Source organism: Gossypium raimondii, chromosome 9 (genome assembly GCF_025698545.1).
Source record: "Gossypium raimondii isolate GPD5lz chromosome 9, ASM2569854v1, whole genome shotgun sequence".
In the NCBI taxonomy this organism is placed as follows: domain Eukaryota; kingdom Viridiplantae; phylum Streptophyta; class Magnoliopsida; order Malvales; family Malvaceae; genus Gossypium; species Gossypium raimondii.
Genome location: NC_068573.1, coordinates 29,687,158 through 29,831,336, shown reverse-complemented (window position 1 = coordinate 29,831,336; position 144,179 = coordinate 29,687,158). Strand labels below are relative to the sequence as shown.

The window sequence follows — 144,179 nt, the reverse complement described above, 5'->3', positions numbered from 1 at the left end:
GCAAGTTACATCATCATTTAATAAAATAAACAAATATTAAAGGACTTATAAATAAATAAAGATAAATTTATTTAAACATAATTAAAAATTAATTTTAGTTATTATTTTCTTTTTTTTTATATGGACAACAAACTAACAACCAGTAGCAAAAGAGATTTTTTTAAGGAGATAAGCCGTATAAATCAGATTCCATTGTTGTATGATATGGAAGAAGAAATTCACGAGAAAAAGTATAGAAGAAAACGGAGAAAGAAGAGAGTAGAGAGAAAGAGATAAAAAGAGAGACCATAACGACCTTTCTTTGGCCATGACTGGTGCTAAAAGGGGAAGGGAAACTGCTCGTGTGACAACCAAGCAGCTAATAAATAATTGTTTCAACAATACTCATCGTTTCATTAAATAGTTTCCAACCAAAACGAACCATTTTGGGCGCTACCTTGACCCACACTCAATGCACCGTTTTCATTAATGTTTACTGTAGTAAAACATTGTGTTTTCCAATTACATTTTAAACAGAAAATAAAAAAAATTTAAAAATTGGACCATTGTTGCTGCTTCCAGTAACAATTATTCCTCTCTCGAACACGATCCTTGTCCTTAAAGATCAAATTCTAAATACCTTTTTTGAAGGTCCTGCAAGCTCTCCCATATGGAATCTACAGGGAAGGTGTTTTCCTACTCCACCAACACCTCTATGGTAGCCTGGTGTTGTTTTCTTACCATACGCCTTTGAAGCACTCGAGTTGGCACCTTAAGAATAGCCCAATCTGTTACTAACAGTGGCAACTTAGAATTGTAGGGAATCTATCTGATGTGTTTTTTTAAGTTAATACACATGAAACATAGTGTAGATTCTCGATCCTTCTAGCAAGGATAGTTTGTAAGCTACCTTTCTAACCTTGGCTTCCATAAGATAGGGGCCAAAAGTACTTGGGAGACAACTTTTGGTTCACAATCCTTCTCACCGAATGTTGTCTGTAAAGTTGGATCCTCAAATACACCATATCTCCCACCTGAAACTCTCTTAGACCTCCTCCTGTTCGCTACTTATTTCATTATGTCCTGAGATATCTTCAAATGAAACTTAAGGAGCTATCTAGCTGTCTCTTAATGTTGGAGGTTGCGATCCACTGTGGCTACAACAAAAGAACTATCCAAATATGGTAAAGGGAGAGGAGGATCTTGACCATAAAGGCTTCATAAGGTGTGCACTTGATAGCTGAGTGGTAAGTGGTATTGTACCACCATTTTGCCAAGGGTAACTAGAGGAATGATATGAAAAATTAGGCTTTCTCAGTATACTTAAGGAGCTTATTCTTAAGCAAAGTAGCACATTTTTCATAGTTTTCCATAATTATTAAACTATAATTTAATGAGTGCAAATGTCTCGTTTTTACTCATTTATGACCCAATTTGGCCAATAGTGCCATTAGGCGACCTAACGTGCGGTTGAGTGGTGTAGGGATGTGTTGAAGGTTGAAAATGAGTGAAAACAACACTAAAGGAAAGGGTATTACGATATCCAAACCTTTGAATCATGAACCTCCAACAGATTTAAAGATTGGAGACCACCATTCAATGGTATCACGATATCCAGTTTGGGTATTGTGATATCCAACCTCCAAGAAGACACCCAAGTTCGAAATTGAATGGGGTATCGCAATATCCTCTTCTTGAGTATCATGATACCAATATCGTGAGGGGACAAAGTTGGACAAAAGGGTAGTCTTTGTCCACCCGACACACCAATAACAGAGGGCCCGTGTATGGGAAATTTTGGCAACAAAATTTCATCAACCATCAACCTAAAACAACCAATTTTGGCTCAGGATAGAGGAGACACATATTAGTTTAGTTTTTAGCTTTAGTTTCTTTAGGTTTTCTCTTAGTTTTTCTACAACTTCTCTAGGGTTTTTATTTTCTCATCTCTTTTCTTAGTTTTCGAGTTTGTTCTACTGTATTTTCTTCTTATTCTCAGTGTTCTTGTAGTTAGTTAAGTTAGTTATCACTGTAGCTTAGGTTTATTTGCATCTTTAGTACCTGTACCTTGGTTGTAAGACATTTTCAAATTTAGTTTAATGTATTTTAGTTTCTTTTACTTTGTAGTTGTTAAAGTTCATTCCTTGTAGGTTTCTTGCTTTAGATTTTCTTGTTAAATGCTTTTCATTTCATGTTCTTTAAGCTTTCTTGCATAAAAATCTCAACTTTCATATTTTTCTTAAGCTTTACTTTAATGGCTTCTTTGCTTTTCATTTCCATGGTTGTTAGTTTTATTTTCAACATGAGTAGCTAAACTTAAAAGGGGTTGGTTGATGGAGATGTGGTGAGTTGATTTTTGGATAAAGGACCAAATCATAATAAATTGGATTAATTTGAATAAATCTAAAAACCTAGGATTGAATCTCCTAAGAGAACATTTAGGCAAGTGAGACCGATAGTACAACAACCCGTTTTTCAATGGTATCAGAAATAATGATTTCGGGACCATAATTCCAGCTTGTGTGTCTGTAAATATTAATTATTTAATATTTATGAAATTATTTAAGTGTCGTATTAAATTTTGGTTCGATAATTTTGATATTTATGTACTGAGTTAACAAAAGTGAACTGTGATAGAATTTCTTAGTCTCTGAGGGTTCAATTAAGCAAATGGGCAATTGTTATCACATTAGTTAATGGATGATGACATTATTTATTTGTTAAGGATGATTAAACTTAGTTAATGGTATAATTATTTAAACTTAATCTTAAAGTTCTTAATAATTACAATTTTACCTAAATATATTAAAATAAAGAAACCAAAAGATGAAAGAAAAACAAATTGTCCTCATCTTTCTTTTCTTCCATGGCCGTATGTTAGGGGGGAGCTCAGGGTTTTATTTTCAACTTTGTTTCTTCAATTGGTAAGTGAATTCAAGCCCATTTCTTGTAATTTTTATGTTTATGGAATCTCAGGAGCTCGATTTAGCTAACTTAGGGACTATTTTCTGAAACTGTTAAATTTTTTTAAAGTTACCATTGATGTTTTCTTGAAGCTTTTGTGATTATTTGGTTAATTTTGAAGCTTAGATATGTTAATGGACTAGTTTGTAAAATAAAAAGTTGTTAATTTTGAACTTAGGGACTAAAAAGCAATAAGTCCAAAATGTGTAGGAAAATTCTAAATTTTTGGGTTTTAGTGGATTGTTGGAGGACTAAATTGAGATTGATTTTAAAATCGAAACTCAAATGTGAGAATTATAATAGTTTCAATTTTAGGGACTAAATTATGGTAAATGTAAAAGTTGAGGAATTTTAGTATAAATGAAATTGGGTTAAGAACTTGATGCTTATATGTTGTTTTATGTTTCTTGGATTGGTTAATTAAATCAAATTATACTTTAGATCAAGAATCTCAGCGACTGGAGAACATACAAGGAAAATGGAAAATTACTGACTAGTCCCTAATAGTTGAACCGTTACCATTTCGACAAGTAAGTTTATACAGTATGAATTTAATAATTTATGTTTATCTATTATATTATTATTATCAATATTGGTTTTTTTGGATTGGAATTATGATGTATATCAAGATATTTCCCGATAAAATTAGTAAATGGTCATATACAGGTTTATGACTTTGCCCAAGTTCCAAGCTCTTACGTACATTGCGGACTCGAGAATATCGAATAGGTTCCAAGCTCTTGCATATGTTGCAGACTTGAGAATACAATATTAGGTTCCGAGCTCTTGCATACGTTGCGGACTCGAGAATATAGGATTAGGTTTTGAGCTCCTACATACGTTGTGGACTCGAGAACACAGAAATAGGTTCCATGCTCCTAAATTTTTTGCAATTTAAGTCTTGGAATATTAAGTCTTGTCCAAGCAATTTATCGTGTAGGTTGACCCTATTGGGTAACCAGACACTACTGCTTTCATCTATATACCAAGGTTTTTTATGAAATTTCATTGGGAATGTTTGTTATTTAAGTCTTGGAGACATATCTTTGATATTGACTATATGATTATTAGAGTTCGGTTACGAGATTAAATTTCATTTTCTTGGAAACAAAATTACTAATGGATGTTCATGTGGTTGAGCTCAAAGCATGAGGTCTATATTAATATTGTGGTTTGAATTTTGATAGGTTAAATTGTATCTCAAACTGAATCTTGTTTAATTTGAGGTAAGTGAAGTTTAAATGGTATTAGCTTACTTATTATTTAATATACTTACTAGTATTATTATTTTTCTGTAGATTTTGGACATTCGAAATCTGTCGATTGGATCAACGAGAAGCACACACCTACCGTCACTCGACTCAGTAGATTTTGAAGTTCGATAGTTGGTTACTTGTGGAATGTATATAGGATGTTCTTATTTCAAGTTAATGTTCATGTTTTAATACGTTGTTTGTGAATGAGCTATAAGAAACTTTGATGAATTAAGTACTTAGTATCTATTTGTGTTTAGGTAATGGTATGTAATGGTAATAGATATGGTAATTGTGGATATTTTGATTAATTGTATTGAACGGTACAAAATGGGTACAAAATGTATACTTAGTTGGTAAAAAGAGGTGTTTATGTTTAGGTCACTTGTGGCCCTTTTCTTAATGCCATTATGTAAAAGAAATGGTGATGGTATGGACATGTGTAGGCATAAAAGTTTTGGCATGAATGGTTGATGTTTCATGTTTAGATTGTAGTGCTGATGAGGGCATATTGGTTAGGCACATAGGTTGTATGTGAATTGACATATTTTGACTTGATTTGGTACATTTTGAATAGGTTTATGATATGGTAAATGTTTGGCTTGGAGTCTAGGAGTTGTAGGTTAATTTGCATGAGTTTGAAGAAATTTTGGAAACAGACGGTCTATGACATGGGTTGCCACGGTGTGTCCTGCACGGTTGTAACAACCCTTTTTTAGTGGTACCAAAAATAGTGGTTTTGAGACCACAAATCCAATGAGTGAGTCCGTAAATGTTATTATTTAATATTAATTAGTCAAGTATAGTATTATAGTAAATTTTGAATTGATAATTTTAATTAATTGAATGATTAGTTCAATTCAAGGGGTTTGTCTCTAAAGTCAAGTGGTTTTAGAAAATGAGGTATCGAGATCTCATTTCTATAAACTGAGTTGTAAATATTCTTATTAAATATTTACAAATTGATTATATAGGTGTATTAAAAATTGGTTAGGTAATTTTGACGTTTAGATAGTTAATTAATTAAAAGGACTAAATTGTAGAAGCTGCAAAAGTTAGTTCCTATTAGTTATAAGTACTAAATGGCTAGAGAAATTAAAATTTATGGATCAAAATGGTAAATATACCATTTAATTATATGTAGTGAACGGTTATGGGTGTTTTGTTGTGAAATTTGAATGTTTTAATTAAGGGTAATAAGGTAATTAGCTAATTAAAACATAAACAATTAAAATAAACAATGTTATCATCTTTCTTTGTTGTTGATTGTCAAAATGGGGGGGGGGACCATGAAAGTAGCTTGAAGCATTTAATCATTTAAGTTATTGCATGTAAGCTCATTTTTAACCCGTTTCTCAAAAATTTTATGTTTTTGGAATCGTTGTAGCTTAAACTATCTAGCCTAGGGACTAATTTTTGAATTTTTTAAAGGGTATAAGATTTACCATTGTTTTTTATGACTTTTTTAATTGAAAATGTTTTGGTTGAAAGATTTATAGTGAATTTGAGCTAGTTTGTAAAGTAAATTGTATAGTTTTTAAGTTATAGGATTTAATTAAAAGCATGTGAAATTTGGAAGGGTTTTATTGAAAAATTTAAAATTTAAAGGTTTCTTTTACATGGTTAAAGTTTCGGTAAAATTGGGATTATTAATAAATTGTGAAAATGGACTCATTTCAATATTAAGGACTAAATTGAATAAAGAGTAAAAGTTTGGGGAAATTGTGAAAAAACATAAATAGAAAGGAATGTGTATTTCATTGAGTGATATATGAAATGGAGGCTAATAATTGAAATAAATTATATTATAGATCAAGAACAAGTAGATAATCGAGGAAAAGGGAAACTTCCTGAGTAGTCCCTTAACTTTTGTCAATACTGTAGTTTAGCCCTGGTAAGTTCATACGGTTTAATTTAGTATAATTTGCAATATTTTAATGACATGTGAATTATGATGTATGTAATAATTATATATTTAATGAAATGATTATAAAGGTGAGAAATGTAATTGAATTGTAAGTTATTATGTGGTTTTGTATATCGAGCCTAGATGATCATAGGATAAGATACAATTGTCATGTCAATAGGTTATGTTGCGCGCTGTACGAGTTTGATTTGAGATTAGATGATGATTCATGATTTATTCCTGTTCACTTAATATATTGGAGTCCATCATTTGTTGCGGACTATCGTGTTATATTTACAGTGTTTCTGGTGTGTTATCGAGGGTGAATGTAAAACTTCGAGCTTGGCACTTGGTGCCAAGGTGTGTTATTGGAGAGATGTTAGCCTACGGGCAAGACACTTGGTTCCAATGTGTGTTCATGGTTGGTTTTGCTCATTTGAGCATTTTTTTGTGTTCTAGATGGTTAACCGCGTATTCGTATCTGCTTATATCGTTCATCGAGCTGAATTTTTAATAGTTACATGACCTAATGATAATATGTAACTAATAAATTATTATGATTTCTTGTGAAAGACTTGCACATGTGCTCATGATTTCTGAAATTATATCATGACTTGGTAATGGTTGATATTGTATAAATGAAATGATTCAATGACTTGTATTTACGAAACTCACATGTTGAATGGTTGTAATTGACAGGGTTAATGATAGTCATTAATTTTGTTAACTATAAAATTGTGATTGTTCGGTAAGTTATAACCTTTTAACCTGTGAACTTATTGTCACGTGTGAATGTGTAATGCAAATCTGCAAGTATACACGTCGAATCAATTAATAAAGTGATGAGTGAGTATCGTCTCCACAAGGATCGAAATTGACTAAAATAATTAGTTATGCTATTACTATGAAACTGACTAATTAAATTGAGCAAAAGTGACAGGTGAATAATTGATAAAGAGATGTAATGAAGGATTAAGAAAATCTATTATGACTAAAATATGCTATGAAAAATAAAATGTTGTGATAATTCTCAAAGAGTAAGTGGGAAAGAGTTTGTACTATTCAATGATAAAGGTTGGAATTACTTGAGTTTATTTCTATAACATAATAATGGCATGGAAAAATCTTGACCATTCTACTGCTCAAGGAATCATTACTGTAGTCTACTTCTTTCGAAAGACAGACTTTAAGATATCATTCTGAGGTTTTGTATGTCTACAGACTTAAGAATGGTATCCAGATTTTTCTCCCTTTCCTTATATAGGTTGCAACTTCTATGTCTAGAGTGCTACAATTATTCTTTCAAATACTTGCCTGTATCAACCGATTATAATCAAATCTAATTTATCTTTTCAAAATTAAATCTGATCTAATAACATGCTACACAGTCATCTATGTCTAGAGCTTGCTTGCATGCATGCATTAAAAATAATCACAAATCGAATGAAACAATATTCAACTCAAAATCAAACCATGGGTATTAAAAGTTAATAAAAATTCACCCAGAATAATTGCAACCCAAAGAAAATTAATTCATGGGTTGAACATTAGAATTCATAATAGAATCGTTCAACGTCATTGTTTAAATGCACGAATCACAAATTCAAATTAGAAAATAAAGGCCGAACTGCTGGAAGCTTTCGCTACTCCAGCTTTCACTCTGATAATGAGATTTAATGCAAAACCCAATGTAGATTTCTCTTCCCCTTCCTTGCATCTGTAATTCTTTTGCTCTGTAAGTTCCTACCCTTTTCACTCTTCCTCTGAGAATGCACGAGAATTTGATGCAGAGAGATAGAAATCCTTATTCTCTCTTTCTCTCTCTCTCTGATCCTCTTTTTTCTCTTTTCTCTTTTCTTATTTATAGGGTAGGTCCCTCTCTCTCAGCGCACACCTTTTGCTTCCTCTTTTTCAGGATGATTTATCTTGTACAAGTACAGCTAGCTGAGAGTGACGTGGACTGAGTTCTGAGTCATTTTCCTGGATTGCTATGGTATTCGTGCTGGCAATCTATCCAACATTTTGTCATGACAATATTTCACTTCATTCATTTTCCTATCCTTTTTCTCTTCTCTTCTTCATCCTGCACCTGCTGCCAACCACAAACAACACCTTTCTTCCCCAATAATAGAAGTAACAAATAAATATACGTATAGCACAATCCAAACTTTGTTATATAATGTTCTAAAAATATCTAAAATTACAAATATATTTACTTAATTACAAATAATTAATCCAATCTAGAGGCTTGAAATATAACTCTTTTCAAGAGTTATCACTTACTAAGCTATATTTAAGCTTACTCGTGTTGTCTTCATGTTTCCTTGTAGATCTTGTTTTGCGAAATCAGGCAATCGAATCAAATAGAAGATCACACTATCCAACTATATTTTGGTAGTTTTGAAATGGTTGTACTTGGTTTTATGGCATGTAATAGAAGTTTTTGAAATATGTAATAGGAGTATCTAGTATATGTTTTAAGTACTTATTACGAGTGGTATGTTCTATACTTCTGTGATGAATATATGCTTTAGTTAATTATGTGCTAATTCATGGTTTGGTATGAAAATCCAAGTATAGTGTGGAACTTGTCATGTAATAGGTGAAATTTGTATATGTTTTGATTGTGTGTTATATGTGGTATTGGTTAGATTAATAAAATGATATTTATGTTTTGTAATAGCTTATATGTGATCATGTTTGATACCTTGGTGTGTTTATGGTCTTGTTGTGCTAATTGATCACTTCATATAAACTTTACAAGTTTGTTTGAATTATGGTACAAATGAATATGGTAGAATGAAAAGAGTAATGTTAGTTTTGACATGAATTAATGTATGGTTTTTTAGCTGAAATGCAAACCATTTGTTATATGCTTGTGACATCGAAGTATAGGCTTGGTTTTGATCTATTTTGGTATATAAGTTGTGGTGCCTTTGAATGGCATATTGGTTAGAATTTATAGGTTGGTTGAATTGGTATGTTTTGAATGTATTTGAAGTGTGTTTTGGTTATATGAATGTTAATATAATTGGTGTGTCTTGGTGTGCAAGTTTTTTGTTTGGAAATGACTTGTTTTAGGGGTAACATTTGTTGCACACAGCCTGGGACACGGGTTGTCACACAGCCGTGTGCCACACACGGTCACACCACGCGACTGTGTGTCTTTGTTATTTTAGGTGCAGATTTCATACAGTCAAAGACACAGCCTACGATAGGCCGTGTGATCCAACTTCGCATACACACACGGTTTGGCACACGGCCTACAACACAACCGTGTGGCCCTATTTTGAATACTCACACGGGTTAGGACACGGCTGTATGTCTATAATTTGAATGTTCACATTGTCTGGGCTGTGTCACACAGCCTGGCCACACGACCATGTGACCCATATTTTCAAAATTTTCATTTTTTCCAAAAAAAATTGTTTTGTTTCAAGTTGATCTCGGATTGCTCCCAAACTATTTTTAGGGCTTTGTAAGCTCGATTTAAGATCCCGTAAGTATATTTGTGTTATAAATGTAATATGAGTTTGCATTATAGTATTTAATCTAAATAATAGTTTTTATTTGATGTTAAATATTCTGAATTGTACTGTAATACTCCGTAATCCTAATCCGGCAATAGAGATGGGTTAAGGGTGTTACAATGGTTGCATGACATGATTGTGTGGCCACTTTGATTTTTGTGCAAGTTTATCCATAATTCACAATTTGTTACACGGCTTGGGGACACTTCTATGTGACCTAGTTTTACACTGCCTTAGAAAGTTACATAGCATGGTGACCCTGAGTTACGCGAGCACAGTTTGTTACACCATTTGGCCTCATGAACACATTTTTGAGCCACACGGTTTGGGCTCTGTCACACGGCCTGGCCACATAGCCGTAAACCACTGTACGAATAAGTTGCAGTAGAACTGCCAGAGCATATTAGAATCAGTCTCCCTTCTCTTTGCAGCGAACCCACAAATTTACTTTCTGCAAGTGTATGTATACATACAATCTCACAGAAACAATGAACACATCGATAAACATAATAGATATGCACACACACCCAGCTAACCGGGTTCAGAATCAAACATCTCACAGACAACAGTCACAAAAAACACATAAGCTGAAGCCCATATCAAAGTCTTATTTACCCTCACTAAAGCCTAGCCAAGCGTCGAAACACTTACAGACACGATTTCAAATCAAAACATATACAAAACCAAAATAAGTGACTTAAGGCCATACATCCGTGTGGAAATGCCCAGGCTGAGTGGGGGTCAAAACCCCCGTGTAAAGAGAGACACACGTTCGTGTGAGCCAAGGACATGGCCGTGTGAGCAGGTCGTCTAACTCTCCATCCATTTGTGCTAAAATAGAGTGCAGGACAGACACGACCGTTTGAGGGTCTCACACACCCGTGTGCTTACTAGACATTGTCGTGTGTCTAAAACACACACCCGTGTGAGATCCCTAAATCCCTAAATTAGCCACACGACCTTGTGGGTAGGCCGTGTGGCACCAAATCGCTAAATCCCTAAATGCCCAATCACACATGCCCGTGTGTCGGGGGACACAACAGTGTAAAAATCGACTAATTTCCCCAAATTAGCCACATGGCTGTGTGGCACCAAAACTTGCCTGAAAACCCTAATTCCTAACTATACACGGCCGTATGAACCGCCTGTGTGGCCACCTGTGTGTTTACGAAACCACCCCCAATTAGCTTGGAAATCGACTTTTTCGGTCACTAAATCGACCATCGATCGATGGGATTCAAAAACACACAAACATATACAAATTTCCATGCCATTCAATAGTATTATAGAACATCGACAACCAATTTCCAAAAGGCACATAGATTATCGCATTCCACCAAAATCAAACTTACAATTCACAAATATAATTAAAAAGTCTCAAAACCCACACCTTATTAGCAATTAACGACGTCCAGGCACTGACTCAACGACAATGAGTGAAACCCTCTAAAACTCTCCAGCAAAAACCCTTTTCAAATGAAAAAGAAAAGAAACCCAAGAAAAGGAAGAAAAGAACGTCCAGAAAGAAAAAAATAAAAAATAAAAAAGAATAAAAATAAAAATAAATGGTTATATCTTTTAACTTAAAACAAAACTACTATTTAACAAAATAAAACAAAATAGAAATATTTCTCCAAAATGTACACACAAGGACTCGAACCCAGAACCCAAGAACCAATTAATACACAACAAACCACCAGACTAGCAAGCCCATTCTCGCACTTAAAATTGCAACTAAACACAATAGCACACCCCTCTCTGACCCTAACCACAAAACTCAAAACTTCTAACCCTAAAATTCAGGATGTTATATCTTGATAGTACCTCAACGAGATCTCGCCTTGTTTCTGTAGTAATGCAAGTTCCAATTTTCACCTCTTTCTTTTCTTGTTCATCCCCTAAACTCCAAATTTCCATCGATTCTTTCTGAGGTAAGATCTGTTTCTCATCTTGCTCTACCATTCTTAGCAGATCAGAAGATAAGTTCCAATCTTGCTCATCTTCAAAGTCTCGAGGTTCTCCTAGGCATATTTTTCTGCTCAAAAGAAGGCTTGGAGTCAACTACAGCATCACTCATATCATTGATATCCAGAGACCTGGTATAGGAATAAAAGAATATCCAAGGAACAAATGAATTTAAGAATGATTAATTGTGTAGTATGAGTATGAATGAAAAAATAGTAGAATGTTTTCCAAGTGGGACACAAAGATGCATTGTTTTCATTGAAATAAAAATAGTGGACATGTGCCTTTTCACAAAAGGATCCCTATTGCTCCCAAGCTTAAAGCAACAGGTGTGTTCTAAACATTACTCTAAAATAGTCCTAAATACTACAAGGATCTCCTCCACGGTCCACTTGTTCAGAATACTTCTAGGGGTGTAGGGAAAAATTCTTAATAGGTCCCCTTCTTCACTTCCCTCTTTAGATATGGCCTTGATGCTTAAGTTTCCCAACATTCCTCCCGCAGTCTTGATTAACAGGTTCTCTTTTTCCATCATTTTTCATTCAAGGTAGATGATTTCTCCTGAATGTTTGAATGTTTCAGATATATGGGGAAAAATCATCGGCTCCCACTTGATCTTTTTCCTACTTAGTCGTGTTTTCCTTCTTTAGTGCTTCTTTTCCAATTCCTTCCTCTTCTTTCGTGCTTCTTTTCCAGTTCCTTCCTCTTCCAGGCAAGGCTCCTTTCTTGACCATCAATTCTAGGCCCATCCTTATAGCTTTGGATACTTTTGGCTCTGGGATCTTGCTTTCTTCAGTAATGAAAGTTGTATTGATGAATTCCAATGATCGAAATGAGCATTCTATAGCATCTTCATCTGCTCCTATGTATGGCACGTCACTAGTCACGGATGCAATGATTTCCTCCTCGGTGTTTATCGTGACCAGTTGACCCTCTGTCACCAATTTCAAATTTTGATGTAGTGACGACGATACTGCCCCTGCTGAATGAATCTAAGGCCTTCCTAATAAGAAGTTATAGGTGGGCTTGATGTTCATTACCAGAAAATCCACCTCATATGTGTTTGGATAGATTAGGTATGGTATTTCAATCTTCCCCATCACTTTCCTTTCCGTGTCATCAAATGTCCTTACTATGTTATGGCATGCCTTCATGTGAGAGCTATCAACTGGCAGCCTATTTAGTGTGGACAGAGGTAGGACATTCAGGGTAGACTCATTATCAATCAATACTCCAGGTAGTGTATACCAGCGAGTAATGATGTGCAAAGCTTTCATTAATCTCATACTTCCCGGAGTTATTTTTTCGTCATTGAAGAAGATGAAATTTTTGGCAGTCAGATTGTTGACCAAATGATTTAGCTTTTTCACAGAGATGTTATCGGTGACGTAAGTTTCGTTAAGCATTTTCCTTAATGCGTTGTGGCGTGTCTCTAAGCTTAGAAGCAATGCTAATACTGATATATGAGTCAGATGTTTGTGTAGTTTCTCTACTACACTGTACTCACTGTGCTTCAAAAATTTAAAGAACTCCTTAGCTTCGTTCTCAGTCACCGACTCATTGACTGACGACTTAGGTCTAGTGGCTTTTCCTTTCTTAGGCACAACTACCAGAGCTTTTTCCTTGAGAGATTCGGTTCCTACATTTGCAGGGTCATAAAGTTTCCCACTGCGTCAAAAAACTGACATCATGGACCCCTCCGAAGTAACTTTTGAGTTCTCTCGTCCTAGAACCATCATATTACAATCATAACTCCATGGGACCCTCTTGCTATCTTTGTAAGGAAAGGCCATGGGTTTTTGGATTATGATTCTTGGTGTGGTTTGTGCCCCAACTTCATTGCCATTTGGTCGAGATAATCACCACCGGTGGTTGACCTTATAAGTTTTCTCTAATGCTCTCTCTTGGAAGCATAAACATCTTCTCCTTCTATATCCTCAATATCTTCAAAGAATTTCAATTTTTTATTGTCCATTAGACTCTATACTAGAGCTCTAAATTCAGCGTACTCATGGATCTCATGACCTTCCATAGCCTGAAACTCGCAGTAGTTCTTTGCTTATGTTGGTACCTCCTTTGAATATTTAAGGATCATGCCCACGTTCACCATTTTTTGCCAAACCCACTTTAAAGGGTACTATCACAATTCCTTGATTAATTAAGGTACTTTTTATGTAATGAAATGCATGTAATGAAATGTAATGCTAATGCGTGGAAAAGATGCATGCAAAGAGGCATTGATTCTAGTTCAATTCCATTAGAACAACTTTACTAGAAAAAAAGTTTCTTTACATAAAGCGAATATATATACAGCCTCGCCTTAACACTCAAAAAATTAACTTTATTAATACACCAAGCTAATTCTCGGCCCCGATCCGACTCTGATTCATATTTTAAGCTTTGGACAGCTAGGGTTTGCAAGTGGTTAGCCACTTCTCGTACTTGGGCCAAAGCTTTACTTAGAATATGGTCCCTATCTCTGACCATATTCGTACAACCGTATTGTCTTCCACTTTATCAAGAAACTCATTTTCTTTTGATGAAAATGCAATGCAACCATAAAAAAATGAAATAAGTCGGTACACTTTGCATAAAGCTGGAATACAAATTAGAACAAAGAATAACAATTAAAAACATTTCTTTTTTGTAATCTATTAAGGTAACCGCTGAAGGTCCAACATGGTTCTACCTAAGGTAGGCTCTTAAGGTTCATTACATACGGTTTGGTTCTAGAGTAAGGGTACCTGAATCGATAGATTCCTTAATCCTCACCCATTATAGGCTCATACGGACCAAGTTCACTTCAGGGGAATATATTTCCCTATATTTGCACGGAGGTGAAGACCTTACGAAGACATAGGTACGGATGTATCCTGAAAGCGATCTATTATCCTACATGAAGGAATAGCTTCTCCCTCCCACATAAGGAGGGCGTAATAGATTGATTATTATGTCATGCAATATGTGTGAAAACATACAAAGAGGAATTCTTAAACCTCAACAAAAATAAGACCATATGTCTAGATCACTATGTATCTCGAGATTATTAATAAAGACATTCACACATTTTAACACCAAAATGAAACACAAATGATGAAATGCAAGAAAGGGATCACCAATTTTAAACTGTATTCTATATTTTTGACAAAAAGACCAAAAAGTAATCAACTCACGGCTTAACTCTCTTATTTATTACCAGTGGTGTAACGCCCCAAAATTTTAATTTTGGGTATTGTGAATGTGTGACACAAAATATTTTTCTACTTTAGTGGTTATGTGTTCTGGGTGTGTTTGGGAGGTCCCAAGTTCAAGCCAGGACTTGGGCAAATTTTGGTATTTTTATGAATAAGCCCTATCTTTGGTCAGTATGCTTTTAAGTAAAAATTGGAAATTAATTAACAGAATAGGCCTACTGGTCTGGTGGATAAGAGGAGTTTTCGTGTGAAGGAGGTCCTGTGTTTTAATCTTGGCGTAGGCATTATTTTTGCTCGTGCGTCCAGTAGAGTTTGAGATGGACTAAAAATCTAAGTAGTGGATTTAGTGGCGAGTTTGATGGAGAGAAGTAAGGGATTGGGGTGGTTATCAAATATTCTATTCATATTTTTTTTCCTTTTTTACTTTCCCCAAAATCCCTCCACCCTCTTGTCATTGTTCTCATCATTGCTGTCGAATTTCCACTCTCTTTCACCCTTCACCTTCTTGATTTTTCTTTTCCCACTCTGCTTTGTGTCACTCCACGTTTGTCTACGATCGTTCGGTAAGTTTTAGATAAGTGATTTGTCTCTGTTTGTTAAATTTTTCTAAATTGTTTTGTTTATGCCAATTAGGGGAGGATTCAAGGGCTCCTAATCACTAATTGAAGTCTTAGTTTGTGTGGGAATTACTGTTCATCGGTTGAAAGTAAGGTTTAGTCGCATATGGGTTAAAACCTCGATACAAGTTCGATTTGGGATTACATTATGTGAGATTAAATTAGTGTTCAATTATAGGATTTGGAGTGCTCGAGGACTATTTTAGCATAAAAAAAAACCAGGTGTGTACCCAAAACGCAGAAAATGGGATTCAGCAAAAAGCCAAAATTGCTTACTATTTGGACAGCAGTAGTAGGCTAACTTTGAAAAATCACCATAAATTGTGGAAATCGAATTAGAGGATAAAAAATATGGAATTAAATCTTATTGAGTCTAGTTTCTCATAGAAGAAACGGTGTAAGTAATGGAAATGTAAATCGTGAGATATAATAAGTTTTATGAGACAATGTTAGAATAAATTCGGGTTCCCGTGTTCTGACTTTGGAAAATCATCACAAATTGGAGAAAAATAATTAGGGGTTAAAATTTACATGTTTAAATTATTAATTCGTCTATTTTCAATAGAAACAAATGGTAAAATCAACCAAATTTTGTACTAAGAGATAATTAATTTTTAGCAAAGAAAGGTCGAAGCTGTCAGACAACAGAACAGGGGTAAGATTGAAGATTCTACTGTACTTATTGGCTAAACCAAAAATTCTGAAAATTTTATGGTAGAAAGGTATTTGAGTCTAGTTCCAAAGACATCAAGCGGACCTTAATTTGAAATTTTGTAGCTCAAGATATAAATAATTTAGTAACAGTGACTTAAGTAGACAACTTTGAAGGAACATATAAGTAAATAGTGAAAACATATATGAATATTTAGCTAGCACGGGTTACATTAAAAATAGACCACGCGGCCAAGGCCAATTTGGGCTGAGTGGGCCACACGGGCAGACCACATGGGCGTGTGAGCCCATTTTCACTAAATTGATTGCTAAGGTTGCACGGGTCACCCAAGTCAACTATGACCCTACTACAGGGTCGGTAAGCATCACTTAGACCCCTAATTGTACGAACTGACTGTTTGATTTATATGTGTTGAGCATGATGATAGTATGCTTGTATATTGAACTGGTTATATGTACTGATGTCCTGAGATAGCATGTCATGACTTGTATGTTGCATTGCATGGGGTTAGGTTAATTATATTTGGAGGAAGTGTACTGAGAGGCTCTTAAGCCTAACATACTAGCAGCTCAGCTGCAAATTACTATTTTGTGCCGCATTCGGTACTACCTGAAGTGCAGGGATGAGTGGTTGATTTGATCCCCACATGGAGTGTAGGGTTGGACGGAGATAGTGTGTAGAGGTTGGTTGGGTAAGACTTTGTTACTGAATACTGCATGATTGCTACTGATACTGTGATGGGCTAAGGCCTTACTGCATATTTGATACTGTACTGAGATGGGCTAAGGCCCAAACTGTTACTGATATTGAAAAAGGGCTTAGTCCCAGGACTACTTTAACTGTGCACTCTGATTTGCTATTGTTTGTTTTCTGTGTGATTACACACTGAGTTTTTGTAAACTCACCCCTTTTATTTAAATGTAAATCTAGACAGATCGGTGCGGCGGAGGACTCGACGATGACTATAGTTTTAGACTTTCATGATTTTTAACCCATGTTTACAATAATTGGTTTTATTTCTATTCTATTTTTACTGGCTAATTTTTTGGGTTGTAATTGGACTTTCGGACTTTGGTTTTGGGTTTTAATTATCTTTACCTTATGGATTACAACTACTAGTAGTAGGAAACCTCGGTTTCTAAAAGAAACAAATGTTTTTCCTAAACGCGCGATTTTTTAATCTGTTTTAAAAGCTTCTGCAAACGAATAACGTTTTGAAACTATTGATTAAAGAGCAACACAATTTTGGAACTAATAAGATATTAAGATAAGGAATTCAATAGAAGTGGTTTTAACGCGACGACACGATTTTTAAACACCCTATCATGTGACATCGCTAGATCCGGCAATAACGTCTGGGCCGGGTTCAAGGGTGTTACATTTAGTGGTATTAGAGCCAAGTTGCAAAACTCGACTGTGGATTATGGGTTTTATAAAAATTGGGCTTTCAAAAATTTATTGATTTCTAAAAAATTTTAAATATTTTTACTGAGTAAGTGGTACACCGAGTCTCCGGTGCCGATCCTGTAAGTATTCTGAACTGTGATTTGTTTTAAACTGAAACTGTTATGGATAGTATATTCTAAAAATACTATAGGTAGTAAACTGTACTGAAAACACTTTAGTTAGTGTATACTGAAAATTGTAGATAAATTGGAAACTGTAGTGAGGGTGCAATTTACGAAAATGAACTCTGAATAACCGATATTGTTTTACATAAAACATTTGTTAATAAACACTAGAACTGTAACTGATTCATAAAACTTATAATACCAGATAAATTTGATTTGATATGAGCAAACGAGGTATCTGCGAATGGGGTACTAGAGGCCAAGGTAAAGGCCGTAGAGGGGCTCGAGCTGAGTCCTCGTCATCGGGCAGCCTGCCAAATTTGGATACTAGTGAGACGCCAGTGTCGCCCGCTACTGTGACTGGGTCTCAAAATCACATGGCTGGGGATGATGCATTTTCCCAAGCTATATTAAGGATTTTGGAGAGGGTCGTTGAGCCCAATACTGGATTTAGGGGCGGAGGGTCAGTTACGGAACGACTCCGGTCCAATGGAGCTGAGCTCTTCCGGGGTGTCACTAGGGTCGCCTCTAATGTGGCCGAGTACTGATTGAGGCCACGGATAGGATCATGGTTTATCTAGATTGCACCCCTAAGCAGAAATTAAAGGGTGCAGTCTCGCTGCTACGGGACGAGGCTTATTAGTGGTGGTTGACCGTTAAGGAGGGAACTTAGCCCAAACGTCTTACCTGAGAGTTTTTTAAGACCACCAGGGGAAATATGTCAGAGCTAGTTATGTGGATACACGTAAGAGGGAGTTTCTGAATCTTACATAGGGGGATCGATCAGTGGCCGATTATGAGGCCGAGTTTCTGAGACTGAGCTGCTATGCGCGAGGTATGGTGGCATCTTAGGATGAGCAATGTGTTTGCTTTAAGGATAACTTCCGAGATAATTTAAGTGTTATGATAGCCCCGCAGAGGGAGTGAGATCTTTCTGCCCTGGTCGAGAAGGCTAAAATCACCGAGGAGGATGTGGAGGTAGTCATGATTGGAGAACATTAGAACTACTTAGCTAATGTAATCTCTGCACTAGTGGTGGAGAAGTTGGTTCGTATGGGATGTGAGGCATTCTTGGCCTATGTAAGTGTTTTGGATTTTGAGGACTCTACAATTAAGGATATCAGAACGGTAAAGGACGTTCTGGACACCTTTCTTGAGGAGCTACTGGGTTTACCTCCGAATCGTGAAGTGGAGTTTGGGATAGAGCTCCTTTCTGGTACAACTCCAGTGTCTATCACCCCCTACCGAATGACACTGAAGGAGCTTACGGAGCTTAAGGCTTAGATTTAGGAGTTATTAGATCGTGGGTTCATCCACCCTAGTATGTCTCCGTGGGGAGTACCGGTACTGTTTGTAAAGAAGAAGGATGGATCCATGCGGATGTGCCTTGACTACCGGTAACTGAATAAGATGACCATTAAGAACAAGTACCCCCTACCGAGGATAGATGATTTGTTTGACTAGTTTTGTGGAGCTTCAGTTTTCTCCAAGATTGACATCTGATTTGGATATCATCAATTAAGGGTTAAGGAGGCTGATGTTCATAATACGGCATTTAAAAATCATTATGGTCACTACGAGTTCCTAATGACGCCATTCGGATAGACTAATGTACCGGTAGCTTTCATGGATTTAATGAATCGAGTGCTCTAGCCTTATCTGGATCAGTTTGTGGTGGTATTCATCAGTGATATCATGGTTTACTCGAGGACTGAGGATGTGCATGATGAGCACCTTCGAGTCGTTCTTTAGACATTGAGGGAAATATAGATCTATGCTAAGCTTAGTAAGTGCGAGTTCTGGCTGCGTAAAGAGACATTTCTTGGTCATGTAGTTTTGGCCAGGGGGATTCAAGTTGATCCTCAAAAGATTGAGGCTGTTTTGGAATGGAAGTAGCCTAGGAACGTGTCTAAGATCCGCAGTTTTCTAGGACTGGCGGGTTATTATCGATGATTTATAGAAGATTTTTCATTTATTGTAGCACCCTTGACTAAGATGCTACGTAAGGGTGTGCCTTTTAGCTGGACTAATGCGCAGCAAGAGAGCTTTGAGAAGCTCAAGACTGTACTGACTGAGGCCCTTGTTCTGATACAGCTGGAGCCTAGAAAGGAGTTCACTATTTATAGTGATTCATCACATGTCGGTTTGAGATGCGTGTTGATGCAGGATTGTAAGGTGGTAGCCTATGCATCTCATCAACTTAAGATCCAATGAGGCGAATTATCCGACGCATGACTTAGAGTATGGTGAGAAGTGTATCATCTACACTGATCATAAGAGCCTCAAGTATCTCCTCACTCAGAAGGAACTTAACTTTAGGTAGTGTAGATGGATTGAGTTGCTTAAAGACTATGATTGCAACATTGAGTACCACCCTGGTAAGGCCAATGTGGTGGTTGATGCATTGAGCCGTAGGGCTATGACTAATTTGAGGGCGATATTTGCTCGCCTAAGTTTATTTGATGATGGTAGTTTATTAGTCGAGTTTCAGGTTAAGCCATCATGGATTGAGCAGATTAAGGGTAAGCAGTTGGAGGATGAGTCGTTGGGTCTTCAATTCTGGTAGATTGAGGGTGGTAGTACAACTGATTTTGGACTGAACAGTGACGGGGTACTCTATTCCCGTGGGAGAATCTGTGTTCTGAATGCTACTGATTTGAGACAGGCCGTACTTAGAGAGGCGCATAGTAGCCCTTATGCTATACATCCTGGTGAAAATAAGATGTACCAAGACCTCCGTGAGTTATATTGGTGGCCAGAGTTGAAACATGAGGTTACTGATTTTGTAGGAAGATGTCTGACTTGCCAGCAGGTTAAGGCTGAGCATCAGTTACCTTCGAGTTTGTTGCAGCCAGTTGAGATTCCTTTTTGGAAATGGGAGCGCGTAACTATAGATTTCGTTAATGGGTTGCCTCTAACACCCACTAAGAAGGATTTAATACGGGTCATCGTGGATCGATTGACCAAGTCCACCCACTTAATACCGGTTCGTACTGATTATTCTCTGCAGAAGCTGGCAAAGCTTTATATTTTTGAGATAGTGAGTCTGCATGGAGTACCGATTTCGATCACCTCTGATAGGGATCCTCGTTTTGCGTCTCAATTTTGGAGAAAGAAACATGTGGCTCTGGGTTCAAGGTTGGACTTCAGTACTGCATTCCATCCTTAGACCGATGGTCAGTTTGAGAGGGTGATTGAGATACAAGAGGACATGTTGAGGCGCTATCGCTCTGATCCTACTCATATTGTCCCTGTTGAAGAGATCGAGGTTAGGACAGATTTGAACTTTGAGGAAGAGTCGGTTTAGAGTCTAGATCACGATGTTAAGTTTTTGAGAAGGAAATTCATTCCACTGGTAAAGGTTCTATGGCATAATCAGAGCACTCAAGAGGCCACATGGGAGCCTAAGGATGCGATGTGCCAGTAGTGTCCTAATCTATTTTGATCAAGTAAATTTCGAGGACGAAATTTTCTTTAGGGGGTAGAATTGTAACGCCCCAAAATTTTAATTTTGGGTATTGTGAATGTTTGACACAAAATATCTGTCTGCTTTAGTGGTTATGTATTCTGGGTGTGTTTGGAAGGTCCCAAGTTCAAGCCAGGATTTGGGCAAATTTTGGTATATCTTTGGTTAGTAGGCTTTTAATTAAAAGTTGGCAAATAATTAACAGAATAGGCCTACTATCTGGTCGATAAGTGGAGTGTTGGTGTGAAGGAGGTCCTGTGTTCAAATCTTAGCGTGGGCATTATTTTTGCTCGTGTGTCTAGAATAGTTTGAGATAGACTAAAAATCTGAGTAATGGATTTAGTGGGGAGTTTGATGGAGTGAAATAAGGGATTAGTGTGGTTATCAAATATTCTGTTCATATTTTTTTTCCTTTTTTACTTTCCCCAAAATCACTCCACCCTCTTATCGTTTTTCTTTTCATTGCTGCCGAATTTCTGCTCTCTTTCACCCTCCATCTTCTTGATTTTTCTTTTCTCACTCTGCGTCGTGTCACTCCACGTTTGTCTGCGATCGTTCGGTAAGTTTTAGATAAGTGATTTGTCTCTGTTTGTTAACTTTCTTCTAAAGTGTTTTGTTTATGCCAATTAGGGGAGGATTCAAGGGCTCGTAATCACCAATCGGAGTATTAGTTTATGTGGGAATTACTGTTCACTGGTTGAAGGTAAGGTTTAGTCGCTTATGGGTTAAAACTTCGATACGAGTTCAATTTCAGATCATATTATGTGAGATTAAATTAGTTTTATTTGTTCAATTATAGGCTTTGGATTGCTCAGGGATTGTTTTAGCATCAAACAAAACCAGGTGTGTACCCGAAACGCAGAAAATGGGATTCGGCAAAAAGCCAAAATTGCTTACTGTTTGGACAGTGGTAGTAGGCTAATTTTGAAAATTCACCATAAATTGTGGAAATCAAATTAGAGGATAACAAAATATGGAATTAAATCTTATTGAGTCTAGTTTCTCATAGAAGAAACGGTGTAAATAATGGAATTGTAAATCATGAGATATAATAAGTTCTGTCAGACAAGGGCAGAATGAATTTGGATTCCCTTATTCTGACTTTGGAATTAGGGGTTAAAATTTTCATGTTTAATTTATTAATGAGTCTATTTTCAATAGAAACAAATGGTAACATCAAACAAATTTCGTACTAAGAGATAATTAATTTTTAACAAAGAAAGGTCGAAGCTGTCAGACAGCAGAACAGAAAAAAGATTGAATAATTTACTGTACTTATTGGCTGAACCAAAAATTCTGAAAATTTTATGGTAGAAATGTATTTGATTCTAGTTCCAAAAACATCAAGCGAACCTTAATTTGGAATTCTGTAGCTCAAGATATAAATAATTTAATAAAAGTGACTGAAGTAGATAGATTTGAAGGAACATATAAGTAAATAGTGAAAACATATATGAATATTTGGCTAGCACGGGTTACATTAAAAATGGACCACGCGGCCAAGGCCAATTTGGGCCGAGTGGGCCACACGGGCAGACCACATGGGCGTGTGAGCCCATTTTTACTAAATTGATTGCGAAGGTTGCACGGGTCACCCAAGTCAATTGTGAACCTACTATAGGGTCGGTAAGCATCACGTAGACCCCTAATTGTACGAACTGACTGTTTGATTTATATGTGTTGAGCATGATGATAGTATGCTTGTATACTGAACTGGTTATATGTACTGATGTCCTGAGATAGCATGTCATGACTTGTATGTTGCATTGCATGGGGTTGGGTTAATTATATTTGGAGGAAGTGTACTGAGAGGCTCTTAAGCCTAACATACTGGCAGCTTAGCTGCAAATTACTATTTTGTGTCGCATTCGGTACTACCTAGAGTGTAGGGATGGGTGGGTTGATTTGATCCCCACATGGAGTGTAGGGTTAGACGAAGATAGTGTGTAGAGGCTGGTTGGGTAGGACTTTGTTATTGAAAACTACATGACTGCTACTGATACTATGATGTGTTACGACCCTATAGCATATTTGATACTGTACTGAGATGGGTAAGGCCCAAACTGTTACTAATACTAAAAAAGGGCTTAGGCCCAGAAATGCTTTAACTGTGCACTGTAATTTGCTATTGTTTATTTTATGTGGGATTACACACTGAGTTTTCATGTGCACAGGTAATCTCCAGATCTAGACGGATCGGTGCAGCGGAGGACCCGACGGTGACCACGATTTTTGACTTTGATGGTTTTTAACATATATTTAGTATAACTGGTTTTATTTCTATTCTATTTTTACTGGCTAAGTTTTTGGGTTGTAATTGGACTTTCGGGCTTTAGTTTTGGGTTTTAATTATCTTTACCATATGGATTACAACTGCTAGTAGTAGGAAACCTCAATTTTCAAAAGAAAAAAATGTTTTTCCTGAATGCACGACTGTTTAATCTGTTTTAAAGGCTTCCGCAAATGAATAACATTTTGAAACTATCGATTAAATGAGCAACACAATTTTGGAACTAATAAGATATTAAGATAAGGAATTCAATGGAAATTTTTTTAACGCGACGACACGATTTTCAAACACCCTATCATGTGACATCTCTAGATCCAGCCATAACGTCTGGGCTAGGTTCAGGGGTAAGTGGAGTCGCCAAGCTGTCAAAACCTTTTTTGGAACTCGACTTTTATTTTTTTAAAACGAAGATGGAGTCGCCACCAATCCTGTTATTACGTGTGATTGGATCAACTCGAAACTTGATCATTTTAATAAAATGGTTAGATTTTCTAAAATGATGATTTTCAGTATGCAAAATCCAGGAAATAAGTTCGGGAGTCGGTTACGTATGTGGAAGGATTAGCACCTTCATAACGCTAAAAAATTGGTACCTAGTTGATTACTTGATGCCTTAGCGTCGAAAATTAAGAATTTGAAGAGAATTTAAAACGCGGTCCCTTTTTACATGATGTTATTAATGGCATTGAAAATTTCACTATCTAAATCAAATTTTACGAAAGAAGCTTTTTTATTTCGGGTCAATCGAGACCAAAAGTCATGTCCCGTAAGTTGGGGCACAAGATCTCGAATTCTCAAAAATAAGAACACTCATCGTTTAATTTTTACTGAAATCCTATATGTTTTGAATTTTAAAAGGATGTTCGATTATTTTGGTTCAAGGAGAAAATCATACCCCGTAAGTTAGGCATGATTTCTCGAATCCCCTAATTAAAGATCATCTTGGTTCTAAGTACTTTTTGTGCTTTGTGTAAAAAGAATACAACATTAAATGTAATACAGGATTAAATTATTCGAGCATAGTACAAAAATGAATGAATATATTTAAACATGTCATATAATATGGTAATGGCAAAAAATAAAATGAAATAGCTACGTGGGTATAAAAATGAAATAATAGTATAGTAACATGATAATAAAAGAATAAAAATAACGAGTCATGCTAGTGGCTAATAATACTACTATAATAGTAATAATAACATTAAATCATAATAATAATAACAATAGTCATGACATGATTACTAACATAATACCAATATAAATAAATAAGAAATAATAACCACCTAAGGATAAAAATAAAAATGCATAGTTAAAAAAAGGAAATGTAAATAACATAAATTTGAAGTGTTGAAAATAAAAAATAGTAAGAAAAGAGGTGGAATTAAATAAATAAAGGATTAAATTGAGATTTAAAAAAATTAAAGTATGAATTTGTAAAAAAAATAAAGGATTAAATTAAAAAAATAGAAAATACAGGGACCTAGGGTGTTATTTCCCCAACCACAGTATACATGTCATTCCCTTAGTGGGTCAACAGTGGGTCAATAGTGGGTCAAGGGACTGATTTATAAGAAAATAAAATAAAATGGGTAAAAATAAAATAAATAAAAGACACAGGACGAAATTGAAAAGGTGAAAAAAGGTATAAGGACCAAAACAGACCTCTCCTTCAAAACGCATGAATCCTGGATGGATTTGGATCGGGTCATCGGGTCGGCCCCTAAAACGACGCCATTTTGGGCATCTGAAATTAGGTCCAAAACGACACCGTTTTGAAGGTCCTAAATAACTCAAAATATGTTAAAAAAATCATTTTTGTCAGCTCTTTAAAAAAAACATTTCACCCCTTTTTTTTCTCTCAAATCCTTCCTTATTCGGCCATCGAGTTGTCGCAGTCCGCCATGTTAGACAGTCGGCATGACAAAGAATCCGCCGATGGCCAAAAATTCCTAAAAATATTCCTTTTGACCCCCTTTTCACGTAAAACCCAAATCTGGAGTTCAAATCCCCAGAAAGTTCAGTCAAAATCTAACCGAAAGCAAAGAAACCTTTCGGTTTCTCCCTCCTCTAGTGAGGCCCTCAACGAAACCCTAGGGGGTTCCAAGGCTTCTCAAGTCGAAGATGGTTTTCGACAATGGCACGAATAGAAACAAGTAAAAAAAAACTTCTTTTTGTTTGTTTCGTTTTTTAAAATATTAGCTTCGAAAAAGAAAAGAAATAAAGGAACTACCTTTTAAGAACTTTTTTTCTTGTATTCTATTTTCTCTTTTTTTTTTATCGTGTTATATGTTGGCTTTGGCTTTATAGTTGAATATTACAATATTTTTTTCTTTTTGTTTTTATTTTTTCTTTATCTTTATTTCTATCCTTCTTCTATTTCTCTGTCTCTGTTCTTTTAGCATGTGGTGGTGGCAATGAGGGGTGCGGTAACAGCTGGAGGCATGCCTACTAACGTGGCAGAGGCAACGGCACTAGTGGCTTTAGAAATTAGGGTTTTTTATTAGTTTGGGTTTTTGGGTTTTCGGGCTTTGGATTCTTTGGGCTTTTAGGGTTTTAGGTTAGCATATTAGGTAGTTGGGGTTTTAGGCTTGTAAGATGGACTTTTTAATTAATGGACTTTTGTTTTTTTTTTTTTGGTTTGTTTGGGTTTAGGCTGGACGAATTGGCCTGTTACCTATTTTGAACCGAAATTAGCCATTGCAAGGGAGAGAGCTTGGATTTTGAGTTTCTTCTTGCATGGTAGGTTTCAAGCCCCGTTTTTAATGATTTTTATGTTTTTGAGCTCGTATTAGCTTAATCTAGCTAGCCTGGGGTTAATTTGCAAAATTTTTAAAAGTTAAGAGACTTGCCACGGTATCTTTTTAATATATTTTGAAGTTATGTGATAGATTATTAACTTTATTTGTTAAACAAACATGTTTTGTAAAGTGATTTTTGGTGAAATTGTATTTAGGGATTTATTTATGAAAATAGTAAAATTTCATGGTAATATTATGAAATTATTATTTAAGTGGGTTGATATGAGTCCCTTAGGAATTCGGCTAGCTTGTATGGAGGATTGAAATTGTTAAATTTCAAGTTATGAGGTTAATGACTATTTTCTGAAAAGTTAAAATATTAGGGGTAATTTTGTAATTTTACATAAATTTGAGTTATGGACTGAATTGAATACTTGAAGTACTTAATTGAATAAAATTATCCATTTAGATCAAGAAAACAACAACAGGACTTAAATCAAGAAAAGCTAAAGCTTTGGACTAGATTTCAACTCGACTATTACGACATAGTTATCGAGATAAGTTAGTATGAATTATAATCGTATTAATGATAGCTAAATTGATTATTTACTATATTTTTTAATATAAAAGGACTTGAAAATGCTTATGAATCAATGTTTTGAGTAACTGATGGATAACGAATCCCATTTGAATCTTAAGAATTCTTAAGATACGAATGATATGTCATTAGGGATTTCATATTTCAGGTGACGGTCTTGAATTTCCTACTGATGGCTGAGATCCTGCATTTGTTGCAGATTCTCTACAGCTCGTGTGAGCAGCATCGTGTAGCTAACATTTTGACCCACAGCTCGTGTAATATCCCATTTTTTAGTTATGTCGGAAACAGTGGTTTCGGGGCCACCAAATTCGACGAGTAAGTTTGTAAATATTATTAATTAATATTTACAAGTCAAATATGATTTTAAAAATGTTTTTGATTTGATAATTTATGTTATATAAGTGATTTATTAAGTTCAACTGGTATGACCTTAAGGTCAAGTGGTTTTAGAAAATGAGGTATCGGGACCTCATTTCTATAAACCAAGCCATAAACATTTTTATAAATATTTATGGAGTGTGATTGAGATGGTATTAAACTTTCGTTGAAAACTTTTAACGTTTCAATAGTTAATTAATTAAAAAGGACTAAATTGTAAAAGTTGAAAAAGTCAATCGCTATTAATTTAAAGGTGTTAATTGATTAAAAAATTATAATTGGATGGTCTAATTGAGTAAATTACCCATCCTAAAGATAGTGGGATGGCAAGGGAACTTTAAAGTTTTGGTTTTATTTATGTATACAGGTTAAAATAATTAAAAATTAGTATTATAATTAAAATAAAGATGAAAATTATGATTTGTTTCTTTGATTCTTCTTTAAACACCGAATGTCTCCATGGATAAAGAAAGGGGTAAGCTCCAAGCTTCGGCCAAACAAAAATGGGTGCATGTAAGAGATTTATTTATCGGTTTCTAATAATTTTTATGTTTTTGAAATCGTTGCAACTAGGTTCAGTTAGTTCGTACCTTCGATTTTAAAAGTGTTAAAGATTCTCAATGTTTCCATTGATGAATCTAGTGATTTTTTCATGTTCAATGATGAATTTGAAATATTAGTTGTTATTTTAAAAGTATTTTGTTAAGTGATTTTTTATGAATTTATCGATTAGGGACTGAATTGCTAAAATAATAAAAGTACAAGGATTTGATGTGAAATTGTTACAAAAATGGGCTGAAATGGAGGCCATGAATATTCGAATAGTGTAAAATTTCAATAAAAATGGTTAATTTGCATGTTTTAGGCTCGGGGACTAAATTGAATAAAAGTAAAATGTTGAGTGAAATTTTGTAAAAATGTCAAAATGACTAAATTGAAAAAATAATACAATTATTTACTATCTAAATTAATATATTAAATGAAATTATTAATTTAGATCAAGATCGGGTGGAAAATCAATGAGAATGAAAATTACCAAAATGCCCTTATACTTCGACATTTCTTTAATTTAACCAGGTAAGTTCGTACATTTCAATAGCATTTTAAATTATGTTTTAAATTCTATCATTTTATAATATCAAATTATGTCTCGGTGGAAAAATCCAACAATTATCTGCGATCATCAACCAATGAAAAGGGATAGCTTCGGCTATCGATTATGAAAAGGGATGGTGATGACCATCAACTATGAAAAAGGATGGTGACGACCATTGAATATGAAAAGGGATAGTTTCGACTACCGATTATGAAAAGGGATAGCTTCAGCTATCGATTATGAAAAGGGATGGTGATGACCATCAACTATGAAAAGGGATGGTAACAACCATGGATTAATGAAAAGGGACGGTTATTATCATCGTTTAGCACATTGTGTGAGCTCCAGTAAAGGTTCCAATTGACTTCACTACGAAAAATATGGAAAGGTATGATGTACCAACGATCAAAGTATGAATATTCATGTTTATGAAAGGTATGATATAAGTAATGTTATATTATGTACCCATATCTTACCATGTGACGATATTGCTAAGTTATGTGTTTAATCACTAGCTTGTGGCTATGGTTAATGTTATGTTTATGTCTTATGTGTATGCAAATGAAATGGTAAGTGTTCGATAAGAACTAAGACATGTTTAAATGAAACTCAATGGAATGGTGATACATGGAAAAACACGATATGTTGTGATGGATGATAAATCCAATTGAATCATACTCAAGTATAATGATTATCCATGTCAAATTCATATGAATCATGTTTAAATGAACTAACATGTGTTGTTGATGTGCTAGGGCTTATGCCAAGCTTATGGATATGATTGATGTTTATGATTATGCTTGTACTATGCATATGAAACGGGTAAGAAAAGGAAATGAAATGGTGAGTACGTAATTGGGATGTATTATGATGTATTATATATGAGCAAATTTCTTATGTTATGGATAAATACACTAAATCGAGAGTTAATAATGTTGTTTAGGCTTATAATAAGCATTGGGGACGGAATGGAAAGTAAGTAAAGGGATTGATGATATATATTATGTATCATGAAATTCTATCATGTTATGAATGATCAATAAATATGCGACATTAATAAACATACTTATTTGTGAGTTGATGATCATATCGATTTGAGTCTTATAGCATTGGAATAGATTTATGTTTATTTTATAAAGTTTAATATTGAAATGAAATATTATGCTTAAAGTTTATACGAGCTTACTGGGCATTCATTGCTTACATAGTTTTTCTTTTACCTTACAAATTATCAGAAGCTCGATGGGGTTGGAAGCTAGTCGGAGATCCATCACACTGTCCATTGATTTTAGCGGTAGATGTTTATGCTTTGTTCGTGGTTATAATGTCATGTATAGGTGTTTTGTGCTTGATGATATGGCCACTATGTTTGGCTTGTAAATATGGTTTTATGATTGATGACATTTTGGCATTTTTGGACTTGATGGCTAATGTTGAAATGGTTTAGGGATTTTTGAATGGCCAAATTGGAATGCTTGAGTGTGATATTGGCATGTAATGTTGCTTTGAATTTGTGAAACTTATGTTATTTTGATGCCTTGATGGTTGGTGTGCTTTTGGCATTTTGATGCTTAATGGTTGGTGTTATATGATCAAATTGATGCATGATTTATGGCCAAAGTGGTATGTGTTGGCATGTTTGCAAAGTGATCATTTAGGACATGTTTTGATATAGGATTTAATGAAATATGTTTGGTTGAATTATGACCATTTAGACCTAAATTTGGTATGTATATATATTGGATGTTGTAACCATTTGGTAATGGTTAGTTTTGTGTCATTTATATGGTTTTGATACATAAGGGAAGTGGTTCAAATGGTAAAGTTATTTTGTTATGGTATGAATCTAAATTTGTAAAGTTGGTATGTGTCAAAAATGGTATGTTTTGGTATGGAAACAAGTTAGTTGCTAATTGGTTAAATATACACATGTTTAAGTATATTTAATGTGTGTGTTTGAGGTGCCTTTATGGCATATTGGTTGAATGGAAATTGGTCATTTTATGCATAGTTGAACATGTTTCGATACCTTGGTCATATGTGCAAATGACTTGTTTAGGTATGTTTTAATTGGGTGAAAGAAATTGCTTGAATTTGGCCTATTTCTTGTCCACACAGCCTCAGACACGGGCGTGTGTCTCAGCCGTGTGTGACAGACACGACGTGTGTCTCAGCCGTGTGTGACAGACACGGGCGTGTGTCTCAACCGTGTGCGACAGACACGGGCGTGTGTCTCATCCGTGTCTGACACATGGCTATGCGACATGGTTGTGTGTCCCCTATAAGTGTTTAAAGGTTGCGTTTCGAGAGTTACACAGCTTAGCACACTGGCATGTGACTTGGCCGTGTGACCCAAGTCAGAGAGTTACATGAGCACAGACACGAGCTGCAACACGACAGTGTGTCCCTATTTCGAATGTCCACACGGCCTGAGACACAGGCGTGTGTCTCAGCCATGTGACCCCTATAGTGTGAACTTTTCCATCTTTTTCCATGTAATTGTAAATGTTTTTGATTTAGGCCCGAATCGTTTCTAAAGTGTTTCTATGGCCTCAAAGGCTCGATTAATTTGGAATGAATGTTTTGATGTTACGGTTTTACGATAATGCTCTATAACCCTATTCTAGCGACGAATACGTGTTAGGGGTGTTATAGCTCATGTGAGCAGGCCCATTCCACAGCTCGTGTGCGCACTATTGTAAAGGAAAGGTGACGGTTATATGGAAAGACAAACTATGTGTGTAGGTATTCCCGAGTACCTGATGCAATTCTAAATGGTTCAATGGGTAAGTAAAGGAAATGGCATGGTAAGCATACAATTGAAATGTTCATGATATTATGAAAAGGTTGATGAGTTAAATGATGTGTATATGAAATCTACTTACTATATGATTAAACTCATATGTATCATGGGTGAACCTACTAACTTGTGAGTTTGATGGTGCTTATATAGGCTTTTACTAACCTTATGGTCTTGGTAATGAAATTTGCATATTTTATAGTTTGTGCTAAACAAATGGTAAGTTATGTATAAGTTTATACGGGCTTACTAAGCATTAGTTGCTTACGTAGTTACTTTCCTTTGTTTCATAGATTATCGAAAGCTAGACCGGCTGGAAGCTTGTCGAGGATCAATCACACTATCTAGCAACCATTTTGGTAGTTCTTGTGTATTTTGGCCAATGTTATAAATAGCATGTATAGGACCTTCTGTAATTGTATTTCTTAAATGTGTAATGGATGTTTTGGTATGCATATGATTTGAAGTATATGTTTGGTTTGATGGACTTTAATGTCTTACCAAGTTAGGTCATTTTGGCCACTTTTAAGTGCTTGTATAAAATATCCTTTTTGGTATGTTTGTGATAGCATGTAAATGGACATATGTGTTATTATTTGGTAGACAAAAAAACTAGGTTCTATGCTTGAAATGTGGTTATGTGGCTTTGATTTGATCAATGATGTTTTGACACAAATGGGGTGCCTTTGACTGGCATATTGGTTAGATGAATTAGGATGTTTGAAATGGTATGTTTAGGTGTATTTGAATGATGTTTAAATATCTTGAATGTGTGCACAAATGGGATGGTTTGTTAGGTGTGTTTTGGCCCTGAAATGGCTTGATTTTAGGGTTAAATTATGGATAACACGGCCTAGGACACGGGCTGTCACATGACCATTTGACACACACAGCCTGGCTACACGACCGTGTTTCATTTGTAAACTCCTAGTGTATTAAGTCAGTGAGTTACACGACCTAGCACACAGACACGGTTGTGTCTTGCAAGTCAGAGAGTTACACGGTCTGGAACATGACCTACAACACGGCCGTGTGACCCAACTCAGTGAGTTACATAGGTGGAGACACGGGTTGGGACACAGCTGTGTGTCCCTTTGTTCGATTGTTAGATAGCCTAAGTTATGTCACACGGCCTAGTAACACGGTCGTGTGACCCCTGTTTTCAAATTTTTGCAATTTTTTCTTAAATCTTCTATTTGTTTCAAATTAGTCACGAATTGCTTCTAAGTTATTTTTAGGGCCTAGAAGGCTCGATTTAAGGACCAAATTCTTATGTTTGATAGGTTTTTAACTCAGATTAATTTATTAAATGATATAATGTTAAGTAATATTCTGATTGTTTGGTAATGCTCCGTAACCTTAATCTGATGACGGAGATGGGGTAGGGGTGTTACATTCTTCTTCTAGGGACTTATCTTGAGGTTCATAGTATTATCCACAGTTGCTTCTGGGGTAGGTATTTTTGGGCTACCTAATACTTTGCCCGGTCGGAGTGCTATAACTTCCACGTGCTCCTTACCTTCCCTTCGTGGATTATCCTCTGTATTACTAGGGATACCTATGCCAATTTGTCTTTTAATGTCACCCATCATGCTCATCAATTGGCTCATTTGATCTTCGAGCTTAGTAAATGTTCTTGTTGAGTTAGTGCACTTAGATTGGATCTGTTTGGCATCTGTTCTCATTGACTGCATCTCTTCCTCAATTCTATCCAAACGTTGACCACATGCAATATGGTCACTTGGGTTGGTTCTATCTTGAGGTTTCTACAAGTAAGGATGTTGGTAATTAGTATTTTTAACTTGATTTGAATTGTTACCTCCCCATTGGTTTCCTCCCCATCTCAAATTTGGGTGATCTCCCTAATCGGGATTGTATGTATTTGAATAAGGGTTTCCATCCTTATTCCTGATGTAATTTATATCCTCAGTAGAATTATTAATTTAATGGAAGAGTGACTTGTCTCCTCCATGCATAGACGGTGTAGAAGCAGATTCGATACGGTTGAGACTATCCACTATTTGTTGATACTTATCATCCTCTTGAATAGCTTTGACCGTAACAGGTTTCAGGCCATATGTGAATCGTTCATTCGGCCATTGACAGGAGTTGAATGCCATATTTTCAATAATTTCGTACCCGTCCTCGTACGTCCTGTTCATAAGGGCTCCTCCTGCTGCTCCATCTAATCCAGATCGTACGTTTGCATCAACCCCTTTCTAAAATATTTGCAATCTCATCCAATCAGAAAATCCGTTGTGCGGGCATTTTTTAATCAACATCTTGAAACATTCCCACACCTCATAAAAACTTTCTCCCTCCATCTATCTGAAGATAGCGATCTCTCTTCTTAGTTGAACTGCTTTACTGATTGGGAAAAACTTCTGCAAGAACTTTCCAGCGAGTTCATCCCATGTCGTGATAGATCCTAGTGCCTGCAAGTCTAACCAGGAAAAAACATTATCAATCAAAGAAAAGGGGAACAGCCGAAGACGAATAGCGTCATCACTCACCCCGTTATACTTGAAAGCATCACAGAGTTGAAGAAACTGCTTCAAATTTTGATTAGGGTCCTCTATCATAGTTGTAATGGTCTAAATTCAGGGTTGTCGGAACAGTGGTTTCGTAACCACAAACTCGATTTAAAGAGAAATTTAATTTAATATTTTTGCATGAATATTAATCTGATAAGAAAATAATATGAAAATATCGATAAAAAAATTACCAAATTAGTGGTTAGTTAAATAAAAAAAGAAGAAATTATTGAATAAAATTGGGTAAAAACAAAGTATCGAGACCTCAATCTCGTAAAAGCGAGTTGAAAATATTTTTATAAATATTTATGAAGTGTTAGTAATATGGTATTAAAATTTAGTTAGAAAATTTTTACGTTTTGGTAGTTAATTAAGTGAAAATGACTAAATTGAAAAGGGAGTAAAAGTTACTAGAATGATTAAATAGCTCAATTGTTAAATAAAGAGGGACATAAATTGTAAATAAGCCCAAAATCTTTGGGCTTCATAAGCTGAAAAAAAAGGAGAATTGGTGAAATAAGGGCAAAATGGGAAAATAACAAAATTTACTAAAATAAAGATCGGACCAAATTAGAATATCTAGAATTCTCATCATATTTTCTTCATTATCATCAGCCAAAAATTTTCTAAGGGTTTATTCAAGCTGTTATTTCCTAATTTTTACACCAAGAGAGTTAATCCTTGCCTTTTTCTTGTAATTTTTGTGTTTCCAAGACTTTTACAACTAGGTCCTATTACTAAATTCATTAGTTTTTGATTTCATGGACGAAATTGAAAGTCACCATGGTTGAGTGTTGTAAGTTTATGATGAAATAGCATGAAATTGAAGCTTTAATTTGTTTATGAGATAATTTTATTAGGTAATTTCAAAAGAAATTGATTTGTAGGACCTAATTGTGGAAAAGTTTAGAATTAAAGTCTAGTCCTAAAATTTTGATTTCCAAAGGTTATAAAGTAGTTTAAAGTGATAGAATATAGTGTTAATTAAGAAAAATAAGCTCAATTGAGAGGTTAATTGAGTAGGAATGAAATTATCATTTATTGAAAGCTTAGGGGAAAAATGGTAATCAACATCATGCACTAAAACAGTTTTGGACAGTAGCAGTAGATTCACTTTGAAAAATCACCATGAATTGTGGAAATTGAATTAGAGGATGAAAAAATATATGGAATTAAAGCTTATTGAGTTTAATTTCTAATAGAAGAAACGGTGTAATCAATTGAATTGTAAATTATGAGATATAATAAATTTTGTGACACATGGTCAGAATGATTTCAAAATCTCCTATTCTGACTTCTGAAAATAATTAAAAATTGTAAAAAAATAATTATGGGTTAGAATTTATATTTTTAAAATCCTTAATGAGTATATTTTTAAAAGAAACAAATGGGAACATCATCCGAATCTCGTACTGGGAGAAAGTAAATTTTTAGTGAAGAAGGGTTGAAAATGTCAAATAGCAAAACAGGGAGTACTTTAAAGAATTAACTGTACTTATTGGCTAAACAAAAAATTATAAAAATTTTATGGTAAAAAGATATATGATTCTAGTTTCAGAGAAAATTAGTGGATATTAATTTGAAGTTTCGTAGCTCAAGATATAAATAATTTAGTGACTATAACTCAAGGAGACAGCTCTGAATGAACTATAAATAATAATGGAATTATATAGAATGTTACATATGAACATGAAACGTATTAAATTAATGATTAAATTTATTTATTTATTTAAATCCAGAAAATTCAAATCTGAAGCTAGATCGAGGAAAAGAAAAAGTTCGGGATTAGTAGATTTTTGTATACGAACAAGTATCGAGGTAAGTTCGTGTAACTTGAATTATATTCTTAAATGCTTGAAATATATTTTTCTTGATGTAAATATGATTTCGATGTTTATTGTATGATAATTGATGAAGTATTGATATTCTTGATGAAAAGAGAAAATAAATCTCGATTGAATGAAAAGAAAATTCGATAGATCTCTGAAAAGCAATTGATGGTAAAAAGGATCTAGCTCGGACGGGTGATCCTATCCTGATATAGCCCTCCTGAAGAATATATGGATAATGGATTCAGCCCGGACGGGTAATCTGAATTAGGGTTTGAATTTAGCCTGGACTGGTAATTCAGATCCAAACTCGTTAGAGTAATTGTCATTGCAGGGGATTTAGCCTGGACTGGTAATCTCGACAATACTCTATGAGTTTATATTACAGAGGATTTTGTCTGGTCTGATAATCTCGTTGTAAGGATGAGGTTCGGGGGAGTGTGCTCTCTGAAATGGAAATGTGCACACATGAATATGAATTGACGGACCTGGATTTGTACACTAAAGTGTACCCCTAAAAATCCAGCGAAATTTCGATAAGTTCAACTGGATAAATATGGAAAAATAACAAGGGAATAGAAATCATGGTATTGATGAGCTCATCAATCATGGTATATATTATTGGAACATGGAAATTATTGAACTAACTTGAATGTTGAGTTTGTGCATGTTAGGGGAATAATGCATTGAATGGATGTATGAATGTTTATTACATTGTATTGAAAATATTAGGTAAGTATAATTCTTGTTACCTGAGCTTACTAAGCACAAAGTGCTTACCCTGTTTCTTTTTTCCCTATTTTGTAGTGTTAAGAGCTCGGAGGTTGGATTCGGTCGGAGACGCGTCACACTATCAACGTCAAGATTTCGGTATATAAAGAAACTTTATTTTGGAAATCAATGGCATGTATAAGCTAATAAAGTAAATGTTAATGTGAAATGAATGTAAGCTTAGCCATTGGTATGGCTAAAAAATCTTGGTTTTGGTATGTGATGAGGTTATCTTATGGATATGTTTGAATCTATCTTGAAAATATGTTGAAATGGATTGGTTGGTTTGGATTGGTCTCAGTTTAAAATTTCAGGGAAGGTTAGATATTTATAAAGGGGTTATATTGAGTTCATAAAAGAAAACTTTGGGATTTTGTGAAAAATTTCTTATGGTTTTGGTTTAATCTCGGTTTGGTCCCGATGTATGTTTTGGGCTTCGGAGGCCCATCTAAGGGACGTCATTACATGTTTTGATAAATTAATAGTATTGAACTCATAATAATAGAAAATTAATTCGGTAAAATCTGGTAATGCCTCGTACCCTATTCCAACGACGAATACAGGTAGGGGGTATTAGATTTGTTGGTATTAGAGCTACAGTTTAGCCAGTTCTCGAACCGACGTAACAAATACGGGATTAGTTATATATGTCATTTAAATTATTATTGATAGTGTGATATCTCCTGACCATTTGAAATGTGATTTTCTTATAGTAAATGACTGCCGACCGAGCTCAACCTGAGGAAGCCGGGAGTTATGCTCCGGGTCCAGAACAAAGAGAAGTTGAAGCTACTAGTAGTAGAAGGTCCGAGATACGGGACCAAAGTGAAGAGGCTAAAATGGCCTTCTATCAAATGATGAATGAATGGTTAACTTAGTATATAAGAACTAACCTTATAGTGCAGCAAACTCAAGCTCTTCCTCCTCCACCGATTCCCGAGATTCCACAGGGAACAGGTACCGAATCTATCAGAAAAGAGAAAGCTCCGATTGATAAAATCAAAAAATATGGAGCAGAAGAATTCAAAGTTGCAGTAGATGATGATCTCGAACGGGCTGAGTTTTGGTTAGAAAATACTATGCGGGTTTTGGAGGAATTATCATGCACACCAAAAGAATGTCTGAAATGTGTCGTCTCACTATTAAAAGACACAACTTATCATTGGTGGAACACTAAAGCTTCGGTGGTTCCGAAAGAAGGGATTACCTGGGAGTTCTTTCAGAACGAATTCAAAAAGAAATATATCAGCCAGAGGTTCCTTGATCAGAAAAGAAAAGAATTTATTGAGCTGAAACAAGGAAACAGATCAATATCTTAACATGAAAGAGAATTTATTCGGTTGAGTAAATATGTTCGAGAATGGGTACAATCAGAAGCTGAAATGTGTAAACGATTTGAAGAAGGGTTGAATGAAGATATCAAGCTATTGATCAGAATTCTTGAAATTCGAGAGTTTACTACCCTTGCAGAGCGAGCTTATAAAGCAGAGGAATTGAGCAAAGAAAAGAAACAAGCTGAAAGAGAAGCTCGGGTTTTCAGTAAAAGATCGATGGGGAAATCTCAATCATCTTCAGTTTCAAAGAAATTAAAGAGGTATTATGATCGTCCTACTTCAGTAACAGGATATTCTGGAAAGGAACGGGGCTTCCAACGCACTAACCCGAGATCTCCCACTCTGCTGTGACTAATATGGCTAGTGTCGGCAGTTCTAAACAGAGATGCCATTATTGTAATAAAATCCATTTTGGTGAATGTCGATTAAAGAGCGTGGCTAGTTACCAATGTTGTTCTTTCGACCATTTCCTCAGAGATTGTTTAGAAAGGGGCGAAAAAGAAGCTGAACAGATATCGAAGTTGAGTAATCAAGTTTCGAGGGGCAGACCACCTCGACCATCCGGTAATGTCAGTGGTAGTCGAGGAGCTACGAAAGATACTACAGGCAGGTCTGAAGTACGAGCACCTACTATGACATATGCCATCCGTGCCAGAAAAGATGCCTCAGCACTCGATGTTATTACTAGTACATTTCTTTACTTGATACTGATATTACTGCATTGATTGATCTTGGTTCTACGCATTCATATATATATGTGTTAAACTTGCATTTGTTAAAAATTTATCTGTTGAACCTACTGAATTTGTGGTTAAAGTCTCGAACCTCCTGGGCCAGTCTGTGTTAGTGGATAAAATTTGTAAAAATTGTCCGCTGATTGTAAGAGGTTATTGTTTCTCGACTGACTTGATGTTGTTTCCTTTTGATGAGTTTGGTGTGATATTGGGTATGGATTGGCTAACTCAGCATGATGTAGTAGTAAACTGTAGACAGAAATATATTTTGTTAAAATGTCAGAACGGTGACTTGCTCCGGGTTAAATCCGATCAGACAGAGAGATTATCTGATGTGATTTCAGTTATTACTGCTCAAAGGAATGTCAAAAAGGGGTATGATGATTTTCTTGCTTATGTATTAGACACCAAGGTATCTGAGTCGAAGATTCAGGCAGTGCCAGTGGTATGTGAATTTTTTGATGTGTTTCCAGAGGAATTACTAGGGTTGCCACCAGAAAGAGAAGCGGAATTTTTTATAGATTTGGATCGAGGAACTACTCTGATTTCCATAGCTTCGTACTAGAGGTGCTCATGGGTTGGGTGGCCCAGCCCGGCCCGACGGCCCGCTCGAAATATGGGAGGGTTCGGGTAAAAATATAGGCCCGAAATATGGGTTTGGGCAAAAAATAAGGCCCGTTTAAAAAATAGGCCGAGCCTCAAGAAAAAAAATTTTAGCTCGGGCCCGGCCCGGATATAATTAATATATTTTTTATTTTTAAAATTTATTATTACATTATTTATATTTCCCACCTCCCCAGTTCCCCTCCCCATTTCCCATTTACCCGACCCTCCTCCCTATTTTTCCCCCAAATTGAAAACCCACCTCCACCGATCCACCATTCCACCTCCGGTGTCCAATCCGCAACGACTCCACCTCCGCTCTAACGATGCTGGTGCTTCTAGCCTTCTACGTCTTCTACCTTTGAATTTCAAAGGTGAGTTTGTTGTTAACCCTATTTCCTGTTAACCCAATTTGAAGTAGTTTATTGCTTTTTGCTTTTTGATTTTGATTGTGATTTTGATTTTTGTTGTTAACGGTTTTCTGATTTTGATTTTGAGACACTGAATCTTTGAGGGGGATTTTGATTGTGTTTACATATCTGGGGGATTTTGATTGTGTTTACAAACTGATAAGAATATTGAACGCCCAGTTTTTAATGTCTAATGGAACATTTATAAAATTGTTAAAAAATTACTCAAAAAATACAAAATTCTAATATATATATATATATAAAAGCACCACCATAAACTCTACTCTTTGCAACCTTTATTCCCCTGCCACTATCATCCCATGCAAATCCATCAGCTAAGTAAAAAGAATTACTACTTTAACCAAGAATCATTTGCTGATACAAAACTAACCCAAGAGGAATTAAGTAAAAAATGCCAACAAATTTACTGCACTTATATTGTCCTAAACAGATGTCCAAATTGTTGTCCCAAGATGTTGGAACCAAAAATGGAATAGAGGGTTTCTACATACAATGTAAAGAAATATTGAAACAGAAAATGTAGATTCAGTGTTTTGGACTGCTTAGGTCTCAACAGTGGTAATTTTGGAGTCTATTTCATTTTGTATACAATACCGGCTGATATGTCTTAGTCTGAATGCTCTTTCAAGTTTATGTTTTACTTACAAATGGGTGTTTGTTGGTAAGTCCTTTGTTTCAAGTTTTAACTAAGAATGAAATTTAATGTCTGATGGCTCCCTTAGCTATACAAATGAAACAAATTAAAATAGTTCAGTCAAATGAGTTTTCCTCACTTAATTTCTTCTTTATGTTTATTTTGTTTTCCTCACTTAATCATATGGTTACTCAACATATGCCACCTTGTATCAGTTTGCAAATAAACCTAAAATTTTGGACAATGATGGTAGATCTTTTTGAAGGCTCTTTCTATTCTCTTTCTATTCTCTTTCTAGTATGATTGAGAATTGATTTATGTTTTATAGAGCATGTAATTTGCAAGGTTGAGATCAAAAGCTTAGTTTCTTCATTTAATCTCTTTTTTTTTGTGTTTGCTTTTTTTATTGCAGAAACAAGCTATTTAGTGAGGCAGAAAAAACAGCAGGCCTAGGCAGGTTGCTATCACTATCTCACACCCTTTCCTTCGAAACAATCAACCTTTGCGACTTTTCCTAAATGATGTGTGTTTTTTTAGTATTACTTAAAGACATGTGACAAGTTTGATCTTGTATCACAAGGCTAGCATAGTTAAATAACTAGTTTATTATCTCATGCAATATATGAGTTCAGTATTATACTATTATATAATATGTATTTATTTTTATATGAAAATGGTCGAATATCATTTTATCCTCTATTATGCTTACAACTAAACTTTAATCTTTATATCATTTTACCAAAATGATTAAATTTTAGTTTCTATACTTTATTTTTAACATAAATTGGTGCTTATATTTTTATAATGTTATTAACTAAATAATTAATATTGTTAATTTTTGATTAAAAATTAATTTTAATGTAATATCTTGTTATAAAATTTGTAATATCTTGTTTTAATATACCGTTATAAATATACGGTTTTAATATACCGTTATAAATATACTATTTTAATATACTTTTTATAAATATACTATTTTAATATACTGTTTTAGTATACTTTTATAAATATATTGTTTTAATATAATGTTTTAATATACTTGTTATAAATATACTATTTTAATATCTTTATTATAAATCTTGCACCTTAATTTTTAATGTAATATCTTGTTTTAATATCTTTGTTATAAATACTACACCTTAATTATTAATGTAATATATTGTTTTAATATATTGTTATAAAATTTGTAACTTTTGAATTTTTCGTTTTAAGAAGTATTTTTCTCCCAAAAGAAATTCACACATGATGTCCTAATGTATTATAGTGTTACTTGTCAAACATTAAAAATATTTAAATTTAAAATAATTACTTGTCGTTTTTAATAAAATACTAGAAAACTATGTCATTAATTGCCCAAAATGAAATTTAAAATCCAATATTTTTATGATTAGATGTCGTAAATTGTAATTTACCTACAAATGTAGTGCTATTTTGAAGGCGCATGGCATTGATTAAATTTAAGATTATTTAATTTTAATACATGAATATATATAATATATTCAATAATCGAGTTATAAATAATATTATTTTTGGATTTCAGGACTTGAATTTTTATGAGTATGGCTAGTTCGAACACTCCTATACCTGTGGACGATGGGTTTAATGAATATGAAAGTGCTCTCAAACGTCAAAAGTCTACCACTTTAAAGGTGTGGGATGAAATGACAAAGCTTGAATGCGAGAACAAAAACAAATTGAAGGCACAATGTAATCACTGTAAGACTATCTTCTCTGCTAAGTCTTCTAGTGGAACCTCTCATTTAAGACGTCATCTAAATAGTTGTTTGAAAAAAGTTAATAAGGACATCACTTAATACACCATAGGCATTCAACCATCACCAAAAGGTGTTCCATCTATAAAAAACTACAAGTTTGATGCTGATGAGTGTCGTCAAGCTATTTCTACTTTTATTGTGTGTGGCAAGCATTCATTTAGGAAAGTTGAAGAACCGGGATTTAGATACATGATGAGAATTGCTAGTCCTAATTTTAAGAATATAAGTAGACATATAGCTGCTAGGGATGGCCTAATGTATTATGCAAAAGAGAGAGATCATGTTAAAGAAGAGTTGGCTAAAGCACCTGGTTTAATTTGTCTAACTTCTGATAATTGGAATTCGGAGCATACTAATGATGAATATATTTGCGTTACTGCTCATTGGGTTGACAAATATTGGAAGTTACAAAAGAGAATCATAAGGTTTAGAGCTTTATTTCCTCCTTATGATGGTTTGAACATAGCGGATGAACTTGATTTATGTTTATCTCAATGGGGTATAGATAAGAAAATTTTTAGCATCACTTTGGGTAATGCTTCTTATAATGATGTTATGGTTTCTTGTCTTAAAAATCGTTTTCGTGCAAACCAAGCTATTTTGTGTTATGGTGCTTTTTTTCAAGTTAGATATTGTGCACATATATTGAATCTTATAGTTAAAGCTGGTTTGGAACTTGCTGATGATGTTGTTGGTAAGATTCGAAATGGGATTAGGTACATAAAAAAGTCAGGAATTTGTAGGAAAAGATTTTATGATGTGGCCGACAAAAGTTTTCATTTGAATGTGACCAAAAAGTTGCGTCAAAATGTGTGTGTGAGATGGAATTCTACTTATTTGATGCTTGAATCTTCTCTTTACTATAAAGATGTGCTAGATTATTGGGGCCAACGGGATAAAGATTATCAAATTTTTGCACTTTCTAACCAGGAGTGGAGAAATGTTGCTATTCTTTGCAAATTTTTGAAAGTCTTTTATGATGTGACTTATGGTTTTTCTGGTTCTAATTATCCAACAGCTAATCTTTATTTTAGAGGGGTTGGAAGGTTCACAAGGTATTTCTTGATACAGTTAAAGGTCCTTATTCATTTTTAACTCCAATGGTTAAGCAAATGCAAGAGAAATTTAATAAGTATTGGGCTGAGTATTCGTTGATATTGTCATGAGCTGCAATTTTAGATCCTCACAAGTTGAATTATGTGCAGTATTGCTTTAAAAAAATCTATGGTATTCATGCTTCAGATTTTGTTGAGACCATTCTTAGCAATCTTAGACTCTTGTTTGATGAGTATGTTAAGAAATCCAAATCCATGTCTTCCTCTTTGGCTGGGAGTTCTAATGTTTCGGATTAAAATCCTGTTGATTCTGGTTTGGAATTGGATGAACACAATGTTAATAGTGCTGATTTTGGGGGATATTTTAATGAGTGTGATGATTATAAACAGTATTTAGATGAATTTAGCACTAGGAGTGAAAAGTCACAGTTGGACATTTATTTGGAAGAACCGGAGCTTGAGTTGAATAGTCAAATAGATGTTTCAGATTATTGGAGCAAAAGTTCAGTTCGATACAATGAGCTTTCATTATTGGCTCGTGATCTTTTGGCAATTCCAATATCGACTGTAGCTTCCGAATCAGCTTTTAGCATGGGTAAGAAAGTTATCACACCTTTGAGGAGTTCACTTAAGCCAAAAATGGTTCAAGCCGTTGTTTGCTTGGATGATTGGATGCGAGCTAAGGGATTTTCAGCAGGTAATTATTATTCTTGTTTTATTGTTCGAATTTTATATTATTTTTCATCAATTTGAGTATCCAATTATTTATTCTTATTTCATGTTAGAAATTGGTTGCAAAAAGGACGATAAGGATGATGTTTCTTCGGTTGCTTTTTAAGATACTTTCTTTCTAAATGTTTAAAATTTAATTTAGCTTACAATTTATATTTTGTTATAAAATTAAATATGTTGATGGATTAATGTATGAATATTATGGTTTGTTGCTTATTGCTATAAAATTAAATATGTTTAAATACTTTGTTATAAAATTTAGGTGACAGGATAGAATTTCAATTTTTTTTTATCTTTTTATCCTTAGCGTCGATGGCATTCTTAGCATCGACGGCATTATCATGATATGTGCAAGTACTAGGATTTGGACTAGTTCACCTTATGACCTTTTTTAATCACCTTTTGAATTTGATATTGAGTTTTGGAGCTGGCGACCATGCTTGATTTCTGCAAATCTTGTTTGCAATATTGTTTTCATCCCTTTTATGGCTTTTATTAAATTAATTTGAGTTAATGCAATTTTGGATGAATTTGCTTGCTTCTTCTTCTGCTCAAAAGCTCTAATTTGTCTTGAAGTACTTCCAAGTTAATTTCTTTCTTTCTTTTGCTACTTCCTCTATGCGATTTGCTTTTATTTTCTATAAAGTTGTTAAAAAAACAATAGTAAATGGTGGACAACAGGTTCATTATTTATTAAGAATCAAAACTTAGAGTGTAATACTACATCAATTCTAACATAATTTTTATAGATAACATGACAGCCATGCACTTTGTTCTTCAAATTCAAGGTTGCAATTACAATTGCTATTCTTCAATATATTATGCATTTTTGCATCTAAATGGACTTTATTAGTATTACTTAAAGACATGTGACAAGTTTAATTTAGCTTACAATTTATATTTTGTTATAAAATTAAATATGTTGATGGATTAATGTATGAATATTATGGTTTTTCGCTTATTGCTAAAAAAAAGAAAAAAAATGGACCGGGCAGGGCTCGGGATTCGTATTTTTTCCCCGGGCCAGGCCTGAGAAAAATATCAAGCCCATATTTTGGGCCGAGCCGGGCCCGGGCCTAAGAAGCGGGCTAAAATTTTTTTTGGGCCCAGCCCGACCCATAAGCACCTCTACTCCGTACCAGATGGCTCCTACAGAATTAAAGGAGTTAAAGACACAATTACAGGAACTTGTTGATAGGGGTTTTGTTCGTCCGAGTCACTCACCTTGGGGTGCTCCGGTTCTATTTATGAAAAAGAAAGACGGTCTTTGAGATTGTGTATTGACTATCGGCAGCTCAAGAAGGTAACTATAAAGAATAAGTACTCGTTGCCCCAGATTGATGATTTATTTGATCAGCTGAAAGGTGCCACAGTATTCTCAAAGATTGATCTCCGATCGGGCTATTACCAGCTACGGGTAAAAGAGCCATATGTGCCAAAGACAGCTTTCAGAACCAAGTATGGGCATTATGAGTTTCTGGTTATGCCGTCTGGGCTGACTAATGCACCTGCAGTATTTATGGACCTGATGAACCGGATATTCAAACTGTATTTAGACAGGTTTGTAGTAGTTTTCATTTATGATACTCTAGTTTATTCTCGAGATGAAAATGAGCATACAAAACATTTGAGAATAGTGTTGCAATTTCTGCATGAAAAGAAGCTTTATGCTAAATTCAATAAATGTGAATTTTGGCTCCGAGAAGTGGGTTTCCTTGGACATATTGTATCCGCCGAAGGCATCAGAGTAGACCCGAATAAAATCTCAACTATTATTAATTGGAGTCCACCGAAGAATTTATTTGAAGTTAGAAGTTTCTTGGGTTTAGCTGGTTATTATCGGAGATTTGTACAAGGGTTCTCTACGTTAGCTTCTCCGATGACCCATTTATTACAAAAAGATGTTAAATTCGAGTGGACTGATGAATGCCAGCAGAGTTTTGACCAATTAAAAGACTTGTTGACGAAAGCACCTGTGTTGGTACAGCCTGAACCAGGTAAAGAATTCATTATTTATAGTGATGCATCATTAAATGGTTTAGGTTGTGTCTTGATGCAAGAAGGCAAAGTAATAGCCTATGCTTCAAGACAACTTAAGCCACATGAAAGAAATTACCCAGTACATGATCTTGAATTAGCTACTATTGTATTTGCATTGAAAATATGGCGGCATTATTTGTATGGTGAAAAGTGTCATATTTATACTGATTATAAAAGCCTGAAATATTTGATGACACGGAAATATTTGAATTTGAGACAGCGCAGGTGGCTTGAACTGATAAAGGACTATGATTTGGTTATTGATTACCATCCGGTTAAGGTTAATGTTGTAGCTAATGCTTTGAGCCAGAAATCTATGTTCACTGTACGAGATATGAATACCCAGTTGTCACTGACTGATGATGGTTCAATCATAGCTGAATTGAGAGCTAAACTGAAATTTCTACAGCAAATATGTGAAGCTCAGAAGAATGATGAGAAGTTACAGGTTAAACACGCACAGTGTGAGTCAGGTATTGATTTAGAGTTTCAGATTGGTTCTGATGGTTTTTTATTATTCAGAGGTAGAGTTTGTATACCGAATAATACAAAGCTCATATAAAAGATTCTACACGAGGCTTACAGCGGTACTATGTTTGTACATCCGGAGAGTAATAAAATATATAACTATCTGAAAAATATGTACTAGTGGCTGGGTATAAAACGTGATATCTCTGAGTTTGTATTAAAGTGTTTGGTATGTTAGCAGGTTAAAGCTGAACATCAGGTACCTTCGGGGTTACTTCAACTAATCACTATACAAGAATGGAAATGGGAAAGAATCACTATGGATTTTGCATCTAGGTTACCGTTGTCTCCGAAGAAGAAAGATGTCATTTGGGTGATTGTTAACCAATTGACAAACTCAAAGCACTTTATTCCGGTATGTATGGATTATTCTTTAGATAAACTGGCTGAATTATACATATCTGAGATAGAGAGGCTACACGGAGTGCTTGTCTCCATTATATCAGATAGAGATCTCCGATTTACGTCTCGTTTCTGGGACAAATTGCAAGAAGCCTTGGGTATTTAGTTGCATTTCAGCACTGCATTTCATCCTCAGAAAGATGGCCAATCTGAGCATGTAATTCAGGTATTAGAAGATATGCTCCGATGTTGTATATTAGAGTTTGAAGGCAATTGGGAGAGGTATCTACCTTTGATTGAATTTGCTTACAATAACAATTATCAGTCCAGTATTAAAATGGCTCCGTATAAAGCTTTGTATGGTAGAAAAAGTAGAACACCATTATATTGGACAGAGCTCGGTGAAAAGAAGATACATGGGGTTGATTTGATCCGGGAAACAGAAGAAAAAGTAAAGGTGATTCGGGATAGTCTAAAAGCAACTTCCAATTGTCAGAAGTCATATGCCGATCTTAAACAAAAAGAGATTGAATTTCATGTGGGTGATAAGGTAATCCTAAAAGTGTCTCCTTGGAAGAAAGTTCTCCAGTTCGGTCGAAAGGGTAAATTGAGTCCAAGATTTATCCGGCCATATGAAATCATAGAAAGAATTGGACCAGTCGCTTATCAATTGGCATTACCACCGAAACTCGATAGAATTCATAATGCTTTTCATGTGTCTATGCTACGATGGTACCGATCAAATCCTTCACATGTTATTTCTCCGACAAGTGGACATTCAACCGGATATGACTTACAGTGAAGAACTGGTTAAGATATTAGCACGGGAAACAAAGGAGCTTAGAAACAAAAAAATAAATTTGGTAAAAGTATTATGGCAAAAACACGGGATTGAGGAAGCGACATGGGAACCAGAGGAGACAATGAGGAAACAATACCCAAACCTCTTTACTGGTAAGATTTTCGAGGACGAAAATCCTTAAAGGGGGAGAGTTGTAATGGTCTAAATTCAGGGTTATCGGAACAGTGGTTTTGTAACCACAAATTTGATTTAAAGAGAAATTTATTTTAATATTTTTGCATGAATATTGATATGATAGGAAAATCGTATGAAAATATCGATAAAAAATTTACCAATTTAGTGGTTAGTTAAAAAAGAAAGAAATTATTGAAGAAAATTGGGTAAAAACAAAGTGTCGAGACCTCGACCTCGTAAAACTAAGTTAAAATATTTTTATAAATATTTATGAAGTGTTAGCAATATGGTATTAAAATTTCGTTAGAAAATTTTTTACGTTTGGGTAATTAATTAAGTGAAAATGACTAAATTGAAAAGGGTGTAAAAGTTACTAGAAGGGTTAAATAGCTCAATTGTTAAATAAGGAGGGACATAAATTGCAAATAAGCCCAAAAAGAGATATTTTGGGTGGCATAAGCTAAAAAATCAGGAGAACTGGTGAAATAAGGGAAAAATGGGAAAATAACAAAATTTACTAAAATAAAAATGGGACCAAATTAGAATATCTAGAATTCTCTTCATATTTTCTTCATTATCATCAGCCAAAAATGTCCTAAGGGTTCATTCAAGCGGGTATTTCCTAATTTTTACACCAAGTGAGTTAATCCTTGCCTTTTTCTTGTACTTTTTGTGTTTCTAAGACTTTTACAACTAGGTCCTATGACTAAATTCATTAGTTTTTGATTTCATAGATGAAATTAAAAGTCACCATGGTTGAGTGCTATAAGTTTATGATTAAATAACATGAAATTGAAGCTTTAATTTGTTTATGAGATAATTTTATTAGATAATTTCAAAAGAAATTGATTTGTAGGACCTAATTGATAAAAAGTTTGCAATTAAAGTCTAGTGCTAAAATTCTGATGTCCAAAGGTTATAAAGTAGTTTAAAGTGATAGAATATAGTGTTAATTGATAAAAATCAGCTCAATTGAGTGGTTAATTGAGCAAGGATGAAATTATCATTTATTCAAAGCTTAAGGGAAAAATGGTAATCAACATCATGCACTAAAACAGTTTTGGACAGTAGCAGTAGGTTAACTTTGAAAAATCACCATAATATGTGGAAATTGAATTAGAGGATCAAAAAAATATAGAATTAAATATTATTAAGTCTAGTTTCTCATAGAAGAAACGGTGTAATCAATGGAATTGTAAATTATGAGATATAATAAATTTTGTGAGACAGGATCAAAATGATTCCAGAATCCCCTGTTCTGACTTGTGAAAATAATTAAAAATTTTATAAAAATAATTATGGGTTATAATTTATATGTTTAAAATCCTTAATGAGTCTATTTTTGAAAAAAATAAACAAGAACATCATCCGGATCTTGTACTGGGAGAAAATAAGCTTTTAGTGAAGAAGGGTAAAAAATGTCAGATAGCCGAACGTGGATGACATTAAAGAATTAGGTGTACTTATTGGCTAAACCAAAAGTTCTGAAAATTCTATGGTAAAAAGATATGTGAGTCTAGTTTTGAGAAAAATTAGCAAATACTAATTTGGAGTTCCGTACCTTAAGATATAAATAATTTAGTAATTATAACTCAAGGAGACAGCTCTGAAAGAACTATAAATAATAATGGAATTATAGAGAATGTGACATATGAACATCAAATGTATTAAATTAATGATTAAATTTATTTATTTAAATCCAGAAAATTTGAATACGAAGCTAGATCGAGGAAAAGAAAAAGTTCGGGATTAGTAGATTTTTGTATACGAACTAGTATCGAGGTAAGTTCGTGTAACTTGAATTATATTCTTAAATGCTTGAAATATATGTGAATATGATTTGGATGTTTATTGTATGGTAATTGATGAAGTATTGATATTCTTGATGAAAAGAGAAAACAAATCTCAGTTGAATGAAAGGAAAATTCGATGGATCTCTAAAAAAGGAATTGACAGTAAAAAGGATCTAACCCAGATGGGTGATCCTATCCTGATATAGCCCTCCCGAAGAATATATGGAAAATGGATTCAGCCCAGAAAGGTAATCCAAATTAGGGTCTGAATTTAGCCTGGAATGGTAATTTAGATCCAAACTCATTAGAGTAATTGTCATTGCAGTGGATTTAGCCTGGTCTGGTAATCCCGACAATACTCTATGAGTTTATATTACAGGGGATTTAGCCTGGTCTAGTAATCCCGCTGTAAGGATGAGGTTCGCGGGACTGTGCTCTCTGAAATGGAAATGTACGCACATAATATGAATTGACAGACCCGGATTTGTACACTAAAGTGTACCCCTGAAAATTCATCGAAATTTCGAGAAGTTCAATGGGATAAATATGGAAAAATAACAAGGGAATAGAAATCATGGTATTGATGAGCTCATCAATCATGGTATATATTATTGGTACATGAAAATTATTGAACTAACTTGAATGTTGAGTTTGTGCATGTTAGGGGAATAATACATTGAATGGATGTATGAATGTTTATTGCATTGTATTGAAAATATTAGGTAAGTATAATTCTTGTTACCTGAGCTTACTAAGCACAAAGTGCTTACCCTGTTTCTTTTTCCCCTATTTTGTAGTGTTAAGAGCTCGGAGGTCGGATTCTGTCGGAGACGTATCACACTATCAACCTCAAGATTTCTGTATAAAAGGAAACTTTATTTTGGAAATCAATGGCATGTGTAAGCTAATAAATTAAATGTTAATGTGAAATGAATGTAAGCTTAGCCATTGGTATGGCTAACAAATCTTGGTTTTGGTATGTGATGAGGTTATCTTATGGATATGTTTGAATCTATCTTGAAAATATGTTGAAATGGATTGGTTGGTTTGGATTGGTCTCGGTTTAAAATTGCAGGGAAGGTTAGATATTTATAAAAGGGTTATATCGAGTTCATAAAAAAAACTTTGAGATTTTGCGAAAACTTTCTTCTAGTTTTGATTTAATCTCGGTTTGGTCCCGATGTATGTTTTGGGCTTCAGAGGCCTATCTAAGGGACGTCATGACATGTTTTGATAAATTAATAGTATTTAACTCGTAATAATAGAAAATTAATTTGGTAAAATTTGGTAATGCCTCGTACCCTATTCCGGCGACTAATACGAGTAGGGGGTATTACAATAGTGCCCCTAAATTGCAAATTATTTTGGTTCATTTGTATCATTGTCGATTTGATCTCGAAATTATTAGCTACAATCGTCAATCGTGCTATACTTTTTTGAACCATGTCTAGAGTTGGTAGGGCATAGTCCGTCAGTGTTCTCTCATTTTGAGCTATATGCACATTTGCGGGTAGTTGTGGTGCTGGTGGGTCTCCCAGGGCGTTATCGTCAGCGTCGTCGAACAATGGACTGTCACGTAGGACATTACCCGCAACGGGTGGTGGTTGTTCTTGCATCTACTATTGCTACTGTTGTTGTTGCTGTTAACGATTCCTTTGAATTATTTTCTCTAAATCAAATTGTTGTGGCTACTACAATTTGTGTGCCCCTACTACAAGTCATACACTAAACCCAGAAAAAGGAAGTTAGTAGCAATAAATGGAAAAAAAAAGTATATATAACTACAAATTTCTTAATTACTCATTTATAATGCAAAAATTCCAATTAACCGAGTGATATTGCCTCCCCAGCAACGATGCCACCAACTTGACCGCCTCCAGACGTACTAACGTCCAGAGTGTGAATACTGCAATAAGATATAAAATGATGAGGCGGTATCTGCAAGTATACGGGTCGAGTTGTAATATAGTTTTACAACGAATTAGGTGAGTACTCCGAGTATCATACCCAAGGGAGGTAAGTGCTTGATCAATTCTAACCTAAACACTAAAAGAACAAATCTAAATATGGGTGATTAGCTTGCTGCCACAATCTTAATCAACTGTCATCTCAAGTTCTTCATCAATCAACTAGTCACTACCGTAGTAAGATCTTCCGATCTTCCACTAACATAACGAGTCAGCAAGAACTACTTATCTTCCGATCTCCCAGTCCAGACTTGTTAGGGGTTAAGGTTTTCACGAATGGGCAATACCAATTTTTGGGTTAATTCCCACCTTGATGACTTCCAAAGGTTGTCAGGCCTAGGGTTTGTTTCACGTTATTCCTTTCTCAAACAATTGCTTCGTTGAATAACCCTACAAAATAGTTAACAGATCATGCTTCCACTCGCTAATCCTCTATTAAAGTATAAGTTCCTCATGGCTTTCATAAATAACATGTAATAAATGGAATAATTAATCATAGGGAATGGACTGAAATAGAGAGTTTAAGAAAAGCCTGATTGATATTGATAATAAGCACGAATCTACAGAAGTTGATCTCCTTTACAATTAGATCTCTTAAAGAAAGAAAATAACTAAAACCAAGAAAACCTAAGAAGGAAAGAAAACAATACTAAATTTAATGGAAGAAAACTAGGTTAAAACTTAGATGTCTTTTACATGTGCTAAAGGGACTTATTTATAATCTTCAAGTGGCCGTGGTCCTTAACCCTAGGTTAGTTGATGCTTCCGAGCTTAAAGTTCAATTGTGCAAACCAAAACGCCCGTGCTTCGTGTTTTATTCTCGTCATAGAGTCAATGTCGTGACAGACCAGTACTTGTGTCACGACATAGCAACTAGCATGTTCCTCTGTAATCATCTTTATGGGTATGTCGCGACACCCTCAGCCTATATCTTGACATAGAAGGTAGTTTTACACTTTCTCCATTCTTCTCTCTATGTTGTGACATTGGATCCCCCATGTTGCGACATAGCATCCATTATTGACCCGAAATGCCCTCTAATGGTCTCCTGCAAACTCACAAAGTACGTTAGCACTCCCTTAGGCCTTATTCGGCCTTTAAGGTTAATAAAAGACCCGATGCACATTTTATTTAATGTAATCAAAACAAAAGAAACTGAATTAAAAACATAACAAAAATGCTTGTATTAAAGTTCCTTACATATAAAAACTAGTTTAATCTATTGCACCAAATTACGACATATCACGAGCTAAAAGTGAGTGAAAATTGAAAAAATACTTAATAAAAAAGTCTTAGGCTCAAATCAAATCCAAGTCGAATAACAAAAAAATAAACTATTTAAAACTAAATTAAAAACTAAATTAAAAACCTAATTAATTCTAAATCTACTAGTTAAAACCTAATTTGTGGCCTCCAAGCCTCTTCTCTCTAATTGAGCATAAGCCTCCTATTTATAGGCATGGTTGATTACTTAATTAGGTCAAATACAAGCCTTAATTACACTAAATGTTGATTGCGTGGATGTAAACACCCTTGATTATATACAAGTCAAATCCATGCAATGTATCACCTAGGTCACATAAGACTTTTCGACTTGAAACGTTTTGCGGCTTATGTTGGTTCAGATTTCAATAATCAACACAACAAAACGAGTTAAGCACGAAAATAATTTGGTACATTATATTGTTCCCAATACTCCCCCAATGTCCTAATTAAGTTCACCACCTTATATTCACTTCTCTCACCTTCCTTTTCTCTAAATTTCCTAAGGTAAAATATAGTATTTGTGAGTACAATCATCTTAGCAAGTCTTTTGTGCAAAAAAAAAACCAGTATATATTTTATTTTTCTGTTTTTTTTCTTTTTACACCTTTTCTTTTTCTTTGTACTCATTTTGCTTTTATACATTCAAGGTTTTCTCACTTTGTATTTTAGCCTTCACAAAGCTTTTCTTTCAATTGATTTTTTTACTTAGGCACAAGCTTGGAAGAATCTTATGCTCATTATACCATATCGTTCCTAGGTTCACTCTTAACTTTTCTATTTTTTATTTTGAAACCACCGTTATGTATCTTCCTAACCCTCAATACCAATGGTCTGACGTCTAAGTTCATGTTGGGACCAAGAAAAAAAGGACCAAGATAATCTAAAATAGGCTCATGGTTTCAATTACGGTTCATCAAGAAAATAGAGTTACGCTTAAAATAAGGTACTAGAGAATTAACATATCGAGTTAGCTTTTTTGCTCTAATATGTCTACCAAACAATGTCTTGGGTCATCCCTAGGTGTTTCAATACATGGATTCAATTAACTGAGTTTATCAATTTTTACAACCTATAATTCAATTCACATGCATGCCTTTTGTGTATTCATTTATCATAGGTATGCTTCATACACTTTAACCTTTTTATAGTGTAATGAAGTGAACTAATTAGTCTAAAATAACCTAGAATCAATTAATATAGAACTAAATTTACAGTTTATTCACGTAATCCTATTTACATGCTCCTAACCAATCACTTGTATTTCTACAAGCTCGAGCACAAACAAAACACACCATAAAAAATTTTAACTAACACAAACTAATAAATCTAACGAAAATAAGCATAAATTTTAAAAAAATTCTATGTCACCTGTAACACCCCACACCCAGCCTAGACGTTATGGTCGAATCTTGAGGAATTCCATAAGTTTGTTCTAAAACAAGATTTTTAATTCGAAATCGTGTAATAGAACAATGTTAACTTTGTTAAATCACTTTCCAGATTTTAGGAAAATACTCATTAAAACTATTTATTTTATTACAGAAAAGCACTTGAGTGATCACCTCGTTTTGCAGCTGAAATTTTCTAAGTTATAAAAATATTGAAAACTATGGGTTGGTTTATAAAATAAATAATTTTGCAGTTTAAAAATATAGCAGTTGCTAAATCCGTTAAAGCAAATCAAAAATAGAAAATAAAGTCCCAAAATAATTTATAGTTCAAAAAGTCCATAATAACCACAAAGTCTTTAAATAACCATTTTTTAGAGAATCCAACCCGAGCTCCCGCACGTCGTCGATCCTAGGTTTGTTGATTACCTGAGAGGATAAAAGTAAAGGGTGAGCTAACAAGCTCAATGTGTAACTCAACCTATACAAACAGCACAGATACAATAACAGTAACAAATACGAATACAGATGAGTTACAGATATAGATACAAATACAAATACAAATACAGATACAGATACTAATAAAGATGCATATACTGATATTGATACGAATCCACCCCCATCCACTACACACCATCTCCATCCATCCCTACACACCAATTAGGTTAATAAATACTCATCCAACCCCACACACCTATAAGTGAGCGAATATCACTTTCAAAATAGTACAGTCAAGCTACCAAATATAGTTCGGTAATCTGCCAAAATCAGATAAGTGTGGTCAAGCCACCAGAATAGATATGTGGTTTAAACCACCAGAAAAGGCATATCATTAAACTGCCAACACTTCCTCCATCATATCATTATCCCACCCTAATGCACATGCAAACACTAATCATATTACAGATGCATATATATCATACATTCTATACATATCAGAGCATACTGTCACGTTTTTAGAAATTACACCAACACACACCTGGTCATTTTTTGATACCAATGTAACAGCAGTAATTTCAGAACCCAAAATGACATCCAATTTAACTGAATTAGAAAACAGATACGAAAAACAACCCTTGCCTCTCTAAAATTTTAATCAAAACTATAGGGCAATCGCCCTAATAACCAAAACAACCCAAATTGTCTTTTGATCTCTTACCCTTAAAGAAACCGCAACTTCCAACAGAAACTAATTCGTCAGAGGATCTGACGTCTCATGATTTTCACCCAGAAATCAACACGATTAACGAATGAAGTTCATAGCACACAAAAATGTCAACGAGCACAAGGAAAAACTACAAAAACCATCAAATAAAAACAACGATGCTTAAACTAAGATTTAATTACGATCAAATCTACTAAAACATCATGCAAATAATCGACAAAAGGCGGTAAAAAACAAAAACGATGGCCAAAAAGAGAAAACTAGAAAACCAAAAAGGAAAGAACAAGAAAAGAAGAAAGAAATGTGTGAGAGAAAGAGGGGGAAAAAACTTGGAATGATAAGGTAAGGGAAAGAAAGTGTGGGATTGGACCGTGATAGAGATTTTGGGAAATTTTTAGGGATAATTTCAAAATAAAATCCCACTAAATCCCATTACCAACTACCTATAAGATTCTCCTGAATTCAAATTCAACCCAACTTCTACCTCATGAGCGGCAGAGACAAGAAATAGCAAAAATATTTCTGTTTTGCACACACGAGATTTGAACACAGGACCTCTAAGTAAGTTGAAACTTTACCACTGAACCAACAGGCTCATTCTAATCAATGGTTGGATAAAAATAATATAAAAGCCAGATATTCACAGATAGGGGTTGGAATAAAAATAACAAAAATTTAAGGGAATGGATTTGAACACAAGACATCTCACACACAAACACAACACTTAACCACTAAACCAAATCAATTTATTTAACAATTCAAAAACAAAACCCCCCACACTTTATTTGACACATTGTCTCTAATGTGCACCAAATATGATTAAGGAATGAGATTACCCATTTTGGCTTGAAAATGCCCCAAGTGTTGTCAGGCTGTCCCCTCCTTGCCGGTTTATCTCAAACGTGTTGTGCCGTAAAAAATACGGAGTTCCTACACAAAAAAGAAACATTTTTTTCATTAAAACAGTTAAAGATAAAATCTAAGTAAACAAAAATAATAAAAATCATCCAAGTAATAAATATTTACAATGCCCCAAAATTTAAAATTTGTTCATAATTAGTTGGAATCAATCTCCCACTCATCCATCACCTTTTCCTTGCCTCAATCATGGTCGCAGTTGTTTTTGTAGCCCTACTACCCAAATATTGAGTTGAGCTTTATTATCCTAGACTATAGAATATGACTCCTTGTGTCGATGGTAGTCTCGATTAGAACACTTGATTAAAGTCGTATGTCGAGAAAGAGGCATCATCATCATCACTTCCCTTATCGTTGTCATCATTATTGGCCTCATCTTCCTCCCCTCGATCTCGTCGGATGGTGGAAATGGTGCATATTTGCTAGGCGGTGTATTTGGAACACGCGTTCCAAATCTGTGTATGTAGTCAATGCCCAATGGGCCATCTCCTACTCCATGTCTAACAAATTTGTCAATCCCGTCAATAAAGGCTCCTTGGCTTTACTATTTCTCTTCAAAATCGGTAGGGCATCTATCTTTTCCTTTCGCCTTTGGTTGCACTCCTTCACCTTCTTCTAAAGGTCAAAAAATTGAGCATACAAGTTATTACCGAGTACGCTTTTCGATGACGTTATAAATTGCTCAATAGGTGACATGGGAACCTTCGCCCATTTGCATAGAGTCGTCACTAGGTGTGGGAAAAACATTCCCTGCTTCTAACCACTAATGCAGGTGAGCATTGACTGGTATCTCAAATGTCCCATACAGACCTGCCTTTTCTTCAATATAGAACCAAGTAAAATCACTCTAAAGGTATGACGTGAGACATGCTCTGATTAGGGTAGATGCTGGTGCAAATGAATTGTATCCACATCTTGTCCATTGAAAATTTTATGGCCTAATTGAACTTAACAAGAATATTGGTACTGGCTTGGAGAGTCCACTCGCCATGCCTCTATGTCAAATATCTCAAAATTGTGTCCATATCAACGCCTCTATACTTGTTTAAATCGAAAGACTCTAAAAAATTGAAGCCACAATACGAAGCATCATAGTATAAGGAAATTTCTCGGGGTGTAACCAGTACTTGTTTACCCCAAACTATTACATAATTAAGGTTATCACTTGAGAGTTTACGAATTTCTCGATCCTTTAGGAAGGAGTAAAACTCATAAACTATTATGTTGACCGTCGATTCGTTTGGGGTCGAGCAAAATTTATACCGATGGTAAAAACCCACGAACTCTAAAATGGTATCATATTTAGTTAATGAGGGATCGAAACCCCATTCTACAATAAATGTGTGACCATTCATTTGTAAATAATATTGTTCCACTTCCAAAATATGGTGTCAAAATACATTGATGCCTCTTCGGTATGCCTTGCTTTTCAGGGTACCATTGAACAAATTTAATCAAGTACAATAAATAATAAAGTACCCAAACAAGTAATAGAGAATAAAATCGAAACGTCTAACCTTGTTTTGCGTTGGGTTGTTTCTTCTTGCTAAATGGGATGCTTGTTCTAGAAAAAAGAGAAGAAGAACCAATGAAAACGAACAAACAAGTAAAGAAAAGAGGAGTTATCGACGAAAATCAGATGCTTAGATGTGAAACCTTCAAGCAAAGGATCAATGAGGGAGAAGTAGTGGCTCTAGGATCTGTTAGGGTGTTCTGAAAGTGACTTTTAGGATAGAAACCGTCTGGTTTAAGTAGGAAATCCAACAGGCCCAGCATCGAAATTGGCTAAAAGTTGCAAAAAAACGATATCGTGTCGCAAAAAAGGGGTGTGTGTCACGACACACAACCCTAATTTTCTAGATTGTTGGTTCAAAGTATCGTGTTGACCACCTCCAGACGTACTAACGTCCAGAGTGTGAATACTACAACTAAAAATGTGGAACTGAAGCGGTGTCCACAAGTATATGGGTCAAGTTGTAATATTTTTTTCCAACAAAATAGGTGAGTACTCCAAGGATCATACCCAGGGAGGCGAGTACTAAATTAAAGTTAACCTAAATACAAATAGAATTAATTAGTAATCTAAATAAATTATATTACGACGAAACATAAAGAAGGGTTTTTGGGTTTTTATAAATAATTAATCAAAATTGCTTAAATAAAATAGATTTCTGAAAACTAATTTCTAAACTTAATCAAATGTAGGCATGGGTGATTAGCTCGCTTTGTTGATTGTAGCCAATTTCTATTTCAGGTTTCTATTCAATCATCTAATCGTTACCCTAGCAGGATCTCTCGATCTTCCATTAAACTAATGAGTCGACAAGAACTACTTATCTCTTGATCTCACAGTCCAAACTGGTTCGGGGTTAAGGTGTTCACGGATAGGCCATATCAATTTTGGGTTAATTCCCACCTAAATGACTTCCTAGGGTAGTCAAGCTTAGGGTTTAAGTTCTTCCTCTCCCAAACAGCTGATCCGCTAAGAAAACCCTACATAACAATTAGTCAATCACACCTCCACTCTTTAATCCCCCGTAAGAGGATTAGTTCCTCATGGAATCCATAAATATAATAAACTTGATAATAAAGATATGCATAAAGACTAAATCAAGAATAGAGTTTAGAGAATCCTGTTTGCATTCGATTGATGAAGTGCAGTAATCCTCAAATGTTTGATCGCGTTTACAAAGCAAGTTCCCTAAAGAACAAGAACAAAAAAGAACTAAAAATAACCTAAATCCTAAAAGAAAGAAAAACTAAAACTACAATTATAGAGAAAAACTTATAATATTAAAAGTTGTCCTTAAACAAGTGCTAACTAAGCCTATTTATAGAATTAGGTTGTCCTCAACACTAGGTTAGTTGGCGTTTTCGCGTTAAATTCCCATTGTGCGAACCAAAACGCCCCTAGCTCATAGTTGTTTCCCGTACATGGCCGATGTCACAATTCCTAGTGTTTTTGCCGTGACATCAAAGACGGTATACTCTGGTTCAGGGGTTGCTTTAGGGGTGTGTCGTGACATAGTGTGTCGTGACATCCCATGGCTATGTCACGACACCAAAGGCAGTATGGTAATTCTTGTATTATGCTCCTTATGTTACGATATTAAACTTCTCGTGTTGCAACACAACGACCAGCCTTAAGTTCATATGCTTTTGAATGGTTTCCTACACACTCACTAAGTTTGTTAGCTTACCTTTTGGCCTCATTTGGCCCCTAAGGTCAATAAAATACTCAAACTACACTTTTTATTGAATTTAAACTAAAATAAGAAAACGAACTAAAACCGAATGAAAATGCACGTATTCAAGCTCCATAAATATGAAAACTAATTCAATCTGCTACACTAAATTACAAAAAATCATGTGTCACGGTATAGCCCATGCGTATCACGCAACGGGTCTTGAATTTTTTTGAATTTTTGCTTCAAAGTCTGTGTCGCGAGACAAGCACAACTTGGAATTTTCAGATTCTTTTAAGTTTGGAGTTCTGTGTCGCAACACAAAAGAGTCTATGTCGTGACACATACTGGAAAGTTCAAAATTTATCCTTTCAGGTCATGTCAAACTCCTTGGTTTATGACTAATCACTTCAAATAACTCCTAAGGCCACTTTAGCTACTAATGAACATTATTCCTACCCTAACAAAGTTAATGATCAAAAGTTAAAAAGTTCTAAAATTTAAAACATACACCATTTTACAATATTTACAAAATTAATAACGTTTGACGCTCAATTTTAGGTGTGGCTACCAGATTCGTCTAGTAACCCGTTAATTTTTGTCATTGGCTTTTTATTTCTCTGTCGATCATCGTGATCCGTCCAACAGATACCTTTCCATCCTGGATATTTCCATTTATCGCGCTCCTTTGAACCGTACATTCTTGCACACATGAAACTACAAAAATACCTTTGATTAAGGTTGTCAGTGATGATACAGTATAATGTAAAGCAATTTTCCTTTAATTTTTTTTCTAATCCCTCATCTTGGGAATCACGACTGCATTTGAATACATCTATTTCATCATTGATTTTCATAATTAACTCATTTTTTTCAAAATCGATGCTTGATCTAGTTGTGGCAAAAAATAGCCTACCCAACAGTATGGGGATCTCTTGATTCTCTTCAAAGTCAACGGCTACAAAGTTGATTGAGATTTTAAAATTCATTACTTTAACCAACATGTCCTCAAGTACACCTTTTGGGCGTACTAAGGACCTATCAGCCAACTGTAGTGTTATCAATGTGTTTTTCAACTCCTCTAATCTGAGTTTCATGTAGGTTGATAGGGGCATTAAATTAATAATAGCCCCTAAATCACAAAGGGTCTTACTAAAATATTTATCTCCTATCTCTACTGGGATTGTAAAGCTACCCGGATCTTTTAATTTTGGGGGTATCTTTTTAGCAATAATATAACTACAATAGGCGTCTATGTTAATTTGCTCACCCTTTTTCATCTTTTTATGTCTCGACATAATTTTTTTCAAACACTAGGAATATTTGGGTATTTTATCAATTAATTCTAAGAGTGGCAAATTAACATTAAGCGGCTTAAGTAAGTTAAGAAAACTTACGAAGTCTATTTCATCCCTTCTTTGTTTGTCCTCTAGTCTTGACAGGAATGGTATTTTCAAAATTATCAGATTGGGGTTTTATGTATTTTTTGACTCAACTATCAGTTTGACTATGTCCTCAATCAGCTCTTCAGGCTTAGTTTCATTCAAAGGTTCATCGATATGCTTTTACACATCCTCATCTTTTTGGATGGGAGCATCACGGTTATCAAGTATCTTACCTGATCGTAAAGCGATGGCATTCACATCCTCCTTTTCATCCTTTTGAGGATTATTTTCCGTATTGCTCGGAATTCCAGTATCACTTTTCCATTAAATGTTACTCATTATTTCCATCTTCTTGCCCATTTTTTCCTGAATCTCCATTTTCATGTTTGCATCTCCCCTTCTAGTTTGTCAAGCCTTTGACCACATACAATATGGTCGTTCCCCATAGGTTTTTCCTAAGATCTTTGTAAGTGTGGAGGTTGGAACGGCAGATTCGTCCGATATTGCACTGGGTTTACACCTCCTTGGTTACCTCCCCACTTTAGGTTTGCGTGATCTTTTCAGCCAGGGTTATAAGTGTTTGACTAGGGGTTTCCACCCTTATTGTGCAAGTAATTTACCTCTTCTGAATGACTCTCAAAGCATGATTGTAATAGCTCATTTTTTAGTGGTATCAAAAATAGTGGTTTTTTGACCATAATTCCGATGAATGGGTCTGTAAATATTATTATTTAATATTTACGAGTCAAGTATTATGATATAGTAAATTTTTATTTGTTAATTTTTATGTAATTGGATAATTAGTTAAGTAAAAGTGGTTCGACCTAAAAGTCAAGTGGTTTTGAAAAATATGGTATCGAAACCTCGTTTCTGTAAATCGAGGCCGTAAATATTTAATACTATATAGGTGAATTAAAGTTTGGTCTAAATATTTTAGTGATTGGATGGTTAATTTCAGTACAAGGACTAAATTGTAAAAGTGGTAGAAGTTAATCACTATGGAATCTTAATTAATTGGAGGACCGAATGAGTACTTAGACCATTAGTAAATTGTCAAACGGTGGTAATAGCCAACTATCATCCCCAAAAGTGTTAATTAAGATTAATGTTAATGGATTAATGATTTGTAAAAACTAATTATGATTAATTAATAAGTTAATCATACTATATAAGTTAAATTTAAAAAGAAAACAAACATGCTCTTCATCTTTTTCTTATGAAAAGCCGAATGTAAGAGAGGAGAAAACCCTTGGTCACATTGATGATTAAATCCCTAAATTGGTAAGTGATTTCAATCTCGTTTCTTGTAATTATTATATTTTTTATATCATTGCAATTACGTCTAGCTAACTCATATCTCCGTTTTCAAAATTGTTAAAGATTTTAAAACTTACCATTAATGAATCTTAGATGTTCTTGATAGAAAATGGTAGATTTGGAAGCTATGAACTGTTCAAAGACTATTTTATAAAGTGATTTTTGTTAATTTTGAACAAAAGGACTAAATTATTAATATCTTAAAATTGATATGTATTTTCTATGAATTTTTATAATAGGTGCCTGTAATTGAATGTATTTTAAATTGGTATAAAGTTTGAAGTCCAAATTTGGAAGTTATGATAATTTTATTTTAGGGACTAAATTGAATCAAATGTAAAAGTTAAGGAAATTGTGTAAAATGGAATTAAAAGATTATAAGCATGAAATTGAGTATTATTATGAGATTGGTATTGATATTTTGAATCTTAACTATTATATAGATCAACTTGTTGACTTTGGAAAAATGGAAAATTGTGGAATAGTCCTTATTAGCTAAACTGCTACGGTTTTGTCATATAAGTTCATACTATCTTTCGTAGTTACAATTTATTATTAAATATGATTAATTATTTGTATATAAATTATTGAAATCAAAATCAAACTATGTGGTAATAAATTGAATTTTGAGATAATTCAGATGGATTGAGTAAAAGTCTCACACACGAGGTTTCCGAATGATTCCTATTTTGGACCAAGCTCCAGCATTTGTTGCAGAATTGGATATACATATGACACAGATTTAGCCTGAACTGGTAATATGTTTTCATTTTAAATATTTAGTCTGGATTGGTAACCTTACATGTATATATAGCCCTAGCCAGGCTATTTTCTATGTTGTCAATGGTTTAGCCCGGGTGGGTAACCTGACACATGTATTTCTATACTCGACTAGCTCGAACGAGCATTAAATGCTTCTCGAACTCGTGTATTAATTTCTTTTACAAACTTCCATCGATAAATCAAAGGATATACAGTGTGAATTTGTAATGTTAATGTGGATGAGATATGAACTTAAATATATGTATGTTCATTATTTATTGACCTGGATTTGTTGAACTGATGATAGAGAAAATACTTATAACCATTACATTTAACTATGAAATTAGTATGGTAAGTATTGAATTGAATTATATGAGTTTACTAAGTATTTTATATACTTATTTTTGTTATTCTGTTTTGTAAATTTTGGATACTCTGAATGTGTCGATCGGATCAACAGGAGCTCACACCTACCATCTTTTGACTCGTTAGATGTTGAACTTTGAAAGTGTGGTTACTTTTGGCATGTATATAGGATGTTTATTTTACAAGTAATGATCATGTTTTGGTACCTTGTTTATGAATGAATTTATACATAAATTTGATGTATGTATTGCCTAATGCATATTTGGTATTTTGGTAATGGGTTGTTATAAGGCAAGTTTATATTATAGCAAGTTTTGGTATGAATATTACTATTTTTTTATGCTAGAATTAATGAGTTAAACGATTTGGATGGTAGTTGTTTCATGGTTGTATTGTGGTGCCATTGTGGGCATATTGGTTAGGCATTTAGGTTGTATGATATGGATTGTTTTAAGTATGTTAATATTTTTTGAATATGTGAAAATGGTTACAAATGGTATAACTTGGGTTCTAAGGAATGGCTGAGAAGATGGCTTGTTTTTTAAGGTATTTTAGGTGCACACGGCCTGTGACATGGTTTGCCACACACGATCACTCCATAGCTGTGCCGCCTATTTAATTTTGGTGCAGGTTTTCCCACACGGGCACAAGTTGTTACGCGGTCTGGCAACACGATGTGACCCTATATTCGAATTGTACACGATCTAAGTACACGAGTGTGTGGAGTAGCCACATAGTCAAGCTTGGGGCCACACGGGCTGGTCTCTTTCACATTGTCGTGTGACCCCTATTTACACATTTTACTTAATTTTTTGTAGAATTTTCATTTTAACCCAAATTTGATCGCCATTTGTTTTAAATGTTTTGTAAGCTCAATTTAGGCCCTAAATTGATTGGTTAGCATGGAAATGATTGATAAAGAATTATTTGATTGTTATTAAATACTTTTATGAAACTTTTTCAAAGATTATCATCGTAACACCTTATAGCTCAAGTTGGGCAATTGGATCGGGAATAGGGTCTTACAGTGTGACCTTGTTTTGCCTTTATGCCTATTAATTTTTAAATGTTTTAGATTGGTCCTGATTTAGTTTCGAATTTTCTCAAAGGCTTTCGTAAGCCTAACTAAGACTTGATTTTGATTGTAATGCATGTTTAACATGAAATTAGTTTGTATTTATTGATTATTAAGTATTATTGAATAAATTTCTTGTGAATGTTCTAATTTACTATTGTAGCATCATATAGCTTGGGTCTAACAACTGGACCGAGTACAGGGTGTTACAATGATACATAACTTCGAGCTAGCTCCCTCAATGATCGTTTAACGGTTGTTTCCAAATGGTTCAGCTTTTCTAGTATTTGTTGATATTTGTCCCCTTCCTAGATAGCTTTCACCGTTTGTGGTTTTGGGTTATAAGAAAACCTCTCGTTGGGCAATATATATGCGTTCATAGCCATGTCATCAATTATTTGATAGGCTTACTCATACATGTGGTTCATAAGGGATCCTCTAGGTGTGCCATCCAATCCAGACCACATATTACTGTCCAAACCATTATAGAATATTTGCATTTGGATCCATTCTTGCATTCCGTGATAGAGAAACTTCCTTAACAATAAATTAAATTTCTCCTAAGCCTCGTACAAATTTTCTCATTCGATTTTCTTAAAATTCGCAATATTAGGTCTGAGCTGGATGAATTTGCTTATAGGAAAAACAATTTGTGTAGAAATTTTCTCGTTAAATCATCCCACGTGGTTATGGAACCTGGATCTATTGAATCCAACCAATCAATTGCATTATCACATAATGAAAAGGGGAATAATCAAAGATGAACGGCATCATCGCTTACCATGTTATATTTAAAAATGTCACAAAGTTGAAGAAATTTTTTTATATATTGGTTTGGGTCATCCATCGTGTTCCCTCGGAATTGCAAGGTGTTTCAGATCATTTGTATTGTAGTCGTTTTGATCTCAAAATTATTGGTGTTGATTGTCTGTAATACCACAAACTCGGCCTAGACGTTATGGCCATATCTGGTGTGTCACATTGAAGTGTCTCTCAAAACTTAGACTTCTTGATAAAACTCGTTTCTTAGGTTTAGAAACCTCTTTAGTAATGTTTAACGAAACGCTTAACCAAACTTTTGCCTTATTAACTGCTATTATTATATTCAGTTCAATTAAAACGCAGAAGCATTTAAAAACGCTAACGTTTAAAGTCCGAGTCTTTGAAAACCATAGTTATTTTGAAAATTTGTTTTCACCCAACTAGCAGTATAAATTTTGTAAGCAAAGCCCAATTAAAGTTTTAAAAAAATATTAAAGGCCTTATTACAAAAACAAAACCCAACAAATTAATAAAATTAGAAAAAAAAAAGGCAAATGTAAACATCAGCAGTAATTGTGTGGCCACCTCCGAGTCCCTCGCAGCCCCGAATCGTCTATGGCTAAGGATTACCTGCACAGTTAAAAGGAGAGAGTGAGTTTTCGAAACTCAGTGTGTAATCCCCTACCAAACAGTCCACATACAACATGCAGTAACAGTCTGGGCCTGAGCCCTATTCAGTAACAGTACGGTGTGGGCCTAAGCCCAGTATAGTAACAGTGAGTAGGCCCTTACCCAATGCAGTAATCAGTACAATGCAATTATGCAACCCATCCTAATCCAGCCAACACACCACTCCGTACCACCAACACACCATGTGGGGATAAAATCGACCCACCCAGCCAACACACCAATATCGCAGTAGAGTTGCCAGTAATAAGACGCAACAAAGCTGCCAATAACAGTAATGCAGCAAGGCTGCCAGTAACAGCATATGTGGAAAAGCCACCAGTACAGTATACTTCCCCTATATCAGAATCCCAACCCCATGCAGTATGTCATGTCATAATCATACGTGTATGCAGTATGTCATGCTCAGTAACAGTCATATATATAACATAGAGCAAATCAGTCATACACTCATTTCAACTACTAGGAGTATAACAGCCATTTTACCCTTCGGGGGTATTTCGGTAATTTTACCCTTCGAGGGTATTTCCGTAATTTTACCCTTCGAGGGTATTTCGATAATTTTACTCTTCAGGGGTATTTCAGTAATTTTACCCTTCGAGAGTATTTCGATAATTTTACCCTTCGAGCGTATTTCAGTCATTTTACCCTTTGATGGGTATTTTAGTTATTTTACCCTTCGAGGGTATTTTAGTAATTTTACCCTTCGAGGGTATTTTAGTCATTTTACCCTTCGAGGGTATTTCGATAATTTTACCCTTCAAGGGAATTTCAATCGTATTACCCTTCGAGGGTATTTCGATTATTTTACCCTTCGAGGGTATTTTAGTCATTTTACCCTTCGAGGGTATTTCAGTCATTTTACCACGAATCGCAAGTCAAGCTTACCACTAGAGCGTTCGCACGCCCGTGTGGTCTCAAACATCGCTTTTTACGGCTTTTCAACTTTTTACCGATCTACGATTGCAGTGGGGTGATTACACACCTAATTGCGAAGGCGCACCTAGATCCACGAACACCCAAAATCTCGACTAACAAAAATGGATTAGCCCACTTTTACAACTGATGAAGATTGACTTCAAACTTGTTAACAGATATCTGCAATACAACAATCTCATTAAACAGTATTGTTTAATCATGTGGTTGAAATCCACACATGATCATATGCAGAACCATAGAACATTCGGCCTTCACATAAAAGAAGACCAGCCTACCTACCTTGATCGAGGAATGAGAGAGTGATTTCGACAACTTTAAAACACTTACACTGCACCACTCCTCAAGGACAACCTTAATATCACAACAAGCAGCACATCGAGAGAAAGCATCAGTAGTTGGTAATCAAAGATTACAAAGGATGGTATTTGGTTTTAAGATAAGGAAAAGAAGAGAATAGGCTTACACAAGAGAGGAGTGTAACCACTTACCGATAATCAGAACCCTGTAGCACAGGAACTGCAAGAAGCAGTGGAGAAAGATCAACGTAGAGAACAATACTGCGAATGATAATGTTCGACTACACCACACTCAAACAAAAAGGAGATATGTCTTGGTCGAAATGAATAAAAGAAGGTTGAAATCACAAATAGTAAAAGAAGGTTATTCGGTCAATGGAGAAAAAAGGAGAATAGGAAAAAGATTCGGCACACAAAGTAAAAAAAAGAGGGAAAAGAGAAGGGGAAAATCGGCAACAAGAGAAGAAGAAACTGGAAAGAAAGAAGAAAAGAAAAGATGAGGGAGGAGAGTGTGTTCAGCTAAAAAGAAATTAGGTAAAAACAACCCGAGAGGTACCCAAAACTAACAAAAAGCGGCACCTAGAAGCAGAGAAACAAAGATGCGAAACCGACCAAAACCACACAAGCATAGGAAAAACAACTTCAACAAAGCCGATTATCTCAGTGCCATAGACCAAATTCGGCACAAGCATACTCCATTCGGCACACAACTCCTCCTCTCCCACAAACTCCTTGATTTTCTCCTAAAATCCCTCCCCTTATCCCTCCTTGATTTTCACCATCTAATCCTCCCCAACTCCCTCCATGACCAATTCAAACTCTCATAAGCAGTATTCTAATCCAACTCCACCACCTACCCAGCTCAAGCAGCAAAATATATACTCTATTGCGCAACCCAAGACTTGAACCTCAGACCTCACAGTTACACAACACACCACCTTGCCACCAGACCACAAGCTCTTTTTGTGTCATAAAACCAACACTAATATTTATAAGACCAACATGCCTATGTCCAGGTTCATTTAAGAGCCAAAATTAAAAATTCTGCAGAAGCCAAGACTTGAACCCAGGCTTCTCGAACACTCCCATACACACCCAAATCACTTAGCCATTAAAGCAAACAAGCAATTTGTCAAAACATGCAAAAAAATTAAAGACTTAAATTTTAGGGTGTTACATTGTCAGTCGCTCAATACTTCCTCGCACTGCATCTACTGTCAGTGATGCGTAGCCACGTGACATCATTTGTTGAGCCATCAATAGCTCTCCACAGATTTTTACTTTTGGTTCAAGTGGATCATTAAACAAAGGATTTTCCCGAGGTAAGTCAGCTACCACGGGTGGATCCTTTTGCATCAATTGACGGTTACTGTAACACCCCAAACCCGGCCTAGACGTTATGGCTGAATCTAGCAATGTCACATGGAATGGGATTTGAAGACAAGATTGTCGAGTTAAAACCGTTATAGTTAGTTAGCTTTTATTTAATTCAGAAAAATAAGTACTAGTTGATTTAAAGTCCCAAATTTAAAGTCAACAAGTCCATAGTCCAAAAGTTACATCAAAAACCCCAAATAAGTAATAAATTCTAGAAATTAACCGAAAACAGTCTAAAATTTAGGTGTGGCCACCATCGAGTCCTCCGCTGCACCGACCCGTCAAGTCTAGGGATTACCTGTACAGATTAAATAGAAAAATGGTGAGTTTTTGCAAACTCAGTGTGTAATCCCCACAGAAAACATGCATACAGATATTCAACAGAATTCAGTTAGATACAGTCTGGAGCCTAGGCCCATCACAGAATCAGTTTGGGCCTTATCCCGTTCAGATACAGACTCAAAAATACATTAGGGACTTGGCCTATATCAGATACAGAATGCAAATACAATAAATCAGAATCCTACCCACCAGCCTCTACATACTATCTTCGTCCAACCCTACACACCATGTGGGAATTAAACCAACCCACCCATCCTTACACACCATGTTATACCGAAATGCAGCATATAATCAGAAGGTTGCAGCTGAGCTACCAGATAATAGGCTTAATAGCCTTTCAGACACTTCCTCCAAATATCATCAACCCACCCCGATGCAATGCAACATACAAAATATGTCATGCCATTATGCAATAATAGTACATACATTCAAATATCATAAGTCATGCTCGGTATAGCAATTAGTCAGACAAATCACACATATAGGGATCTAAGTAAAGCTTACCGACCCTACAGTAGGTCCACAGTCGACTTGGGTGACTCATGCAACCTTATAGAACTTTTCAGAAAAATGGGCTCACATGCCCATGTGGCCCACTCAGCCCAAATTTGCCTTGGCCGCGTGATCCATTTTTAATGTAACCCGTGCTAGTTAATTATTCATATATATTTTCACTATTTACTTATATGTTCCTTCAAAGTTGTCTACTTGAGTCACTATTACTAAATTATTTATATCTTGAGCTACAGAATTCCGAATTAAGATTCACTTGATTTATTTGAAACTAGACTCAAATCCTTTCTTACCCCTGTTCTACTGTCTGACAGCTTCGACCCTTCTTTGCTAAAAATTAATTATCTCTTAGTAAAAAATTTGGATGAAGTTTCCATTTGTTATATTGAAAATAGACTCATTAATAATTTAAACATGTAAATTTTAACTCCTAATTATTTTTCTACACTTTTTGATAATTTTCCAAAGTCAGAACAGGGGAACCCGAATTCATTCTGACCTTGTCTCACAAAGTTTATTATATATCACGATTTACAATTCCATTACTTACACCGTTTCTTCTGTGAGAAACTAGACTCAATAACATTTAATTCCATATTTTGTTCATCCTCTAATTCGATTTCCACAATTTATGGCGATTTTTCAAAATTAGCCTACTACTATTGTCCAAACAGCAAGCAATTTTGACTTTTCGTCGAATCCTTTTTTTTGCATTTCGGGTACACACCTGATTTTGTTTTATGCTAAAATAGTCCCCGAGCACTCCAAAGCCTATAATCAAGATACTCAACATCAATTTAACGGATTTACAAGAGAATTGACAACCAAGAACGAACAGAAACCCAACTTACCACCAACGATAACCCTCCGTTTAACTATTGTTAAGATAAGAACACTGAATTCACCAGTTCGAGCCTCCCCTTATGCCTAAATCGCAGAGAAAAAACATTACCACTTCAGTCACTAAGATATTCATGACAGAAACAAAGAGAAACATTTACTGAAACTTAGCGAGCACTAACCGCGTACGAAAACGAAGGAAAATAAATGGATTAGGCAAAAATCAAGAAGAGGAGAAAGATGGAAAACTTAGAGAATTTAGGCAAGATGAGATGGAGAAGAATAGACGGCAGAAATTTTTTTTGAAAAAGAGAGTCAAAATTCGATTATGGGAAAAAAAATCCCGATAACCCCCAAAATACCTTAATCTTCTCCCCTAATTCCCACTACTCAAAATCCCCCTATTACACAACTCTATCTCGAAATTTGAGCAAAAAAAATAATACCCTTACCTGCATAGGGATTCGAACACAAGACCTCCACCATAATAACACACCATTTAACAACCAAACCAGCAGCCCATTCTAATGTAATTTACCCAAGAATCAAATAAAAGCCTACTAAACAAGAGTAAGGCCTAATTCATTCAAAATACCAAAATTTGCCCAAGCGAAGGCTTGAACTTGGGAACTCCCAAACACTCCCAAACACTCCCAAAACATATAACCACTAACGCTGATAGATATTTGTGTCATATTTTCACAATAACAAAATTAGAAATTTTGGGGCGTTACAGTTACATCTTAGAAATCACTTTGAATTAGGATGTGACTAGATTGGAGTGCTTCCACTTCGGGTCATATATTGAAATCAAAGACAGAAGAAAAATTAGTAAATAGAAATTAAAATTAAAATTAAAAACGAAAAAAATAAAATAAGATAAAAACCATTTCTATAATTTTCAATTTTCCTATTTATCCTACTAATTGTAGAAAATAAAATTAACTTTTATGTCAAACCCCCCCCCCGGCAACGGCGCCAACAACTTGATCACTGCCAAACATGCGAACATTTGGACTGGAAATACTACTACAATAGATAAAGAATTAAAACAGTGGTGTCCGTAAGTATATGTCGCAACTTAGATCGATAGTGAGCGGTGTTGAGACGTAGAGTTTCCTGAAGTCATGACGGTACTCAATAATTGATGAAATCGCGATGCGAAAGCCGTGATGTCGTGACGTCAACCGGTAAATCTAAAAACTTTTCGATTAAGTCATTAACCAATCTCGGGTTAGCAAAAGAGCTTTCATAAGCTCTTATAAGACCTAAAAAAGATTTTACAACATATCGAGGATGTGTTTTCTACTTGAAAGCATGCTAGAATTGTTGAATTGTATTGAAATTTATTGTGGTTGCTTCGGTAATTTGACTGCTGCTAGACGTACGAACATCTACATTGGAAATACTACAAAAAAAGATATAAAATAGACATCGGTGTCTGCAAGTATACGGGTTAAATTGTAATATAGAAAAGTTTACAATGAAACACTTTGGGAAGTATTCCAAAGATCATACCCAATAAAGGTTGAATTAAACCAAAAACTACTTTCTACACTAACAGGGCTAAACAATAATAATATAAAATTATAGTACGAAAAACAAAATCAAAATTAAACAACAAAGATAGCATAAATCAAATAAAATTAACAATCGAAATTCACTCAATGTTCATAATGTCGACCTCGCAGTTTAAACTAAATTAAATTAAGAGGTGCTCGATAAATTATTCTCGACCTTATTTACCTAGATTACTTCCTAGGGTTTAAGCATACATAATTCAAGCAAACTAATTATTAGGCAAACCATAATTCTTCCGTTAATTAATCCCACCTCTGATTGTTAATCCCCATATGGGTTTAACTACTCGTGGATCTAAATACAAGATTTCTTAAATTCAATTTAAATGTGCAAAGCAAATATTAAACTAAAGAGAAGGGGAAAGAGAAATTGATCCGTTTCAATATGGGATACACTTAGAAGTCAAAAACCTTTTTTCAGTCATCAAGATAACATCAATTGCAAGTGAAAACCAAAGAAAAATTATAAATTACTGAAGAAACGAAAGCTTGGAACCAGTCGAATCCAAGTCTGAAACAAAACTAGAAATTCTATTGAGAAACTAAAACTAAATTGCAACTAACATGAAACTAAAATTAAATATCTAAATCTACTATAAAAAATAGCCCCTATCTAATACCTAAACATTACTATATATAGGCAATTGTTGCTACCCTAATTAGATCAAATACAGGTCATTAAACTGAAAAAAATTCATTGTGTAGATGAAAACACCTTCAGCAATATTTTGATCTTCGTCACAATGATGTCACAACACCACAGGACCAGTGTCACATTACTAAACTTCACAGGGACTTTTCTTGCTTCGAAATGTGAGGTTGTGACACTGCATGCTGGTGTCGTGATACTAGTGTTTCCCCTGATGTTCCCTGGCCTAAAATTGGTGTCCTGCACACTAAATTGGCTCGTCAGTCCTACCCTAGGCATATATTGGCCAAACAGGTCATCATAACACCAAAATATGCGTAAAAACGCTTATTTTACTAAAATTACATCTAAACTACTAAATTGGAAACTAATCAAAATAATCATAAAATAGCTAAAAAAACAAGCTCATTAAGTGCCAAAAACATTCTAATTTTCCATAACAAACTGTGGCAGATCACAATGAATGTGGTATCCTATAGCTTGGACTCGGCAATCGAGTTAGGCAAGGGGTGTTACAAGTATTGAAGGAGCTAATGATTGTCTAGTCTACAAGTGAGAGTTGTGATAAGAGGGAAACCTAGATTATTTGACCTAACTACTCTAGGAACATCAGGGTTAGGGTGTAACCTTAGTCCAATAGCTTAGTTGAGAGCCTAAGAGCATTGAGAGAGCCTTAAGTGCCTAAAATCCAAGGTTATCAATGCCTTAAGCAGTTTAGCAAATCATGAATTTGCTTAGTTAAACTCCTACATGGAAATTTAATTGATCACTAATTTAAAGCTTCATTGAAGTTAATTGGACGAATTATCCTTTAAATTTACCTCTCGACATCCATCCCTTGGGTTAGATCCTTGATTTTTTTCCTTAGAAAGCATTTTCATTGTATTCCTTACTTGACAATGATTCGCACACTTGCAAAAATTAAAGGTTTTATGTTGAAAAACTTAGGTGTACTTTCACCCTTGTCACAAGAAAACAAAAAAAAAATCTAAAACCAAAGACACAAGCCAAATAATTTCTTTATTATTTTTCTCTAAAAAGGAAAAAAATCCTAATAAATGGACAAAATTTACAAATACAATACTGAAACAACAATAAAATGAATTATTACATCATAAAAATTTTAGATACTAGAAAATCAAATTTATGTTATTTTTCTAAACTAACCTATAAATAGACTCTTTAGTGGCTTTTTACAAATATTCTTGATCTTCTTTATATTTCTTGAGTCTTTCGATATAACTTACAATACCAAAACAATAAAAAAATCCAAATAAAATAGAAAATTACTTGTTGGGACTCTTACATAATGTGATATTTGTCATCACTATTAGAAAAATAGAATGACTAAGTTTCCTCAGACGAAAAGCAAATTGCAAATCAAATGGAAGGAATAAAAGAAAATGGACAAAACTAGATGAACCAAAGTTGATAATCCTTTTACTACCAAAGAATGTGTATTACCTTTTTTTTTTTACCAATGTATAAATTGTAATATATAAAAGTTTTGCAATAAAAGATTTGTTCTTTAAAAAGTATTAACAATTAACAAATAACAAATAAATTTATTTATGTATAGCAAATTGCATGATGGGTTTTAGATGCCGAATCATGCATGAAATATTAACAAATACATTGATTTTCATATAGTGTATTCCATGTTGAGTTCCTTACAATTGATTAGGAATTACATAACCAACAAAGAAAATAAGATAACAAGATCGGGTGGAGAAAAAAAAACCTAACACGCCGAGAAAGAAACTACACATGTGCAATACCCACCCAACATCACTTATTAACTCTTGGAACACTTAACACTAAAAGTTAATTTGAGAAGCTTTTGACATATAATTATAAATTTTATTTCACCTTTACAACTAGAAAAAATAAAATGAAAATATTTGTTCATTTGAAAATAAAATGATCATATCCTTTAAACAAAGAGTAAATTCCCTACTAGGTCACAATATAAAGTCATTTTTGTTCCATCACCATATAAATTAGGATGAAAATATAGTAAATTGCCTACAAGGTCCTTATATAAAGTTATTTTCTTCCCGAACCCAACCCTGTTATTAAACCTCGAATCTCGCAACTCAAACCCTAAACCTCAAACACATATCCTTCCATATCTACCCTTGAATCTTGTTCTTGAACCTAAAAATTAAACCTTGAACATCAAACCCCAAACTCAAACCTAAAACTTGATCCCTTGCCCTTATTTTGAACTTCAAACCTCAACATTTGACCCTTAACATTATACCCTAGACCCTATGATGACTAAATTTGCATGCGCAAATGAACATGTCAATCAAACAATATAAAGAAACCAGTGGTCGAGAGTTTGATCCTCGCCTCGGGTATGGAGCAACTTTAAAACTCATGGCCAACATCTACCCTATAATGGGCCTATAGAATGTGAAGGGTTAGTTATTGGGCTCACTCCGGTAAATACCTTGAGAAATTAAAAAAAACTAAATTATAATTATTACTAAAATTAAACTAAGCAAATTATAAGGATTTTACAAGCTAAAGCCAATGAAATCTTTTTCAGATTCTTATTATTTATGAATTTGGAAGTCTAAATTCACTTAATTTTGTTAATCAATCATCCATTATTCAATTGTTTAATCTATGTCATTAATAACCTAAAATTCAATGACATTAGTTAGACCCTTTTGTATCTAAGTTAATCTCTCTTCCCCACTATGTAACACCCTATACCCGGCCCGGTCGTCGAGCCCAAGTAACAGGACACTACATCAAACATCAAACTCATACATATTCACACAGTCTCAAATACATGCAACCATCGTCACTTTCAAATATTTAGAGGAGTAATGAGTCTTAATCATCTTAGGCAACATTTAAAATGACTTAACATACCTTAGTCAACATTAGAAATAATTTAAAAAACATGCGTAGGGATTATTTGATACGTCATCACAAGTATCGATATTTTGGAAGATAAGTATCGATACTAGTAAGAAATCGATACCAAACTAGATTCTGTCAAATTTTAAACAAAATCATTTTATCGATACATGGGCAAAGTTATTGGTATTTTCACCTCGAGTATCGATACTCGTGATTGAGTATCGATACCAAATTAAGCTACTGACTTCACAAGTATACAATTCCACTCCAAGGTATCGATTTTTATGTCCTGAGTATCAATACCTCTACTCAGATTCGCAAAAACACAGCAAAATAGAGTATTAAACATGCTCAACATATCTTTATTCTAACATGCATTAACCACCACAGTGTGAAGCATCAAATTTACCCAAAACATCGTCCAACGCAACATCTTTACCTTGTCGATCCAAATCATGGTAATAACAATAAAAAATAGTAATAATTACCAAAAAAAATTCTAAAAGTTCACAATCATACTAAACCAACAAGAACATAATAATAACCAGCCAAAGTTTTAACCACATTGCCTTTATTTCCACAGTTCAACGAATAATAATAATATTACCTACTTAAAATCTAAAGCCTAACTTGGATCACTTCCTTGGAATTGCACCACACACCACCAACGCGAAATATCTGCAATGGTTAGAAAGAGTGAGTGAGCTTAAACAAGCTCAGTGAATGTCGGAATAACCACAAAGCATACATAACATCAAAAGTTAAAACAAGAGTACGCTACAACATATTCACAACCATATTCTAACCAAGTCAAAATAACATATTGACGCTTCATTAAATCATAAAACTAGCATATACTCTCACATGCAATTACACTCAACTCGTATATATATGATCCATTTAACAATAATTCATTAAGACAAAACAACGTATTCATGCTTTAATGACCCTTAAGTCTAGCTTATATATTCACATGCATTTACACACAGCATTTTCATGTATTAATCAATTAATGATAATTTGGCAACTTGGATACATGAAACATAAAAGTGGGATCTATACCACATATTGGATACACATATCTCTATCACACTAATTACTTAAAGAGTCTAACATATCCTATAAGTGTAGCATTAAGCTAAACACTCTTCAACACACCAACATATCTCAGTGAATGGAGCTTGGCTCAACATTCCCTTATCCCTTCAATCTGTCTCGGAGCCTCAATGCCCAAATCACAAAACACAAGGGTGAGTACTCACAATCCTATGGCATGCCAACTATATCCAACTGTTTCATGAGATCACAAGGCCAAAGTATCCACAAATACACACATTTAATTAATGTTCTTATGCACTTAATATCTGTTCATAAACATCAATTCACATCATAATTTGTACACATAGCACACTTATTAGATTCATATTTAATTACACTGTAAGTGTCACAACTTTTCTCATTGAGCAATCACATAGCTATTTACATATGAATGCATTAAAAATTAGATTATCATATACCACATACCAATATTCACTTACTTTACCTGTCACATCATCATCACATTTCACAATTCAATACATATGTACTTATCGTTTTCTACACACTTTCATTGCATATTTATATTGCTAACACAACATCATCACTATCATTTGGCAAGTTTAATATGCCCACAACTAACACATTCACAAGAGCTATCACAATATATATCACATGTCACATTATCACAACTTAATACTCAATCCACTTCACAATATCACATACTTTACATTAAACAAGGGGTATAAGAAAGCTTACACTCGAAACTTAGGATAGGGGTTTAGGCTATTCCTAAGCTTTCGATTAACACTAAATCATGTCTACAAGCAGTGATTCCAAACACTCACTATTCGTCCTTTTGCCTAGATGCCAAAAGCCTAAACTAGCTTTTTCTTTCCTTTTGCCTTACTAGTTGAAGGCTCCAACGGTTCCAAATCTTCGCCAAAATTGGCCACACAACAAACATAATTAAATTACAGCTATATACACACCCAAACAATCAAAAACACAAGTTTAAGGTTTCTTCCTCTTGGAATTGAAATTTTCGACTTGCAAATTCAAAACTCAAATATCTTAAATCCTACTAGTTCTCAATGCTTACAATTGATTCCAATATCTAATTATTTATCTAAGAATGATTCTCAACCTTCAAACCACTCTAAACTACTCTAAACTACTCATTCAAAATCCCAAATTCCACCATTAACAACTCAAATTTTGACATCTATTCAAAACTTTTGATTCAATGAATAAAAACTCAATTTAAAAGGCTAAATATCATTAGCAACTAATAGAAAAACGAAACATTACCTTCCTTGAAAGAAAAACAAGCGTTTGGTTGACAATCCAAAAAACCCACAAGTTGAAAAATGCTAAAATCAGTGGTTTTTTTTATGCTTTTCTTGGAATTTTAGGAAGGTTTAATGCTTGGAAGATGATGAAAATCAAAAGAATTGAAGTTTGGAAATTCAAATTGGGTGAAAAGGGATGACAATAAAAGATGGGGGAATAGTTTTAGTGAGTTTAGTGTAAGTGGGGGAAAAGAAAATAGGGCAATTTTTAAACTTTGGTATATTTACCTTTGTGATACTCCTAATTTTAGCCCCTTTCCAAAATAGTCCATATTTTAAAATTAAAGTTCTTTTCTATATCCTTTTCAAAAATTGATTTAACTTTCAAAAAGCCATAGATGAAGATGTTTTTGGGTTACCACATTCCAAATTTCCAAACTCATTTCGTACCATAATTCCAAAATTACCCTCAAAATTTCTAGACCTAATTTTGGGATGTGACACACTCTTTATACTCTTATACTACGCAGGTAATCTGGTTAAGTCATTAAGAATAATTCCATCATATTGATTAGGGCATCATGTGTATTTTTATCCTAATCGCAAATTAACTCGTTCATCGACACTAATCTATTCCTTTTAGAACTTAACCTTAATCCTAAGATAAATTAAGGTAATCAAATTAATACGACTTGATGATCAAACATGCAAATTAAATAAGTACAAAATTGAATAAATAATTAACATAAATAAAAATAATTGAAGAGATAAATAATCAATCAACTAAGATGTAATCCATCATCATCCGAGGAAAATATAATTTAGTTCATTTGAAGTTGAGAAAACATCGCAAAGAGATACTCATAACAATCTTGCATTAATAAAATGTAAAAGAAAGAATCTAGAGAGAAAATATATAAAGAATTTGTACTAAACTCTCCGGATCCCCTTTTTTCATGCCTTTGCAAGCTTAAAGTTTCCTTTATGTGAAAAAGTTTTCTTTTTGCCTCCAAGTAAGTTCTTACTCTTATTTTTCTTCAAAGTTTTTAATCACAAAACCCTTAAATTCTTTTTTTATTATGGTGCTCCATTGAATAAATAATTGTAGTGGAATGGGTTATTTACTACCAAATTTTCTAAATTACAGAAAAGCTCCAACACTAATTTGATTGGTGGAATAGAAGACATCTTTTCACCATCTTTTAGTTTATATTCTATCTCTTTCATTCTTCATTTCGAGCCTACAATGGAAAAGAAAAAGGAAAATAATAATTAATTTCGACCTAACCCTAAAAATAATGAAAAATAAATAAAAATGTAAATAAAATATAATTAACCAAAAATATATAAAAACTAACCTAAAAGCTAGAAAGTACTCTTAATATATTATGAAAATTATACTAAATAACTCGCCGAGAGTTATCATCTTAAACTACAACCTCGAAATCATTAACCTTAGTTAAGGCATATGTAGAGGTTAGACTATAGGACTCAAATAATGGAAATGAACCCAATACTTTAAGCCTCAACCCGAAACCTTAAAACTATTAATCCTTAAGTCTTGACCCTTGAACATCGACTTAAGTCTCAAACTTAATTTTAAACTTCAACACCTGAACTTTGAATGCAACCGATGAACCTCAAACACCTATCTTCAAACCTCTAACTTTGAACCTAAAACTTAAATCCTAAATAAAAATCTTAAACATAAAATCCTAAACTCAAACCTAAAATCTCAACTAATAATCCTATTTCCATCCCAAACCTCAACTTTTGACCCTAGCATTATATCTTTAGACAATGTTAAGGAAGGAGGTAAGGTAGGATCCATTTTTGTCCCTTTGTATTGTCTTCTAACTTTTTTAATATTTAAGTATTTTTATATTTAAAATAATAATAAAAATATTTTTGACCCAAAATTTATAATTTAATTATTTTATTACAATCAAAATAATAATAATAATAATAAAACTCTTCCCTTTAAACCTTAAATCTCAACTCAAAATTAATGTTATATAAATCGAATCAGATCGATTAGATGGATAAAGAATCAATTCAAATATTAGTTTTGAGAATGATTTTGAACCAGTTGATTTGGGAATCTGTATGAACTGATTAAATCGAATAAAAAAATTGATTGAGCTGAATTTTTTAATTTTTAATTGAATCGATTGAATTGATCAAATCGAGTGGATTGAATTGATTAAACCGAAGAAAAAAAAATTGCCCAAAATCCTAAACTATTGAGTGTTTCCTTTGAGCTTTAAATCATTGAGTTTTAACTAGCAACGTAACTTGAAAATTTAGTATTGAAATAACCTGATTATATGATATTTAACATTTTGGGTGTAGTATCGAAATTGCTTGATACCACTTTGGGTGTAGTAGCGTTCATCCCTGGTTTTGTACAGTCCTGAAATGGTCTACTAATAAAATTACTTAACTAATAAAACTGAAAGCCTCGCCTCCCCTGTTGGTGTTTTTCATTTTTATATAGTTTATTGGCGTCTTCGAGTCATCATCCAGTCTGGGCCACCCAAAGGAGAAGAAAGTGGGGAGCAAGAGATTCAAGATTCGATATAATCTAAAAACTTGGATTCTGATCTGAATCGAAGCAAGCGGATCCATGAAACCCTCTTGTTCCTTGTGTTTCACATAAAGTAAGATCTCAACAAGCCTTTGATTTCATCGTTTTCTTTTTATTTTCTCTTTTTTGGATTTGGGATTGGATGGCTTCAAATCCCAATCCTCAACCGCAAAGTGGCGGTGGTGGCAGCGGTGGGTTTGATTTGAACAAGCTGTTTAAACCCAGTTCTAGCCCTATGTTGCAGCATCAGCATCTTCAGAACGTGAACGTGACAGCAACTTCTCCAAGTCCAACTCCAAGTCCTAACACTTCAAACCTTACTACATCCCCATCTTTCCCAGCCCAATCCTCAACGCCGCCTCCACCGCCCTATTTGACGCCTTCTTCCTCTTACCCTCCGCCTACTGGGCCTTACCCTTTCCACCACTACCTTCCTTACCCTCCTCCTCCTCAACCCCAACACCCTTTGCATCCTCATCCTAATCCTACTGGACCCATTCCTTATCATCCCCAACCCCAACTCCCCACCCCTCCTACTTCCGGAAACGACATTTTGATGGCCTTCTTTGGCACTCAAGCTCAGTCACTAGCTCCTGCTCCTGTCCCTTCTGCCCCGCCTCTTAATATGACTGTCACCCCATCTGCTCCTTCGCCCTCTCCCTCACCTGCCCGACTGTTGAGCAGCAAGGTCCCGAAGGGCAGGCATCTCTCTGGGACCAATCTCCTTTACGATATTCATGTCAGGCTACCCAGTGAAGTACAACCCCAACTTGAGGTCACTCCCATTACCAAGTACGCATCTGATCCTGGCCTTGTTCTTGGTCGTCAGATTGCTGTTAATAGGAATTACATTTGCTATGGTCTCAAGCTTGGGAATATACGTATCCTCAACATCAACACTGCCCTCCGGTCCTTGCTTCGTGGCCACACTCAGGTATATATCTCTTTATACCCACTTTTCTATTATCAAGTTCCTATTGTGAAACATCTTATTACCAGCTCAACCTTTTCATTCATTTTGTTTCTCCAAATATAGAGAGTAACAGATATGGCTTTTTTTGCTGAGGATGTCCACCTTTTGGCCAGGTACTCTTTTCTACTTATTTCATGGGATAAATTGACTTCATTTGTGTCATCAAAAAGTGCTCATCTTTCATTTTCTGCAGTGCAAGTGTTGATGGCCGGGTTTTTGTATGGAGGATCAATGAGGGACCTGATGATGAAGATAAGCCGCAAATTTTTGGCAAAGTTGTTATTGCCCTTCAGATCGTAGGGCAAGAATCATCAAAACATCCACGAGTCTGCTGGCATCCTCACAAACAAGTAATAAATCGGTTTGTATTTGATGTTATCAGATAGTAACTATTATGCCAAGTCTTTGTATATCTTCTATAGTCTTGCTTTTCCTGTCCATATTTTTTTTCCGTGTTGTAAATGTTCAACAAATATTATCTAACAGGAGATTTTGATGGTTGCTATCGGAAATCGTATCCTGAAAATTGATACAATCAAAGTTGGAAAACTTGATGGATTTTCAGCAGAGGAACCTCTTAATTTCTCTGTTGATAAGCTTATTGATGGGGTTCAGTTTGTTGGCAAACATGATGGTGAGATTACTGAGTTGTCAATGTGCCAATGGTTGACTACCCGTTTAGCTTCAGCTTCAGTAGATGGCACGGTTTGTACTTACTCTTCTCCTTATTTACTGATTTATTCTCTCTATTTTAGTTCTTAATACAGTTGCTCCTGGAAAAAAATAAAGAAGGAAAAATTGAAAGTTGAATGATTGTCATATCTCTAACACAGACAACCTCTTTGAAGTTCAATGGTTTTACTACCATGACAGAACTTGACATGTAAACCTGATAATGTTTTATTTCCATCTAACATGATGGTTGTAGTGATGCATGTTGAGCCATTTTAATGCATGTAAAAGGTTTTTGGCTGTCCAAAGCGATTTTCTCATTATGACCATAAACTACTATTAATGCGGCAATACTGCAAATCAAGTACCTGACAGCTATTGACATTTTAAGGCCCAGAAAATTGAAGTTTTTGGTCCGACTTGTGCCAGTTGTTCCATTAAGCAGTATGCTTAGATTCACAGCAGGCCATATGTATTCATTCTTCAATTTGGTAATGATATTTATGGAAACTGTAAATTTCTGTGACAGGTGAAAATTTGGGAAGATCGTAAGCCCATACCACTTGCAGTGTTGAGGCCACATGATGGACATCCTGTTTACTCGGCAACATTCTTGACTGCCCCACATCGCCCTGATCATATTGTTCTTATCACAGGAGTAGGCCTCTGTTTCTTTTCCTTTTTAGATTGTCTTTACCTTTTTTATAAAACATTTTCTATGACCATATGAAGCTTTTGTGATTTAGACAGAAAATTACTTCTGCTGTTGTGTTGGTAATGTGGCATAAATTCTCTTCTCATTATGCCAAGTGTCTAATTTTCTATTGTCTTTTTACCTATAGGGCCCACTAAACCGTGAAGTGAAGATATGGGCCTCTTCAGGTGAAGAGGGCTGGTTGTTGCCCAGTGATGGTGAATCATGGCAGTGTATGCAGACATTGGAATTGAGGTGTTCTGCTGAGTCTGAGGTTGACAATGCATTCTTTAATCAAGTTTTGGCACTGCCCCATGCAGGCCTGTTTCTGCTTGCAAATGCCAAGAAGAATGCTATATATGCTGTACACATAGAATATGGGCATAATCCTGCAGCTACCTGCATGGATTACATAGCTGAATTCACTGTCACAATGCCTATATTGAGTCTCACGGGAACAAGTGATAGTTTGCCAGGTGGAGAATATACTGTCCAAGTCTACTGTGTTCAAACACAGGCTATTCAGCAATATGCTTTGGACTTGTCTCAGTGCCTACCACCACCCCTGGAAAACACAGACTTGGATAAAACTGATTCTAATGTTGCTCATGTTTCTGATGCCATGAACTCTGATGGTTCTGCTTCTCAGGAATTATCTCATGGATATAAACCAACTGAGAAGACTATAAACTACAGTAGCTCTGAAAGCGCTGCCATGGCGAGCTGTTCACAAAACGTAGCTTCTTCAGAGGTTACATTCATATCTGAGAGTGCTGTGTCTGGCATGGAAATTAAGCCAAGTGCTTTGCTGTCTGGTAGTAGTGCTGAAAATGTGCACATTGCAACACCTCCACTTCCATTAAGTCCAAGGTTATCACGGAAGTCTTCTGGTTTTGGAAATCCATCAAGTGTTGATCATGTTAACCGCTCAGCACCTGATCATTCTGTTGATCACAAAGTAGACACGGTTAAAGAGAATAATGTTGTAGTGCCCTACGCAGGTGAGAACTTGCAGAAAGGTGAAGATATTGCAGTGTTCAAACATCCAACCCATCTGGTAACACCATCAGAGATATTGTCTACCGTGTCTTCATCGACAGAAAATGCACAAATCAGTCAGGTTATTAATGAGGGTGAGGCAACAATCAAAGATGTGGTCAAGAATGATGCTGAAAGCATAGAGGTAGAAGTTGATGTTCTTGGTGAGACTAAATATTCACAAGGCTCTCATACTACAGTTGGAGATAACAAAGAAAAGGCCTTCTACTCACAGGCATCAGATCTTGGCATTCAGATGGCTAGAGATTTTTGTGTAGAAAGTTATGGCATTGAGGGAGCTCAACAAGCTAGTCACTTGGGTGTTTTGGTTCAAGCAGATAGACTAACTAATGCTGGTGATGGGGGTGACCAGAATGTGATTAAAAATGCCCCTCCAAAGGTTGGTGAAACAGACACTGCCATCACTGGTTCCCCATCTCCAGCTTCTGCTAAAGGGAAAAAGCAGAAGAAGAAAAATTCTCAAGTATCTGTCCCATCTTCCCCTTCAGCTAGCCCATATAATTCCACGGATTCATCTAATGAACCAGGTTGCAGTTCTGGGGCTCTGTCAGCTGATGCTAATTTCCCCCAATTGCTGGCCATGCGGGATATGCTTGAGCAGGTAGTTTTTTAAAAAATACAATAAACAACTTTTTGAAGAAAGAATCGTTTCTCTTAGAATAAAATTGAAGAATCTCCTCTTTAAACACGCTTATTTGTGTGTGTTAATGTTTGTGGTATAGTCTTCTTACTATAATGTTTTTGTTGCACCAAGCAGTCCCTTAGCGTGCAGAAGGAAATGCAGAAGCAGATGAATGCAATTGTCTCTGCTCCTGTTAACAAAGAAGGGAAAAGACTGGAAGCATCCTTGGGCAGGAGCATTGAGAAAGCTGTAAAGGCAAACACAGATGCTTTGTGGGCCCGTATCCAAGATGAAAATGCAAAACAAGAGAAGTTAGAGAGAGACCGCATGCAGCAGATAACAAATTTGATCACCAACTGTTTAAATAAGGACTTGCCAGCCATGTTTGAGAAATCCTTAAAGAAGGAAATAGCTGCAGTTGGCCCTGTTGTGGCTCGTGCTATTAGTCCCACTCTGGAGAAAAGTATATCTTCTGCTATTACAGAGTCATTCCAGGTAAAAACAAAAATCCAAATTCTGTTGACATATCAGATTGTTTTGTGTCCCATAAGACTGCGGTGGTCATTTATTTGGACAGAGCACCATTATAAACGATGACATGATAGGAAATGCAGCAATTATATCCTATGGGAAATGCTAACAGGTGCCTCTTGGCTTGGTTCAATGTGATATTTATAGTAAGAATTTTATATTTAATATATTGTTTTCTGTTGAATTTTATGATACTGATGCGTTAAAGAAAAATATACCTAAACACTCTTTTGTTTGGGGAAACACATGCTAAATAACACTTTAACTGATCTTAAATAGAGCTGATCTTATTATTGAAAATATGCTGTAAAGTTCGTTCTTGTCCTATCTTCTACCTTGTTTCTGGGTAAATTTTGGTGAAGCCTCAAATGTTTCTAAACAATCTGTTGCTGTTCATCTTTCAGCTTCATTCATAAGTAGTGAATTTTGTCCTCTAAATGCAGTAAAATGTGGTATTCAATTGCCTTAAGCCACTAAAATTGTGTTTGTTATATTAATGGGGTTTTTAATTGGGTATTTTGCAGAAAGGCATTGGGGAGAGGGCAGTGAATCATTTGGAGAAGTCAGTCAGTTCAAAACTTGAAGCAACAGTGGCCAGGCAAATCCAAGCACAATTTCAAACTACTGGAAAGCAAGCACTTCAGGTGATTTCTTGTTCAACTATTTTCTTTCTTATGTAGTTGGTTGTTTTTCATTATTGAGCTGATTTGAACCTTGCCATGCTTTTCTTTTTCCCTCTTTTACAACTTGATAATGAAGGATAATTTATTTCTAGATGATAAAGGTTTATTTATAAGAATTTAGATAGCTAGGATTGGTGACTGTATTCTTGTTTGGCAAATAAGCATTCAAATTACTTATGGACAGTTCTAAAAGTAATTCATAACCTTTCATAGAGATGTCTACCTTTATTGTAAAATGCAATTACATGTACTGTCCAATATCACCAAATTCAATAGATCAATTTTACCTTACTAATTGTATGAGCTTCCCTTATGGACTGGTAGCAACTCTAAATTCCATTCTGCATAAAATTCCTGTTCCTTTTTTCCCTCTAGTTTATGTTGATATAGGTGGTTGAACTTAGACTACTCTGAATTTAAAGTTGAATAGTTGATAAGAGAGGTGGGTGGGGTGGGGGAATAGACACCTGCCTAGTGTCTCCTAAGGAAAACTTTTTGGCTTTAGAATCCATCAGATGAATGTCCAAAAACTGTGCTGAGTTTTCTAGTTATTTCTTTTGTTTTTAGTCTCTAATGGTCATCCTCCCTAGTGACATTCTGCTAACTTTTTTTATTGGAATGAATGTTCATATATCTTAAAATTTAAAGTTGGATAATGTTGCTTAGTAGAGAAATTCTGGATTTGTCCACAGGATGCACTGAGATCTAGCTTGGAAACTTCTGTTATTCCAGCATTTGAGATGTCATGCAAATCAATGTTTGAGCAAATTGATGTCACATTTCATAAAGGGCTAATAGAACACACAGCAACTGCTCAGCAGCAATTTGAAAATTCACATTCTTCCCTTGCTGCTGCTCTACAGGTATGGTAGATTGTTGACACTTCGGTGGTTTCTCTCATTGTGACTTAATTCCCACTTTAATGTATTAAAAATGTCAAAGGTTACCTTTCTTGTAGCATAACTATGATAAAATATAATTAAATATCCTTCTCATTTTATATACTAATTTTACTGGGCTTGGTTACAGTTGCCAACTTAATATCTTTTCTTGGACAAGTTGCATGAGAGTATTTTAGCCCTTTTTCTTTATAGCTAAGATTGAATGATTTTGCATAATGAGTTGCATACAGCAATAGAGGTTGCCTTTAACCGAACATATTCCGGGAAAATCTTATTGCCAGCTTAACCATGTGTGCTACCAAGATAAATTCTGAATGGGAGATTCTAGGAATATAGTATCATAACATGGTTCTTTTACACTGACATGCATAGAATTGAACCATAGAAGGATGGCCTTTAATATTTATGGAGAGTATTAGGCTTTAGGGTACTAGACTTCTTTGTTCCCAAGAACTTTACATCATTAATGGATGATTGTTTCGGGAATATAATGTCGTTACCAGCCAGCTTTAATGATGTCCAATATGATGAAACGTACAAAGGCAACCTTTCCTGTTTATGCAAAGTTTTTGCCTGTATTACTGACTTTGCTGGTACAGCTAACTCTTGTAAGATGACCTGCTTTATATTTGCAGGAAACTATTAAATCTGCAACTTCAATCACACAAACCTTCTGGTACAGCTAACTCTTTTAAGATGACCTGCTTTATATTTGCAGGAAGCTATTAAATCTGCAACTTCAATCACACAAACCTTAAGTGGTGAACTGGCCAACGCGCAACGAAATCTTCTAGCTATAGCAGCTGCAGGTGGCAACTCCAATGCAGGAAATCCCTTGGTTTCACAATTGAGTAATGGACCACTGACTCATCTGCATGAGATGGTATGCTCCCCTCTCTCTGTTTCTCATGAATCTGACAGTCACTATTCATCTGCCTCACACCGATGTTATACGTGTACCGCAGCCTGAGGCACACTTAGATCCAACTAAAGAGTTAGCAAGATTGATAGCTGAAAAGAAATATGAAGAAGCATTCACCTCAGCCCTGCATAGAAGTGATGTCTCTATAGTTTCCTGGTTGTGTTCTCAGGTAAGTTCCAATAACTAGTTGTACTCTTTGACATTATTTTCCAACAACCCTTGTTGTGCATGACAAGAAAACTCTTTGAGACCTGACATTGGTCTGATCTGAATTAACCAGGTTAATCTGCAAGGGATATTGTCAATGAAACCATGTCCACTGAGCCAAGGAGTATTGCTGGCACTTTTTCAGCAACTGGCTTGTGATATCAACAAGGAAACAAGTAGAAAGCTTGTATGGATGACTGATGTAGCTGTTGCCATAATCCCCTCGGATCCGACAATAGCCATGCATGTGGTACTAATCTTTAGGCAGGTGTCTCAGATTGTGGATCATTTACAAAGCATGTCCACGACATCTGCCTCAGAAACCGCCAGCATCCGGGTTCTTAAGTTTGTCATAAACAGTGTGTTGAACTGTAAATGATTTTTGTGCTAATTTTTGCAAGAAGATTTTCCCTTTTTTTTCCCCTTTACATATAGAAATTTAGGAACATACGGTGAAAAAGGTGGATATTTCGTAAATTCAGTTGTATGTTTCAATGTGTGAAATAGTTGAGTTTATTTGTTTATCAATTTTCAGATTCTGGCCTTTTCATGTTGAAGTTTTTTCGAGCTTGATATTTTCTCAGGTTTGATTCTTTTCGTGTTTAGGATTCAGGTTCCTTCTTTTTTCGGATTTGGATTTTTTTGGATTCTATTAAGTCTATGCCAAGGTTTTAAAAGTAATGGCCGAACGGTTTCTAATTTGATTGATTTCTCCGATTTAATTGAATAAATTATTAAAAATAAAATATATATATTTTTAAAAAGTAGAGAAAATCAGTTCAATGGGTGTAATTATTGGTTTAATTGATTTTTTTTAGCTTGGTTTAATTGATTTGACAGATTTGACAAATTAGTTCAATCAGTTTGTAGGTTAGTTGATCCAATCTTTTATTTTAAATTGATACCTTAATAGGTTCTTGAGTCATTCAACTAGTTGATCCAATTTGGTTATGAAATGTGGCCTATGCACATGCACTGATGTAATAACAGTTGATCCAATTAGTGCATAGATTTTATGCACCATTAGTTAGTTAATAATAAATGATATATCATTAATGTTGTAAAACAAAAAAAAAAATTGAAGACTTTAAAAATCAATATAAATAACTTTATTTTGAAAATAAATATTAAATCAAACCTATAACCCGAAAGAGAAATAAAATAATTATAATTAATATTAAATTATGTTTAAATAAAGCTAAATGTATTTATTTTCAAGTTCTTCAATTTTTTTTTAATTTTACTCTAATGATTGATGTGTCTAGGGTGAGCGTTCGATCGAATCGAGTGAAAAAAATTTGAGTTAATCGAGTTGACAAGTCCTATTTATCATCATTTTTTCGAATCAAGTCGAGTGAAATGAAATTATTCGAGTTAAATTAAAAAATTAAGCATGTCAAATTAAAATCTTGTTATAATATAACTAATTTGATATTAGAGCACATAAATTTGAAACCATATATATTTGAAAACTTTTCAAAGCAAAATAAGAAAAAAAGATACTTTAATATGTTTAACTTGAATCATTAAATTACCTATTTAGGTCCCAAAATTATTGTTTTAGAAATTTTAAAAATTTTAACTTTCTTTATATGTTGTTTAAAAATTTAAATTTTTTATTTTTAAATATAAATTTTAGAATTTTATAAATATTTTGAAAATTTGAAAATTATTTTATCTTTTTTTTTTGTAATTTTTGTTAAGAGAGACTAATTTGCTCATTTTCAAAATTGATAGGGATCAAAGGGGTATTAACACTAATCTATTACTCAAATTGTAAAATTCAACCTGACTCGAACTCAAGTTGACTCGAAAAAATCGAATAACTTGATCAATTCGATCAACTCGAAATTCGATTTTTTTCAATTTTTTAGAATCGAATCGAATTTTGCTTACCCCTTAATGTGTCTGTATGAGACATATGCACTGATAATGCATTACATAATAATAATAATAATAATAATAATAATAATAATAATAATAATAATAATAACGCTTTATTACCTAATTGATTTCCAAATTATACCCAATTTTCATAATGGTATTTGAGGTATTTAAAAAAAGAGTGGTCAATAAAAAAAGTGAAATTAGAGTATAGTTTAAATATTAATTTAAAAATTAAGATATGGCTAAGGGTGATTTGGGCAATGCGAACCTGAATTGATAAAAACAAACTTTGATCCTAAAATAGGATTTTAATAGACAATATTTTAAGTTGTGTGCACTCAATTTTCATTTGTCTATCAAATATAAACTTAAGCAACCACACCAATTCCTGGCTGCTCACCAATCTTTGTCTAATTGTTCGTTCATTTTTGGCCATATCACAGGTCAAGGTGTCTTCATTCTCTGTTTTTATTTTATTTTATTTTTATACTAACCTTTTCTTTTTATATTTAATTTGAAATATTTTAAGCCAAACATTTAATAATTAAAATATGATTAAAAGGAATTATTAAAATTTTAGATAAATATCTTATCCTCAAAACAGTTATGACGCAAAATAATATGAATCCATCGACAAATAATTTTATATTTTCAGGTATAATGTAATTAGCGACGAAGTTAGAAATTATCTTTAAGAGGTTGAAATTTTTAAGAGTTAATATGTAATTTTATCATTTTATTAGCTTATATCTTTATAATTTTGAGGATAAAGTACAATTTATCCATTTACTCATTTATAAGCTTATAAAATATAAATAAGTTAATGTAATATTTTTCCAGGTGCCACCCCTGAATGTAATTATCTAACATACGAAAATAATTAAAACACCGCATAACAAAAATAAATACAACATAAATCCACAAACTCATCAAAATAGTCTGTGAGGTCTTAGCACCATCAATAATGGCTGAGGTCCTAAAATCTTAATACTCTAGGTTTGACTTCCATCCTACACAAATTATGTCCCGGCTTAAATCCCACTATAGGTGGGTCATCGCCGAGATCTATTTTGGTTTGATTCCGAATATTAGTTTGTTGCGTTTTATAATTTTATTTTGTCGTCAAAACAAAATTTTGATTTTGTAAATCAAAATTCAATTTTTTTTTTCCTCCAAATAGATCAAAAATTGCGGAACCAATAATATTTTTTCCAACAGCAACAACAAATGCATAGCATATAAGTTTGATCTTTTGGTAAGTGATTGACGAAAAGCTGGAATAATTAGGATAAGTATGCAATTATTATGTAACAGTACCACCGTTGTTCTTTCCTTTGCTGAAAAGCTACCAAAATGGGTAAGTAAGCATTTAAACGTGGGCTTGGCCTCTTTGTCCTATATCCATGGTCTAATTGTGGTTTTAATCCTTCTATTATACTGAAAAATTGGATTTAACTCTACTATTTTAATTTGACATAATTTGGTCCTTTATGTTTATAATGTATTGTTAGTTAAATTGAAAACTTGAAATTTTCTCTTTTGTTTTTGTTATTCAATCTTAGTTAGGGTTAGATGAAAACCTGATCAACCGTATTTAATTATTAATAAATTTACATGTCAGTTGAATACTTATTTTTTCTAAAAACTCCTTGTCAACACCTTAATGAAAGCAGTTAACAATACTATCAAATTGGACCTACTAGTAAAGTTATAGAAGTAGAGGAATCATCTATTGAATGTTGGGTGGATGTGGGAAAGGACTTGATACCAAGTATTCAGTTGACACTAATTTTGGGTTTAATCATTGAACAATAACTTTGTAAGATCGAAGTGATGGTTGAACAATTACACCATTAAACCACCGATTCAACAATAATTAGATAAAAAATGGATTGAACCCTCTATTTTTTTTTGTCTCAATTTTCAATTTTTGCTAATTGATAGCAATTTACTTTATAGTTAGTTATATACCACTAGTTTAATTGATCAAATCACTAGTCCTTAGTTCAATCTGTTTTGAAAATACTTACCCTTTCCCTCATAAAAAAAGGAGGCAAGAACCAATTTATGTGAAATTAAAGTCGAGATTAGTAATTTGAGTATTAGTTCAGTTGGCATTGTTACTGTTACTGTTACAATAATATAAAGATTATGACTTCAAGTGCACTTAAGCATGCAACATTATGGATGGAATTTAGATTTTGTATAAATTAAAGGAAATGGAGGGATCAAAACTCAAATTTTAGTATAGTAGAAGGACTAAACCAGAATTAGATATACTTTTATATTAAAATGTTTTGTGTAATAAAATATTTTAAACGAGGAGAAGCATAAAAAGGAAGGTTTCAACGGTTTCATAAGTTAAAGAACAATATTTTTGGCGTCTAAACTCCTCTCTTCCCCTTTCTCTCCTCCATTATCTTCTCTTTCAAGGCTTCCTTCGTTTACCAGTATTACTTTTCCTACTCGTAGCTTAGACTAGTATTTTTTTCCATTTATATATTCATTTTTCTCATAGACGTTCGTTTATAACAAGAAATTAGATAACAGTGCGAGAGACAAACAGAGAGAGAGAGAGAGAGAGAGAGAGAGAGAGAGAGAGATCTTTGATTGATTGATAGTTTTTTTATTATAGATTTAGATTTACAGAGATCAAAGGAGGAGTGAATGGGCAGCAAGAGAACAGCGGAGGAGAACAAGAAGAAAGGAATTTTGCAATTAGGAAATTACGAATTAGGGAGGAATCTCGGCGAAGGAAATTTCGGCAAAGTTAAATTGGCTAAGAATCTCCATTCCGGCCTCACTTTCGCCGTCAAGATCCTCGAAAAGTCCAAGCTCATTCAACTCAGCATCGCCGATCAGGTACCTTCCTTTCTTTCAATTTCTTTCCGATTGATGTTTGTTTTGGTTAATTTCTGCTTGTGATTATGTTCTCTGATTTCTGTTTATGGCATTTTTCAAATTACAAATTTCGAAAAATCTTGAATCTGGAAACTTGCGCAGATAAAGAGAGAAATCGCTACTTTGAAACTCCTCAAACATCCTAACGTGGTTCGCTTACACGAGGTATGTCCTTTTTGTTTATCATATCTCAATCATTTGTGGTGTTGTTGAATGCCGATTAATTTATTATTTTACTCTCTGTGATAAACGCATTTTCTTGTTTGGACTTTTGATTACGTGGTTAAAAAAGATTAAATTAATTCCTGATTTTGTGCCGTAATTTTGATGGATAAGAATCCATTAGTACTCTGCTTTCAAACTTCAATTTTGTATTGAAGTTTGTATCCAAACAACTTCCACCACCTATAACCCGAAATGAAGCACCATAGATTTAAAAAAAATAAAAAATGGACCGTCCAATAAAGTTATATAAATTTAATAAAAAATTAGAGAACCGGTTAAAATAGATAAAATCAACATCTTTGTTTTTCTTTTATTATGAATTTTGGAATTTTTGACAAAAGGAATTTGAGTTGCATATTGGTTTTTTTTCATTAAAATTTCCGATTTTTATTTATTTATTATTAAATTTTATAATTATTATTCATTTATGTTTTAAGATTTTCAAGATGATTAAACCAATTTTTTTCCCCAAATGGTTGAAAGTTTTAATTTTCCCACTTATTTTAAAGTCGATTTTTAAAATTATTATTAATCAAAGTGAAACTAGGAATTTCATTTAATGGGCGTAGATATAATTATAAAATTAAAACAAATGTATTAAAATAGCTTAAAGTAATTATTAATTTTCATAAAACTAAAAATGTCATTCTTTTATTTAATGAAAAGTTAAAGAAAAGAACATCAATTTAATGTTTTAATTTTTGGGGCCTGCCTGCCCCTTCTACACCCCGTTATTAATGTATGTTTCAAATTTGTCTAAATGATTGAACTTGTTAGATCATTTTATTCAAAAAATTTATTATTTTTTAATTATTATTAATTTATATTTTAAAATTTATTAAACCATTCTAATCCATCTATCAAATCAATTAAATAGAAAAATAAAAATTTAATCCTATGATTTTATTTTTATTTTATTTTTTCTAATCATAACAATCGCACTCATATGATACAAGCCTTGATCAGACAACCTGCACCAGATAAGAATTGGATTGCCTCGACTATATTTGACGGGGTATCAAATTGGACCATTCTTCCGTCTTAATCCACTTTACCACACGGATCATTTTTCTTCTTTTTTTTTCCCTGACCAACTAAAACAAAATTCTTGCCCACTCAAATTAAGCCACGTGTAAAGCAAGTCACATCACGTTTTAGTTATGCACGTGAACTACATGTCTCATCTGAACCTCATACCCATAAAATCTGGTCGGTTAGTTACTATTTTTTTAATCTATATTGTTTATTTATTGCTACCGTCGCTGTTTTTACTATGAACCACAAATACGTGACGGTGAGATACGCAAGCGCTAGCCACATATTTAAAACCTACTCTTTAATTTTTAAATAGGAAATAGCCAATAGGAGAATGGCCAGCAGGTCAAGTGGGGCCCATTTCTCTCGTTATAATTATTATTTTCACATATATCCAGTTACACGTTTTCTCATGACTTTGATTCCTGTACTTTATGAAAACATCTGTTTGTATTTAAATATAAAGTAGAGTAAATAATATCTGGTACAATACATTCGTAGCAACATAAACTAGCCAACTACTGGTCAATATCAGACTTATTCTAAACGAGTCTAAGGGGGAGTCGAATTGAAATGCCAAATAGGGAAGTTTTGTATACAATTAAAATTTATTATTGATTATAAAATTTTCTAATAGATGATAGAATCAACTGGTCCGATTAACTTTTAATATGTATGTATATATATTTATTTTTAAATATATAAAATATAATATTTTAATCAGAATTCCAATTCAACTTTTAATTTATTTAACTAATCGATATTAAATCAGGTTAGTTAAATCAGTTAAGATCTAAATCAATCGGTCAATTAAAGTATAGGTTTAATTAAATTTACTATCAAGTCTTGAAAGATTTAAGTATTGAATATAAGTTATAAATTTTTCTACTTTGTATTTTAGAAATTTTTTATACAATTCCAACTACTACTTATAAATAAGATAATATGTACTTAAGCACACTTAATCCATATTCTTCCTTTTGTTGTAAAAATAACAGAGCCAATTGATTCAATTAGCTTAATTAATAGTATCTGATATCATACTTTATGAAAATTGAAAAATTAATCTTTTGAGTAACACCACTAAATCTTACTGTTAAATTAGTAAAAATTTGTATTTCAATAATTTATTTGTATTGAATTAATATCATCAGTCCCCCACCAGCTGGTAGCCCACAACAATCACCACTTTTTTTTTCTGGGCAATTTCTATTTGTCTACACAGTAAATAACAAAATAATTAGAATCATTAAATCGAATTTTGGGGGCCGCAATTATGTATTTGAACCCACCAATTTTGCAAGTGGTAGGCGTTTTCGTAATGGGTGTCATTTTCTTCACTTGTTTTCTTGGTTAATTTTTACAACATATCCTAGGCTCTATGTTGTTATTTTATTTACATTTCCACCAGGAAGAACAAAAAGAATTCATTGATTAATTTGTTGCAAAACTAATGCTAGAATCATAGAATGTGATTTAGGTTCATATGATTTACGTAAAAATCTAAGTATTCCATGCCGTTCCATTAGTCAATAAAAAAGGTAAAAGGTCAACTTGTTAAATCATCAAAAAGAACCGATCCCTTTTATCCCAATGTTTTGCTTCTAGATTTTGACAATGTATGTGATATTTGTCCTAATGTTGTTAATCTCTTGTTAATGATGACAATCACAATCATAAGATTAAGAGTGGTACTTAGTTGCTGTAATGATGCCTTTGCTTTATAATAAACATGCAGGTGTTGGCAAGCAAAACCAAGATTTACATGGTCCTAGAGTACGCAACTGGAGGGGAATTGTTTGTCAGAATTGTAAGGGACTTGATGAAATTACTTTTAGGGGTCCTTTCTGCTGCAATAATATTATTTAGTTTACATTGATTTGTTTTGCTTAGCTGCTTTTTTTGATCATGTACAGGCATCCAAAGGGAAGCTATCAGAAGCAGAAGGAAGAAAGTTCTTCCAGCAATTAATTGATGGTGTTAGTTATTGTCACAACAAAGGTGTTTTCCACAGGGATCTTAAGGTCCTTTCATTACCTCTAAACCTATCATATATTTGATTTGTTAAAGCATTAAACAAAGGTCCTTTCATCACCTCTTCTTTCCATTATTAATATATATGTTTATTTATTTCAGCTGGAAAATGTTCTGATTGATGATAAAGGGAACATAAAGATATCTGATTTTGGCCTTAGTGCATTGCCTCAACATATTAGGGTACGTAAAGTGTTCATCATCTAAAAATGAAAATCACCCAAAAATAATGATATTCTTCTATTTTTAATTTCGTTTTCAAAATATTTTCAGGAGGATGGCTTACTGCATACAACATGTGGAAGTCCAAACTACGTCGCGCCAGAGATTTTGGCAAATAGAGGGTATGATGGTGCCACTTCAGACATATGGTCATGTGGTGTCATCTTATATGTCATTCTCACCGGTTATCTCCCTTTCGATGATAGAAACCTTGCAGTTCTTTATCAAAAGGTAATCGGATTGTGCTTTTTTCTTTAAAAAAATATTAATTTCCTTTATGTGTAACCCTTTTGTGAGATTTGGATTTCAGATTTTCAAAGGGGATCCTCAGATCCCGAAATGGTTGTCACCTGGGGCTCGGAACATGATAAGAAGGATTCTTGACCCAAACCCTGAAACCAGGATAACAATGGCGGGTATCAAGGAAGATGACTGGTTCAAGCAAGACTATACTCCTGCTGTACCTGATGATGAGGAAGAAGATATATATATTGATGATGAAGCTTTCTCAATGTGTGAAGTGGTATGTACAACCCCTCCTCCCCCCAATATATATAATCTTTGATGAGTCCTTTGTTTGCAAGTTTTGAACATAACGGAGAGAAACACTATTTTGATGAAGGGTTGTGATGGAGGTAGGAGTCAAGAATCACCTACTCTCATTAATGCTTTTCAGTTGATAGGAATGTCATCGTGCCTAGACCTTTCTGGTTTCTTTGAGAAGGAGGTACCAGCCAAACTAATTAAGGCCTCCTTTCTTTAATGTAAGCACTGTATCATGCAATTATATCTGATAGCAACTAGTTGTTATGAATATGCAGGATGTATCTGAAAGGAAGATCAGATTTACCTCAAATCGTTCGGGTAAAGATTTGCTTGCAAAGATCCAAGACACGGTGACAGAGATGGGATTTCGAGTCCAAATGAGAAACGGAAAGGTTAGTAAACTGATTTATATAGTTGCTTTGCTTAATGCACTGCATTTCTCTGTTTACAAATTAAATGCATGATTGTGAGGCTTAATTTAGTATAGTTTGGTGAATAATGCACATATAAATTGTTTGAAAAGAACCATTATGTTAAAACTGGTACTGTATTAGATTATTTTTAATAGTAATTGAATAAATTATTAGCATTAAAAATATATAAATATGTTGTGAAAATTTATGTAAAAATATAGTTTTAGATTTTCTTTAAAAAATTATTTCATTCTAATAATTCTTTTGTTTTTAATATTATCATCAAAAGTTAAACATGTGATTATTTAATGAATATAAAAAAATCATTAAACATTCAAAAAGTGTTTATGGCAACAGCAAAAAAAGCGCGTCTTTTAACAGCTTTTGCTTTTGGTTCAAGAAGCACGAGTTTTTTTGGTAATAGTTCAAAAAGCACGAGTTTTAGATGATAAATTCATCTTGTTTAATACTTCGGCTGCACTTTTTTGAATTTTGATAGCCAAAAGTACTACTTCATATGTTTTCTCCAATATAAATTAAATACCTCTTAGATGGTTTAGCTTCAATCATATATTACATATACCTATATTTATTATAAAGTTTTTAATTGAGAGAGTATAATTTTAACTTGTAAGAGAAAATAAAAAGATAATAGAATTTTGAATCTATATTCTTTTAGTTTTTTTTCCATTTATACTTATGATTAACCAAAACTTTAATTATTATTTATATTAATTTTTTTATAAATATATTTATTATGTAATTTTATGGTTGACCCATATCATACATATGCTATAATCTAATTTGGAATATATGCTTGATGGTAATGGCAACAATAACACTATAAAATTTCATGTTGATTTCAGTTGAAAGCAACGCAAGAGCACACGGTCCAAAAACGTCTTGCCAGTCTTTCAGTTGCAGCTGAGGTATAAATTCTCGTGCTAAAATACGAGCAAAATTCGTTGTGAGCTTTTGATTCAAAATTCACTATATCAAAGTGTAATCGTGTGATTAAATTATGCACGCCAGGTGTTTGAGATAAGTCCGTCATTGTACGTAGTTGAATTAAGAAAATCATATGGCGATTCTACAGTTTATAGACAGGTACACGAAAGTATACAGTATTTTGCTCTGCTTTAACCACATATATTTAAATAAAATTAAGATGTGACATTTATTATGTATATAATTGCAGTTATGTACAAAGCTATTTAATGACTTTGGCGATCCTCAGGGCCAAGGCCTGGTGTCCACAGAAGCTTGAGTGACACACAGGTTGGGTTGGCTCCACCAACATTTAAGGATCTCAGTTAGATCTGTGAGCCTTAGAGGGGATGAATTTATTTAGGCTATATATTTTATGGTATAGGTGATGTTTTTTTTTTTTTTTTGAACTTTCACAAAACAGAGATTCAAAGTAATAGTATTTATGTCGAGGAAGCAGCAGTTTATGCTCTAGAGACTGCTTTCCGCATGTTCATATTAGATTGCTTATGTTTTATTGGAAATAATTTCCAATTTTTTGAAAAATGTTATATTTTCTGGTGTTTAAATAATTTTATGTAAAATATTTTTTTTGTTCAATAATTTTTCTTAAAATCATGTAGCTAAATAAGCCAACGTATTGTTGAAGAGCACCAATATAAACCTCCTCAAATATTAAGCTTTGAAAGGTTGAAGGGCGCATTACCAAGAATTCGTACTGCCCTTAATGTGTTTTAAAAGTTGTTCATCTTCATGCATTAGATTTTTATGGTAGCCCGAACTTAAATAATTGACATGCCCTATTAGAGAGATATGGTGAGTTGATTGAGTTGTCATTAGTTCACATACAATCTCCAACTCATATCCTCCTCCTTAACCATCACTGTAGGTGATGCAGAAGACCTAAACCCTAATCCCACCATTTCTCTAAACCAATCTTTCTATTTCATTATTTTGTATGGCAGGATATTTATGGGGTCAAAATTCTTATAATCCTTCAAACGAATTTTTTGGTCTTACGGCCTATTAGTATAAAGTCCTTGTGGCTCGAAACAGCTCCTTAAATTCCTCTAGCAACTAATCTAAATTAGTAGCATTCCCCTTCAATGGTGCTAGAAATTTGTTTAGTAACCGAGTTGGGGATTATTGTAAGTACAAGGCCGTAGTTGTTGGAATCAGGCTAACGGTTGGACCGAGAATCAATCGATATACTAGCACAAATAAAGGGATTGAATTGGTTGGACCGTAAACCATTTTAAACCGGAATAAAAAAAATCAATTGAGCCAACAGTTAAACCATATTTTATAATTTTTCAATAATCTATTTAATTGAAATTGGACTGAGAATAAATGACCTAATCAGTTCAACTACCTATCTAATTCTAAAAACCTTTGGACAAGGTTTATACTCCATCCTATTCGTTAAGGACAAGTAACAATGGAGAAGCTTGATCGGAAGGAATTAGTTGAGCTGCATAAGGATTTATTCCCTGCCAAGTAAGCCATCACCATTCCGCTGGAACTCACAAAATCCCACATGATGGGTCCTAGGGTAGCTAACCATTGCATGCCTGGTACTAAATCACACCCTGTCAAAGGCTACACTATAAAATTACAAAGTATAGTTGGACTTGTGCACTTTCTAAGGAATATTCTGACATTTTTCCTAAGTATAAAGAATGCCTCCCTTCATAATGGTAACATTAAGCTTGCGTCCTTGCCACATGGGTTGTATTTGTCTTAGTGCCTTAGCAAGGTCCTATCAATGAAGTTATGGGTGCTTCATGAATGAACCAGAACACTAACGGCACGTTTAGTTTATTGGAATAAAATAGAGTTGTAATAGAATAGAGTTGTAATCAATAATTAGATGGTTTAGTTGAATGGAATGGAACTGTAATAATATTCTTGTGTTTGGTTGAATAAAATAGATTTCTAATAGCATAAGGAAAAAAGCTAAAATGACTAGAATACCCTTAGTAGAATTTTTTTAGATCGATGTTTGTTATTATTAAATTTTAATAGGATTATTATTAAATTATATTTAATAATAAAATATTTTAAATATATTTTAATATAATTATTATTAAATATAATTTAATAAAAATAATATATAATTTAATAACATTCTTAATATAATTATTTTTATATAAAAGTATATTAAAATATTTTTATTTTATATAAAATTATATTAAAATATTTTAAATATTTTATTTACTATATTTTAAAACACTATTATTTGAATCCATTGCTTCTATGTTCATTATAGTTGATAGACAACAAATACATTCTAAAAGCTTAATTGTTAATGAATTTAAAATCTTTAAAAATATTTTTGGATTCGAAAATTTCATATCTTTAACCCTTTTTAATCTAATTTTATTTGTTTAAAATATATACATTTTATTCTTATTATTTACACCTTCCTTTTGTTTTAAAAATAATTAATATTAATTGTTAAAAAATATTTAAAATTTATATTTTATATATCAAAATATTAAGAAAGAGCCAATAATAAATTATTTTCTTTTATATCCTTACTAGAAAAATATAACATTAATAATTTAAACATTATATAAATACATATTTTATATCATAACATCACGTTAAAAGTAAACGTTTTATCTATTAAAACTACTTTTTGATAGCAAACTAAACACTTTTAAACTAAATTCTTTAAAGTGTTCATCCTCTTTTGTAACACCGTTATTCCAAATTGTGCCGTAAAAAATAATTTGCTCTTTACTTAAACATAAATATACTAATTTGTCTATTTCTTAAATAGAGATCAAAATACAAGTCGACTCATAATATAAGAGCCCCCAAGATAGTTCTACCTTTAGGCAATCTCACCGCCAATAATGAAAGCTTTCCATGGCCGAATTTTATAAGCCGATCCAATGTTAGACTTTATGCCTATACCTGTTACCAAGTTCTATATCAAGTAAAAATTGTCCTCAACAAAGAAAAAGTACAACCCTTATTTTTCTTTATTAGCAAATTTCATGAAAAAATAAAGAGAGCCTCTAAAAAAATTTATGGGGCAAACCAAAGGTACTTCACCTCATTTAAATAAGGAATGACTAAAACCAGTTATCACATTTTTTTTTTCACTTTATTCTTTTTTAAAATGAAAAACCATTGACATAAAAGGGAAGATGGCAACACCATGAAAGTCAACAACAAACTAAAACTTCAAAAATCTTTTTAAGTCTATCATACTCTTACTAAAATGAGCTTCTTCTTTTTTTTTAAGCTCTCAAGGCTTGAGTGCCAAAGCAAGTCCGACCTTGGGACTCTTATCGATAGACTCGATAAAGAGGGATTTCGAGTGCCACTCGTGCTGGATGAGTGCGTTTGCGTTGTCGACATTGTTCACCCGTACCTTGATTGTGGTTAATAGATCTAATGCATGTTGTGTACCCACGGTGATGATGTTCACATTGGTAGAGAAGCTATGGGTCACCTCAGCACCAACAGCAGTGTTGGTCGATGAATTTACAATATGGTAGTAAGATGCGTTAACTACATCACCCTTTTCATTCTTGCATCGACAAACAAGGTATTAAACTTGAGATTATATCATTTGGAATGTTCAGCTGTAGATAGGTATATAGAACATAACCACATGCAAAGCCAAAGAAGCAATGAGGTCTGTATTGGTGAAGCTCAATCACGCGTTGCATTTGGTGAAATTCCCAGTCTTCATGTCGAATTAGATATCGGTACCTAGTGCAATAACATTTGTTCCAAGCACAGCCGAGAAGTTAACTATCGGGTTGACAGTCAATCCAATGCTTGAGCTTATCCCAACATACTCATGCAAATACTGGAGTTCAATCTGGTATACACAAAAGCGAAAAGATAGACATGTCCAACAGCATCTCAAACACATTCTAAGTAACACGTTCTCGCGACAAAAGCCAAAACAAGAAGGAAGTTTCGAAAGATGCAAATTGAAATATGAGACAGAATTTTGTACCTTGTCAGACCTCTGATCAGGGACTCCGAAGCCAAAGATTGCATTTAGCACGGGTGCAGGTTCATCAACTGTTATGGTGGTAAATAACTGATAAACATAATGTACTTTAGTACATCAAACGATTTTCAAAAAGGCTTACAAAAGATGGCAAACATATATATCAACAACAAAGGAATATAAGAAGGTAAAAAAGGAACTACGAACTCAACCAAAGAGATCCTTCAATTGAAAAGCATTTCCGCCAAAAAGGACAGGTCCCAAGAAGTATGATGTTCTAAACAATGTTATAAGGCAGAAATTCTCCTGGTTAAAGCTCGAGTTTCAAACATAGAGGGGACAAGACATGATTACTAATTTTATTATAATAGAAGTCGGATGAAGGCCAAAGAATATATAATGGAGGAAAGAGCATCATATCTAACTTGCAAAAGAGAAATTTCGACCAAGAATTCAAACTTATGCATAAAACTAGAAACCAACAGAAGGAGCAGATGAAGTACTTACATTGGAGCTGGTGTCCACTTTGATATCAATTGTAACATTCCTAAACTTCAGCTGAGTATTAACATTAACCAAGAAAAGATCACCTTTCTTTGTTCTGGCAGAGGTAATTGCCTGAAAATAAAGGGAAAAACAACAAAACAAGGCCAAATTAATTCAAGTTCTCATAGCAGATTGAGAAATCGAACATCTTCCATGATACATTGCAGTTAAAAGATTGAGATAACCATGATGAAATTCAAGAAAAATAGCTGTTATTATACTTCAAAAATTGAACACACACACACACACATGTTTGAAAAGCATACACCTTACCTTTAATTTTAGCATAAATTAAACATTCTTTTTTGTAATTAACATAATTTTACAATAAGACATGCATTTAATATAAAATTAAATATGAAAAAAATCACAACTTGAGTTTCACACGACAAAGCATCTCAAATGTATTCTTTAATAATAATTAAAGAAAACATAATCTAGGCAAAAAAAATTTAAACAAACCTAGAAAATATGAACCAAACTTACCACACCAGTGAGAGAGATAGTGGTCAAAGTAAACTTTTGGTCAGTCTGATAATCCTTGTAAAGAAGATCTATAAAATCCCAAAAATTTAAAAATTAGATATAAATATTACAACTTTAAAGCTTTCTTATTTTAAAAAAAGTGGTAATTTTATACCTCTAGCTTTCTTGCCGATTTTCAGTGTAGAGGCCAAGACCCTTGCCCATGATATTTTGTTTTTTGCTTCGAATTTCAGTGATAAAGAAAGGAAAAAAAATGAAGCCCAAAACCATAGAGGTGGATAAAATAAATAGGAGAATCCAAAAATTGAAAAAGGCTATCGGGTTGAAGTGTTACGGGGCTAGACCTTTCGTCTCACAATCCGTGCGGCCTTAGGCGATCCGTTCGTCCCAAACTTGCCTAAGTCAGCCTTTACGCCCAAAAGTGAGGATTCTTTAGAACTCCTCCAAGGCACCAATTTGTATAGCGGAAGCGATTGTGCCAAAAGAAGCTATAAGTGAACAACAGAAAGTCAAAGAAAGAATGCACACAAAGTGTTTGAGTAAATACTCAAAGAATTCTATTACTCTTAAGAATTGAGCTTACAATGGATGAGTACAAATGAGGGGAGGCTCTCTATTTATAGTTGAGCTCCCCAAAACTGACGGTCAAGATACATTTACATCGACGGGCGAGATTCACTATATCCCTTGATTTTAGGGATTTACAAGATTTGCCATATCAAATCTAATCTAATCTTTACAAGATATGATTCCCTCTATCTTCTAAGATTAGTTACTAAAATTAGCCTAAGTTGCCATGTCTTCATCATCGGGCCAACCAGGCTTCAATCTGACAGGCTTCTTCAATAGTTCTCTGAATCGGGCCAGTTCTCGTGGGTTAAATGATCCCCATCTAATCGATAGACCTCCATGGGGCGCTTCTTGTGCCATGGTCACCGGCTTTGCACTTTGGCCCGTGACAGAAGGAGGAAGGTAAAGGTGAGGGCAAAAATTGAAAAGGCAAAAAAAACAAATCCTATTCAACAACTATTCAGTGGTGAGCGAAGGGAATGACTATGCAGCCTCTTCCTTGAATAGGAACGGATTCAGTGTAGGCCGTAATAAGCATTACAGCCAACCAAACATTAGTTTGGTGGTGGGCCCATCGAATTGGGCTATAATTTATTCCTATTCCTCCCAACCAAACATGCCTTAAGGGAACGTTTGCCAATCGTGCTTTGAATCTTCATTGTATTGTAATGTCAAACATAACATTCAAATATAGAATGAGTTCCTCAAGAACATGGTCATGAGCTATCAATTTTTCCAAATGCTTAACACAATCAGAGAACACCTAATGTTCCTTGTCATCTTCATCTTGTTTCGTAAGAAATTGATATAATTGTGATTTCACACAATGATGGAAAACAATGGACTTGTTTTCCACATCAATAACAGAGTCAACGTTTCCTTCTATCCTTCATTTTAGCACTATTAAATCCTTTAGAGGTAGGCTTAGGATAAGTAGTTGAAGTTGCCTTAAAAGGTCTCCTAGAAATTAGTAAAGGTGGTAAGGTATTGGCTCAGTAGTAAGTGTTTGTTATATTGGGGTAGGATATTATGAAGCATCAACACTCTCACATTAGAATTTTCAAGTATCTTCTCTCTCACAAAGTATTACTCAATTTTTATTAATTATCCTTTAAAATCTCTATCGTTAAATTTTATGCATTCCCATTTGTAAGGTCTGGAATATGGGTACTCGAATAGATTAGGCTACAATTGTAGAAGAAAACTTATTCATTATAATTGTTTCTTTACCCAAGCCGCCATGAGAGGAATCTTCATGGGTAGATGAATCCTTTGGAATTCTACTAGTCATAAGCTCAAAATATTTCTTGAACTTAGACCTCACCTTCAACCTTAGAGCATTCACCTTCTCATTAAGTTGTTTGAGGCCTATTTAGGTACATGCTAAGTCTTGCTAAGTTTGATGAACATTTTGTAATTTCGTCAAAGACGGTGTCAAGATTGTAGTCTAATACCAACTTGATGTAGGATATTTTTCAAAAGGAAGAATCAGAATGATTTTTGAGAGAATAAAGAAGGAGAAACAAAATAGGGAGAATTTTAGAATAACTGAAAGTACTTGTGTATATTTCCTGTCATCATTCAAACATTAACATCTCTCTCTCCCCCCCTACTGGAGATTATCGGTGACAAGTACGTATTACAAAATAAAATATAAAAGAATGAAATAAAGAAACTCAGTTGGACTAAGCGTAAACCCATTCCAAATGATAAAGCATTAAAACATATCTGCATCATAATCCATGAAGCAAAGTGAAAATTTTCATACTTAGATAATGAGAACGATAGGCAGACTCGAATTGTCTTCGATGCAAATGTAACGTTTTTTTATGGAGAAGAGGGTCTTTAGCTTTATGAGAAGATATTACTTATCTTTTTTTTTTCTTTTGTTATTGTGCTTAATGATGTAAATAGTTTATACATACGTTCTCTTTCTACATGTGAAAACAAGTAATGCCATTGCCAACGCATTACGCAAGTTCTGGTGGTTGAGATTTATAAACGATTAAAAGATCAAGATAGATCATGACTTTAAGGAGTTTGATATGAAGAAAAATTTTAACTTTTGAACAAATTTAATTGGTTGGAATGTAAAAAATTGTTTGCTTTTCTTAGAATGTAAGTTCCCATAGGAGTTACTTTCTCACAAACAATAAAAAGTAATTCTCTTGATAATAGATGAGAAAATTACTTTTCCACATTTTTCCAGGTAGATGAAAAGTAAAATAAAAATATAGTTAGGCAAAATTATTTACAATATTAATTTCTTTAGTTTAATAATTAAAATAATAATTAGTGGCAAAGTTACTCTGCATTGTTTTTAAAATATATAAATATATATGGTTATATTTAAAAAGTATACATATGTTTATTTATTACCTGCAAGAAAAATAGAATTATAAAGAAATGTCGTCAAGTAAAATTATAAGTTAAAATGATAATTTTAAAATTATCAATTAAAATATATTTAATACAAATATTTATTAATAATAAAAACTATTGAAAATATTAAAATACATGAATATTATCTTTTAATTAATAACCATAATTTCATAAAAATTTAAGGGTGCAAAAAGCCCTCAAACTTTTTCAAAAAAAGTAATTAACTCCCTTTTTTTTTCACTCATTTAGGTATTTGAACTTTCAAAATGCATTAAAAAGACTCTCAAACCTTTTAAAAAAGAAGCAATTAAGCCCCTACTTTTTTTACTCAATTGGGTACTTGAATTTTAAAATGCATCAAAAGACTCTCAAACTTTTCAAAAAAAAAGTAATTAAGCCCTGATTTTATTAAAATTAGAAAATAAAATTTATAAAAAATTAAAATCTATAAATATTATTAAATTTTAATAAAAATTCAAATATTAAATTTTTCCTAAAATTAGAAAAAAATATAAAATGGTAAAATTTTATAAAAATCATAAAAGATTATAAAATATATAGAAATATAAAAAATATTAAATTTTATAACGTCGTAAGAAAATTATAGAAAATGTAAAAAATATAAATTTCGTAAAAAATTTATAAAATTATCGTATCAAAAATTTTCATAATTTTTCTATAACTTTTATTGATTTTTTTCATTTTTGCTACATGTCACACTATGTTGTGACACATGATGACTTTAATTTAAACAAACTAGGGTCGTTTAACTTTAATGATTAACAATTAAAGTTAATTGTTAAGAAAAATTATAAAATTACCATACCAAAGAAGCATTTTATAATTTTTCTATAACTTTTATTGATTTTTTTTATCATTTTCGCCACATGTCATGTTGTGTTACGACACGCAATGACTTTAATTGAAAAAACTAGGGTCGTTAACTTTAACGATCAATAGTTAAAGTTAATTGTTAAAGGATTTTTGATGCATTTTATAATTTTTATTATTTTATAAAATTTTACATTTTTTATTTTTAAAATTTTTATAAAAACTAATTTTAATAAGTTTTAAATTTTTTATTTCTATTAAAATTTAATAATTTTTCTAAAATTTATTATTTATTATTTATTATTTATAAGTTTTTTTTTCTAATTTTTAATAAGAGCAGGGGCTTAATTACTTTTTTGAAAAAATTTGAGGGTCTTTTTGATGCATTTTGAAAGTTTAAGTACCCAATTTAGTGAAAAAAATGTGCTTAATTGCTTTTTTTGAAGAAGTTTGAGGGCCTTTTTGATATATTTTGAAAGATCAAGTGTTCAATTGAGTGCAAAAGAAAAGAAAAGAAAAAAAAGGAGCTTAATTGCTTTTATTTTTCTTTTTTTAAAGTTTAAGGACTTTTTACACCATTAAGCCTATATTATCATCAAATTCTCAAAAAAATATTTAGTGAGCCCAATGTGTTAACAACTTTCGTGAAACTTTAATCAATAATTTTCATTGCATACCAAACATTGAACATTAATTTTTCCTTCAATATGATAATCACATTTCATTGAAATCATTTTATGGAAAAGTACCAAACACTACCTAAGTGCAACCTCTAACTTACATAGCTTAGAATCTTATGCATCTAAATTGGTAAAAAAAACCTCTTTGATCCCTCACAATTTCGATTTTGAGTAAATTGGTCTCTAAGAAAAATTGGAGCAATTTAATTCCTATCAAATTTGAAAGTGTACCCTAAGAAAAATTAATCATATCATTAATGCTTTTCATCAATTTTATATAAATTTTATTGATATAATAACAAATTTAGCCATCGAAGGTTATACATTCTATCTATTATACATATATTTGAAGCTAAAGTTTTATACATATCTTTTTGAATTTTTTATATATATTTTTAGATAATTTTAAAATCAAGACAAAATTGATAAAATATATAAATATTAAAGGCCCAATTCATTATTATATCAATCAAAATTATGCATTAATGGGAAACATTAATTATTGTGATTAATTATTTTAGTTGTTCACTTTTAAAATTAACAAAAATTAAATTAATTTTTGCTGGAATGAGCTCGACTGTGAATTCAAAGTTGTGAAATAGTTTAGAAATAGCATAGGTTAGAGGCCACAACAAGATTATTATTGAAACTGATTGTATGATTACAATAAAATAATTAGAAATTGATTGGAAAGTACACCTTCAATGACTTTTGTCAGGAAAATAAAGACAATATCTTGATAATTTGCATCTATCAAATTTCAATTTGTGAACGGGAAAAGAAACATGGTTGCTAATTGGTTAGCAAGAACATGTCCCCCTTGTGAAGTTAATTTAGCTACTATTGATATTCCCTCGTTCCACATTAAAAGTTTACTTTTAGAAGATAAATTTAGTGATTCTCGTGTAAGACAATATGATATCTTCTCCAAAAAAAATAACATTACTCTTTTTTTTTATTACCATCAAAATAAAGAGAAACCGAAAAAATACTCTACCACGAAAACGGTTTGGATCCTCACCTTTTTAAGCTTTTTTTTTTTTTCCCTCCTTTTGGTTTTTTTCCTTAGTTTGCCTTTAAATATTCACTCTTCGAAAAGAAAAAGCCCTATCTTAATGTACCATAAAAAATACTCTTGACTTGTGTTTTTATGTTGCATAAAAAACCTTATTCCATAAAACGAATGATACTTGTGATTAAAAAAAAACATATTTTTATTTTTCTTTCTTTTCATATTATTTTAAAATATGACAAATCAGTGTTTTTTAATGTTCAAATATATTATATTGTTTAAAGTTTTACCTAAATATAAAGACTAAAATAATTGCTTTTTGTAATGTCAATGTAGACACTAATTTACTCTAAAACCTATATTACAATGACATGCCAGATAATTTACAATGTCACATTTTTCTGTTACATGACTACAGAGTATTTTATTTATTTCAAAATATGTAACAGATAAGAATTTTAACAGTGTTAACAATTAGACCTGAATTTCAAAATTTGAAAAGTAGAGGGACTAAGTTCTTAAAAATAATCATAGAGAGGCTAAACTCAAATGTACAAAGAGTTTAGGGACTTTTTAGTATAATTTTAACCTTATATATACACACATTATGCATGAATTTCCATCTCTTCACTTAGAAGCCATGCAATTGCAATCTCAGTTGCTAAATGAACCATAATCACAACCAAATGTGCTAATGTGAGTGAGCCTACAAAGTATTGATATGGGAGTTTTAATCATACATGCATGAGATGACCGTGATTCTTTTTGAAGGAAAAGAAAAAAGAGAGGGAAAGACAGACTGTCAACTTGATGAAGATAATAAATATCGCTACCATTTCTAAATCCATAAAATGTTTCAGCATCACCGTCGGTCAGTTAGCAGAACAGAGGTCAAAGAAGGCAATTCTATCAAAATATGCATCAACTGCTATATTACTGTAAAATCACTTTTAATGCGAAATGATTGGTACCTCTTCTGAAAAAAGGATTATCTCCCTTACCTTACCTTACCTTTTAAGTGAGAAAGGCAGGCCCTTGCCAACTGCTTCAATTTCACATATCCTTTTGCTGTCCAAATAATTTGCTCTCCACATTCATTGGTGGTGCACTAGACTAGAGCCTTCATCTCGTCACTCATTTGGTATGGTTGCTGAATGAACGTCCAAAATGTGATAGCCTTGATGAAACTAGAGGCGCTTCTTCATCATTCATTTCTGACCCTTTGAAGTTCCCTTCATTGCTATCACTATTGCTATTGGGGTTGATTATGGCTGATGATTTCTTATCCAACTTCCAATCCCGATCCTTTATTTAACCACATATAAAGAGATGATGGATGTGAGATGTTCTCTCTTTCTAACCTTATAAACTGTTGACTTAATATTATCTTTATTCTATAACTTGCTCATTTATCTCAATCTCAAATCTGCACTTCATATTGCTTAAGCAGGTAGGTTTACTGGAATTATCTTTTATTAGAATAGGTTCTACTCCCAAGAAATAAAGCATTATATCAAGGGTTTTTGAGACGACTAACCTTCGTGAATCTCTCTGGGATACCATCTGAAGGTAGCTGAGAAGCACGACCATCCTTAACCTTTATGTAATTATACATAACAACGCCACAGAGAGCTGGGCAGAGAACAAAAAGAGTTTTCATTAAACTAACTGCTAAAAGAAAGCGGAAAAAAAAAACATAACAGCATGATACTGAGTTGAGAAGTACCGATGGCATATCCAATTATATTGAGCCCAGTTATGGTAGACTCTGGAAAAATAACAGTGGAAAGGGCAATCAGTATCCAGTCTTTTAGAACACCAGCCACCCTGATGGTGACAGCTCCAGTTCTTCCAATTACTAAGAATGTTGACAAGTTCAGAGCTAGAGCACAAAGAGCATTGGAGAAGAAGATCCAAAAATTGAACTGTATCTGTGAAACTGCCATCCCAGGCTTCTCCAGTAAACACCAAGGCACAAAAAGAAATACAAAACTGCAAAAAGGGAAAAAGAAAAGAGAAAAGGATCTTATATTGTCTCTTGTTGTCATGCAATAAAACATCAGTTGAGCAATAGTTGCTCTTATATCCAACATTAAATATTATATGTAAGGGAAGTCAGTCATGTGCTAAAACATGTCTCTTTGAAGAAGTACAAGTTGCAGATAGTGAAAGTAACAATAGAAAAAAAAACAAGGGGAATAAATAAGTGTACCTGCATGGTGCAATGTAATATAAACTGGTAATTGGATTTAGAGTCAAGCCCTTCTTTTGCAGGAGTACTTGAGTTAAGACAAGCCTAAGAGCTTCAGCAAAGATGCCCGTGACCTGATAAACTGTGCCAACTATATTAAAATGAATTTCCCCATATGAGGAAATGACAACTCCAACGCTGACCAGCACCATGTTTAAGAACACATCGCACCTTGGTTTGTCAGTGCCACACAGAACACCCATGGAAAAGGTTGCCACTGGCACTGTAACATAGAAACACAAATAGCCAGTCATTAGAACTGGAGTGATTTTGTGCAGTGAAATTAAATAATGCACTTTGTTTCAACTTACTTAGAGCTTTGAGCATCTGGATAAAAGCCACAGATATATGCAAATAGGCAGTGTTACCAAACCTGTATGGACCATAGGAATAAAAAGTGATGCTGAGCACATACATAACACTACCCACAGTGAAGAAACATAAGAAAGCTGTCAACATTCTTTACAGCAAACTCACAACAAGCTCTATTTTAAGCAATCTGCAGTCTATAGCAGAAACCTCTAAATACAATACGTGTATGACCTAAAAACTAATCATCTCGGTTTAGTGGGTTAAAGTTTAACTTCGAATATTAACAAATTCACATCAACCTAACTACTTTGGTTGTGGTAACTCCTTGACAATTTCTAGAAAAGACAAGCAAACAGATCCATTCTGGATCAATTATATTAAAGAAACAAAAAAAAAAAGGTCTAACACATCAAACGGGGGGTTGCTCAATGTAGGGGTTAGCATTCGATCAAGTCGAGTCGAATCGAGTAAAAAAATTTCGAGTTAGTCAAGTTAATGAATCCTATTTTAGCAATCGAACTCAATTTGAAAGTTTTTCGAATCGAGTCAAAAAATTTAGAGTCAAAAAATTTCGAGTCGAGTCGAGTTAACGAATCCTATTATTTATACTCAATGTTGCATTTACATGGACTAATTATTTAACTAGTAGATGAAGTACTAGATTATTTAACTGCATAGGTAAACATTTATCAAAACGACTAATGGTTTTGACTTTTAACTTTGGAAAAGGTAAACATTTATCAAAACAACGTAGTTTTGCCTTTTCTTATTTGGATTTTTGGATAATTTGAATTGTGTAATTCATATTCGAGTTAAACCAAAAAATTTGATTTTTTTTTATTCGAGTTTATCCGAATAACTCAAACTATTTAATTCAAAATTTAAATTTTTTATCGAGTTTTTCGAATGGAATCGGATTTTGCTCACCCCTAGCTCAATGATACAAGCTGCATAACAAATACCTAGAACAAATTAATCAAAAATGATGAGCAGGGTTCTCAAGCAATGTGCTTGCGCTTGTGACCCATAGAAATGACTAATTACGCAAGACAAATCATACCATCTTAATGAGGAAAACGCTATATCACACAACAAACAAGTTCAGTCATAATTAACTGCTTACCAAAGACTTGATGCAAAGAAGGCACTTATGGGTACTACACATGTTGCATATCTGCAACACCAAGAAAATTTGTTTAAGAAAGCAAAGATGAACACTGTAGCAAGAATAAAGAATGATCATGGAAATTCAGATAAAGAATGCACTTACATTTCAAATGTCATTTTAACAGGAGCTACAACCTGCATGTCGAGATTGAAGAGAAGAAACTTCTTTATCAAGCTAAGCACAACTATGAAAATGAAGCTTGCAAAGAAATATAATAATAGTCTATAGTAACATAATCACTAAAAAGAAAGGACCTATAGTCCAATTCCAATACATTGAGATGCTACTATCTCCAAGAAATGAGGATAATGCCATCAACAAACACTACTTAGTTTTCTTTTCCTATGGTTATTTGCATATAATGACGAGATGGGAGATGATGTGGAGGGTGTTGTTAAGAATTGACTAGTTTATCATTAAGATATTCCTTAGGATAGAATACTTAGCAACATTTGAAGAAAAAGGAAAAATAGATGGATGAGGGAAATGACGAGGAGAGAAACGTTGAATTTAGTCATACCTTGAAAACACGGATAAGAAAAAACGCAAAGAGTCCGGAGAACGCCATGTGAAACATTGTCAACGTTATAGGGAACGGAAAATTGAAGTACTTGGGAGAGAGAACCCACTGCAGTAAAAGTGAAACCGACGAATTACATAAAAATGAATGGTCCCCTGCTAAAATTAAGCAGGAAACTCAGAGTTTACTTCAGTTGCAGCCTAACCATTACAACAAAAGTTTCAAAAAAGCTTGATCAATTTTGGGTTTCTTTAGTATGATACCACTGAAACGTACTCCAACTCAAAAATTACAGAGACCAAAAAAGCAAGCAACAATTACATTGACATAAATAAACACACACATAGACAAACAGAGAAATGGAGGAAGGCGGCGGTACCTTGTTGTACAGTATAACTCCGGAAGAAAGCAAAACGTAAATCAATAGGTAGAGATAAGTCAATACAAGCGGCTTGTTTATCATTTCTGCTGCTTTCTGTTCCTTTAACCAAAATAAAATTAAAAAATTATTATTAAAAAAAAAAAACTCTTAACTGTTCAGCGAACCATCGTCATCACAAGTTCTTAAACACAGAGAATATATAAATAGCCGAAAACAAGATAAGAATACTCACTAGCTTTTGCTTGCAGTGTAATAAATCAGAAAGCAATGCAAACTATGTTGGGCGTGCGTCCAAAGCAATTAGTGCTAATAGTAGTATAGCATTATCACCTGAAAATGATAAATCCAAGAAATTAGAAAGCGAAAAAAAATGCTGAAAGCATTCATAATAAATTAAATCTAAGTTCGTAGTGAAAGAAAAAAGAGTGAAGTAGATCGTATTTGACCTAATTAACTAAAAAAAAATCTTTATAAATATAAAAAGAACAGAATGGGGGAGGCTGAGATCGGTTCTGATATAAGAAAAAAAAAAGGAAAGAGGGAGGGAGAGAATTGTTACAATACAATATAATGCAAGGAGCTGTTGTGTCCTGCAAAACTGAAAGAGCTAAATTGGGTGAATTGATGATCAAAGTGAAGGAATTAGGTTAAGGGAAGTGGAGAATTTGTGATTATGAATTTGATGGGAAAAAGAAATGACCAAAAAGAGAAGATTGAAGAAGGAAGGAAGGAACAAGGATTTGAATATTCAAAGAGCTGTAATTATTTGCAGTTGAGTTCCAGACTTCCAGTTGTAATTAATATATACTTTTTAGTATATACAAAATTATTTTTCAAAACAATATTTATCATTTTCTTATTAATTTTACAATTCCATAAATGATATCAACACACTCAAATACCTAAAATAAAGATCAGATAATATGTATATATAGCATAGAGATAACCAACGGAAACTACTGTATTCTTACCGGTCCAATTCGAATATCAATAGTAAAACTTTAATTTTTTAAATTAAATTGGTGGTCGAATAAATTAGACTGTCGGTTTGATTAGTCTAATTGATTCAATTGGTTCGAGTAAAAAATTATTTAAAAAAATAAATAAATTTTATTCAACTGTTTGCTTCAACTAATTTTTTGTTCGATCCAATCGTTTCGTATCAATTTTCGAATTAAAATCTTTCTCTGAATTGATATTTCAATCGATTTTTAATCTAATCGGTTTGACCGACCAGTCCTTTTATATTCTAACAACATTTACAAAAAGAGAGAAAATAAAAAAAAATTGTTAATTAGTTTTGTAGTTCTCAAGTTTGGGTTATATTGCACCAAAATTATGTGTACATTCTCTCTCATATTTTAGTTTTTATTTATTTATTTTATTTTAAGTTTGAATATAATTAAATGTTTGATCTATTGTGTTTAGACAAGTATTACTTGTAATTATAATTATATTTTATCAAAATTATGTTTAAACTTGAAGCTAACATCATAGTTAGAATTTGAAAAATTGAATCGAATATTGATCCGATTCAACTTTTGAGTTAAATTCAATCCGTTGAATTAGATCACCAATTATTTTAAAATATATATAAATTAATAATAATTTGAAAATGTAACTATATTTTAAAATAAAAATTACTATTATATTTATAAAAATACTAAGGATAAAAATTAACTTGGAAAAAATAACTTTTTTTGTTAAAATTTCAAAATTAACCCAAAAAATAAAAACAACTTTATCAATTTGCATGGGGAATTTGCCATAAAAGGTGAAGGCGGCTTTATGCTTTCTTTTGTCATTGTATGATTCAATTATTAACTCAAGAAGAGGACAACTATATCCTCTTTTGCCACTCATCATGAATTTTAAATAAGGCATAATTTCAACTTTAGCCTTGAATATTTACATTTTTTATCAATTTGATCCTTATTTTTTTTAGCTAAATTTGACTATAATCCTTTCAAAAACAATCAAATCACTTTTTTAACATAAATCCCAATTAAAACATTAATTTTAGCAATACTAGCTTGACAAACCATGTGATAATTCACATGTACTTCATACTAATATGGCACTAATTATCTCATATGCCACGTCAATAAATAATTTAAAATTAAAAAAATTAATAAAAATAAAAATTGATATGAAATATATATGGATTGTAATGTGAGCTGTCATATTTAAAATTTTAGTTTTAGTCAATATTTCCGTTAAAAAACTTAAATTCAGCTCTTTTTGAAATGTCAATTTGAGTCTTTTTAAAATGTTGAGAAACAAATTTAGCTAAGAAAAACAAAGGCATAATTGACAAAAACGTAAAGTTAAATTTGACCTTATAAATTTAAATAACTACTATTACATGAATGTGATAAATCTCAACACACTATCATTAGTTACAATTAGCAACTCTGTGTCATAATGACAAGAATACCCCCATCACCCCCCCCCCCCCAAAAAAAATATATATATATGTAATTTGTCTAATTTTTGTGCTCCTATACCTAACATGATTAACAATTTGGAACTTTAATTCAGAGCTGGCACCAGAAATTCTGCCAAAAAGAACCATTTTTGAATGAAACATTCATCATTGCATCTCACTAATTACAGACATTGATGATTCATGGAGGCATCTCCCATCTAACAACAGATTCTGAGATAACCATCTTCAGTCCCAACTAGAAACAGTCTTGAGAAGGGTATTATACTTATGCTCGACAGCACCGACACATTTCGACTTCCATGATCTGATGAATACAGTTTCTGAGGTATAATCCGATGTTGCCCATCCTGCCACATGCTTTTCACTGTCACTATGGGAATATATATATACACATATGTATGTATAGCACCAAATATATAGCAAAGAGGAGGCATGCATCCACTACCAATCCAAGAAAAACCAAACGCTTATGCAAATGAGAGTATATTGTTGTTTACATACCTCATCAGCGGAATTAGCTAACGAGGAAAGTCCAATCTTATTTCTAGATATTGAAATAACATCCTGTCCCCAAACTGAGAAACTGGATACTCCATCGGTATGTCCCTTGAAAGTGACAGCTGTCGGTATGTTTCTACAAGAAACAATTAGGGAAACTATCAAAATACATGGATAATTAACCCCAACTGCACAATATTTCTTATAAAACCTCGTGCATTTCTATTTCGAATATTCTAACTCTTAAATTTTCAATTTCAATTTCAATAATTACCTTCTCAAGTCCCAGATTTTCAAAGTCCTGTCAAGAGAGCTTGAAACTAGCAGATGATCTTCTGGGGCAGCCAACTGCATGTGTGTAAACGTAATGTAATGTAAGTACATATTAAGTTATTTTGTCCCTCTAATTTGGTGAATTGAACATATACCTTTGTAACATATCCATCATGAGCCCGCCAACAAGCAGTAACACATCCACTCCTCACATCAAATAACCTACAGTGACCAGAACTTAATCCAGCGGCAATCCAACTTGGTGAAGCGGAAGCTCCGTTCCCTTGCTCTTTGTTAGACCCACATGAGCATATGGCAGAGACAAGAGAAGGAAAAGCAGATTCACTGAATTCACCTTTCCATAAATGAAGCTTTCGACCTTGAGAAACATCAAGGAATCTGTGTCATGTAGTAGTACATAAAAAGAGGGGCATTATAACAAGATTCTTTACATAAATAAGCTTGATTTAACAATTGACTGTCTCACTCTTATTTGTAAGTAGCTACCTGAGAGAACCATTTCCAGTGCCGACCACGAGCTTTTCAACCTCCTCTAAATAATGCATACAAGTGTACAAGCTTTCATCAAATGGACTACTAAGTACTCCACTTGAAGAAGTGTTTGAGTTCAACATGTCAACATGATCAGCACCGATCTTTGTTGAAGAAGATAAAGGGCTCACAAGATGCAGGGAATCTGTGGATGGTTCTGAGAATACAGATATCAGCTTCCCTGTTTGGCTATCCCAAACATGTATCATTCCATCACAAGATGCTATTCTTCCGCTCAATGATAAGATGCATATGTCATTTACAACCTGAAAGTTCCACAAGCAATTGGAGAAATCAGACTAACCACACTTATTACCTAAAGCATAGCCACACTTAGCTAATTAATGTATCATGTAGAGAGTGAAAATCAAATAAGCTTAGCCAAAGAATATAGACAGAAATGTAATAGAAACTTAGTCTCTTCAGCTTTTTCACCAATTGTTAGTTGAATATGACTCATCAAGACATGGTCAGTATAATATAGCAAAATGGTGACATCACATTCAAAGAGACAATAGCCTAACAAATTAATAAATTACTTGCATACTATAGCATGACTAGATATGAAGACTGTTTATTACCTGTATTACAGTAGATATTTAGCTAAACCTAAACCTAAACCTAGCATTCTTTATCTCATCTCTCTTATATAGTATTAAATCCCTGAAGACTCAACGAAATAAGGGATATCAATCAGAAAACTTACTAGACACCAACATATTAACACAAAGAACAGGGAATATCAGAGGTCCTTTGAACATAATTACGGAATAACCAACCTCCTCATGACCATAATATCCAGATACACAATTTATTCTAGTCAAATCCCATTTCTGAACAGTTCCTTTGAACCCAGGACCAATGCCTGCAGTGAAAACTGTATTTTCATCTTGGCAAACTGCTAATGATCTCAATGCCCCTTGATGTGCACGAACTGAGGATAAAATAGATGCTCTTATCTTCCATGGAAATTCATCTTTAGGACTCACAAAGCGTCCAAGGTGGTCGGAACCATCCCAGCTGGCAGCTGGACTAGGGAACCAAAACCAGGGTTCAGTCTTGAAATGTTTTGAAGCTGATTCATACGTTTGGACAGAACTCTGATGAGCATTGGCCAAACGTCTCTGAGGCATTAAGTTTTTGGAGCTTCTAATTCCCTGTGATTGTGGAATTGACCAGCCAACCCCATTAAGTAACAGTTTAGCAGGACTGTAATCAGATGTTGACCCCTTGCTCAATAAAGGCACTTTAGCAATTACATTCTCTACACCACTTCGAGGTGATTCCCCTGTATATTCCCACTGAACAACAACTTGTTCAGAAAAATGATATGCAAAAATGTTTGCATGGTAGAGCAATTGAGATGAATCTTCAAATAAAAACAAATGAGTACCACACCACTCTTCAAAAGCAAAGCCTCCATACCTTCCAATTGTGAAACCGTAAAAGAAACTGCTCAAGAAGCAACCACGTAGTACAACACTGACGAAGTTTCTCTATTCCAAGCAGAGAACAAAAAGAAGGATATAGAAGCAACCTGCATTCAGGAAAGAACATGTGATGAGGTAAAGTAATTCATGCCAACTTGGTTTCTAACTAGAGAAAACAGATTATCACCCACACAAGATCCATGCGACTCTCTAATTGAAACTCTCCATTAACTTTTGATTTTGAAACCTTCAAGCTTTTACCAAGAGAACCAGATCCATTGGAAATTTCTTGTGAGAAGGCCAGCTCATCAAAAAGAACCTTGAGTTGTGGCAGGACATGCAATGCAGTCAACTCCGGTCCAATCCGCTGACAAATTGCCATTAAAGTTGTAGCAGCAACCTGACAGGCACACCACATAGGGAATTAAGAAAACTTCAAATACCTTGCTGTAATTTGAGATGTGTGACATAGAAAAGATACATACAACTAGTCCTAGAACCAAAAATTGTTATTAAACATAAATGAAAAGACAAGCAACAATAACAACAGCAACTAAGCCTTTTCCTGCTAATTAGTTACAAATGATAGAAGTAATAAGCTTTATTTTTTTCCCCTGCTAATTAATTAAGACCGATTACACATTCTAAGGCACTCACGCAGGCTTCGAAATTACAAGGCAACCAGCAGAGAAATAGTGCAAGCAAAAGCTGTCCTATTCCTTGTAGGTGCTTAGAAGAATGTGTTTTCACGTAGATTCATAATGAGTAAGTAGATCCATGATGCTTCAGTATAGAGACAAACTTCACTTTTAGCAAGACAAAAATTATAAAACCATAACATTAGACGTCAAAAAATAATAAACAGTAAGAACCTATTCCCTGCTACGTGTACTCTATTTTGTTATGTGTTTAATTCTTCAATTCTGAAGTATGGTTAACTGCAATGCGGTGAAGTGAAAATAGAAATTTTAAATCACCTGAAGCACTGTGATCTCTAAATTCGTTTGCGTAAGAGCCAGAACATGTAGACAACTCTGATCCTGCATGATAATAGGAGATGCATTTAATAGTAACACCACCCAAGATTGAATATAAAGCACAGGGAAACATTGATTTGAGAACCAAGTGCGTACCTCAATCAGGTCTTTTACAATAGCTTCCCTTGGTAAGAAAGCTACAAGACCATCCAATGTCATTAGACAATCAACAAGTGCTGAACTACACCAACTATGCATAGGCTCAGGCTTATTCATAGAAGAAACACCAATACAAGAATGAGCAACATGTTTAAGCAGTGGTAGCATCTGTTTGAGAATAAAGGTTTCTCCCAAAAGACCACCTGAATTGTAAAAGAATGACAGTAAGTACATGGTAAACATGCCATTTCTATAACAGACATTAGTCCAAAAACCCGATGAACTGTAACTACCAATCCTGACCAGCACATCAATTCCATCAGGGCATAGTCCCTTCCCAAAGCAGTGAATCAGAGGCAGGATTGTCTACATTAACAATCAAACTTCATTATTATAATCTCAAAGAGAAATGGATTTATTACCCACAAAAACGTATGGCCAAACTTTATTTTCTTCTAAACAAAACCAAGAACCTTGGAAAGAGGTTAACCTGATGAACAGTAATAGGCACACCAAGCTCTTCACTTGAGCAAATAAGCAGAACAGACGCAGCAGCTGCTGAAATCTTGTGAGGAGAAATATATAGATTTGATATGACCAAAGGATGTATTGTTTCCAAATATGATTGTTTACCAATTTGATTCCATATCTCTCGAACAAATGAGTCTTGAAGAAGAGAAACTTTCAAATGAGAATAACCTGTGGTCTGCAACAAACATGTTCATCTGCATGGAGTCAAATATGTATCTTAATATAGAAGCAAGGGCAGAAGAACAAAGTTTGTAACTAGCCTGCAGAATCTTCTGGATAACAGGTAAAACTGATGCCTTCACTGCTTTTGGGGTCAAACATTTTATGAATTCTTTCAGCAGTAAGTAAGCCCATTCAGCTTCAGCATCAGATAAAGGAGCTGAAGCAAGTGACAAACAGTATGGAGCACACATTTCAGCTGCAAGAGTTCCCATCGCTTTTAGTGCCCCTTGCTTTGCAAAATTAGCTGCATATTGAAGTCGGGATCCATTTGTTGCCATAAGTTGAAGCGGAGCAGTAAACAAGTATACTGATTTCACTGTTGAAGGAAAAAATGGAGATTCCAATAGACTTTTGGCAGATGGCCTCCTGGTTATTGTAAGTTTTAAATAAAGAAAAAAAAAGGTAGTTTAGCTAAACAAATGCAAATAGTTGATGTACAGACCTAACAAAATTAATAGAATAACATAGAAAAGGAATCAATAGAAGCATAATTAAATCAACTTAATTAGAACAAAATATCAAAGTAAAACTAAAAAAGAAAAGCAATACCTCATCGAGTCCTTCTCAATACAAGCTTCAACTAGTATTTTAATATGAGATGGAAGCTCCTGCATAAGTCCAGGAAAAACACCACTTTCCAAGTACATGCCTAATGAAGTTGAACAAAAAAGTGGCCTCCTCAAGTAAAGTTCAGCCAAGAGACAACCAACAGAAAATATGTCCTCTGCATCCTCTTTGGAGGAAGTTCTTGATAAACATGATTTCTTCCTCCAAAGCAATAATTCTTGATAGCCTGTGGAATCGTCATCCTGCATATCTATATGCTCAAGAAGATAATTCAAATCAACATCGGGTGAAAACCTGCAGTAATTGCTAATATCATGTGGATTTGAAGCACTTCTCTCCAGATTCTCAGTTTGAGACTCTTTGAAAGAAGGGTTTTGCTTCAGAAGGTTTTGTTGAGCATGGCAATAGACTGGACTTAAATGTTGGGCATGTTCGGAAAATGAAGATGCTTGTTCCAATTCTTGTAAACAGGTACTTTTATAGAGAAAAGATTTCTCAGTTTCTACTTCATGTGCTTGGTGCTGACCAACAGCTGACTCTTTCATTCTATCTGGTATTCCCTGCATAGAAACTTGACGTGAAGGGTGTGGTTTAGTAAAGAGCTGGCGCCGTCCAATTGACCTTGGCTTTGCAGGCTCTGATGAAGACAGCATAACATTCTTTGCGGCAACAGCTGCTGGCCCTGACATTTTATATCCAAAGTTTATATCAATCCAATGATGGATTTGACATGAGACTCGGTTACTCTCTAAAGCCTCTCGGTGCAATTTAATGAATTCTTCAGGACTACCCGCCCATGATGGAACAGCCAAATCAGTCATACCAGAATGTTGAGAATAAAATATTCGAGGATCACAGTAAAATTCAGGGATGCACTCATCAGGTGTCCATTGATAAAGTCTTTGCATAGTTGAAGGGTACTCATTAGGTTCATAGACAGAGCGAACAGCCATCCGCAAAACACTTAAAGGCAACCTCCTCGCTTTATAGCTGCAAACAGCTAATTCTGATAGACACTCATCTGAGACATGGTGTGGAACTTCAGATGATGAATATGTAAAATCCAACTGTTCATCACCTTTTGCCAACCTCCATTTACTCTTGCTTAAATCCCGCCACCCAGAATCAGAATCCTCATTTGGTTTTGTGCTAAAATCTATTACCCATGGCATTACTGGATGAAAGGTGTGATCCCCCCACCTTCTGCCAACCAGTTTGTTTAAGAAAAGCAAATACTCAAAATTACTCAGCTCTCCCCTCCACCACCTATTGAATTGAGAATTCCAATCTAAAGGTGGGGAGAGCTTCAAATCGGCATATAATCCTTGAGAAGAACAATCTTCTACAGAGCAACCTACTCTAGAAGGAATATGGCTACTGTTGGATTTCCCATGTTCGAAACATAAATTGAATCCTAGCCTATGGTAATCCCAAATGCGCAGCCAAGCCCAGCATGAATCAGTAAGCATCACATTTGATGGGCATAGATTACCATGGTGAACCCCTAATCCATGCAAGTAAGTAAGGGCAGACAGCAGCTGATACATCAAAAACCTGATATGCCAATCGGACTCCAAAGCATTCGGGCTGTAATGAAGAATATTCTCCAAAGTATATGGAGTTCTAGGGAGCAACAAATTGATATATCCAGGTGTTTTCAATAACCCAAGAACAGGTGCTATATTGGGATGCCTGAGACAACCTGGGATACTATTCTCATCAAATGATGGAACCCCAAGTAGACGCATATAATTAACACCATCTCTCCCAGAAGCTTTTTCTTGAATAAGAAGATTAATCGAGGACAATATATGATCTTCCAAAGTCCCAGATAGGGAACTAGAAGCATGTTCTTGAAAACCAGAATAAGATGAAATACCAACATAAGCAAGAGGGGCCAAAGCAGTAATTGTTCTTAAACAAGAGAATTTACCACAATGGTTACAAGCACAACATTCATATCCCATCCCATTAGACAAAAACTGAGATTCACCCATTAAAGTATCTGATAAATAAGTACCGCCAGTACCAGTTCCAGAACTAACCTCTGTTTCTTCTCCATTTTGCAAAGTATATTGATCTCTAAAAAGCCACAAAATCAAACAGCTTTTAATTTCTATATCATCAACTGAGAAACACCTGAAATTAAGCAAAATACATAAAGAAATTGATGAACTTACATGTATTTGGAGAAGCAATGGTGTGAATGAGTGGGAAGATAGGACAAAATGAATTGAGAGGTGGGTGAAGGTGAAGAATTAGAAAGAGAGAATTGAACGATAGCGGAGGAGCCAAAGGGGAGAGGAGAATCGGAGATGCCATAACAAAACTGTAGCTGATCCGACCAATCAGACTTGATTCGGCGTTCAAGGCATTCAAAGCACGTTTCCTTTTCTTCCATAATCAAAATCTCTACCTTTTGCTTTTGTTTTGGTTTCAATTACGATCTACTCCATGGGTTTTGATTTTGGTTGTGATTAGTTGATGAAACTAATTTGGTTCGGCAATTGATTTGCTGATAGTCTTCTACAGGTAGCCTCACAAATGGCAACGCTCTTTGCCTCTTTCAACTCACAGTTGTGCCTTCCGTAAATTTATAATTTACTCCCTCTATTTTTATTTTGTTCAATTTATATTTTGAAATAAAAAAAATAGGCTTATATATTTATAAAGCACTCAAACTATAATGACTTGTTTAAATAAGCCTTTATAGTATTTTTGTATTTAAATTAGCCCTTACTTGGACCTTTTTAATGCGAAGGAATTAAAATTAAGTATTGATACACCTTGAAATGCATCTTTAAAATTTCTAGGCTTAAAATATATGAAACTATGGAAGAATGAACTAGATTTAAGGGCTTATTTAAATAAGTCATTATAGTTTAAGGGCCTATTTAGGTGTAAAAAAGTTTAAGGGCTTCTTTCGATTCAAAAATACTTATTCCATAGTCAGAATTCCAATAATATTAATTAAACTCATCTTTTAGTTAAATAAGCTGCTATGCTATTATTTTACCCGTAGAAGTCCTTGCTTTTAATATTACAATTATTTTGAATTTTAGGCTTTTGTCATAATTTTTACTGATGCAATATAAATTATACACACTTTCAACATCAACATAAGATTTAACATAACAATCAAAAAAATTCAAAAGAGTGATTAAGTATATCATATATATAAGCATTGTCAAAAAATTTATTATTTTGTTTTAATTTCAAAAATATTATTTTATTTTTATTTAATAAACTATTCTCACCAAATTCATGTTAGCATAAAATATAAATCAGTTTAAAAGTTCAAAATATTTTTACTTTTCAAAACCAAATTATTTTTACTTTAATATTAAATTAAGGAGCGTTATAGGTTAGGGACTTGTTTAACTACAAAAAGTATAAGGACTTATTTAAACAAGGTATATTGGTTTAAGGATTTTTAAATATATTAACCTTACTTTTTAAAATAAAAGATTGTTTTTAAAAATTAAATTTTAAAGGAGTAAAATGTACAAAATTTAAGGTACAATTACACTTGAACCATGTATTCATGAGTTGGAATGGATAAAAGAGCCTTCCTTACTTGACAAGTGTCCAATTCCAATTCCATTCTTTTTTTGACATAGTAATATAATGGCTAAATTTTATTTCTAATCCTTTGTTTTTTTAGATATATAAGAATAGTTAATTTTCAACGTTCAAATTATTTAATGTTTATCCTTTAATTTTGAAATAATTTAGTACATCAACTCTTATAATGATATTAGTTAGTTTAAATATTTTATTCCAATTAAAATATTAGAATTCTTTAAAGAATTGTTAATACTATTAAAATTGTCTAATAAATTCAAGTCATTTTGTTATATGCATACCAAGTAAGTATTCTTTTTAATTTTAAATTGTCAAATGAATTTTGACAGAATTAACAAATAGATCTACATTTTAAACTCAAAAGTAGAGAATCTAAATTTCTAGAAATAAAATATAAAGACTAAATTCACAATAACTTAATTAATAAAAATAAATAAATATTTACCGCTTTGGGTGAGAATCATATTACTTTTATTTTTATTTTGTTCTTTTCTTCCTTATAAACCACAACTAATTTTATTTTTAACAGTTGATCTTGATTTTATATATGAGATTTGTACACAACTATGCCGTAGATAAAAAAAAACTTATGTAATAAATTTATAGAAGAAATTATATAAAAATTAAATATAACTTAGTGAAATTAAAATAACAAAACTTATGATATTTGAGTTTACATATATTTTGAAATGAATTTTGATAATTTAATAATTAAATAGACTTAATTATTAGTGACACTATTTTAATCGAATTTTAATATATTATAAGTATAAATAGTAATAATTAGTACCTATTTTTAATATAGTCAAATTGGTCAAATTATCAATTCTTAATTCAAAATTAAATTTTTAAAAAGTTAAAAATTATAAATATTAAATGTTTTTAATATAAACCAAACTAATGATAAATACTTGACAAAATTAATTCCAATCCAAAATTAATCTTTTTAAAAAATTCAAAAATACTTGACAAAAGAATCATAAAAATAAAAAAATCTATAAATACTAATAAATGATGATTGAAATATAAACCTTCAATTTAAAATTTATAAAAATTAAATTAAATATTGAAACTAATTTAAATTAGAGAAAAAAAAAAGGCAAACCAAACATTTCAGTCCATAATATTCAGAGCGATAAAAATCCAATCCAAACAAAACAAAACGAAATTTATTTACACAATAAAATCAAAGGCTTCACTAAATTTACATGAATCTCTCTCTCCGTGGAATTTTCCCAGGAAAGATAAATAAAGGGAATAACGATACAAATATATAATGTGGATTTTTCCCAGGAAAGAACAAATTGATGTAATCACACAATGTTAACGCACATTGATCTAATCCTTTTATTAACCAAAATCACAAATTAAATTCTCCTCATAAAAATCTGACAAAACCCAACACAACCACTTACCTACCAATATTTTGCATCAAACCCTTGTGATGATCCACATGTTTTATCATGATGTTGAAGCCGTCCATTAGTTTTACGAAATTGACCCATTTCAATATTCATTAGAGAAACAAGCCTTTCAGAATGTGGTAGCCTCTTATTGTTCAAATTGACACTTCCAAGGTTTAATGAACCATTCTCCTGTTATAAATGGGGTCTTTTTAAGTCTTTTAACATTTATAAGCAGTAAAAACTTGTACTGATGATATAAAAGCTCAAACCTTAATCTGTAATGTCTGGTTTATTTGCTTCTCTTTACTTGATGTTGTTATCAACTCATCCAATTCTGCAACCTTCTTTATCAAATTGCTCTTATCCATCTGCGGGGAGAAACAGTAGAACTTGATTACAAACTTAAACATCATCAGAAATTACTGCTCAAATTACGGTTTACTTCCTCTATTATACTCAATTTGGGGATTTAATAATTTGGCCTAATTTGCCTCCTACTATTTGGTTATTAAAATAGTTATTTTTCATAATTAAAAAAATTAACTCAACGTCCTGATATGAAATGTCTTACAACAAATTGTACATTACCCGACTAAATATCATTAATAATAATAAGGTTAAAATATGCTCAGAGTCTCTGTATTCTTTTATATATTTGAAATTTAGTCCTCTACTTTTATTTCTAGAAATTTAGTCATTTATTTTCAGATTTCAAAATTCAAGTCCAATTGTTAATTCCATTAAAGTTCTTCAATTAAATTTGCTGATTTGACATTTTGAAATATAAAAATACTTACTTGATAGTCATGTAACAAAAGAAAAGGCATAACAAACCTGAATTTAACAGAAAAATTTTAATAGTTTTAACAATTGGACTTGTATTTTTAAATCCAAAAAGTAGAACTAAATTCCTTGAAATAGAAGTAAGAGGACTAATTTCAAATTTACAAAGAGTACAGGAACCTATAGCATATTTTAACCTAATAATAATAAGAGTACCAAAATATGTCAAATCAAAGTATAGGACTAAATCCTTAGTCGAGTATAATTTGACTGGAATTACCTTTAACATTTCATTCTGTGCAGAAAGCAACTGATCTCTTTGTTGAAGTTGCTCTAAAGTCAGTTGTGCAGTGAGTATATCTGCATCTTTCTTATTTATTTCATGCAAGCAACTGAAGCACAAAATACACATTCAACAACACATTAAGAGACAATCCATAAAGAGATGATGCAGATCTTCAAAAATATAATCTTTTCACAACCATTTCAATTTTTCTACTCTTGTACATAATGCTTTTACTCATAAAAAAGGGGAGTCTAACCTCTCTTTTTCCTCCACGAGATCAGTGACCTGCTTTCTTAAGTTGAGAATTTCTTGCTCCTAAAAAAAATGAAATGAAATTTACGTTAGGACTATTAAGTATAGTCAGAAAAATTATGAATAACTTTCAATCATGCATACCTTTGCAAGGAACTCTTCTGCTTGCTGATTAGCCTCCTTCAACAATTTTTGAACCTGGTGCTGATCTATTAAGTTCTGGAACATGCAGGCAAGTATAATACTTAAATGAGCAATATGCCTTGAAATATTCGTGTTTACTTAGGCAGTAATCAGAGTTTCTGAGTCTTACCGCATAATTAGTCATGTCCAATTTGACACCAAGTAAATCCCTGATGACATCATGGGTCATGCTTTCAGCTGCAGCTAGCCTAGTGTTTAGCATATATATCTGATCCAGTAAATAACAAGTTAGAAACTTAATGATTAGTCACAAGTAATCCAACTACCAGCAGAGAAAGATGTATGCAAGTGGGCTTAGCCACCTGTTTCACATGATCTGAGAAGGAAAGATGCCATAGAAGTAATGACTAGACCAGTGTAAGACAACATTGCTAGCGAGATTGAAGTAGACATAAACATGTTACTTCTCACTGTACATTAATGATAGGGTCAGAAAGTCTCCTTAAAAGGCACAAAATGAGAATACCTCTTTTTGCCGACTAGCTGACAGTGCTTCCAGTTCTTCAATACGAAGTCTGGCATTTGATAATTCTTGATCCTTCTCTGAATTCATTTGTTGTACCAAACTTGAAATGCACCGGAATGGTGAGCTTGAACCCCTGCTTCTTGTTGATGTCTTCTCATTTTTGTCCGATATTGGTACTGTTGAGGTTGAAGTTGGCAAGTCTGTTTTCAATTCACGAATCATGGCTTCCAACGTCTTGTACTGTTACAAAAAAAAAAGGTGAAAAAGATGCAGTATAACAAGTTTGACACGGAAGACATTCTATAATTAGAAAAGAAGGGAGCAGACAATAAGGACTAACAGTACTTATAAGAATAGGAGGCTGTTATTACATTTTGTCTAAAGCAAATGAGGCAACAGGTGTTGTTTTTCCTTTTTGTTATGGCAATTCTTATTGATGATAGGACGTAAAAGTATTGGGCTTGTAAGCATGATATGTTTTGAGAATTAGACTGGTGCCAAATATCAGGAAAAGTGTTCTACCCCTTTGAAAGGTCATAATCCCTTTCTTTCCAGTGGAGAGAGGGTAATAGAAATTTATGATACAGCATTTCCTATTTCCAAATTGCTCAAGTATTATGATATTAAGGAATGAAAGATCCCAAGTAAACACTTTAAAATCTCACAGAATTAATTATCTAAGTGGACTCCTGCTTTAGAATCTTATGCATAATACAAACTGGCACAATACAATTTGTAAACACTAGTGTTCACAGCAAAGAGTATAAGTGATACCTTCAGTTGGTACTGTGATGCCTGGGCTTCAGAATGTAATACAATTTCCGAGATGTACTCTTTGCATTGTTTGATCTACAACGCAATTGAAAAAGTCCATTAAAATACAATAAAAGGGGATGAATTGTAATAAGATGTTCTACTTTTCAGAAACTTATCCAATTGGAATGCAGTCAATAGGAAGTAAATAGGAATCCACCTCTATACTTAGCTCTTCTTTTTCCCTCTCTAGAATCCTTATCTGATCATGTGCCTCATGGAGTTGGAGCAACTTATCATGCATTTGCCTGCATCAAAACCTTTTCCTGAATCACTAAAGAAATGCAGCAGAACCCAGAATCATAATGAAAAAGCATATAGTGGTCTTGACCTAGGAAAAAGATCTTCAGTTTGTTCAGCGTTTGAGTTGACTGAATGCACAACATCAACAAAGCTATCTACTTTTGATAATCTATCTCTAAGAAATTGGAGTTCATGCTCCAATGAAATTCTGATGAACCGATGCCTCTCTACCTCCTCGTCCAATTCATATACCTAGGAGTAAGGCAACAAGTCAGACCTTTCAGTTACAGTAGGAAAAGATTATTAAGTAACCAAGACAGCAGAAGGCATTAAGGGAACAAAATGGAACACAATTATTACAAAACCAAGTTGTATACTTGCTATAAGGAAGAAAATACTTAAGTGACAATATAATATCTGATCTCTATTAATTCAGCAATGTCAGTTCATATAGAGGTGAAAAATTCCTAACCTTTTTCTCCAATACATTTACAGTAGATTCAAGTTCCTCAACAGAATGCTCAAGGATCTTGACCTCCTCCTCCTTTTGTTCAGCATATATTTTACTTGCTTCTGACTCCTATAGAAAAGAAAAATCCAAGGTAACTATAAGGAACACTGCCTATATTATTTGATAAGATAATAAACTAATATGTACCTGGCGAGCTTCAACTGCGATAGCTTCATTTTCATCTGCCAGTGCACGGACCATCTCAAGCTGATCATTTAGAGAGAAAATTTCTTCACGGAGCTCATCTCTGTCGCTAGTGACCTTTCTCAAGTCCTCTTCAATGCCTTTAATGGATGACAGTAAGTCCTTTTCCAGTGAATAATTCAAATGAAGAATTTCTTTTTCCAATTCTTTCACCACCTCCTTCTGTTCTTCCAGTCCTTCTTCAGCCTCAGATTTCTTGTGATAGAGGTCTTCTAAAAGCATTCTCATCTCAGCATTTTCATCTAAGAGAGAATCTATTGTTTGTTTAGCCTGCTCCAGAGCATTTTCAGCATCACTTAGACAATTTTCAAGTTTGCTGTGCTGAACCAACAAGTCATCAACTTGATTTGTTTTTATCTCTAGCTCATGGCAAACTTCCTTCAAACCCAACATTAACTTTTCACTTTCATCTTTGATTTCCTGGCTATTGGAGGCTGATTCTTGCAACAAGTGAAGATCAAAAAGCAAACCCTCCAACAAATCTTCTTTCCTTTTCAATTCTTTCTTCAGAGAGAAATTTTCATATATCAAATCATTCTGTGAGAGATCTTGGTCTTGATCTTCTAAATGTTTAAGTTGCTTACATCCATCTTCACCCTCTGTACTTTTCTTAGGATGATCCACATTTTCACCTTGACTAATGGAGGGACTCTTTACTAAAGTATTTATAACCGAGTGAAGTTCTGGTCTTTGCAATGGATGAGAATATAATTCACTGCTCAAGTTTAAAGTTTTGAGGACAAAGTCTCCAAAATGGCAGTGATACAAAACAAATAAAGAGAGTTCTTTCTTTATCACCTCAGAACAAATATCTTCTAGTGATGATCTTGAGTTGCAAATCGTGAAAAGCATCTCCTGACTCATAGATAAGGCATCAGAGTATAAAACCTTAAACTTGTCCTCAATTTGTCTTTGCATTTGCTTGAAACACCCTTCAAGCAAAGATATTGAGTCAGCTGTTTCAACCAAAGTATAATGTATTTGATCCTGCAACAATTCATTCTCTCTTTCTTTCAAACTGATCGAGTATCTGAGCTTTTCAAGTTCATCAATCAAGTTTGATTTCTCTACCATCAATTCTTCACTCGCTTGCCTCCATATATTATTCAAAGCTTGTGCATTTTCATTTGCTTTCAGCAGTGCTTTTAATGCATAATCAGCTTCCTTCATGGTAGTATGGGCTTCCTCAAATTTTTTAAAGAAACTTTTGGCAGGACTAGCATCATCAGGAAGTGCCTGCATATCAGAAAACATTGCCAAAAATTAAAGATAAAATTTTCACGTGTTCTAAAAAGTATAATGTTTAGTTATCATATGAAGACATTTCGCATGCACCAGTTTTCCCATTGGAACAAAAGAAATGTTTAGTAAAGCATACCTCTATATTATTCTGGGATGCTGCATCATAAATCTCCATTGTCAACCCCAAGGAAGGAAGCTCTGCCATCATTAAGTTTGTTAGTTTAAATTCAGGTATATATTTATTTCATTAAGTTTTTTCTTTTACATACATAAAAACCAGATAAATTTGTACCTTCAGTATGAGAATGTTCTCCAATATCACTCTCATTGAGGATTGTTGTTAACCAAACATATAATTTATGGAAAACATCCAATTGCATCCACAACTCGTTTCTTAGGCCAAATGTGCCTGAACTTTCTGAGAATCCTGAATCAGATTGAGGTGAGACTTCTTCAAGTTTTGTATCATCCACCACCTCAGTCATGTTCACAGAACAGTGTGATCCAATCAAATTGTTTCCAGAAGCAATACTTTCTATTGAATAATCAGAGCTTGATGTTAAAGAAAGAGAACTCCAACTGGCATTTTCAATCGCATCTTCGTCATTTGGCAGGTGGACAGGCATACTAGCTTTTGTTTTAATGCAATCTTTAATTGATTTAAGACTTTGATTTGCCTCAGCAATTTCACATTTTATTTGATGCAGAAGGTGACACTTCAAAGACTTAGCTGCTGCCACTGATTGCAATTCGGTTCTAGAAGTCTGAAAACCTTTACAGTTCTCTTTTATATCAAGAATTTCTCTCTGCAAATCCTGAAGTGACTCCTTAAAAACTGAACAAGTTTCAGAAATGTCTGTTTTGAGGGTGGATAAATGGGCTTCTGCATCTTCATAAGATGTATTGATAACATTCTCAGACTCCAATATTACTAACTTTGCCAACTCTACTTGAGCCTTAAGATTATCTGTTGTTAGAAACTTCATATGAGCCATCATTCCTGCCATTACATCGCTTTGCATTCCCTCAGAAGTGGCTACTGGAATGTCCATCTCAGCATGATCTCCATAAGCAACCTTGTCGCAATCTACAAGCCATTTTGCAATCAAGAAAGCAGCATTAGCCCTTTTTTCCGCCATGATAAGCTGATCCTCCTTAACTTTGAGTTCATTTGCTAGAACTTTTTGCAAATCTGTCTCGTCGTTAAATAAGATGCTTAAACAGGCTGCCTCATCTGTTTCCACATCAGTACCTGAATCCTGAAACTCATTAAAAGCAATTGTTGCTCCCTTCAAGGAACTTAACTTCATCTCCATTTCCACTATCATTCTCTGTGCGTCTTCCAAGCTTCTCTGCAGAAGTAGAATTCTTTCTTCTTTTTCAATGCAAACTCTTGCAGCCCTCTCAACATTTTCACCAACCCAAACATTAACTTGAGGAAATGAACAAGAAATGTTTTCTACCAGCCGAGAGGCATCTTTGAGGGATTTAGAACCATCTAGAAGGAAGCTAGTGAGTTCTAGAGTTGCCCTTTCCCAATCGGCACAAATTGACTTCATTTCTTCCTCTTTAGCTGTGATAGTATCTCTTAGCCTTATATTTTCTTGAGTAATGGAAGCTAGTTTCTCATTAAGTTCTAACTGAAGTGCAGCAACCTCTTCCTGCAAATGAAGGATTGTCCTAGCTGCTTCCATTTCAACCTGTTCACGGACTAAATCAGCTTCATGCTGACAAGATAATTGTGATGCTTGAACCTGTTGATATTGACAATTAAGTAATTTGGCATTCTCCAGGTCTTTAGTCAATATATCCAACTTGTCATGTAAACCCTTTACATTAATTAGTTCACTCTCCATGATCTGGCCTTCCTTTTTAGATGCTAAGTGATCTTGCTCAAGGCAATGAATTTTAAGTTTATGAACAGATTCACTTTCCAGCTTGCCTTCATTGCTTATCATTTCCATGTATCTTCTGTTCTTTTCCTGGAGATGCTGCAGCTCATTAAATAGATGGATATGCTCAGCTTCCATTTCCTTAAGTAACAATCTTGCTTCTATTAACTCCTTTTGAGTGGCACTATGCTGCATAACTGAAGCAACACTTACACTTTGCTCATTTTGATTTTCTAATGCCACATCATTCTCCCGTGAACAGGATGCTACCTCGTCTCCAGAGTCACTATGGACTGATATAGTTTCAACCTGTAAGATAGTTCCAATTTGAAAAGAAATATTAAATGTTAAATTTTTTTTTACTTATAATACATATCTATATGCTTCTGTTGTTCATGTTGGTGTATGCTTCTACATCTGAGCATAGATTTTCCTTTACACAAAACTTATTGTGGCCTTTCTCTTTAATGCATCTACCAGTATGAATAACCTTAAGCTCTGAAGGAAACAGAACCTAAATACAATAGCAAGATACCTATTTTGCAACAAAATATACCATTAATAAATTAACATGGAGCAATAGAAAACTGGATTTTTCTTACCAATGAACATTTATCTGTTTGCCTGCATTCCTTGTGATCCTTGGAGGGAAAACCACCAACCTATAAAGGATGGAACTTGTATAAGCTACCTTAGGACATAGATTAACCTATCTCAACCCTTCATTCACTAGTTCATAGGTGTTCTTACAGAATCAAATGCTCCATGACTACAGTTCAAGTATTTACTCAGTTCCATTTGTAACTCTTCTACTTCCCTGAAGACAAAAACCTTTAATGAGATTCCATGCAACAGAGTAGGAAATACTTCTTCAAAGAAAAGACAAATAGAAGCCATATTTTAGGCCACCACTCAATTCATAAGAAAGAGTAAATAGAAGAGAAAGAACACTGTGAAAACTGTAGATACAAGTTGAGGCGACTGGTCCACCTTGCATAAATCATATAAAGGGCTGATACAACTCATACGCCCAAATAGTAATTAAAAAGAGTACCATTTGCACGAGCTCAGGAAAACTGATAAAACCACAAGTAATTTGTTTCCTTTCCTTTTCAACCTTTTCATTTTCAAATATCATGAACATAAAATTAGTGTTGCTGCCAAAGGCTTCATTTTCAATCCAGTAGGAGCCAAGTAGAAAATAAAATCCCACACATGCACTGCAAACCAAAAAGCAACACCTAGGATAAAGTGAATTAATTTATTAAATACCTCATCAACTTGGAATTCATATTCCTGCAATCTTCCAACTCCTTCACAGTGTTCCCATCCTGTGATTCATGCATCATCATTTTGGAATTATAAACGATAAAGTACAGATCAGTAATACAATTCATAACATAAATAATATGATAGTGCATTCCAACCTGATTCTCATATCTAGAGGAGAATCTGTTGTTTCCTTCAAGAACTTCCTGAAGCTGCATGTCAAGAAAAAGTTTCAGTCTGTTTTCAACAGCCCAAAATCAAATTTTCAATAAAATTACACTGCCCAAACCTGGTCCCGCAGTTCTGAAATTTCACCCAGCAATGTTTCTCGCTCTCCTTGCTCATAAAAATTTTGAAATCTGGCATAAAAATATGTAAAGTCAGTCACTGGAATAAACAGAGGGGACAGAATGACAATAAGAGGTTTACATTTGCAGCTGTTCAATAAGTCTAATATTCTCTAAAGCAAAACGTGTCAATTCTGGATTTCTGTCAATCTTTGTTCGAAGCAATTGAATTTCTGCCTTCAAAGCTTGATTTTCCTCCATGAGATACTCCTCAGTTGATACTAGACCAGTTGCCAACGATTCAAGATTTTTTATCTTCTCCTCCCGAAACCTAAGCATCATTTTAGTACGCTGAACATCTTCTTCCTTTTGGCAAACCTGTCGGAAACGACTTGAGTGTTCAGTAACCCCATATAGACAGTTCTTATTGTTACTGCTTTACCAGAACTGATAAAAGAATTCTTGAAATCCATCCCATATAAAGAATTAAGAATTGATCCTTAGACATACCAAGCGGTTCATTTGCTCAATTTCTGCTTCTAATTTCTGGTTTGCAGTTTCTGCCATCTTTTCTCTCCTCAAGGAACCAGCTAAAGTAGCCTCCATGCGTCTCATCTGCTAGACTTTATTAGCAATTATTAACTACCAAATTCTCATATTACCCTCACAAATATAAGTTAATAAAACGGCCATAAAAAGTGACCTTGTTACTGTTGATGTTTTGTATCTTAAAATCTGCAACCTTTTCGCTAGTGTATTCATTTTTCCTCGAGTAGTCTCCTATTTTCAGTTCTTCATAACTTGGCACACAGCTATTTGGAGAGTTTGGGAAGTTATGATGCTTCAACAAGGAGGACAACTGGCCCTATTGAGATGGTAAAAGATTCAGGTTCACAATTTTAGAGCATTGAGGAAGACACAAACTGCAGCTAGTCCATACCTTTAGTTGTTCGATTTGTTGCTGCAGTGCATTAACATCACCAGAAGCATCTTCATTCACTTTAGCCTGGAAAAAATAAAAAGGTTAATAAGAACATCAACAATTTGTAACTTTACATGATAGACATGAATAGATATGAGGAATTTTGATTTCTTTAGTTGAAAGCACATAAAGTACATACATTATTCTGAATAAGCTTGGCTCGCTGAGCAAACTTCAGTGTGCTTAGAGTTTCATTTGCAGCACTGCGAGAAACAAAAAAAAAAAAAACCAAGTCACATAAGAAGCTGAACAACAAAAGTTTTATGATATCACAAAGAAAAATGAATTGTTAAACAGACCAAATGGATGGGCTGACATTTGCTATCATTGTTGTTTTTGAGTTTCCACCTAGGGAATCCTGCATTACATATCATGGTTAGGTGAAACCTTTAAGCAAGGTATCAAGACAATGAAATTGTCTCAATTGAGAGCTTTCATTATCTAACCTGAAGCAGAAATGTTAGCCGAGAATCTCTGTACGGAACATGTCTATGTTTCCCATGTGCCAGATCCACCAGAGACATTATTACAAGGCTAAAAAGGTGAAAACAGCAGACCATGAAGTAAATACATTGCAGACACACCTTCTGTTTAGAATACATCAAAACATAAAATAAAATAACCCCTTCTGGATTTAGTTTGAACATATGATTTGTTCATGATAAGCAACCATCTTATACTAAAATTAGGCGTTCATACAACATATACTATTGCTGTCAAGATCAAATCCAGAAGGTGGTTGGGGAAAACTCATTGATCAACTGTCCAAAAGTAAAAATTTGTATTTGAGAGAAGCTTAACTGCTTCCTTGCTGTCTACCATACATTTAAGGTAATTCGGCAATCAAAACTAATGTCAAGAATATGCTAACCAGTGAAAATCTGAATCGTCCCCTAATGGAAATTGTAGTTTTATGTTTTTTGAATACCACTGTGCTTTCAATCACCAAGAACATCAGTGTGCAGAATAATTTTCGTGGGATTATATTGTATAAAGACATCCATGAGTGGCAGTTGGAAAGATCTGGCCTAAGAACCATATCAAAAAGAGTCCCCATGAAAGCTAGTTTAAAGCTGCCTCAGAGGGAGTAGAAGAACCACATAATGTGATGCCTTTTCGCACTGACCAAAATGACTAAGAATGAAATAAAGCGTAGAAAAGATAACATTGCATTGCAGGGAATATGTTGCAACAAACAAGTTAGGAAGCTGCAACATCTTCAGAGCAACTATACTGAGTAAAAGAACTGAGGTTAATTACCCAAGAGTTGACAAAGATTTGTTTATGTTTGCTGCTTCTTTCAGACGATCTCCTTCTGCACCGGAGCTCTTTTGCCTAAATTTTCAAGCCAATTATCTTGGTATTCAAAACAACTTAATTGAAAAAAAAATGATTCCATGAGCATGTTACCTTTCAGAGCCAGCTAAATCCACTAAATTTAACCTTGCAAATCTGAAGTGTGTCATAGAATCTTTCTCCCAATGGCTTTCGATGATACAAGTGAAAACACTATGGGATCGGCTGCTCTCACTGTTCATATTGGTTGCTGCCATTCTTCTGTTTGAAGCACCCTGTATGTAGGAAAATAAAAAATAGGAGCAATTATTTTCACAGTCCTAATCTCTATATAAGGTAAATAGCAAAGAAGTACAATTTTCCATTATATATTTATTACCTGCAATAGAAGCTTGAGAACATCATCAACATTCCGCACATTATACTCCATAAGATTTTCCACATATACGCCTTTCTTCAAGTCTTCTCTGAGCTACAGCAGGGAAATCAGTTTTATGATCTATTATGGTGTAATGTATATGGATTACAAACATGAATCAAGAAGAAAATATTTCAATTACTTGCAGATTAGTTGATGAAGGGTCCAGAAGATCCGTTATTTGCTCATTATATATTTCTAGAAAGGAACATTTGCAACTGAACCTCAATTTCTCATCCTTCCTGCTCTCTTCTTCCTACAAATACAAATCTCAACAAACATTTCCTACAAAAGTATAAAAAGAAAGTAATTTTAACAGAATCAGGAATAACATTCTCACCATTCTAATCCTTGAAAATAAATATTCGAATATACGAGGAGTTAGTCCACAATCTTCACTGAGCTGACTTTCCACCTCATATATGTCACCCATCATAGTATATGTTTTGCCACTACCAGTCTGCAGGTAAAAGTTTTCAGCATGCACAATAGAAATCCCAATTTTCATTCATCCCCAATGCCAATTACTTTATGAAAAATCTTTAAATAAAATAATAGTAACTTACCTGACCATAAGCGAACATACAGCTATTATACCCAGACATGCAATTCTCCACCATGGGTACTCCAACTACTCTGAACAGCTTTTCCTACACCAAATTCAAGAAAATATCCACATAACTCTGCATGCAAATTATACATAATTCTCCTTCTAAATAGCAAAACGAGATTACTAGTTCTTATGTTAAAATGGAACCTGCGATATGGTCTCGCAAGCTACATGGTCAAAGGTAAATCTGGTCTCGGCATGTCCAAGCCACAGTAAAGTTTGAGCGGTCTCTTGCTTCAAACACCGACCGTACCCTTGTGAAACCCTCTCCATCGTACTCAGTGGCCGAATTCTTATCAGCACCTGAGACTCAACAACTCAACATGAATAAACAAATGGAAATAGTAATTGTACTATTCCCAAATTAAACAACAATTAGATGCATGCACAAATACCTGCACATTCCGATCTCTCCAAAAGGAAGGATCCTCAACGAGGTCGAAATGTGGAGCTTCGATCGAGAAATTGGTACCATCGATCATCGAAACCCTTCTCGGAACCCTTGAAGAAGAAGCGGAGCTCAATCCACATCTTCCTCCGAAACCTTGAGTAACTTTACTGATAAAACAAGGTCCAGCGCCGCCGCCAAGCGAAAACCGGGGAGCAGTCCTTGAAGGGGTACTTTGAGCAGAGTTGGACTCTGAATGTAACTTCCCATGGCGATTTGTAACCCTCGGGGTTTTATGAAGTGCTCTGAGAGATTCCGATTTGTCTTTGGAATCGACAACATCCTGTTCGTCTTGATTCCGCGATTCTTTCTGGTATTGTGATGGATCTGGAATTGAGTTGAGCGGGGTTCTTGGAGGAGGGAAATGAGCCGAACTCGAGGAGGTCTCGAAATCGTTCTCGTTTGCGTTTTTAGAGATGAAACCAAAGCTGGAAACGTCTCTCGACATTGTTGAAACGTGGAAGATAAAATTACAACAAAAGAAAACGATTTAATCACTCAAAAATAGACAAAAAGATGAATTCATAGCTCTGGATTTAGGATTCGCAGTGATAATCAATGATACAGTAGAAGACTACGCTGCTTGAGCTTGAGTTTTGCTTTAGCTTGAAACGGAGACAAAAAAAAGGGCCGCTCATTTTTTGAAATTGAAAAGATTTTGAGTCAATTGCATAGACGTCCTCAAACTATGGGTTAAATTCTATATTGATCTTAAACTTCAAAATAAAGTATCCTACCAATCAAACTCCTTTTTCAGCTTAGCAGCCCTCAGCCATTGTGTTAAATGCCTGTTTGGATTTTATAAAGTTTTTTTTTTAACACATATAGATTAAACAAAAATATTTTTTAAGCATGTAAAACCCAAACCTGACATTAAATTGATTATGCTGATGAAATCACTTTAATTAAAATGTTTTAATGTTTAGCATCATTTTAAAATTTAGTTTTATAATTTTTGAGACAGGCTTTGCTTTATTGGAAAGATTGTAAAATTAAAGAGGTTTAAAATTAGAGATGAAAAATATATTTTCTTCGTAAGACTCGTGGTGGTAAGAAAGAAAATAAAACATTTGAAAAAATACGTAATTTTGAACTAATATACATATATCTCTCGTTTATTTCCTCACATCATTAGAATTTGGAACAATTGATTTTATGTATTAGGATGATCACTCCTATTTAATTCTTGAAAAATAGATTTATTTTAAAAAAGGAAATGGATAATGTAATATTTAATTCTTGAATCCTTAAAAAATTTATCTACATTAGTCTTCAAACTAAACAACTTTTTTCACTCTTGTCCATAACCTAAAAATATATAATTTATATAAAAATTAGGGTTTGGCGTGACGCGACCTCAGATGTTATGTACTCACATGGATAAAAATTGAAAAAAGTTGTCAAATTCAATATTAATGTAGACAAAAAAAATTTAAGAGACTAACTTGAAAAGAATACCAAAGTTAGGGAGTAAAAGTTATTTTATCCCAAAAAAGAAATTCAAAATTGGGAATGGGAAGTTTGTTTGAAAAGAGATTGTTAAATTGGTGTGAATGGGTCCAAATGGGCCATAAATTTTAGTGAAAAAACAAATGGAAAAAGCGAATGAAAATTAAAAAAATCCAAATGGGGCATGCATGCTATCAAACCATATGAAAAAGGGAATCAAGATCTTACGATTTGGATTTTGAATGAAAGTTAGCGTGTAAATTTTGAAGATGATGATAATGATGATGCCTTACTGTACTAACAAATTATGAGTATACCCTTTCAAAATTTTATTATACTTAATTGAATTTGAAAACAAATGATTATTTGGTGTATATATATATTATTTTAATTTTATAAATCCGATATTTTTTAGTATTAATAATTTATCTTTATATTATTATTTTATACACTACTGATATGATAAAAATTCTAGAAGTGAGTCTTATTATAAATGGATAAATATAAGAATTATACATCAACTTTGATATGTTATATATAAACTTTGGTTTTGTGTTATTTTATATATATTTTTTGATTTCACTCAATTTTCATAAAATCACTAACAACATTATCGAATTAGCATCATTTTACATTGATATATTGTATACACAAACAATTATATTCATCCAATATGAAAATAAATGTATGTATCTATTTCTTTAAGTTTTTACAATTGAATCAAAATTAAAGTTTTATGTATACATACGAACCACAATTTAAGTTTCATGTGTATAATTACAACAAATCAAAGTTCATGTATTAAATTGAACATTTAACTAAAGTTTATATAAAATTTAATATTCATCTCTATTATAAATTTTAAAAAAGTCTTAATATCTCTTTTGATCTTTGTACTATAGTTAAATCATCATTTTGGTACTTTTTTTATCAATTTGATCCTTGTAGTATCATTTTGTATGCCGCATTATCTCATATATGTTCTCTGTTAAAAATACTCCATCCAAGCAAACGTTGCCATAGGAAAAAAACTTCCAAGTCCCTTAAAAATATCAAAATTTCATAAAATGGTAAAATATCTCACCAATCTCTCTTAATTTGTCAAATTTAGCCTTTAAAGTTTACACATTTTATCAAATTGGTCCTAATTTAACAATTTTATCCATAAACATTTGTGTAAATGTATAAATATTGAGGCTGAATTTATTAAATTTATCAAAATTAAGGTTAAAATGATAAATTATGTAAATATCGAAGGCTAAATTTGTTGCTATACCAATCAAAATTACATACAATTGATGGAAGACATTAACATCATGCTTAATTGTCATTAGTTACTCACTTTTGATATTGATGGGCTTAAAATAGTTCAATTTTTTAAGAGAACCAATTTACTCAGGTTCAAAATTGAGAGCAACCTAGATTTTCTTTACCTATAAAATTACAAAAAAATATCCCAAATTTTCCAAAAAAAACCCAAATTTCTAAAAAGCCATGAAATTTAAAATTTCTAACAAAACCTAAAATTCCAAACAAACTAATTTTTTGAATACTATGATTTTTTAAAATTTATTTTTGAAGTTTGGTATATTTATATACATATATTTTAATTTTTAATAATTTTCAGAAATAGATTGTGATTTTTTATAATTTTCTAGGTTTTAAGATTTTTTGGATTTTATATATTTATGATTTTCTAAAGTTTTGATATTTTGAATACTTTCTTATTTTTTTTTTAAAATTTAACTTTTTTCTTAACACGTTAATATTAAAAAAAAAAACTAAATTCACTGTAATGTATTGAGAGTGGATAGAATAATTATAGTGAGCAGTAGGAAAGTTGAAAAACGTGGGTCATCCTCATCATCACAAAGGGCGCGCCTCTTTTCCCTTCTTGCAAACAAAATTATAATTTCATCAATCAATTTCTATTTTTACACACAATTTGGAAAATGGAATCTGCCAAGCCACCAAAACATGATCTCAACGTCTTATAGATATAAATTTCCTCCTTTAGCAGCAATTTTAGTAAAAAGAGTGGAAGATTGTGATTAAACTTAAACCATTTTCATCTAACTAGACTGATTTTATCATAAAAAGTCAACAATTCGAATTTAAAAATGATATTGTTAACAACTTAAAAGTTTTTGAGCTACAATATCAAGAGTGATTTATCTCAAAAGTGGAGAAATGTTGATAAGTGAGAGAGTGAAGGCAAAACATCCTGAAGATTGTCAAAACCATTTTTTTGAAATCGACTTTTATTTTAAGAAATGAAAATGAGAGTCGCCACCTATCCTTTTTTATGAGGTGTGAGCGGGTCACCTTGTAATTTGATCGTTTTAATAAATGATTTGATTAAGATAACAATTTTTGGTCTACGAAATTCAAGAATTGGGTTCGGGACTCGGTTACACACGAGTAATGATTAACACCCTCGTAACGCCCAAAATTGGTACCTGGTTGATTAATTAATGTCTTAGTGTCGAAAATTAAAAATTTGAAGAGATTTAAAATACGATCTTTTATGAAAACATCACTAAATTCATTTTTATGAAAAATGGCTTATTTCAAGTTAATCTAGAAAGAAAGGATATCATGTCTCGTAAGTTATGATACAATGCCTTAAATCTTCGTAAACAAAAACAAGCACTAAAATCTTGTTTGTCATTTGTTTTAAAATAGGTATTCAACTATATTGGTTTTAGAAAGAAGCCATATTTCGTAAGTTAGGAACACGACTTTTCTAATTCCAAATTAATGAACAATAACCTCGTTTTAAAATTTTCTTTTTATTCATCGCTCGAGAAAACGAACATGACACTTGAAACGATAGACATTTTACTTATTCGGGCATAATATAAAAATGGATAAACGTTTAAATATAACGTATGGTATAATGAGAATGAAACAATATGAAATGGCTAGGTGGGTAAAATATTGGAATAATAAATAATAAGTAAATGAAGGAGTACTACAATAATAATAACAATAACATAAAAAAAAAAGAGAGATGTTTAAAAATAAATGGACGTGACATGAAAATGCCGAAAATAATAAAAATAGTAAAATAACAAAACATAAAATAAAATAAAAAATAACAATGACAATAATAATAATATGTGCCAATAAAAGCATGTGTATAATAAGTATGTAAAAAATTAAATATATTGATGATAATAAAATAATAATAAATAAATAAAATAATACTACTAATAATAATAAAGACAAAAGAAAAATAAAAAATAAAATGAATACACGACAAAAGAAAGAATAAAAAATTTTAAATATTAAAGAACAAAGAAGTAATAACTAAGTACATAAGTAAATAAATAAATAAAATAAAATAAAAATAAATAATCTAGGAAGGGTCGAAACTATACAATAAGGACTAAATTGAAACTTAAATAAAATTTTAGGGAAGAAATCGAGATAAAAATAGAATATGGGACTAAATTACAACACGCGAATGAAAGAGAATGACCAAATGGGGAAATATTCCCTGTCCTTATGCGCACCGTTTCACATGATGGACTGAAATGAAACAAAGCCAAAATTGCAGGGTAAAATTAAAAAGAAAAAAAAGAAACATGATTAAATTGAAACTGGGCAGAAAAGCGGAAGGGCCATCAGCGTAAATAACTCATGCGCTATGAAAACATGCGAATCCTATGCTTGTGGGTTGGGTTTCGGATTGGCCTCCCAAAACGACGCCGTTTTTGGCGTTTGGGGGGCTGAGTGAAATGGTGTCGTTTCATTACTGCTACTTAAGTTATTTTTTAAAAAAAAAAAAGAACACTTCAGCCCTTAAAAATAAAAATAAAAAAATTTGAAAACCTTCTCTTTTTTTCTCTGAATTCGTCCTTTGGCCGGCTATAGCTCCGGCAGACCACTGCTGCACCGGCTGCCGGTCGTCAACGATGGCTCTGCCGTCCACGGTGACCGAGAAACTTAAAAGTCCCTCTTTTTTTAAAACCCTAATCTAAACCAAACAGATTTTTTTAAAAATTAAAAAGAAAACAAAAAAAATGAAACGCAAAGAGAAAAAAAAAAAGAAAAAAACTTTCGATCTCGCCTCGTTCCAGAACCTCGTATCGGAGGTCGCCCTCGACGGCGGCGGAGGGTGGACGATAGGTGAGAACCCTTCTTCCTCTCTCTTTTATTTTTTTATCTATTTATTATTCTTTTTCAAAAAACGAAAAATATATAAAGACTACCTTTGTATTTTTGAAACTTTCTTGTTTCTTTCTCTGTTTTTTTGTATTTTATTTCTTCGTAAAAATTACATGATTATTTTCATGGCTTTTATAGCCACGATTACACTGTTTGTCTATTGTTCTATTACTGCTTTTTTTCCATTTCTTGCGCTGTTATTGTGTTTTTTGTTTGTTTGTTTGTAGGTATCAGGGAGGTCAACGGAGGTAGGAAAGGCAGTCCTTTTGCTTCTTTGGTGAAACAGCGGCAGCAAGGGTGTCAAGCCTCGGGACGAGGCACAGATGGTGTGATCGAGGAGGAGCAGCGCACATGGGGAGCTAGGGTTTCTTGCTAGCTTAAGATAGTGGGCTATTTGGGTCGTCTAGGGTTTTTAAGTTTGGGTCATTTGGGCTTGTAGCATATTGGGCTGTATTTGTTGTAAATGGGGTGTTGTATATATGTAACACCCCTTACCCGTATTCGACACCGGAATAGGGTACGAGGCATTACCAGAACACATACCTTATAAACATGTTAAACCGAGTTATAAAATTTTATTCAAATTTAAACTCTTCAAATTTTTAACATGTTTTTATAAATCTTCACGTTATAACTTTAAAATACTATATTTGTAACAAATAGGGCTTCTGAGACCCAATACATACTCATGCAATTCAATACTTCATTTCCACTTCATTTAATTCACGATTCTCATGTTCACAATTCAATTCAATTTCTCAATCCAATATACATTTCAATACCACAATAATTCATTTAATTCAAATCATATCATTTGCAATTTCCATTTAATTCTCGTACAGTTCAATTTCATTAAGTTCAATACTAATACATATTTATCGTTTAACTTAACGTCCCCTTTTTGCGTCATTTTACACTTCAAGCATGAACTTAGTATTTCATTTCCTTTCCACTCTCGTTTCCTATGCATATCACACAAGATATAAACATTACACTCAACCATAGTCGCAAGCTAGTTTTTTTTGAAGACTAAGCACATGATAAACCATTTTAATAATGATTACAAACTTTAAACATTACCACCCTTTTATGATCACAAGCATATTTCCATCTAGGCATTTACCATCTCAATGCATAATTTTATAAATTTTGATGTGGCGTAATCCAGCCACAACTTGGTCAAAGCCTAAGCATACATATCAAACATGCTAGCCAAATAAACATATAGTATAAGCATTATAAGCATGGATAAGCACCACATTTATTTATGTATCAAACTTATCAACATGAGTTAATTCATAAACCATTTCTGACATTGCTACATACCAAATCATATACCAAGTATACCACATACACATACTATGAA

The 144,179-nt window shown here is 33.7% G+C and overlaps 6 protein-coding genes, 1 long non-coding RNA gene, 1 other non-coding gene and 1 pseudogene across 14 annotated transcripts; 4 read left to right on the top strand and 5 right to left on the bottom strand.

Moving 5' to 3' along the window:
* Positions 1-32,964: 32,964 nt before the first annotated feature.
* On the bottom strand, positions 32,965-33,603 carry LOC105797621 (uncharacterized). Its single transcript, XM_012627567.1, has 2 exons — positions 33,382-33,603; positions 32,965-33,240 (listed from the first exon to the last, which is right to left on the bottom strand). Exons 1-2 carry the CDS (start codon positions 33,601-33,603, stop codon positions 32,965-32,967), a joined length of 498 nt encoding a protein of 165 aa, XP_012483021.1.
* LOC128032895 (small nucleolar RNA R71) lies at positions 33,272-33,378 on the top strand. Its single transcript, XR_008189236.1, has one exon. It is a non-coding gene; the product is annotated as a small nucleolar RNA R71 (small nucleolar RNA).
* Positions 33,604-39,084: 5,481 nt separating the features above from the next.
* On the top strand, positions 39,085-40,586 carry LOC128032456 (uncharacterized). The gene is made up of 2 exons (XR_008188622.1): positions 39,085-39,200; positions 40,304-40,586. It is a non-coding gene; the product is annotated as an uncharacterized LOC128032456 (long non-coding RNA).
* A 38,879-nt stretch (positions 40,587-79,465) lies between these two features.
* LOC105798915 (enhancer of mRNA-decapping protein 4) lies at positions 79,466-87,495 on the top strand. The gene is made up of 12 exons (XM_012629157.2): positions 79,466-80,636; positions 80,739-80,788; positions 80,869-81,025; positions 81,162-81,380; positions 81,877-82,005; positions 82,190-83,701; positions 83,858-84,217; positions 84,778-84,897; positions 85,629-85,799; positions 86,557-86,721; positions 86,804-86,929; positions 87,041-87,495. The coding sequence occupies exons 1-12, from the start codon at positions 79,845-79,847 to the stop codon at positions 87,344-87,346; spliced, it is 4,107 nt and encodes a 1,368-aa protein (XP_012484611.1). The 5' UTR covers positions 79,466-79,844; the 3' UTR covers positions 87,347-87,495.
* Positions 87,496-91,199: 3,704 nt separating this feature from the next.
* LOC105798917 (CBL-interacting serine/threonine-protein kinase 1) lies at positions 91,200-97,832 on the top strand. Of its 2 annotated transcripts, none has more exons than XM_052620851.1 (12): positions 91,200-91,716; positions 91,858-91,920; positions 94,754-94,825; positions 94,932-95,039; positions 95,152-95,232; positions 95,323-95,502; positions 95,582-95,794; positions 95,894-95,998; positions 96,093-96,209; positions 97,097-97,159; positions 97,263-97,337; positions 97,468-97,832. In XM_052620851.1, the coding sequence occupies exons 1-12, from the start codon at positions 91,522-91,524 to the stop codon at positions 97,495-97,497; spliced, it is 1,302 nt and encodes a 433-aa protein (XP_052476811.1). In that variant the 5' UTR covers positions 91,200-91,521; the 3' UTR covers positions 97,498-97,832. The 2 variants fall into 2 exon arrangements, with proteins under 2 accessions (XP_052476811.1, XP_012484613.1); XM_012629159.2 differs by having other exon boundaries at positions 91,201-91,716; positions 97,429-97,832.
* Positions 97,833-100,237: 2,405 nt separating this feature from the next.
* LOC105798914 (mitochondrial outer membrane protein porin of 34 kDa-like) lies at positions 100,238-102,718 on the bottom strand (annotated as a pseudogene).
* Positions 102,719-108,253: 5,535 nt separating this feature from the next.
* Positions 108,254-113,123, bottom strand: LOC105798913 (probable sugar phosphate/phosphate translocator At3g17430). Of its 4 annotated transcripts, none has more exons than XM_012629153.2 (11): positions 112,896-113,123; positions 112,569-112,666; positions 112,334-112,435; positions 111,955-112,062; positions 111,537-111,568; positions 111,390-111,440; positions 110,266-110,327; positions 109,916-110,177; positions 109,430-109,695; positions 109,241-109,335; positions 108,254-109,008 (listed from the first exon to the last, which is right to left on the bottom strand). In XM_012629153.2, exons 3-11 carry the CDS (start codon positions 112,415-112,417, stop codon positions 108,838-108,840), a joined length of 1,131 nt encoding a protein of 376 aa, XP_012484607.1. In that variant the 5' UTR covers positions 112,418-112,435; positions 112,569-112,666; positions 112,896-113,123; the 3' UTR covers positions 108,254-108,837. The 4 variants fall into 4 exon arrangements, with proteins under 4 accessions (XP_012484607.1, XP_012484609.1, XP_012484608.1 ...); XM_012629155.2 differs by having other exon boundaries at positions 112,334-112,429; XM_012629154.2 differs by having other exon boundaries at positions 112,901-113,123.
* A 1,523-nt stretch (positions 113,124-114,646) lies between these two features.
* Positions 114,647-122,579, bottom strand: LOC105798912 (protein GFS12). Of its 3 annotated transcripts, XM_052620764.1 has the most exons (16): positions 122,175-122,579; positions 119,977-122,076; positions 119,466-119,793; positions 119,308-119,380; positions 119,165-119,229; positions 118,968-119,040; positions 118,672-118,877; positions 118,516-118,578; positions 117,730-117,938; positions 117,534-117,645; positions 116,888-117,409; positions 116,064-116,374; positions 115,712-115,955; positions 115,558-115,631; positions 115,287-115,419; positions 114,647-115,132 (listed from the first exon to the last, which is right to left on the bottom strand). In XM_052620764.1, exons 1-16 carry the CDS (start codon positions 122,393-122,395, stop codon positions 114,983-114,985), a joined length of 4,884 nt encoding a protein of 1,627 aa, XP_052476724.1. In that variant the 5' UTR covers positions 122,396-122,579; the 3' UTR covers positions 114,647-114,982. The 3 variants fall into 3 exon arrangements, with proteins under 3 accessions (XP_052476724.1, XP_012484605.1, XP_012484606.1); XM_012629151.2 differs by having other exon boundaries at positions 119,165-119,380; XM_012629152.2 differs by lacking the exons at positions 114,647-115,132; positions 115,287-115,419; positions 115,558-115,631 and having other exon boundaries at positions 115,769-115,935; positions 119,165-119,380.
* Positions 122,580-124,730: 2,151 nt separating this feature from the next.
* Positions 124,731-137,791, bottom strand: LOC105798911 (kinesin-like protein KIN-12C). Its single transcript, XM_012629148.2, has 34 exons — positions 137,139-137,791; positions 136,891-137,046; positions 136,700-136,783; positions 136,474-136,593; positions 136,276-136,389; positions 136,095-136,187; positions 135,830-135,990; positions 135,680-135,754; positions 134,866-134,953; positions 134,719-134,777; positions 134,559-134,622; positions 134,378-134,443; positions 134,141-134,302; positions 133,948-134,052; positions 133,580-133,815; positions 133,440-133,509; positions 133,309-133,362; positions 133,154-133,212; positions 132,632-132,698; positions 132,484-132,543; positions 130,282-132,190; positions 130,126-130,187; positions 128,691-129,983; positions 128,505-128,612; positions 128,121-128,284; positions 127,950-128,037; positions 127,751-127,825; positions 126,977-127,216; positions 126,620-126,718; positions 126,451-126,525; positions 126,311-126,369; positions 126,049-126,160; positions 125,255-125,353; positions 124,731-125,174 (listed from the first exon to the last, which is right to left on the bottom strand). Exons 1-34 carry the CDS (start codon positions 137,637-137,639, stop codon positions 124,995-124,997), a joined length of 6,957 nt encoding a protein of 2,318 aa, XP_012484602.1. The 5' UTR covers positions 137,640-137,791; the 3' UTR covers positions 124,731-124,994.
* Positions 137,792-144,179: the final 6,388 nt, after the last annotated feature.

What these genes read in the sequence shown, in the direction of transcription:
- LOC105798912 (XM_012629151.2), bottom strand. Translation starts at nt 122,395, where the DNA reads ATGGAAGAAAAGGAAACGTGCTTTGAATGCCTTGAACGCCGAATCAAG. An exon ending in GATATTATGGTCATGAGGAG is followed by an intron (nt 116,375 to 116,887) that starts GTTGGTTATTCC and finishes TGGAACTTTCAG; the next exon opens with GTTGTAAATGACATATGCAT. An exon ending in AAAATCTGGGACTTGAGAAG is followed by an intron (nt 115,420 to 115,557) that starts GTAATTATTGAA and finishes TGTTTCTTGTAG; the next exon opens with AAACATACCGACAGCTGTCA.
- LOC105798911 (XM_012629148.2), bottom strand. Translation starts at nt 137,639, where the DNA reads ATGTCGAGAGACGTTTCCAGCTTTGGTTTCATCTCTAAAAACGCAAAC. An exon ending in GTATGTTCGCTTATGGTCAG is followed by an intron (nt 136,594 to 136,699) that starts GTAAGTTACTAT and finishes TTTTACCTGCAG; the next exon opens with ACTGGTAGTGGCAAAACATA. An exon ending in CATCCCAGAATAATATAGAG is followed by an intron (nt 129,984 to 130,125) that starts GTATGCTTTACT and finishes TCTGATATGCAG; the next exon opens with GCACTTCCTGATGATGCTAG.
- LOC105798917 (XM_012629159.2), top strand. Translation starts at nt 91,522, where the DNA reads ATGGGCAGCAAGAGAACAGCGGAGGAGAACAAGAAGAAAGGAATTTTG. An exon ending in AACTCAGCATCGCCGATCAG is followed by an intron (nt 91,717 to 91,857) that starts GTACCTTCCTTT and finishes AAACTTGCGCAG; the next exon opens with ATAAAGAGAGAAATCGCTAC. An exon ending in ATTCTACAGTTTATAGACAG is followed by an intron (nt 97,338 to 97,428) that starts GTACACGAAAGT and finishes ATATAATTGCAG; the next exon opens with TTATGTACAAAGCTATTTAA.
- LOC105797621 (XM_012627567.1), bottom strand. Translation starts at nt 33,603, where the DNA reads ATGATAGAGGACCCTAATCAAAATTTGAAGCAGTTTCTTCAACTCTGT. An exon ending in TTTTCCCAATCAGTAAAGCA is followed by an intron (nt 33,241 to 33,381) that starts GTTCAACTAAGA and finishes CAAATATTTTAG; the next exon opens with AAAGGGGTTGATGCAAACGT.
- LOC105798915 (XM_012629157.2), top strand. Translation starts at nt 79,845, where the DNA reads ATGGCTTCAAATCCCAATCCTCAACCGCAAAGTGGCGGTGGTGGCAGC. An exon ending in CTATTACAGAGTCATTCCAG is followed by an intron (nt 84,218 to 84,777) that starts GTAAAAACAAAA and finishes GGTATTTTGCAG; the next exon opens with AAAGGCATTGGGGAGAGGGC. An exon ending in CTGGAAAGCAAGCACTTCAG is followed by an intron (nt 84,898 to 85,628) that starts GTGATTTCTTGT and finishes ATTTGTCCACAG; the next exon opens with GATGCACTGAGATCTAGCTT.
- LOC105798913 (XM_012629153.2), bottom strand. Translation starts at nt 112,417, where the DNA reads ATGATAAACAAGCCGCTTGTATTGACTTATCTCTACCTATTGATTTAC. An exon ending in CCAGATGCTCAAAGCTCTAA is followed by an intron (nt 110,178 to 110,265) that starts GTAAGTTGAAAC and finishes TCTATGTTACAG; the next exon opens with TGCCAGTGGCAACCTTTTCC. An exon ending in TATAATTGGATATGCCATCG is followed by an intron (nt 109,336 to 109,429) that starts GTACTTCTCAAC and finishes TTCTCTGCCCAG; the next exon opens with CTCTCTGTGGCGTTGTTATG.